General features: G+C 42.1%; 1 protein-coding gene, 1 long non-coding RNA gene and 1 other non-coding gene across 3 annotated transcripts; 2 read left to right on the forward strand and 1 right to left on the reverse strand.

Moving 5' to 3' along the window:
• Positions 1-468: 468 nt before the first annotated feature.
• Positions 469-89,647, forward strand: LOC116663035. The gene is made up of 3 exons (XR_004319055.1): positions 469-875; positions 87,223-87,388; positions 89,227-89,647. It is a non-coding gene; the product is annotated as an uncharacterized LOC116663035 (long non-coding RNA).
• On the forward strand, positions 27,059-27,130 carry TRNAA-AGC. The gene has a single exon. It is a non-coding gene; the product is annotated as a tRNA-Ala (tRNA).
• Positions 89,648-131,522: 41,875 nt separating the features above from the next.
• On the reverse strand, positions 131,523-143,544 carry LOC116663348 (splicing factor 1-like). Its single transcript, XM_032479087.1, has 4 exons — positions 143,516-143,544; positions 138,500-139,005; positions 132,201-132,459; positions 131,523-132,077 (listed from the first exon to the last, which is right to left on the reverse strand). The coding sequence occupies exons 1-4, from the start codon at positions 143,542-143,544 to the stop codon at positions 132,044-132,046; spliced, it is 828 nt and encodes a 275-aa protein (XP_032334978.1). The 3' UTR covers positions 131,523-132,043.
• Between the last annotated feature and the right edge of the window lie 635 nt (positions 143,545-144,179).

A 144,179-nucleotide genomic window follows, 5' to 3' on the forward strand; every position in this document is an offset into this window, starting at 1 on the left:
TTGTTAATTAACTTTCTACTTCTGCAAATCATATTTCTTCATGTTTTACAATTAAAGTAAGCCGAGGACAGTTCTGCTTTCAGTTAAGATCAGAATTTACAAGCTTAGTTCAACTCTACCTAATTCCAAATAGCTGCAAGTATGTATTTTCTCCTTTCAGTTATGCTTTCACTCTCCATTCTGATTATTGCAAGTTATGTAAATCAAGCCAGAGAAGAGATTTAATTCAATCAACTGTGGGTTTGCTCACACTGATTTGAATATTAGCTGCCGTCTGTATGTAAATGACTAGAGAGAAGGAAACTTGTTGCTATGCACTGTGACCAATCCTGACGCCATTCTTACTGGCTAACCTTGTGTCAAGGTCAAGCTCAAAGTCAAAGCGGTTGTGGGAGGAAGACAAGCCACCTCCCAGGTCTGTGCTTGGGGTAATTTATCTAAAAGATGGCTGGTTTTTTTAGACAGTGTCAGGGAAGTCTCCATCTTGTCCATTATTTATGATGTATGAGAGAGAAGGATGGAAGGACAGACAGAGAGAGATTGTTCCCCTTTACCAGGAATTCTCCATCCTCTCAAACGAAGCAGCATTCTTCTCATACCAGGTCCGGGGAGGCAGCTAAGGTATTCATCCCCTGAGGAAAAATAGGAGACTAGGATACTTGGAGCTGTTAGGAAGCCGGGAGGAGAGAGACTCTTTCTCTAAATCTGACAAAGGATCAAGAACAGAGAAATTAACAGCACGGAGTGAGTCCTCAGCCTCCAGGGGAGCAAAGGACGATCTAAGAAAGAAGATTCCTGGGCGCCACGCCTCTGGCTGCGAACAAACAAAACATCCTCTCTCTGAAGCGCTGACGTTGCTTTTCCTTGGGGAGAAGGTAAAAGGCGAGGGGGCGACAGGGTTATAAACATGCTGTTTGTTTATCTTGAAGGTGCTAAGCGAGTTTTCAAGCACAGATGTTGTTTTGCTTTAGAAAGCCAGAGATGCTTTCTTCCTAGGAAAGCTGACCAAACCCTAGACTAACGATTCTTCTTCTTCCTCTTTTTTTTTTTTTTCCCTTCTCCTCCTAAACTGGGTCAGGGAGAGAGTTTCATATTTTTGTTGTTGTTGTTACACTGCCAGCTCAGAAGCAAGATGATTGGCTGAGGCTTAGAGCTTAACAATTAACGTTAAATACAGGCAGCTGGCTGAGTTTTGATTAAAAGCCACAATCAAGGAATCTGGCAATCTTGAATTCCGTGATGGCTGAAGCCTGTTTTTTTTTTTTTTTTTTCTTTCTTTTTTTTAACCCCATGTGCACAATTGCTGGTCTTTCGGGGCCTTTTCCTTTACTGTCACTACAGGTTTTCACGTTTAAAAAATTGGCAAAAATCCTCTGAAGGTCACGCAAGGTTCCTTGGTGTCCGAAACAGCTCAGGGGTGCTGTGTTGCTGCCCATGTGATTTCGAGTTTCTTCTCTATTTGCTGAAAACCAACACTGAAGACACAAATCAGTTTGTTACCACAGTGTTTAATTATTCTTTTTTTTCCCTACTCAATTAATTGCTCATAAATGGGGAAACAAAAACAACTCACATCAACCCCTTTGACTGGCAGGGCTGTTTTGAAGGTTTGTATTTTGTTGCTTCTAGGGCCACCTTGTGGACGACAGCTGTATTTAGATTATGGAAGTCCAGAATGGATTCATTTGGCAAGTGTACTGGCCTCGTAACTTGGTTAAAAAAATCTAAGCATAATGATTATTACTTCGTTTCCATTAGGGAAACACTTCAGGAAATAGACTATAATAGAAAAAATTAATTGTGGTGGGTATGGAAATTTGCACACCACTATGAAACATGTGAAGAAAATCCAGATTTTTGTGGTTCGTATAAACCATCTGCATTTCCTTATAAAACCTCAAGTGTTGGGTGTCAGGGAGACATGGGAGTGCCTACATTTTCCAGTGATCTCACTATGTCAGATTTCTTCTTCCTGCTGAACTTGAGATGGTGACCAAGGAGAACTTGGGTCCCTGGGTCAGTGGCCCCACGTCTTGTAGGTGCGGGTGGGCTGGACCATTTTCTGGGCCTCTGCGTGGAGTCTGCTGTGGGCAGCTGGTCCGTTCTGGCTTTCTGGGTATCACATTTGGGATGGTTTATGAGTCACTGTGCTCCATGGACCCCGTGGCCCCTTCATTGTGACCTTGGCTGGCACAGTCCCTAAGTTCTAGGTCTCTCTACTGAGGAAGGGACAAATTTCTGGGTCTTCTGCAGACTGTGCATGGGCCCTGGGGCACCAGCAACACGTTCTCAGGCTATCCACGGAGACGTCTTCTCCACCATTGTTAGTCCCGCACGTTGGGTGTGGTACCACAGCAGTGACCACTCCGTAAAGACGTGATTGGGAGTTGTCTGGCTTCCCACATCTACCCCAAGGTGGGAGCGAAGAATGGATATTGTGAACACTGGCAATGGACCCTTTCACTCTATTTTTCATCTCTTCCTTCCCTCGTTACATCAAGGCTAGAAGAAGAGGGCTCTTCTTTTCTGCATATCAGGGATTTCCCCTTTGTCACATCTTGTATTCTTTATCCTGTGACTCGCTGCAAAGCTGGAGAATCACCTTTGGCCAGCCTGACTTAGATGTGCACAGAATTGTCAAAACTCTCATATTTGTAGGGACTCAAAAATACAATGTTTGTAGTCAAAGCTGAAAATTCACTCTTTTTCTTATGTGCATTTTTCATGTAAATGTTCTGATTCTTCTTAGAGGCAAATGGGTGTCTCTGGCAGAATGGGGGAAGAGAGCATATACTTGGAAATGCAAATTGAAAAGCACAGTATCATTTGATAAAGTAGTGTCTTCATTTAATTGTTACTATTATTAGTTCTAAAAATGCAAACATCTCATCGTTTGAATAAAACCTTGGGAAGCCAAGTGTGGCATCTGTATCACTTCTTCCTGATGTTTCTCTCCTGACTTGACCAAACTCAGATTGGTTGATACTTGGTTTTGCGTTGACAGTCTCCTTAGGAAGAGGTGGAAGCAACCAGATAGGAGAAGCTAATGCATCTTCGTAGGGACCCGACTTCCTATCACGAAGAGCTGAGTCCTGGTGTAGCCAGTTTTCTTGCCAACCGAGTCCCTACACCAACGCGGTATTAGCCCTCCACACAAAATCTCCTTTACTATTTACTCCTTTAAAAAACCCTCAAGGTTCCCCAGGAGATAAAATTGAAGTTCAAACGTGCAAGTTCTCTGTAATCCGGCCCCCTTTGCTCTCCAGATGTCCTGCCCACGACCCTCCAGTAGGCTGCACGTAGATAAACTGTTGTCTGTTTGTGTCAACCTGACATCTTGCCCACTACCCCACTCTGAATGTCTGTTTCTTTCTTTTTATGCTACTTAGATTTAATTCATTCTTCCAGGCCCAGTTAAAATCCCTTCTCATCTGTGAAACTCTCCCTAATGAATCAACCTCTTCTCCCATCTTTGCATTTCTTAGGCCAGTGATTCTTTACCTGAAGGGTTACGCATCACTGGCTAGCATTTTCTATGTGTTCTAGCCTCAGGCTCAGAGATTCTAATTCACTTTTCCTGGGACTGCGTCCCCATGGTTGTGAGAACGTCCTTGGCTAAGAATCAGGCTGAAGTTTAAGGCCTGTCCTCTTCTAGTCCATTCCTTTCAGCACTCACCAACCATTGCTCGGTCCTGTCAGTTACCTCCTCATGGAAAATGAGGTAAATGAGGTGCCCTGGGCAGGGTCTGGTAGATCAGCTGCCAGGCCATCAGGACTGTTGGCCCACGCTGTCTCCCAGAGTCCTGTGCGCGTCCCGACACGGCAGCCTTCTGCTTGTGCATGGGATGCGCCAGAAACTCCGGGGAGTGAAGCGACACTCAAATGTCCAGACACGTTCCTTGACTTACACTCCGGGCAAGGACAGGGGCTTTTCCTACCATTGGATTTCAGACATGGAGAGCCCCTGGTAGTCTGTAGGGTAGAACAACCAAATTCCTAGAAGAAAAAAATCACCACAAGGGAGGAAGAAGTACTTGTTCGTTAAACCGATATTTATCAAACATGTGTTATGTGCCAGATTGTGCACTGGAGGTACCTGATAACAAAACAGATAAGCTGTCGCCCTCGTTTCAGTGGGGGCCTGAGACGGTGAAGATGTGGGTGAGAACACAGTTTCAGAGAGGGACGGGAGTGCGGAAGGACAGGTGCCCCAGTGAAGCAGCAGGGAAAGAGAAGAGCGGGCCTGGTTCTGTTCTGTGTGGGCTGAGCCTCTCTGCAGGCTGGGGCAGCCCCTGACGCAGGTCACCCCGCCCCGGCCTGCAGCCTCACCCCCGGAGAGCTGGCGCTCTCACTGGAAGGTAGGACTGGGCCACGAAGGAAAAGCCTGTGTTACTAGGAACCAAATGACGGGGCTGTGTGACCTTTCACCACGTGCCGGACAGAAGGTTGACAGAGGCCAGGTGTCGGGGATACAGGCAGGGGTGTGGACACAGGTCAACAAAGCCTGAAGGCTGCGGGCTGGAGGTGGTCATAAGCAGTGTGGGCCAAGGCCGAGGGCTAGGAAACGGACAGCAGGCACCAGGGCAGATGGCTGGTGAGCGCGGAGGCCTGGAGCAGGGGAAATAACTGCCGAGCTGTCTGTAAAAACACTCCCTCTGCTCCCACCTGCTCAGAATCCCAGAAGGGGCCCTGGACACTCAGATCCCTTACCCATTCAACCCCAGGGACTTGTGTCAGTGCTCCTGGAAATACGCAGCAGTCACAGCTGATGAGCTAGGGGTGCCCAGCACGGGAGATGGGTGTGTGAGAGCGAATGGGTGGCGAAGCCGGGCCCACCCACCTCTCAAGTCGGACCTGCTCTTTTCTCCCTTTTTTGTAAGAACTTTGAAGTTGAGGATTCTTCTGTATTTAGTACCCAGTTGGGTCTCTCAGAGTAAGGAGTAGGAACTCAACAAATACTTACTGGTTTCTGTTTCACAGTTTTGACTTTGGGCTTTCCTCCCTTCCTTCCTTCCTTCCTTCCTTCCTTCCTTCCTTCCTTCCTTCCTTCTTTTCCTTCTTTTCTTCCTTCCTTCCTTCCTTCTTTTCCTTCTTTACTTCCTTCCTTCCTTCCTTCCTTCTTTTCCTTCTTTTCTTCCTTCCTTCCTTCTTACCTTTCCCTTTCCTTCCCTTTCCTTTCCTTTCCTTTCCTTTCCTTTCCTTTCCTTTCCTTTCCTTTCCTTTCCTTTCCTTTCCTTTCCTTTCTTTTCCTTTCTTTTCTTTTCTTTTCTTTTCTTTTCTTTTCTTTTTTCTTTCTTTCTTCCTTACTGAGAAAGCATTAAAATAAAGACTGACATGTGAATCACACTGATACGGATACATCAGTGCTTGATGACATTCAGACTTTTTTGTTTTCTGATTCTCCTGCAAGTATGATTTGGATCATTCACAATTGCATCCAAGGAGGAATTAAACAATTATGTGATGCAAATGAGATTAAAGTGACACTCTGGGATCAAATGCACACAACAGTTTGACTGCTGGAGATTTGCCCAAAGTTTGCCTTTCAGTTATGTAATGCTGAGTAACGAACCACCTTAAAATTTAGTACCTTAAGACCAAAAATTATTTTATTACCTTGCCCAATTCTACAGGTTGGCTGGGCTCATTTGGAAGAAGCTTCTATTCCGCATGGTTATGGCTGGGGCTGCAGTCATTTGGGGGCTTGACTGAATCGAAACGTCCCAAATGGCTCATTCACAGAGCCGGCCATTGGTGCTGGCTGTTCGCTGGAAACTCAGCTAGGACAGTTGATTGAGGGTCTTAGTTCTTGTTCGTAAGGGCCTCTCCACGTGCAGCTTGGGCCTCCTCACAGCATGGAAGACTGGTTCCAGGAAGAGGCGTCCAAGAGGACGGAAGCAGCCACTGCCAGTCCTCACTTCCGCCACGTGCTGTTGGTCAGAGCGGCCGCGGGCCAGCCCAAATTTAAGAGGAGGGGAGGTAACTCTACGTTCAGTGTAAGAATGGCACGCACGTACGAGAAGTTTCCATCTTTGGAAACTATCTACCTTGCTTGTCCTCTGGCCACCACGATTCACATCTCTCTCCCATATGCAAAATATACTCCCCCAGTTCCCACCCTCCATTAGCATTATGGTGTTAACTCAAAGTCCAGGATCTTGTTATCCAAATCAGGTTCAGTTACGGATGGAGGTCCTTGGGTGCAGCTTCTCTGGTGTGGTTCCTTGGTGTAGAGTCCTGTAAATTGAAAAGGTGTTATCTGTTCTATACATACCCAACATAACAGTGTGAGTAAATGCAACAACATGTATATAGCTTTCACTAATCCATAGTAAATCTGAAATCCAGCCTGCATGTGTTAACGGGTTTTTTTTTAATTAAAAAAAAATCAGGCTCTAGTTCTGTTCCTGGGGAGTGGTTCTGTATGATTTGACTCTCAAAACCATCCTTTTCTTTCCATAAGAAATGACCTGTGATTACAGCTGAGTAGTTTTCTCAGCCGACTTCCTTATTTAGCATATGAGGTTAGGGGTCCAGAGACCTCTTTTCACTTTGAACTGTCTTTATCCCTTTTAATCCAAATTAGTATAACTCCTTTAAATACTTTATGGATTTCCTATGTATCAAATTATAAATCCACTCCATTAAATAAACTCCATAGCCAGAAGTCTCTTTGAGATAGGTACCACTAAATCTTGGAATGAGAGTCAGAATGTCATGGAAAAACTCCTCAAGATTCTTGGAAGTCTTATAGTCTAGCTGAGGAGGTCTTGTGCCACTGTTTTAAATCTTCCTGAGGCCTTAGAAGGGTCTTACAACTGCATTCTTGCTCTCAACTTTACTCTGAGACCACTTTTTACTTGCAGAAACCTGGACTTAATCTTGCCGTGAGGCCGTTTCTTTTGAGGACTTTTTGTTGGGTCCAGACCCAGGATGGGTCTCTGTGTGTTTTGTCAATTCTGCTCTCAAGCTGAACAGTCCTATTGGAGGGCGTCTCAGCTCTTTTCTCATATTTTCTCAGAGGCAGCTGGAAGAAACTAGTTGTTACTCTTAACATTCTTCCCAGAAATCTCTTTGACCAGGTGCATACACTCATTAGTTACCCCTCCTGTCCTCAACACCCCTGCAGAAAAGGTTGCCCAGGTTTATAGTGTTGCCAGACTTTCTGCTTGTATATGCCTTTTTCTTTAGCCTCCAATGACAATTCCCTCACTCAGTCTCCTAATAGACTCCATTAATAGTTTCTTTGAGGCCTTTTGGCTCCTGCCTGTCCTGCAGTTCCAAAGCCAAAGCTGCATGTTTTAGGTTCTGTTATAACAATACCCCACTTCTGGATATCAAGTTTGGTTTCAGTTATCTATTGCTGCAGAATAAACCCTAACCCAAATAAACCTCAGAACTTACTGGCTTGAAAAAAACATCCACTTAATTATCTCTCTCAATTGTGTAGGTTGGATGGACTCAGCCGGGCAGCGATCCTCTGTGTGATGTCAGCCGGGGCTGTGGTCATCTGAGGGCTCTCCTGGGGTGGAAATCCAAGATGGCTAACTCACATGTCTGACCATCAGTGCTGGCTGTTGGCAGGCACTTGGCTAGATCTGTTGACCAAAGACTTCAGTTCTCTTCCATTTGGGCCTCACCATGGAGCTATTTAGGCTTCCTTAAAATTTGGTACCTAAGTTTCAAGAGTGAATGTTCCAAGAGGAAGGAGGTAGAAACTGCTAGCTTACAGTCTGGGTATGAAATTCACCTCTGACGTATTTTATCAGTCAGAACACAGGGACAGCCCAGATTCAAAGGGAGGGGAATAAACTCCACCTCTCAGGGAAGTGGCATGCACACACCAGCAGGACCAATGGAATGGCATGCTGGTCACCTTGGGAGATGACCACAGCTGGGGAGTAATGATTGCCTCTCGCAACAAGTGGTTACATCGTGCTGTTTCTCTTTTGTGGAGGAGATGGACCTCACATTTCTAGAACCTCCCGAGGATTTTCCTCTCTGATTTGTCCTGCACACTGAAGTCATATGGATATTTACTGTTTAAACAATGATATTTCAATCTAGCTACCGGGAATCCAGTGTAAGAAAGAAGCATTTGGTGTTTCCTTCTGTGGGGCAGTAATTTTTGTAAAAAGTTGGAAAAACAGGAATTGAGGCATGAAGCAAAGTCTTAGTTCAGCATCTCTGTGCAGTAGAGTCATCACAGCACTCCTTTTTTTGAAAATATGATTCTTGTAAACTTGTGAATTTTCTGGGTAATGGAACATCCATGAGGAATGGAACCCTTCCTGAAGAGAAAAGAGGGGGAAATTTCCCCGACTCAGTTTGTTTTACCATATGTCTTTAAAAAAACAGCACAGATCAACATGCGATCAATACTCAAACAGTTCAGAATTTGTCAAATAGGAAATACCTTGCTGCTCACTCCCCACCGCCTTCAAACACTCAGCACCACTCTCCAAAGACCATCGACAGTGTCTGGTGTCAGGGCCCCTGGTGGCTGCCATTGGAAAGAAATGTAATGATTTTATACCTCTCTTTCTTGATTGGTGAATTTAAACAGAATTACTGTGTCCTCATTAGAAGGCAGTTTAACCCAAATTCTAGTACATACCAGAGACAAGTTGAGTGTTTCCCAAGACACCACAGACTTTCTGATTCGGCAGGTCTGGGGTGGGGCCTGAGAATGAGCATTTCTAGCAGGTTCCCAGGTGATGCTGCTACGTTTGTCCAGGATCAGAGTCTAAGAACCACTGTCGTGAAGAGTAAACATTTTTGGTTTTGACTTACGCTACATCCTCTTCTCTCTCATTTATCTACTGATTTTTAAAAATTACATACATACTTAATTCTGGTATTTATCTTTTTGTCACATGAAAAATATGCTTATATGTTTATTTCTTGGTTAGTCATCTTTAGACAGGATCCAGTGACAGCCAGCAGTTATAAAACGTGAGGAAATAGAATTATTTCTACTTTATAATTTTGTTACTATTATAAATGATATCTTTTTTTGAGAAAATTGCGTTTTTAACCATTTGGTGCTGTTAGAGAGAAATGTAATTTGTTTCTACATTTTGTTCTTATATCCAGTCACCTTTAGTCATTCTAATTCTTTCATTGTTCCTGTTGTAAGATGCTTCATTTTCTGAATATACCACACATTAATAATTCATTTGCATATTGATGGACATTTAGTAGCTTAGTCTCTCCTCTTCCCTCTCCTCTCCCTCCTCCTTTGCTGTTACATAATAACGCAACAATAGAATTTTAGTACATGTGTCCTTGTGGACAGGTGTGATTTTTTTCTTTTCCAAGATGTATCAGAGACTGGAACTACTTGATTGTGGAAACTCAGCTACCTCTTAACGCACAATTCAGTCTGTTGGCTTGACCTGTTTTTCCGGTTATTGCCGTGGCAACCAGCGCTGAGTGAGCTCCCAGTGATTTTGCACAGGCGTTCCCTCTTGTCTGGGCTGCCTGCCTCTTGCCTCCAGCCCAGAAGGGGGCAGGGAACACGGCAGATCCCTGCCCAGGGTACACCCTTGCACAGTTGTGAAGTGTGGAGAATTAACATTCCCATGGGGCAAACCTGGGGGACATAGGAACCAGTGGATGGATAAACCTCACCCTCTCCCTGAGGACTGACTGCCAGGCAGTGCAGTTTGGTGTCTTGAAGGGCGATCTCACTAGACCCAGCAGCCAGGAGCATCCCCTGCTGGTGCCCCTCCTCCCTGCCTCACTCTGGTCACTTCTAACAGACTACTGGTCCCTCGGTGGGGGGTGGTAATGTAGAGTGCACAGGCTCGTTTCCCTGCCCCCTGAAGCTACTCTGACGTCTTCCTCTCTAAGTGGGGTGGGAGACGGGACTGCTCACAATCAGCTGAGGTTTTGGGGTTTAAATGACTCACGCGGTGGATGCTGTGCATGGGAACAGGTGGAAATCTGGGCTTCACCTTGGGTTCGAAATAGACAAAGTTGGTGCCAGCAGAGATCTAGTGTAGGGGTGGGTTTGGAGCAATGAAAATCAACCAGGGATTTAGTTGTATGTTCAGAATCAGGCAGTTGAAATGGGTGTGACCCGAATGCCCATTACCAGCTTGGATTGGTAAACAGTGTCAGGGCAGATGTCCTGACAAGCCCTGATTCTGCCTTGATGACTGACCTAATTTGCTGATTGAGTGTGCTGCGTTACAGTCTTTAATGCGGTCATTCGTGGTGCACGTGTTTACTGAGAACCTACTGTATGCCAGATACTGCTCTAAGTGCATAAAAATTGTAACAAATTTAATCCTCATAGCAACACTCTGCAGTAAGAAGTATCATTGTCCGATTTTATGGAAGAGGAGATTTAGACACAGAGGGGTTCCATAATGTACTTTAGATCCCACAGGGCTTGAACCCGGCAAGTCTGCACCTCGGCCCAGGCTCTTAACCACTTTGCCACACTGATTACTGATTCTCTTGCTAATGCTTCTTCCTCCCTCCCTTCCTTCTTCCCATCCATATGTCTTACCTTCCCTTTTCTATGCATGTCAGATTTGCTAAAGTATAATTAACATATGGTTAGACTATATTGTATTATCATATAATTAACATATGGTTATATTATCTTATTATATAATTAACATATGGTTATATTATAACATCATTAGTATACTGTTAATTATGCCATAATCAAGATACAGACATTTTCACCACCCCAAGAAGTTCACTGACTCTTTCTTCACCCTCTAGCCTCTGGCAGCCACTGATCTCTTCTCCCTCCCTGTCGTTTTGCTTCTTGGAGAAGGTCCCATGAACAAAATCAAGGAGTGTGTAGCCTTTGAAGAGCCTTCTTTCACACAATTTAATGCTATGAAATAGCTTTAGCTATTGATGTCGATGACCGCCCCAAGAACTGTTGTTTTCAGGTAGAGAATATGTAATTGCTCCATGAGCCCACGGAGGGGAGCCATTTCCACAGCAAAGATGTTACAGACGTGAAATGGAGCTCGCGTTCAGGATCCAACATCAGCTTTCTGGTTTAAAGATAGAGTTACATATTCACAAAACCTTCAGATTCCTAAAAGCACTATAATTTTACAATAATCAGACAGAACCATGTTCAAAAAGGCAATACAAGCATTTAACTGCAGTGATTTAAAGTAAAAATCTGTTGACTTTAGGTGGTGATACATCTCCCTAGGGCAGGTAAAAAACATCTTTTTTTCTCTTTGCACTCCATTCAGAAATAGTCAGCACCAAATAAAAGTTAGTTGTAGATAGCCATAGCAAGAGGTAATGTGTTTTTTTTTTTTTTCCGCTAGGTATTTCTTCTTTTTTTCCCTTTTTAAATTGAGTTATTGTTGATTTACAATGTATTAGTTTCAGGTATACAGCAAAGTGATTTAGTTACACACACATATACATATATATTCTTTTCAATTATATGTTATTACAAGATATTGAATATAGTTCCCTGTGCTATGTAGTAGGTCCTTGTGGTTTATCTGTTTTATATATAGTAGTGTGTATATGTTAATCCCAAACTCCTAATTTATCCCTCCCTTCCTCACCCCTTTCCCTTTTGGTAACTATAATTTGTTTTCTGTCTGTGAGTCCATTTCTGGTTTGTAAATAAGTTCATCTGTATTTTTTTTTTAGATTCTACATATAACTGATATTGTATGATATTCATCTTTCTCTGTCTGTCTGACTTCACTTAATATGATAATCTCTAGGTCCATCCATGTTGCTGCAAATGGCATTATTTCATTCTTTTTAATGGCTGAGTAGTATTCCATTGTGTGTGTGTGTGTGTGTGTGTGTGTGTGTGTGTGTGTGTATCAATCACAACTTCTTTATCCAGTCCTCTGTCAATAGGCATTTAGGTGGCTTCCGTGTCTTGGCTGCAATAGATAATGCTTGCTATGTGCTAAGTCTGTCATAAATATTGACTCATTTAATCCTCACAATGATCCTATAATTTTCAAAACAGTTATTATCACTTCCTTTTCATAGTTGAGAAATGGAGGCACAGAGAGGTAAGTGAACTGTCCAAGGTCACAGAGCTAGGAAGAAACAGACAGTCTGGCTGTAGAAATCACAGCCTCACAACTCACTATGCTGCCTTTCGGTAGCAGAGTTCATAAGGCTTCGCTGAATAAATGATTGAATGAAGGGGAAAATGAGAGAGCGAGATGGTGAAATAAGGCAGTTTAGGCAATTCTTCCAGTGATCAGAATTAGTATTTTCACTGGAGACCCAGAAAGAAAAGTCAAAATAGAGAAGTTGGTTCTCCAAACAGTTGCATGAAGACAGTACAAAGGTCAAGAGAAAACAGATGAAGATGAACATGTTTCATATATATTTTAATGTTGGAAACGTTGCCAAAAGTTCTCAAGGATAATGACATTGGGGAGAGTAGCAGAAGGTTTTGATCCAGATAAGCTGAACACGGGCATCAGAAATGCAGTTTCAGTGAAAAACATGTTGTGTTGTACAAAACTGAACTTTGTTATAGTTTCATTTCCCCATTTTTTATTAACATTTCCAAAGTTGCCTCATCTTATGGGGCTGTCATTAAAAGTTTTTCTCAGTTTTTTATTCCCATTTTTGGCAGCTGTTTTGAAATACTCTGGCTCAGCCATGTTTTCTTGGCTTTGATGATATGTGAACCCCAATTTACCTGGTGATAAAAGAAGTCTCACAGAGAAATCCAAAAAGTTAAACAGCTAAGCCAGTTTGCCCTGACTTAAAATGATTTCAGCCACACTACATTCAACACATAAAATACCAAAGATGAAAAAAGTAAATAGATCATTTATAACCCCAAAGAGAGGGAAAAAATATCTCTCAGAGACTCTTTGGAGAAAAAATATCTTACATGGAGACTGAGAGATAAGCTCTGTGGTCCTTGGAGAAGCTCGTGACCCATAGCTGTGTTCACTTTCAGATTATTTTCTTGGCTAAAAAAAATGGTAATTTACAAAAATTGACTTACGGAGACTCTGCTTTGCCAAGAGAAGTGAGAGAACCTAATTTTATTATGCTTGTGAGTCATCGTTTTTCCTCGATTCTGTAAAAAAGATTGTTAGGAAACTCATCAAATATTACTTAGGAATAAAACCAATGTTTGGGATTCATTTATAAAACAGAAATTAATTAATTCACATAATTAAATGTCATTTTAACTTCAAGGTGCTAGTGAAAAAGACATTTGCCATTGAAGAGCTGCCTGCTTCCAGGCGTCAGTTGTTTGTACAGAAAGAAGCTTTTCTGTGTGTTTCCTTTCTGTTAAGAATAAGAAAGTCAGTCAGTCTTGGGGTTCTGGTCAACCGCTTGGCCTTCTGGTAGATAAGCTGGGAGGAGGGGTTGGGAGATCCCATACATGGAGGTAGGAACTCTCTTTCTTTTGTACTGTTACCTTGGGTGCATGATGACTAAGAACTATCACTTTATATATATATATATATATATATTTTTTTTTTTTACATTTTTTTTTGGTAGAAAATACTCCCAAATATGTTTCCTTGGAGAACCCAATACCTGGATGTACTGGGGACAGCCTGATACTGATCTATACTTCTTCTCTCAGAGAAGGATCCTAAGCATTTTCCGCATCTTGATGGAGCTTCCTTTTCCAAGAAAAAGGATTAAGATGGGTGTCTTAGAAATTGTATCTTCTTGGATTCTCTGCTCATCACACTGGGCACTTGAGAATGCTGCATGGTGGGTGAGGCCGGCTACAACTGTCTGAGAGCATAGCAGACACTTGCTGTGCTTTGTTCTAAGTACTTGACACACACACACATATATATATATATATATATATATATATATATTTTTTTTTTTTTTGGTCTGGTTGTTCTTTATTTTTTAAACAACTTTATTGTGGTACAATTTCTGTACAGTAAACCACATATTTCAGATGTACAGTTTGATGAATTTTGATAGATGTGTACACCAGTGAAAGCACCACCACAATCAAGATAGCTAACATTTCCATCACTCCCCAGGAGGTACAAATTTCAAACTCCCAATTTATCCCTTCCCACCCTCTTTACCTGCTGGTAACCACAAGTCTGTTCTTTATGTCTGTGAGTCTGTTTCTCTTATAAGTACCTTACATATTTTTGCTCATTTAATTCTCAAAACAGCCCCTGGGATGGATGAAACTGATTCACAGATCAGGAGGCTGAGCTAGCCAATAAGTGCCAGGCTGGCTCTGAGGTCAGTTGTCTTAACCACTCTAATAGTCTGCTTCTGAAAATGGAAAAGCAGTTCATTTGTTTCTCTTCCCCCCTTGTTTTTGCATTAGAAGGATGGAATGCAATATCTTTGCTACTCCAAATCTTCAGGAAAATTTGGATATGAAATCTTCTAGACTCTCAACAGGAAAAAGAAAACTAGTTTGGGGCAAGTTTCTGGGTCTGATGAGCTATCTACTTTAGTGTGAAATAACTAGAGGAAAGTTGGGCTTGAGTTGCAAATGCCTTTGGAGGTAGGACGAGATCTCTGGGGGAAAGAGGAAGGGGAATTACAGAGGGCGTGCCCAGGAAAATGGGGCTGATCTGAGAGAAGGTGCCCAAGGAATAAGAGGAGACTCACCCCGGGAAGACTTGGGTGGGGTCATGGATTTAGCAAAAGGCTGTCATGAATGATGGAGCATGTTGCCACTTCTGTGACTCAGCGAGCCACCCCTGCTGATCTCCACCCACTTGCGTTGCCTCCTTCTTTTGAACCCGATCTGGGTCTGTGCGTTGCTTTAACCAACAGAATGAAGCAAAGGTGCTGGAGTGCCAGTGTGGACTACAGTTTTAAGAAGGACTGGTGGTTCTGATTGTGTGTTGCCTGGAGCCTCCAGCCGCCATATAATAAATCTGGATTTCCTGCTGGAGAGACCACATGGAGAGGCCATGTGGACAGGGAGAAGCCCTGGGATTACATGGAGGAGACCAAAGAGACCAAAGAACCCAGCTGACAGTGAGAACTGAGGCCACAGACCTACGACCCCAGTCAAGTGGCTCAGCCAGCTTCCAGCTGTTGGATCCATGTTAGTGGAGGCACCAGATGTAGGAGTGACAAAGCCCCAGCAGACATCGCATGGGACAGATGCGTGTGCGTGTGTATGAGTCTGTTGGTTCTGTCTCTGGAGAACCCAGACTATTGTAGCTGTCACTTTGCTACATATTCTCTGTGTTGCTGAAGAGAATAAGCTTGAGACCCTGTGAACAGGGACAGTGGTGAATGACCCCTTGTTACCTGTATTGGAGCAGTGATTGGACTGAGAATTTGGAGAATCTGGGGCTTGTGGCTCTGCCCCTCTGTGACCTGGGGGAAGCCAATCAATCTCCTTGGGCCCCAGGTTCATTATGGCTATAGCTCTCAAAAATTTCTGTCATTTAAATATGGTTATTAAGGTAAAAAAGAAACAATGGAACCATTGTTACTGCAGTAATGAGTGCTTAATCACGGCCCAGGTGGGGACCGTATAATAAGCTTTTTTAAATAAAGCTTTAAAAAGCGGGCATGTTTTGTACTTCCTACTTTCTGCAGTTTAAGTCATAGGAGCTGGAAAGAGGCGGATTCCTGGGGGTCACCATACTTAGTCAATTACCCAGGGACATTAACTGGCACACCTGTTCACATTTACCTTTTTATTACTTGGCCTCAGAGCCAATAAAGTTATAGTTTCATAATGCATTGATTGCTTTTAAGCATACTTTTTCTCCCAAGTGTCTGAGTGGATTGGGGAGAACAGCCGGGTAAGTGTCAGGGACCATCACTGAAAGGGAAACCCAAACGGATTCTCTCTGACCTAAGAGGCCTGATGGCCAGGCGGTGTGTCCTCTGGGCCTGGGCTGTTGGCTGTCTGGTTTTAGTGTGTGTTCGCTGCAAGGATTACAGGCCTGTGTAAGCGCGGTAGCCTGGCTCCTGGTGGAGGGTTAAGGAGGTCTCTGCTAGATCTGGGCTTTACCAGGCCAGTGTCTCATGTCATTAAATGCCCACTGGGGAGGAGTGGCTCAGGTTGCTCACGATAAAACAGCTGTGACCCGGGGCCTGCAAACAGAGGAGCTGTCTGATGTGTGATGGACACAGACCACGGGGCCCGAATAGCTTTGCAGTCCGTGCCTGTTAGCTGCTCTCTGACTCCTCAGGAGACCCCCTTTCTTGTTGCTTTTTCTGGGGACGCCTTCTCTGCACACACAGTGACTGTGGATTGGCTGCTGCTGTTCCATGTGGAATTCTGGAACCACAGAGAATTTAATACTTAGAGATGAGGGTTTTCAGATTCAATTTTAACCATGGCGACTTTGATGCAAAAGCAATGGGTGCAGGAGTGCAGTATGGAAGCTGGTAGAGGGAGTATTTCAGATCGGACGGGTTGAGGCAGAGTGCTCAGGCTGACACCTCCTGGGGCTGCTCCCTCCGCCCCCTCGAGGACCCCAAGGTGGGAGTTTCTAGCACCTGCGAGGCGCCCAACTTCTTCCTCTGACACATGTGGAAACTGAGGCCCAGGTGCACAAGGGGCCTTCCCAAGAGCACTCTGCCAGCAAGAGGTGCAGCCTGGGTGTTTTTTCCTGAAGCTTCTCCAAACCCCCGCACTAGTTTTACCCAAGACCTGCGGCCATGAAGGATTTTGGTTTGTTTTTCCCGGTGCCAGTCACAGTGGGTTGCTTCCCATGGTCTCTGGGAAGAAGATCTGCTGTCACATACCCCTTCTTGGAGATGCTTTGGTGAAGGGGCAGAGACCCAGCCTGAGCCGGCTGCCACATTTTCTAGTCCTGACCCCTCGCCATCCAGCTTTGGGGTGATGAGAAGTTTTTCTCTTTTCACTGGGCCACAGTCTCCTCATCTGGAAGATGAAACTCGGGACGTCTGGGATTCCAGTTTTATTAGCTTTCTGTTGCTTCTGAAACAAATTACCATGAATTTGGTAGCTTGAAACTACAGACATGTATTCTCTCACAGTTCTGGAGGCCAGAAGTCTGAAATTGGTTTTGCTGGGGTGAAATCGAAGTGTTGGCCAGGAGAGAACCCCTCTGGAGGCTCTCGGGGAGAAGCCATCAGCTTCTGGAGGCTGTGGACAGGTATGGGAGGGGAGGTACAAGAATTCGTAAGAGTGGGACATGTCTTTGAAAGCCACTCTTAAGCTGAAATGCGTTTCGAGAAATACAACAATTCTAAACATAACTTTTTTGTTTTTTATTTTTATTGTTTTTAAATTTATGTATTTATTTTACAATATTATATTTTAAAAGTTGAAGTATAGTTGATGTACATATTATATGTTACAGGTGTACAATATAGTGATTCACAATTTTTAAAGGTTATATTCCATTTATAGTTATTATAAAATACTGGCTATATTCCCCATGGTGTACAATGCATCCTTGTAGCTTATTTTATACCTGATAGTTTGTACCTCTTAATCCTCCACCTCCATCTTGCCCCTCTCCGTTCCCTCTCCCCACTGGTCACCACTAGTTCCTTCTGTACATCTGTGAGTCTGTTTCTTTTCTGTTATACTCACCAGTTTGTTGTATTTTTTTAGATTCCACATGTAAGTGATTGTCTTACAGTATTTGTCTTTCTCTGTCTGACTTACTTCACTTAGCATAATGCCCTCCAAATCTATCCATGCTGTACACCAGAAACTAATACAACAATTTTAAATCAACTGTACTTCAATTAAAAAATAACGAACCAGCCAACCCATTTAAAATATGGGCAGAAGAACTGAACATTTTTCCAAAAGAGGAAATGCAGGTGGCCAACAGGAACATGGAAAGCTGCTCAGTGTCACTAATATCAGGGAAATGCAAATCAAAATCACAATAAGATATCATCTCACACCTGTCAGGATAGCCATCATCAAAAAGAACACAAATAACAAATGTTGGCAAGGATGTGGAGAATAGGGAACCCTTGAGCACTGTTGGTGGGAATGAAAATTGGTGCAGCCAACATGGAAAACAATATGGAGGTTTCTCAAAAACCTAGAAACAGAACCACCATGTGGCTTTTCAATTCTACTCCTGGGCATATATCCGAGAAAAACAAAAACATTAATTCAAAAAGATACATACACCCTGCTATTAATTCTAAACAGATTTTTGATGGCAGTTCTTTTATTAAAATGCTGGCCACATTCAACATATCCATGGGCCAGATTCAGTTCAGAGGCCATCACTTTTCAACTCTTGGTTTATGAGATACACTCACCAAACATAGCGTTTGCCTAGCTGAGGGTGGGTGATGGTTTCCCCCAGGATCAGCATAAGGAGGGCCCAGTGGAGAGAAGCCACATCCACATTCAACCCTTGAGGTAACTGGGCTCACCCTGCAGTGTGGTTTCGAGTTGCCCTTCCACGAAGCTCTCTGTGCTGTTGGGCACACACTGACTCCTCTCCCCTGAATCCTTTTATACTTAGATTCGGCACTTGGTCTAGCCTTTGGTGTTTATTTCATAGCACGTTGTGAGAATCTGAGGGAAGGAAACATTTCAAACCTTTGGGGAGGCTCCTTGTATTGCTTGCTAGAGCTAATATATACGAAAATGTTACGTCAATTGTGAAGCATCCTATAAATGTTAGTTGTGGTTTTCCTTGTGGTTGTCAGTAGATGTCTTAATGTTATTGCCTAAATAAATGGTGGGTTAAGCCTACCAACCAGCCATCATCTTTTTTGGGGGGTACTTTATTTTCTTAGCAGACGACAAAGGGAGTAGGAATGGCAAGTTACCACCTTTTGCTTTGAGTCACCGCGCTGTCCTTCCAGTTACTATTGGTGTGCACTGAGGTAGATGTTAACGACTCTCTATTAGAGCCCGGCTTCTCTCTGCTTCCAGGCTGCTGCACAGGTTGTCCATCCCTGTCTCCTTGGAGTTAGGCATGGTCATGTGACTTGCTTTGACCGGTGAAATGTGAGTGGAAGGGACACCCCCAGAGAAGCCTTTAATTGATGGGTGGCACTCAACTCTCCAGCATCTTTTCCCAGCTTCAGCAAGTGTGGGAACATTTATTTGATGTGGAGAGGTGATGCTGAGTCATCACATGGAGGACAGCTGCCCTGAAGAGTGGCCATGACCTCTCAGAGATACTTCATGCTGCCATGAGTTGGGGATTTGTTTCCATAGATTAATCTGCACTTACTCTGACTGATAGAAGATTTCTTTCTCTCCCTCCCTCCCTCCCTCCCTCTCTCTCTTCTCTCTCTCTCATCATTAGTCCATCATCTAACAGTCCATTATATATTTAATAGGATATAATATAGTATCATATAATATTTCATATATATATGTATATGCACATATATATGTAGTGGCTTAATATATATATTCTATTAGGACATTATTTAACAAAAAGTCACAATACGCTACAGAGGAACACAGGCTTTGGAGTCAGACCTGGGTTTCAGTCCTGGCCCCATGGCTTATGTGTTCAGTGGCCTCTAAGACTCAGTTTCCCCATTTTTGAGACAGCAATAATTAGGACCAGCTTCTTTTGCCTGAGTGAAGATAAGGAATTGTGCAAGTTTCGTATCCATCACCTTGAGGTTTGAAGTGTGTGCATGAAGTGCATAACTGCTCAGACAGGTGAAGCAAGCAAGGCACCCGGAGTGCAGAATACAAGGAGCACCCGCAGCCAGGCTCCTACAAGAGTGGGAGTTCCCATACCTCTGTAAATGTCTGTCACTTCCCTGCCAGGAGGGAGTCGTGAGCTTCCTACTGGTCAGAGCCACGTCGGCTTCCTCTTTCTCCAGGGCCTAGTCCCTTGAGTGTGTGTAACATGATTTTCACTTATGGAGAGACAGACCAGCACTTTTTTCCCGGTAGTGAGAGTGAGAACTGATAGTTCAACAAAAATTCAACTGCTAGCCCTGGACCATCGACTTCTTTAGAAATAAACGTAGCTCTAGCTTTTCTGCCTCTGTCAGCTGTGATGCTTTGAAACAAAAGGGGGTCATGGGGGTCAGGAGTCAGGGTGGATTATCTGGGGTGTTTGGCGATGCCCTTTCAGTTCAGATCCACTGTGGTTGGCCAACTCCCAATCCACTTTGGACTGTGGTCAATGAAAGAGCTGGAGGCAGTCTTTACCCCGACGAGGCACAATTCCAAATTATTGGCTAAACTAGACTAAACTAGGAGTCATGGAAAAAACTTGCCAGTGCCTTTTAATAGCTGAGTCAGTTTAGAGGTTTGGCTGCAAAACTATCAGTGTTCGAGACATTGCCTTTAGGACTATCCCAAGTTCATCAAGATAACATGCTGCGTGGGTCATTGGTTTTGTTCCTCCTCTGGCCTTTCTTCCCCAGCATTTACCAATCCTCTTGGCAGAAAAAGAGGACAGAGAACATTGCTTCTGCTTATTTTGCCTTCTTTCACCTGACCCAGGATGCATTAGGAAATGAACTTGGGAAAAGGCACTACTCTGGTTTACTTAGTTAATGTAGTGTTTCGATGTGTCAAACTAAACAATCCAATGAATGTCATGAATCCTCTATACTAAGGTTCGTTACCATCCTAGACAAATAGGATGATCATTTCATTTCACAGACACGGATGTTTCTGCTGTCATGTGATACATGCATTCCCCCAAATCTTGAGTTCTACAAAATTCAACACTAAAAACAACAAGGCTTCTTTTTGCTTTTGCACCTTTGTAACAAGATAGCACAAACAATCATCCTAAAAAGACAAACACATTTAAACACATTTTTAAAAATTGCCTAAAAAATAAAGAAATACTATTGGAATATAGAACTTTATCTTTGAAACAAAGGCGAAGACAGAGTGATTGAAGGAGATGTAAGGAAGGGAGAACTTGCTGAGTTCTGAAGACGAGGGTGTGATGCACAAAGTTTGGGGAGAACGGAGCAACGTGCCCTTGGTATACAGAGCACGTGGCAGAACTGAGCAAAGAGGAAGAACTGGCATCTCGTACAGTGTTGTAATTCTCCATGGTTTGCAGCTCTCCGCCCTGTTGGTATACTTGGCATTCAGCTGTCTTCCACTTTAGTACGCTAGGACGAAACACATAAGAATCCATGTAGCTCTTATTACATCATGACATTATTTATTAATCACATCTGAAATAGGTTATGTTATCGAAATATGCATTATGGTAGAACAAACTGGATTGTGTTTATGGTCAGGCATGACCTGTTCTGATTGAGATCAAGGGAATTGTCAAGGAGTACCCACCAGCTGAATATTGACCGAAGAGACTCAGATGGTCTCTAGGTAACTTTTTTTCCCCACATAATTTTCTCTTTTATCCAGATGGGAAACTCCCACCCATCTTTTGATGTTGACTTACATTTAGTCAATGAAAGAGCTGGAGGCAGTATTTACCCCAACAAGGTACAATTCTGAATTACTGACTAAATTAATATTTAGTATTCATGAAAGAAACTTCTCTCTTTTTAAAAAGCATTAAATTCATAAGCAGATGAGTTATAGTTTAAATAAGAATAGTTACAAGTTTCAGAGTAAATGGATCCAGATTCGGATAAGAGAGGGAGTTTGGCCACCCAATTTTTCTTCTTGTCGCAGTTGGCAGGGGAGATTGTTACCCTGAAGGCATCTAGATATTTTTGGAAAAACAAAATCTTAAGCTTTTTTTTTTTTTTAAACTATTTGGATTCCTGGCAAAATCCCATATATATTTGCTGTTTTTGGTTTAGTTTTTGCTGAGTACTTTGTCTATTAACTTTAAAATCGAAGTGTTGTTCAGGGGAGATGTAATCTGTACAATATGTTTCTGATTATTTGTGTGTAACTCAGCGAAATGGTGTTTGGTCAGAGTTATTTTTTTTTTTTTTTCATCTCTTTAATTTTCATTGAATCTCTTGAATTTTTTTCCCCATTTCCTTTCCTTGGCTTTAACTTAATGATGCCCTTTTCATGGATAATAAAATCTTTGCATTTTGAGAGGCTCAAATTTTGTCAAAACATCAATATTCCCAAAGTGGGACATGATACATTTCCCATGAGGAATGTTGGGCTGTTTAGAAGTTGGAGGTGGGGCTTGAAAATTTTGTACTGCTTCTCTTATTTATTGACTTGTCTCTTTGTTGATGGTTCTTAAGGCTAATGTGGTTATTAGAAGTAACGATAAAATACAAAACAACAACTAAAGCAACCCTCCCACTTTTGTTAACCCCTTCTCCCCTGCACAAACATGTAAATTCAATCTCTAATCACCACTTGAAAAAAGAATAGCTTTTTTCAAAAGAAGTAACCAAGTTTAAAGAATCTGAAGTATTTTTCATGGGCTGAAAAAGTAACAAGTGTATTTATGACCCGTCAACTTTGAGATAGTGTTAAATTCTTTTGGGCAGTTTAACTTACTTTTCTCTCTTTAATTCTTCCAAATGTCTTCTTTTATCTAATTTTCCCTGTTACTCTGTCTTCCTAAGTGAACTCGCTCAGCATTTCCAGATTTCATGACTGTGACAAGTGTCAGGGAGCCCTTGGCTCCCAGACCGCTGGGCTGGCATGCTGGCCTCAGCGGGACCCCACGGGAGGACAGCTGGTATCCGAGAGACTCAGGCGGGCCCCTGGCTCTTCAGTGGGTCCCAGGCTGGGAGCAGCCTTCATCTGCAGAGGGCAGGCAGGACTCTGGCACTTGCTTTTGAGCATCAGCTGTCTCCAGTTTCCCCAGGAGCTTTCAGAATGTTTGTGAATTCAAGTGGGAATTGGGATCTGGGCAAAAAAAAAACAGAGGAGGGCAAAAAAAAAAAAAAAAAAGAGATGTGGCATTTATTCTTTGCTTAAAATGATCCCACTGTGCCGTGAAATGCAGGGCCATATCCCCCCCCCCACCCATGGAACACACATTTCCTCTGGATAACGCCTACATGCACAAGCTGAAATCTTGAATCCTGACTGCTTTTATTTACATGTACTTTTTTAGCTTTAATTTATGATATGGTATGCTTGGGTTTAAACTGTATTTCCTTCAGCCTTCAGCAATGCAGATTATTTCAACTAAATAAAATTAATAACTTGTTTGGTTTCCAGATTCACTGCCTGGGGTGGGTTGGAGGGTCAAGAAAAATAGAAGGAATGCAATTATACCAAACCCAATTTAAGAATAGCATTTAATATTTTTTAAATAACAGCTTTAGTGAAATGTAGTTCACGTACCATCAAATTCAGTTTTTAAACGTATACAATTCAGTGTTTTTTTTTACAGTATATTCACAAAGTTGTGCAACCATCACCACTATCAAATTTCAGAACATTTTCATCACCCCCAAAAGAAACCTGGTACACTTTAGCAGTCACCCCCCATTCATCTCTCCCCCATTCCTTCTCAACCATTAATCTATTTTTGTCCCTATGGACTTGCCTATTATAGACATGTTATATAAATGAAGTCTTTTGTGACTGGCTTCTTTTACTTAACATAATGTTTTCAAGGTTCTTCTATGTTATAACATGAATCAGAACTTCATTCCTTTTTTATTGCTGAATTGTATTCCATATATATAGTATATACACACACACCGCACATTTTATTTATCCATTTATCAGTTGATGGATATTTGAAGACATTTTTGGCTGTTACCAATAATGCTGCTATAAACATTCATACACAAGCTTTTGTGTGAACATGTTTTCAGTTCTCTAGGATATATAGCTAGCTGGGTGGAATGGCTGGGTCATGAGATAACTATATATTTAACCTTTTGAGGAGCTGTTTGATTGTTTTGCAAAGTAGCTGCACCCTTTTAAATTCCTACTAGCAGTGTATGAGAGTTCTAATTTCTCTACACCCTCACTAATACCTGTTATTATTGTTCTTTGTTATTTTGGCCTGTCTAGTGGGTGTGAGCTGTTATCTCATTGTGGTTTTGATTTGCATTTCCCTGATGGCTAATGATGTTGAACACCTTTTCATGTACTTGTAGGCTATTTGCATATCTTCTTTGGAGAAATATCTATTCAGATCTCTTAAGCATTTAAAAATTGAATTGATTTGTCTTTTTATTGTTGAGTTGTAAGAGTTCTTTATATATTCTTGATACAGGTCCCTTATGTATAATTGCAAATATTTCCTCCCATCCTGTGGGGTGTCTTTTCACTTTCTTAGTGGTTTCCTTTAAAGCACAGAAGTTTTAAATTTTGATGAAGTCCAGTTTATTTTTCTTTTTGTCAATTGTGCTTTTGGTGTCCTAAGAAACTATTGCCTATCCAAGGTCATGAATATTTACTCCTGTGTTTTCATCTAAGGGCTTTATAGTTTTAGCACTTAATATTTGGGTCCTTGATCCATTTTAAGGTAGTTTTTTTATATGATATGAAGTAGGATTCCACTTCCTTTCTTTTTCAGTGAGTATCTAGTTGTCCCAGCACCATGTGTTGAAAAGACTATTCTTTCTATCAGATCATCTTGGCATCCTTGTTGAAAATCAAGGTTTATTTCTGGACTCTCAATTTGATTCCACTGATGCCTGTGCCTCTCATTATGCCAGTACTGCACTGTCTTGATCATTGTAGTCTTGTAGTGAGTTTTGAAACTGCAAATTATGAAGTCCTCCAACTTCTTTTTTTTCAGGTAATTATTGTAAGTCTATTGCATTTCCATATGAATTTTAAGATCATCTTGTCAATTTCTGCAAAAACAGCATCTGGGATTTTGATGTGAAACAGAATTTATTTAAAAAAGATGAACAATGCAAAGAGATGATAACTTAACCACTGCCATTATATTTGTCTTAAAAAAATGATTGTGAAGTGCATGTGTAGTGACTGAGAGAGGCAGACTAAATTGTAGAGCACATTTAGAATCAGGGAGGTCTGGTGGATTCCTTCTGGGCACAGCACTTGCTAATATGATTTTGTGTAAGTTACATAACTTATCCTGTTTCCTCAGACAAATGATTAAGTTGGAATAATGATGAGTACATTGTAGGGTGATTATAAGGATCACAACTAACTTGTTTTCTGTGCTCCTTGGACATTGCCTGGCACACTGGTGCCCAGTGTATAGTAACAGTTATTATTGTTTTGGACATGCCCCCATTCTTCTCTTAAGAAGAGAATTAGAAGTAATGAGAAAAATTGTAGACCTAATTTCACAGACTGTCATATTAATGAGAATTCTTTTTTTTTTTTAAATTGAAGTATAGTCAGTTACAATGTGTCAATTTCTGGTGTAGAGCATAATGTCTCAGTCATACATATATATACATATACTTGTTTTCATATTATTTTTCATTAAAGGTTACTATAAGATATTGAATATAGTTCCCTGTGCCATACAGAAGAAATTTTTAAAATCTATTTTTATATATAGTGGTTAACTCAATGAGAATTCTTGATATCAACTTGTGAATAACTTATTAAAAGAAGTCTTGGCTTCTTCACTTGTTGGAATCGAAATAAGCAGGACAACCCACAATGTGGGGCATTTTAAAGTAAACTATTTCCTGAAAAGAGAAGAATATAATACACCCATGATTGTCAATGTACAATGTGAGGGCTGTGGAGGTCCAAGCCATAATACTAAGCCTTCTCCTTGGTCATTCTCTTAGAGTGTACTGTGGAGGTTCCAGAAGCTAGGTAATATGTGATGTCATTACTCTGATGGCTCATGGAGTGTGGGTTTCTGTACTCTTGTGTTTTAGACTTTTTTTGTAAGTTTTAATATCAAATACGGTAGATCTCAATAGACATAACTCTTATAAGCAAAAGTTCTTTGGGGTCTGCCATAATTTTTTTTCTTTTTTTCTTTTTAACATTTTTTATTGATTTATAATCATTTTACAATGTTGTGTCAAATTCCAGTGTTCAGCACAATTTTTCAGTCATACATGGACATATACACACTCATTGTCACATTTTTTTCTCTGTGAGCTACTATAACATTTTGTGTATGTTTCCCTGTGCTATACAGTATAATCTTGTTTATCTATTCTACAATTTTGAAATCTCAGTCTATCCCTTCCCATCCTCCGCCCCCCTGGCAACCACAAGTCTGTATTCTCTGTCTATGAGTCTATTTCTGTCCTGTATTTACGCTTTGTTTGTTTGTTTTTGTTTTTGTTTGTTTAGATTCCACATATGAGCGATCTCATATGGTATTTTTCTTTCTTTTTCTGGCTTACTTCACTTAGATGCCATCATTTTTAAAAGCATTCTGAGACCAAAAAATTGGAGAGCTGCTGTTATAGACGAACCCTTAGATACCAGTAACATTTCTGAGTATCTTCTATATACCCAACACTGTGCTAAAAATATTTTCCTAGCATCGTCTCACTGAAGCCTGATGACAAGCCATTGTTGTAGCTCATTTTCGTGATGAGGACACTGAACCCGAGAGGCATTAAATAAATTGCTGAGGGTCACATGGCTGGTAAGCAGCAGAGCTAATATTTGAACCCATTATGTCTTGTTTCCTGGGCTCTGTCTTCAGATTCTGTAGCCTTGGAGACTCAAAGGATATTAAACTTCCCAGCGAACCCCTCCTCTGGGATCTGAGGAGCTGAAAGTCTGAGGTATGTGCTGAGCCCACTTTTAGAAGCCAGTCTTGGATTATGAATCTCTAGCTGGCTGATTGGAATGAAAACCCGAGGCCAAGACTGTGTCCATAATATTCCCAGAGATCTTGCCTCGACACTCCCAGCTCTTTCAGAGAGGGGTTTGTTGGCTGCCCTCTGTCCTTTACCTCGTTAGATTTATGAGCTCCTGACTGTGGCAGACAGAGCTGGCCCGCGCCTCAGGTCCTGCTGGGGGAGCTGATTAATCATGAGCTCCCGAGACTCCGGCGGGAGTGGAGCAGCCAGGGAGGTTGTGGATGGGGCTGCGCCTCGGCATGCAAGCTCCTTCTGGTGCCAATGTCTCCACTTTGGGCGTTTAAGAAACAAAAGTGGACTGAGATAGCAAAGGGGGCTGGAGGTGTGGGCTTTCATAACCACTGTTAGAAAGAAAGGAAAAACATGAAAAAAAATCCCAGCATTTTTACATTGTAAAAAATTACTGATCTAGACTTATATGATGTTATGGATATCTGAAACTTACCCAATTAATTTCCACTAATATAATGTCTTAAAAAGTGGGGAGGGTATAGCTCAGTGGTAGAGCACATGCTTAGCATGCATGAGGTCCTGGGTTCAATCCCCAGTACCTCCATTAAAATAAATCAATAAACCTACCCCCCCCAAAAAAGAACAAAATGAAACAAAAAAAAAGTCTCAAAAAGTTACTATTTATTATGTATGTGACCCACAGGAGACCTCAAGAGTTGACTTTGCCCATGCTCCCAAGCCATGCCCAAGCCCACCTTTGGTGGGTGCACTGGCCCTGTTCTCCCCCAATTTCTTTATGAAGAAACTAAAGACCAAAAAAATCTCAGTGGTTTGTTTGAGATCCCACAGCTGGTCGACAGCACAGACATCATACTATTTTCCCTTTTCCAGATGTTCCATATTTCTGGATGTTAAAGACCAACAAAATTAAAAAAAGAAAAAGAAAAAAAAAACGGGAAGTAGGGGGAGAAATAGAGGAATATAACAGAATTGCCAACTTTTTGTTTTAACAAGTAAAGGCATTAAGAAGCCATAACCACTATCTGATGTCAGCACTTCTCATAAAAGAGAGTACATTTATGTGCATTTTAATGTACTTTAATAGCTCAAATTTAGCTCTGTGCACCACTCTCTATTTTCCTATCTTATTTGAAGGCAGGCTGGAGTAAACTTTGCCAAAGATCCCTCTTTGTCCTGAAAGATCACTGCTGAGCTATACTTTTAATTCAAGAAGAAGGTGGAGCATAACCCTCCCGTGGTCTCTTTTTTGGGGGGGTAAGAGTGAGCCCTGATTTCTGAATAGCAGGTGTGACTCCTAATGCTTATGAGCTGAGCCCCCAGGGCTGAGCTGCAGGCAGAGTCCTCTGAATTCCCATGAGGACAGTGTCCACCTGACTTTGGTTCCTGTCTCCCTATCTGGGCCATTAAAGTAACAGATGAAAATCTGTGGGATGGCTTTCCTTGTCATTTTCACTTGGATCCCAAACTTGCACGAAGGACCAAAAGGTTTATGCAAGCGTTCACCCTCTCCACTAACTGTCTAACCTTCCACAATTAGGGCTCTGCAAGAAATCAAGGCTCTGGTTTTCACGTAGGCTGAACGCAGCTGCCCACAACTAGTTAAAGAGAAGTAAGTGAGCTTGCTTGGATTCTTCTATGACCTCGGTAATAATAATCCTTGGCTTTCTGCTCTGATGGAAGTTATAAACATTAAATCAAAATAGGCGAATGTGATGGCACCATGTCTGCTAATTATTGATCATAACGTGAAAAAAATGCCTCCCCTCAAGCTGTTCCATTTATTCCTAAGTCTCAGCAAAAAGGGCACCGTCAAGGTGAACATGTCCAGCACACTGGTAGGATGACCGAAAGGCTTGGTCCTTTCAGGTGACTGGCTGGCCAGTGGGGTGATCAGAAAGTTCAATCCTAAATCCTGGAATAATTTTAGGAACTCCTAGGCCTTCTAGGAGGTTCTGGGAAGTCTGAATTAAAGTGGGTTATGGGGAATTTCCTCGAGCAGTGACCAACACCCAGGATGATGAAACCCTTACCCATATGCCCGGGACACTAATTATTAGACACTATTCTACACCCATACAGTGTCCTCTTGGTTTACTGCCCTGTTCCTGACAACCTATGCCCTAATCTCCCATCTCTGGATTTGTTTGGGAAATTCTGGAATCAGTCTAGTCTTTCTGGGGGCTGCTGAGTTGTTTGCTCCTTGGCGTGATGATGACAGTTTAATCAGGGTTGAGGCTGCGATTAAAGCAAACTAATAAGTGTTTCCTGAGATCGACAGTGTGTAAGACTATATTGCAGGTTCCTGACCTTGGTCACCTGGTTGCAGGTCGTGGGAAAGGGTCAGCTTGTCAGCTAAGAGTATTCATTTATTTGGCACATGATCTGTTTAGTACATACTTCCCATTTGATCTCACCGAACAATACTGCCAGTCTCTCCATTTTACTGAAGCTCAGAGAGGCAGGTGTCTTGCTGGAGGCCATGTGGCTAACAAGTGAGAGGACTGAGGGGCACGCGGTGCTAACTCTAGAGCTGACTAAGCCATTTTATAGTGGTTCCCAGCCCTCTTTTCCAGCCTCTGTCCAAGAAACAAAGCACAAAACTGCACCTGGAACCACCAGCACATCTCAAACTCACTGATCTTTTTCATTTTACCACTTTTGTGTAGCATTTCTGTAGTCATGGTGATCTTACCAACCTGATCCCAGCTACCCGAAGGGTCATAGTGCTGGAGAAGAACGTACTGGCGTGCTTCTCTGTGTAAAGATCCAACTGACCAAGACCCAACTCCATGAACCTCAGGCTGCAGGAGCTGCCTGTCTGACTCCCTCCAGTCTGCTCGGGAGACTGACCCTCCTTCAGCTGGGAGATGGCTGATCTTTTTTCCTTCTTGCTGCTAAAAATGGCCATTGGGTGTGGGGCCTGCCTTCCTGAACCATAAATTACAAATGCAGGTTCAAAAAGGCCTTCAGTGGAATTGGAGATTGATTCTCAGGCCAATTAGATGCTCGGAGTCAGCTTGTATGACACTGGCCATCACTAAGTTTGAAATATGGGCTTTGCTACTTTCCAGGCCTGGGCTGCAGAAATGCCTGGAACTTTAATGACCTTCTCTGTCCATTAAGGGATCTGATAGACATGAAGTTTTATAAGGTAAGGACCAAAAATGGATCAGGTTTTTGGTGCCAAAATTCCATTAGGCCTGCAATAAAGGATGCATTCGATCTATTTAGCAGATACATTTTGAGGTAGTGAAACTAAGTAAAATAATAAGGCCTTTTAAATTTCATGTTTATTTGAGGCACTGATCATTCAGCAGAGAAATGTTCTTAGTAATAGGTTTTTCTGTCCTATGTTTCTTCAGAGGCCTACTTACTTCTCTCTTTTCCTTGGGGGTGAATTATGATATGTTGGCTCATGGGGAAAGACTCTGGACCTCTGCCCGTTCTTTCCTTAAACTGCTTTCTGTTTAATTCTGTTACCAAATGGGCCACAGGGACAGGAAGCAAATCCCCCAGCTAGCTCTCATTACCGGGTTCAGCTCTGCCTCCTTAGTATTGGTCCTCTCCTCTTTAACTAAAGTGCAAAATCATTTGGTTTGTCCTGAGTTTATTACTAACATTCATATGACTTGAGAGAAGATGGGTCAAGAGAATGAGTTGAACGTATCCATCTACCACCTTTCTAGTTCTTGAAGTGATATGAGAAGTTGCTAAAAAGAATAAGTCCTTCGGGACAAGAAGAGATTTCACCACCAGCGAGCCAGAAATTTTATTCCTGGAATATAAGAGTCTAGGGGTATATTTTCAGGGAAACCAGAGGGTAAATAATGTAGGTGCAAAGCAAGCTTAGGGGAAAATCATTGTAGAGATAAAAGCAATTTCAGTGATGCTCCAGTTTCATCCATGTTTAGCGGCTCGGGTATAGATGAAGAGTAAATAGAGCTGGGTTTAACCAGCATTGGCTTTGCCCAGGCTTCTGATGGTAGGAGACAGGAAAGGAGCGTGGGTCACATGTGCACAGAAAGTTGAGAACCTGTGCACAGAATGACCAGAGTGACAGTCTATGGTGTCTAGTTTGAAAGGGAGAGAAGTGACAAAGGAGTGTGTTCAATCATCCAGGGTCCTGGGGGGTGAGGGACTGTTGACGATTGATTCTAGGAGTCGTGGTAGTGGTCAGAAGACCGACAGTACGATGCTTAAATCTGAAATGCTGGAGGTGGTGCAGCTACACGTCAAGATAAGGTCTAGGAAGGGACCACAGGAGCTGCTGTTTGTATAGACAAAGTGGAGGAAGATACCACTATTGAGTGTGGAGGGCCAGGAGCCCTGTCTTCCCCAACAAAACCAAAAGCCCATAAGAAGTCAGATCAAACCCAAACAACAACAAAACCCCATCAGCACCGCTACGAAAATATACCCGAACATTGTTTAACAGGAATGCTCCTACAACAAAACAACTCAAGAACAATTAAAAATAAAAACAGCAAGCAAATTGTGGGCAAAGGAAAGCTAAGCACAGGAATATGGATGGCTGATAAAGATAATGTCTCAGAGAAAAGCATTAAAGGCAAAAAAGAGTTGTTTCTAGATGGGGGAGGGTATAGCTCAAGTGGTAGAGCGCATGCTTAGCATAGATGAGGTCCTGGGTTCAATCCCCAGTACTGCCAATTAAAAAAATAAATAAATAAACTTAATTACCTACTCCTCCCCCCTGCAAAAATACCATAGGACATCACTCATATGTGGAATCCAAAAAAAAAAAAAAAAAAAAAGACAAATGAACTTATTTACAGGACAGAAACAGACTCATAGACATAGAAAATAAACTTATGGTTACCAGTGGGGAGAATGGTTGCGGAGGAATAAATTATTAGTTCCAGATTTGCAGATATTAACTACTATACATAAAATAGATATACAAATTTCTTCCATATAACACAGGGAACTGTATTCAATATCTTGTAGTGGCCTATAATGAGAAAGAATATGAAAAAGAATATATGTATGTATATGTATGACTGACACATTATGCTATACATCAGAAATTGACACAACATTGTAAGCTGACTATACTTCAATTAAAAAAAAAGTTATTTCTATTTGGTAAAATTTATAGTCCACAAGGAAGATGTAATCATGATGAATCTTTATGTTCCTAGCAATGTAGATTTGAAATATATATATAAAGTCAAATTATTAAGAGAAACAAACTCACAATCATGTTGGCAAACATTAGGAAGATAATATAATAAAGTATAAAAGGCATAATTCAAACAGCTGTTATACATACCCTTCTTAGTTTATACGAAGACATTATGCACATGTACATGTTTTGTTCTTATTTCAGAATCTGCAAACGTTAAAAAAAAAACTAGCTGCTGAACATGTGTACCATGTAAACAGCTAACAACACTTGAGGTCCCATTAGCTAATAGAAGAAAATTTCAAGTTTATCAATAGGTAGCTGATTGTTTCTATCACACCAAAGCTTAAGTCTTAAAACGAAGGAATAAAATCTGCTCCAGCAATTTAATAGGATTCCACCTCCAACTTTCATTCAGTCCGTGTTCATATCTAAGACATAAGCCTTAAGGGTCATTAAATTCCCATTTGAACTGGTTGCTGGCTGTCAGTTAATATGCAGACTGCTCTAGCCTCGCCCCCTCCACGCTTATGCACAATGCTTTGAATGTTCTGTGTTTTCCTTGCCTTTGACTGCCATTCCATCCCAGGATTCTCATTTCCTTTTCTCCTGTGTTTTGGCCAGCATAATTTTGGCAGTTAAAAAAAAAAAAAAGCCTTCTCTGTCCTTTTCTCATAGCCTTCATTTCCATTTTAGTCTATTTTGGATATTTTTTCTGTAATGTCTTCAATGTGCTTTATTTCCTGTTTTTACAAGCTTTATATAACTTATGAAAAGTGTGATCCAAGACTTGTCTAGGTTAGGGGATTATTATTATATTTTTACGGAATTATGGATTATATTGATCTACAGAGCATACACTGGCCATTGCTGTTTGCAGGGCTGTCTTTAGATGGAATTGACTAGAGGTAATTTTCCAGGGCTCTGCACCTTGGTGACCTGGGGAGGCAGCTGGTGGGAGGCATATGTAGGCAATTAGCATATATATACACCATATGCCTTCACATTTCCAAAGCAAAAAAAGATGAAATAGTTTCTGCTCTTCTTCCAGCCCAAATTCCTTATTTTTCATGTTAACAGTGCTTTATTATATTCCTTAAATGCGTAAGTCTTAAGTATTCGGCACAATAAATTTTGGCAAATTTATGTACCCTGATTGAAATAGAAAACATTTCCAGCATCCTAGGAAGTTATCTCATACTTCTTCCCAGTCAATTCTTATCCAACAACCCCTAACTCCAAGCAACCACTCACCTGTTTTCTGTCATTACGGATTAGTTTTCTGTGTTCATGAACCTCATATGAATGGAATCATATATACGTGTTCTTTTGTTTATGCATCTCACTCCACATATTTTTTGAGATTTATCTATGTTATCAGTAGTTTCTTTTCTTTTCTTTTCTTTTTTTTTTGCTTAGTATTATTCCTTAGCATGAATATACCACAATTTGTTAATCCATTTTCCAGCGGATGGACACCTGGGCTGTTTGCATCAGGGTGTGTTATTTATGCATCAGTCTTGTTATGAACATACTAACAAGTTGTTTCTCTTGGTATATATCTAGGAGTGTTGTTGCTGGGTCTTAGGGTGGGTGAATACTTAAATGTATCAGAGAGTGCCAGTTTGTTTTCAAAATGATTGTACAATGCTAAACCCCCACTAGCAGCGTGTGGGGGTTTTAGTTGCTCTACACTCTTGTCAACACTTAGTGGAGTCGGCTTTAATTTTAGTTTTTCTGGTGAGTGTGTAAAGGTATCTCTTTGTGGTTTTGCTCTGCATTTCCCTGATGACTAGTCATGCTACGCACTTTTTCATACCCTTACGGACTGTCTTAGCCCATTCCGGATGCTATGACAACAATGCCACAGACTGTTTGGCTTAACCACAAATTTTTATTTCTCATAGTTCTGGAGACTGGGAAGGCAGTGCCCAGTGAGGACCAAATCCCTGGCCATTTTTCTTGCTGCATCCTCACTTGAGAGATAAAGAGAGACAGAGACAGAGACAGAAAGATTGAGATCTCTCGTGTCCCTTCTTATGAAGGGCACTGCTTCCATTCATGAGGGCTCCACCCTCATCACCTAATCACCTCCCAGATGTCCCACTTCCTCATACCATCACATTGGAGGCTTTGAACACATGAATTCTGGGGGGGGGGGGGGGCAGGTTCCATCCATCACATTGAGCATTTGAATATCTTCTTTTTGTGAAGTATCTGTTTAAGTTTTAAGCCAATTTTTAATGGGGTCATTTGTATTTTTAATATTTTATTCCCCTTCAAAGGGCTATATGATTAATAGACTTTAATCAAGAGCCAACTAGATGCCCAGAATTGCCCCAGGCTTTCAGATTTAATATCTTAATCATGACAACAAACTGTAGAGGTCAGTGCATTAGTCCCATTTTACAAAATAGGAAGGGTAAAATCAGCGAAATGACATTCTTATGGAATAAATCTTCAGACACATTGAAAAACTCTCTCAAAGATGAAGCTTTCTGGCCTCGGATGTTCAGTGTCACCAGAGAAAAATGCAAGAGAGAAGATTTTTCAGGAAAATTCAGTATCTTTGAAACTAGTCTTGGCTTAAAAAAAAAAACCAAACTTTTAGAATAGTTAAATATTTACATAAGTTGCAAAGATAATGCAGAGAATTCTGATATATCCATCTGGTCTTCTTCTTCTTCTTTTTTTAATGGCTTTGTTCACTATTTACAATAGCCAAGACATGCAAATAGCCCAAATATCCATTGACAGATGACTGGATAAAGAAGTTGTGGTATATCTATAAGGAATACTACTCAGCCATAAAAAAGAACAAAATAATGCCATTTGCAGCAATATGGATGGACCTGGAGATCGTCATTCTAAGTAAAATAAGCCAGAAAGAGAAAGAAAAATACCATATGATATTACTTATATGTGGAATCTAAAAAAAAAAACAAGACAAATGAATAATTTATAAAACAGAAGCAGACTCACAGATGTAGAAAACAAACTTATGGTTACCAAGGGGGAAAGGGAATGGCAAGGGTTAAATTGGGAGCTGGAGATTTTCAGATACTAACTACTACATATAAAATAGATAAGCAACAAGTTTCTACTGTGTAGCACAGGGAACTGTATTCAGTATCTTATAGTAACCTATAATGAAAAAGAATATGAAAAGGAATATATATATGTGTATCTATGACTGAAACATTATGCTGTACACCAGAAATTGATACAGCATTGTAAACTGACTATACTTCAATGAAAAAAAAAGTGAAAAATGGTTTTGTTGGGTTATAATTCATATACTATCAATTACTCTATTTACAATGAAATGTTTTTCAGTATATTCACATATATGTGACATGCAGCCATCAGCAATGCCAAGTTGGAAGCATTTTTAATCATCTCAAGAAGAAACCCTATTCCCTTTAGTTGTAACCCATCTACTCCCCTGTAACTCTTCTCGACCCTGGGCAGCCACTAATTCGCTTCTATCTCTAAAGATTAACCTGTCCCGGTCTTTCATATGAATCGAGTCATATGATATGTGGTCTTTTGTTCCTGGCTGCTCTGGGTCCTGGCCGTTCTAAGGCTGCTGAGGTCACCATCACCCTTGTCCTGTTCTCCCTGGGTGCGCTGCAAACTCCATTGCCCTTTGCACTCAGGTGTGGCACATGACTGAGTTCTGGCCAGAGAGGTATAAGCAGAAGTGATGGGTGTGCCATTTCGAGGTTTGGAGCTTTGAAAGCCAGACCACACTGGGTGTCTTAGCCTCCTTCCTCGTACCCTTTTCTTTTCTTTTCTTTTCTTTTCTTTTCTTTTCTTTTCTTTTCTTTTCTTTTCTTTTCTTTTTTTTCTCTTCACACTCTTTTCTTACACTTGGGCTAAATGAAAAGAATTCTGAAGACCTAGAGGAAGGTGAGAGCACGAGGTCCAAGGAGCCTGGGACTCTGAATGAGGAGCAAAATCTTTCTCACCCCTATTGGACTGTGCTCTGGGTTCTAAACAAATGTTTATTGTGTAAAATTAGCCCCTGAGGTTTAGGAGTTGTCTAGCACACCAGCTAGTCTTATCTGTCTTTCCTACTAAAACACTCGTGAAAGCCCGTGATCATGTATATCCCTGATGTATCAAGGGTTCGGATCATGTGTTGTGTTTTTTTTTTTTAATGGAGGTACTCGGGATTGAACCCAAGACCTCATGCATGCTAAGCATGCACTCTGCCACTGAGCTATACCCTCCCCCACTAAACTTTATATATCTTATTTAGTTGGAGACAGTCAGAGTAGGCATTCTTACGGAATAAATCACATATATCCAAAAACATTTATCAGTAGCCTTGTAACAAATTCTTCAAGCTTAGTATTTATTTCACTATCTTTGCTCCGTAATCTCCCAGCACGTCGGAGGCTCCACAGGAAACATGAGGAACAGAGCTCCGTGCATTGCAGGGCATTTTGTGAATTACAAAAATCTGTTCATTTCTAAAGATCAAAACCTCCACCCATCTGGGGTATATAAATCCTACGCATAGAATTTATGATGGGGGGTTATCTTGAATTATGTGTTGGGTGTTGGGTTTGGCACATAATAAATATAAATGATCCTCTCAGGACAGTAGATTAACATCCGGGGTGGGGGAGTTGGGGAGGGGAATCAGGCATCTGTGGAATTTCAATGGGAAGATGTCCTACATGTCTCAGAGAGAAAAGAGCTTCCAGTCTTCAGGAGACAGGGCTGTGATCTTTTTTTTTAAAGCCCCTTACTAACTCCTTCCTCTGAGAGAAGGAGAGATTTAGCTGCTCAGTGATAATTGGAAAACGGGCCGTGTAAGTTTGGTTTGCCTCTCTTGATCTTCTTATGTTCAGAAGGGTACCTCTGACTGTCCACTGGGCTGCTAGCTGGCTGTGCTGGGGAGGCTGTGGATGGCCAGCAGCACCAGTGACTGGTGGACCAGTCTGTCCAACTCCCAGTTCCAAGAGGAGGTGTTAGGAAGCTAACTGAGCTTGACCGTCTAAGTCACACCCTCTAAAACAGCTTGGATTAGCGATAAAGCTCATATTTTCATCTTCATCTACATGCCCCTGCGTCTCTCAAATGATTCTGACCCTGGAGTGTGGGAGGATGGACAGTGCAAATATTTATCGATCCCCTGAATTCTGACAGGTGCACAGCTAATACATTTCATGTGATACACAAAGCAGTGAACACCTGTGGCATCCTGCTATGTGCAGAATTGCACTAAAGACTGTAACTTCAAAGGAGCAAAAGCATTTCTCAAATAGATTCAAACTCCTTGAAGGACAAACTTGCGTGAAGGGTAAAATCAGCCAAAGATGGCAGAAGTAAGGGCTCTGGGTCATGAGATGGACTGTAATTCTAACTAGAGTTCAGAGATAAGAAATGCTCTTCTAGACTTTAATACATCTGAAGGTCGGGCTTGGTCCTGCAGATGTCTGTAACACCTAGATATGTGTAAGTTTATACACAAAGAGACACAAAAATTTCAATTTACTTCAGTCTATGTGGTTTCAGTTTTCCAGAAGTTATTTAGAGCCCCTTCTGCCTTCTTTCCCTTTCTGGTGGTGATTTCTCCATGGCAGATAAGAAATGATATATCCAAAAAACACAAAGCAAATTTAAGGCCTTCAAGTTGATGTGCATTTCTGTATTTAAAAACAATCATGTGTATTTTTTGAAATCCTTGTAGCACATCAAGGTCGTTTATGTGTCAGTGTGAACAGTGTAAGACTTGACATGATCTTCAGTCTTTCTTGTCTTTATCTTCTTTATTATAAATACATTTCTCTATGTATTTCTCCTCTACCTGTTTTTTGCTCTGTAACGAGTCACTGTTTAGAAGAGTAGATAAGTCACCACTTTCTGGGACATCATCATGAATCAGAAAAAAGAATGAATGTAGCCTGAAAAAAGCAAGTGGTGAGAATGGATGTGAACTCTGGACACGTGAGCACAAGGATGGGGTTGTGAAAGTCTTGTTCTTGACGTGGCTTTTGCCCTTTGGTTGTGCCACACCGTCGCTGGTTCTAATTTCCATCCATCACCTGAATGTTGGCTGACACCTACTCAGCTAACCCTATGGCCTTAATATACCTTAAAGAAGCCTGTTAAAGTCAAGCCACAACATGTGCGGCGGTGTCTCTGAGAACAAGTCACCAGTAGTGTTCCTAGGAGAGGAGCACCTTCACTAGGGCCAGAAGCGAGCCTCCAGCTGGAGGTCCTGGGCGTCAGACTCAGGCTCCTGCTGACCAGCCTGCCTCTGCTGTCTGTGTAGCCCCATTTCTCCTTCTCCTTTACTCTGCAGTTCGGTTGGGAGTCCCTGACCTTGAGCATCTTTAAGACTGATTCCAACATAGAGAACCCAGGATTCTTGCCAATCATGCTGGTGCTTGATTTTGAGTCCCTCCCACCTGGGGTTGATGGTCATTCCCAGCAGCTCCCTGAGCTGAGTCCTGCGGGAGGAGAGGAGAAACCTTTGGTTTCCCTGAGTGTGGTGATGTCTTCCTTAGTTAGGGGTGTTTTACCCTTAGCCGCTAAATCGGGCACATGTGCCTTTGAGTTACCGGGGAATGTGGAATGCTCATAGATCCACACTTCAGAGACTTTGAAGCCATGGGTATTTAAGGGCTCACTGGTACTCTTGATAAGATCATGCTTTCTTTTCATTTGGATTGACTTTTTAAAATAAGCTGGGTAACTTTTAACCTCTGCATTACCCAACATTTGAGGCCATGGGCTATAAAATGGCTTTGTTATACTCCACAGAAGCAAGGATTCTGCCTTCTGCACACCATTCAACCACTCTGAATGTCTAGTTTCTTGGAACTAAAAGACACTAATTAAATGCCAGATGTTTAAATGATATGTCAGGCATTTGTGTCAGACATGGTAGTTGCTTATCTAATCTCTCCTTTTTCTTACTGAGAATCACATTTTGTTGGGTTGGCAATGTATGTACATTTTCTTATCCCTCTTGTTTGTGATATAGTTGTAGCCAAAGAGATGTTAACAGAAATCACTGCTTAAGGCTTCTGGGAAAGTTAATTTTAAAGTGGATTGTCTCAACTGCCATACACTCTTGCACTGGGGCCCTTCTATCTTCCTTTTCCCTGGAATGACCGTTGTAATTGTTGGTGCTCCAGCAGCCATCTTGGGACCATGAAGACACTGTGATCGTGCTAAGGATATAAGGAACCTGAATCCTGATGACATTGTGGAAATTTCATCCCAGCCATCAGTTTCTCATCTCTACACTTCTTTCAAATGACTGCTCCTTGTGTTTTCTTGTTACACTGCAGCAAAACTTAATTCCTAACTGATAAAACGCTCAACTTTCAGACTGCTTTACTTAGAGAGGAAACAGAAAAATGACTATTTGGCATGAAGACATTTTTTACCCAAAATAGTTTTGGTGAAATGCTAACTTTAAATGTTGAAGACGAGGCATGTCCTATCTATCTATAAATCTTATATAGCATCAAATAGGCCTAGATTAAGGGGGAAAAAGGCAGCATCCTTTCAAGTTTAATTTAGCCTGAGGAAAAACCCCTTTACTTTGGCTTAGTTGTCATTATATGCATGTGAAACCTTTGTCAGTAGAAGTTTCCCTGGGGAAGGGCATGTAGTTTAGTGGAAAGAGTAGGAGCTTTGGCATCAGGCAGATTTGGGCTTGAATCCTACCTGCACTAGAAACTGGCTGGGTAATTTTAAGCCCATTATTGGATCTTCCTCAGCCTCAGTTGTTCTGATTTATAAAATGAGGAAGGCCTGAGATTAAAAAGGAAGAATCTGCAAGAAAACATTTCAAAGGGACCCAGTGAAGGATCCGGTACCCTATTTATTATTTATTATTATTATTATTTTCCTGCATTTGTGTCATTTCTCACCTTTGCACTCAGCAAATGTTTATTGAACATCTACTATGTGTCAAGACTGTGTTGAGCATTTGGCTCCTTGACTCTGAGTTTGCCCCAGGTGGAATTAGGACTTTAGGGTTTAGCGTCAGAAGGACTAATATTTGATCTGTTTAAAAGCTCATTGGCACTAACCAGGAGAGAGTGAGTTTCAGAGCTTCATCACAGGGTTTCAATTAAGAAACCAAATTGAAATCTCAGTGGCACAGTGAGGTTTGGTGATTACCATCCAAAACCAGATGTAAGGGCTGGAGATGGGTCTCGCAGATAGTCAGGATTAGGAAGCTAGAATAAAACTTTGAAATTACATCTGGAAAAAAAGTTGTACCTCTTCAGGAAACAGAACAGGTTTGGGTATACAGGGACCACCCCCTAAAAAAACTGAAATGAAGTGGGGCTCATTTCCTTGTGACTCCAGTTTCATATGTCCTAAAGATGTGAGATCAAATATTTGAAAATATTTAAAGTCAATGGATTATTTACAACAGGGAAGCCTGCATTTTGCCCGGGCCAGACCTTGAACCTTTTCAGTACAGTCTTTTCTCTATTATCTCTTGATGAACTTGGTCCACTGTATGCAGCTCAGTCAACTGTGTGCACTTTCAAATAGCCAGCAAATTTGAGCTTGTTCAATAGATGTTATTTGTGGATCATGACATAAAATAAACATTTAGAAGAATATTTAGTAGAATCTCTACTTTGGGTAGAGAGAGGTGAAAAAGTAGAGAAAATTGACCTTGTGAGAAATTATTATTATTCATTTTCCTTCCTGTATTCATCAAGGCCCTGAGCTTAAGGGACTTGGAATTATAAAGAGTGACTGTAATAGTGGCTCGTATTTGCTGAACCTCTTCCAAGTGCCAAGACTTTATGTGGCTTATTATTATCTTTAGTCCTGACCATTAATAACTATCTTTCATGAATACAAAGCTCAACGTTGTTTCATTGGGAAGCAGTGCACCGTACTGGAAAGATTTGGGTCATTGGCGTCAATAAGACTTGAGTCCGAATCCTGACTTTATGACTTTGAGCACATCATTGAACATCTCCCAACCACAGTTAATAACTCTCCATAGTTTTCCCCCATTTTTCAAATGAGTAAACTGAATCTGAATGGAGTTGGGCCACCTGTCCAAGGTCACACAGATAGTCGAGAGAACAGCTATAGCTAGAGATGGAAAGCGACCTTCCATCAATGAAATCCTGCCCTTTCCCACATGCTCTTACACTGCTCTAATGCCAAGGACCCCAACAGGTCAGGAAGGGACAGGAAACACACTCCTTTCACACATAAGAAGGTGGGATATAGCGGGGGTGAACTGGATGCCCCAGTTACGGCAGGAAATCAGACTCCCAGCCAGGTGTCCACCTCCACAGAGGGCATGAGAAGAGCCTATGGTGAAGAAAACTAACAATTCACTAATATTTCGCCTTCATGTATTCATCTTCTGGCTCATTACAGAACGTAAGCCAGGATAAGATCTGGTTAAGATTCATTCTCTCGGTTTCCAATATATCACATTTCTACAAGATTTATGGCTGTTTTCTCCTGGGCTGGAACACATGCTGTTGGATTATCAGCTTGTGTTTACATTTTTCTCTTATCTGGGCAGCATCGCTTTGGTCCAGCTGGCTGGTCTGCTCTCCTGGGATCAGCTTTTGCCATTTGCCTCGTTCCCGGGCCCGCACCACTTTCCCTTCAGCTTCCCTGTGCCTCTGTTTGCTTTGTTATCAGTTACCTGTCTTCTGCCAGAACGGCTATTTGTGTCATTCTCTGCCTCTTGTTTTCTGGTTAGTGCGGAGATTATCTCCTTAAATAGTCGTGAAAACTGGGGGATCAGCATTTGTGATCCTTATCTCTCTCTTGAGGAAAATACTTCTTTCTCCAGTTTCTTAATCCGGACTTTACAGTCAGTCTTGTCTTTCCAATGAGCAAACGTTTCCCTGCAGTTTTGAGTTTTCAGCACACTTCCGGTAGAACGTGCAGAAAACATTTTTGCTTTGAGCCCCAGAACTTTATTTTGTGGAATTTTCTTTTTAAAAACAGAACAAAGAGCAGTTGCAACTGCCAGTTCCTTGGCTCTAGTCGTTTCCTTCTCGGCCCTAAATGGTAACCAGACACTGACTCAAATTCCATGGCCCCAGCGCCCCCTCCTCCCCGCTCACCCCCGCCCCGTCCCTCTCCTCTTGAGATTCATTATTTTCACCAAATTAAAACGTTCTGGTGGGAATGAGCGAGTATAAAGCGACAGGGCAGCAGGGAGCTCTGGTTGTACAGAGGGATTATATCTTGGGAGGCTTTCCTCACTGGTCTGTGATATGATTAACCAGTCAGAGGGACCGTAGCTTTGTAAAGTGGTTACTGAGTCCAAACTTGCTCTGTCTGCTCGCTGCACGACAGGCTAATAAATCGGGAGATGAGGTGCCGGGGCAAGGAATAATGACTTTATTCAGAAAGCCGGCTGACCGAGAATATGGCAGACTAATGTCCTGGAGAACCGTCTTCCCCACGTCAGAATTCAGGCTACTTTTATACTAAAAAGGGGAGAGGGTGTGGTTGGTTGTTGCAGACTTCTTGGTATAGTAATTCTCTGTTCTTGCCACTGTCCACATAGGTCAGGTCATGTGTCCCTGTAAACCTCCAACAAGACAAATGTTATTCTCCCTTCTGCAACTTTTTATCTCTATATGAATGGGAAAGAGTTATACCCTTAAAGGTCAGAGCTTTGAGAATGGGCTCTCCTGTCTATTTCAGGCTCTCGGCAGCATTCTTTTACAAAAGGTGCAGAACTGGCATGACTGAGCACTGGAAACAGAGCCCAGGGTTAGAGCCAAAGGAACAGATCTAATATGAAGTCAGATGTGTCCTTCCCTACTATAGTTTGAGGAGATAGGTTTTAAAAGGAAGTCTGCCCTCATTACCTGTGACAGCTGGGTTTTAAAAACGATTTCTTAGAATACTTGTCCAAATATAAAAGTGTTGGTCTTCCATGAGCTCATTCATTCATTCTACAAATAATGATGGCTAGTATGCATCAGGCACTGTGCTAGGTTCTGAGAACTCCAGGGGAAGCAAAACCACAGACTGGCCTCTGCTTGCTCAGATCTCACAAGGAAGTTAGGGTGGCAAATATTAAGTAAGTCACCATATGCATAAGTGAACACCTGCAGACTGAGATGAGCTCACTGACAGAGGGGAGGGTCTTTCCAGGGCAGGTAACAGGAGGGCTCATCTAGCCCAGGGTGGCTGCTTGCGTCTGTGTCAGGGCAGCCTTCCTTTCCAGGAAGAGCCCCGTGAGCTAGGATCTGGAAGGTGAGGGAGAGGTCACTGGGTGGCGGTTGGGAGCCAGTGGAGTCTGCTTTTGGTGCAGTGTGTTCCCTATCTGACAGAGGGAGTGATGGGCAAAGGCCAGATGGAGGAATGAGTACAGTGTGTGAGAAGAAACGAACTTTTTAGGCCAGAGGGACTGGGCTTCTGAGTGCGAGAGGGAGACTGGAGCAACAGCGACATGAGGGACAAGCCAGTTACAGGACAGGATGAGAGATTTAGCCTCTGGCTTTAGAGCCATTGACTGTGCTGGGAAATGCCAGGATTACATTTGCATTTTGAGAAGATCACGCCTGTTTCCTGTGGAGAACAGACGCTCAGAAGGCCAGAGTGGATCCATCTAGTCATTCATGCATGAAACGTTTATTGTGGTCCAGACAGGAAGGGCCGGGACCTAGGACCCCGGTGAGAGGGAAAGAGATGGCTCTGTTTGGTTAGAAATCACTGGTGAGTGGGTGAGGGCAGATAATAAGCAAATGCATAGATTAAGGGGAACGTTACGTTTCAGTGGCAATATGTACAATGAAAGAAAGCGATCAAGGGGCATCTGGCAGACAGCACACGCTGTTGGCAGGTAACACTACTGTCACCAGTCTACTGAGTTTTCAGGGATGGCCCCTCTGAAGAGGTGAAATTTTCCTCCCAAAGTGCAGCATGACCCCCGTGTTTTGGAGTCTTGGTCATGCCTGGAGTGGAGCCAATCATCCTACCAGCCCTTTGGGTGCTTGTCATTATGTTCTGTCCCTGTAAAGCAACCCCTGGATTCCTCCAGTTTTTCTTGGCCTTCATGCAAGCATGCAGTATGGGATCCTGAAGGAACTTCCAAGATCACTCATTCAGCTCTCTCATTTTACAGGCAACAAAGCGGCAGCCCAGAGAGGTGCTGTCAGGGGGTTAGCAGGCACCCCACTCTTGTACCTGGGCCATGTCACCCTGGGCCCAGAGCCCCCGCCCCATCATTCTGTCCTCCTGGGAAGGACTGGGTTACAGCTGTGCTTTCTGAGGTCATGCAGCCTGTTTCCAAAGCACTTTTCATCCCTGGGTGTGTAGGAGATTCCAAATACCTGCGGAAAGTGATTAATGGTCCCCCCCACCCCGACATCTCCTAATGCAAAACATTCTTGGACAGCAACCAATTTAATTTAGACTCCAGAAATTGCTACTTTTTTTTTCAACCTGGCTTGTATTCATGATATTTTTTAGATGCCCTGAAACTCTGAAGCATATTTAAGGCCATGAAATAGCATTACAAAGCTTTTACCATTTATAGAATGGCACGGAATGCAAAATCCAAAAAGAAAAAAAGAATTCTTCTTTTCTCCTTGGTTTCCATAAGATTTCAAACTCAATAAGACTTTTTTTTTAATTTAAGATTTACAAAAACAATTTTTTTCTATAATTGAGTCTTATTGGTTGAAGTTTAATCTAGAACATAGTTTTCATGGCTGAGTGGAAAAGCCCTTTGGGGATCATGGTATAACCTAATCTGAAATAATGCTTCTTGAGCTGGTTATAATAAAGTTCTGTTATATTATATCTCTTAGAGGAGTCCTCCTTTTTTATAATTTTTAAGACATTGTTCTAGGAAAAATATCCTAGTGTTTCTGAATCCATCCGATTAGTCAAGGCCACAGGCACTGAAGAAAAAATTACATGGTAGTATTTATCCTGGGAAAACACTTTTTTGATAAATTTCAGATATATCCTACTGCAAGGAAAGTTCTTTTCTCTTTGAAATGAGATAGATGTTTTATGATCTTCATTTTCAGATGAAGAAATTGAAGCCGGGAAAAGGAAAGTAACCAAATTCGCACAGCGAAACTCTAATCATTATGACCATCAAGTGGCTTGGAAGACATTTCGTGGGGCTTTTCATGGGGTGGGGACAGGGTGGGTGGGGGCTGGGGGCTGGGGGAGCCTCCTCTGGAGCTCACAGTTGAGCTTGGAAATTCATGTTTGAATATCTCTTTGGGGCTTTTGCTTCCTCCTGTTGGTTCTCAAGAGGTCGGGATGGCACAGAGATACTGAGTTCCCCGGGTCAGTTCAGGAGGGAAAAAAAGTCAGACCTTCCTTGGAAAGTCATAGAAGTTTGTGTAGCTGAGATGCATGCGGCTTCCCAGCAGTGACCGTGGGAAGCTGCCAAGGGGCTGAAGGCCGGACCCAGGTAACTGCACGGAGTAGTTTCCAGGGACGGCTTTAACATCTCCAATGGTTTAAAACAGCAGTTTATTCTCTCACAGTTCTGGAGGCCAGCAGTCTGAAATCAGTCTCACTGAACTGAAACCAAAGTGTTAACAAGGCACTGCTCTCTCTGAAGGCCCTAGGGGTGAATCTTTTCCCTGCCTCTTCCAGCTTCTGGGGCTGCCAGGGTCCCCTGGCTTGTGGCCGCATCACTCCTGTCTCTGTCTCCGTGGTCACATTCCCTCTGTCTGTGTCATATTTCCCTCCACCTCCCTCTTATAAGGACACATGTGCTTGCATTTAGGGCCCACCCAGATAATCCAGGATAATCTCCCCATGTGATCCTTAAATTAACCACACCTGCAAAGACCCTTTTGCCAGGTAAGGTGACATTTACAGGTTCCATGGATTAGGACCTGCTATCTTGGGGGCCAGTATTGAGTTTATCATCCACCGAGCTTGGATCCATCAAGCTGACATTTATTTATGGCTGACAAAGGAAGGCTGCAGGCAAGAGGCCAGCAGAGGAGAGCCTTCCTGTTGTACAGACGTGGGGTGAAATGTCATAATCAGTGTCTGGCAGGACAAAAGACTGAAGGCAAAAGCTTAAGCAATACAGGGCTCCGGCGTGACCACACTGGCATGACTACTGCTGGGTTTGTTTATGAGAGGACAGAAAGCAGCCATGTTGGGGGCCTTGGGTGGTTTTCACGTCCTGGAAGTTGTGTAGAAACAGTTGGCCAGGAATGTGTTCTTCAGGAGCATAAAACGACTTCTGGCTCAAACAGACCGCAAGCCTTGAGTGGTTAAAAAAAAAATCCTCCCAGAGAGTAGAAATGTGAAGTGCCCTTCAAAAGGTTATTAATGTGGCCCTCTGGGGACAAAGAATCACATCGTCCCGAGTATCTTGCTGATTTTACCCCGTGGAGACTGGTTTGAGGGTGAGCAATGGAGTTGAAGCATCGGGCTGTGGTGACTGCAGGATGCGGTGAGGAAGTGTCCTCCTTCCCGACTTCACTCATGAGACAGGAATGGAGGGGGATGAAGATGCCTGGTTAGTGGAAATGACACATTCTTGTCCATTTACTAGCTTGAGATGAAAGAACAAACCCCTTCCAAATACATAGACGATATTAGCCAAACTGGATCTTGTCTTGTAAATTGCAGAAGCTTCAGTAAGCACGGGCAGCAGAGAAGCTCCCAGGAGTTCGGCTTCCCTCCCTTTCCAACACCTGAGAAATTGGAGGGCGGTTTTTCATTGAGATTTCCCAAATGCAGGTCAAGAGCACTTCTAAGCTTCCCATGGGGCCTTAGTGATTATTTTAAGGATTGAAAACATTTTTCTTACATGACCATCTATCATCTCTCAAAATTCCAGGACTCCCTGAAGGCCCAAGTGTCTTATCTCTCTTTTCCTCTCTCTTTCTTCTTCCCTGACCATCATAAATAATTCACACAATCAAGTGAGTAAAAATGTTTACCAGCCCCAGCTGTCCAACAGAACCCTGAGAGGTGCTGATTGTAGAACAGACCTGCTCAAATTTAGATTGATCACCTCTTTGGCAAAATGTGGTTAAAGATGAATGGCTGGCCAAAAAACTGTTTAGAAGATTTCTTCTGGTATCCCCAACTCAGTGACCCCGAGCTCCCAGCCCATGTCCTATGGGCCACCAAACACTCTCCATCACCTGCTGATTCCTTTTGGGTAAATGAAGAGCAACAACCTTGGTATTTCTTGTTGAAGGGCTATGCATCATTATTATTATTTATTATTATTAATAATATTAAGCTTGTCATTAAACTGTTAGAGCATATCAATGTACAAGGCATTTTTCTTCCTTTGCCAAAGGCAAGTCTGATTAGGACAGTTCCACCCGAGGCACAACAATATCAAAACTGAACAGCCTTAGGGGTTGGGGGGCTAGCTTAGTGGTAGAGCGCGTGCTCGGCATGCGTGAGGTCCGGGGTTCAATTCTCAGCGCCTCCCTTAAGGAAGGAAGGAAAAAAAAAAAAACGGAACACTCTCCTAGCTTCCTGGCTCCTCAGTGACCTTTTGGACAAGACCAGTCACAAAGACATGGTGGGTTTCTACCTTTGTTTTTCTCAAGGCAGCATTGTGAAAAAATATTCCTGTTCTGGCTTTTTCATCTCTGCCCTTTCAAAGCCCAGGTTTCCCCAAACCACCACTGTAACTGGAGTGCAGTTGTCTCCCGCATCGTGTAGGACATTTGTAATCTCCTTGATTGTAGTTCCGTTAGACTCACTATAGCTGATTTAATCACCAGGCCCAGGACATTGGCAACTGGATTTGCCCAATGGTCAGTCATCGACAGTGAACTCACTGAAACCTTTCAAATATTTTCCACTTTTCTGGACTCCACTCAGATCCCATCCCCCCCACCCCCCTTTTGGAATGAAGCCACCCTTAAACTCCTCGCTATAAAGTGACTTTTTATTCTGAGCACCTCTTTTTCATCGGTACAGAGGCACCGCCTGGCCTCCTATGGCAGCACACTGACCAGCTGGAGCTGGGGAACCAGCAAGTACCCGGCACAGATTTCAATGTATAGTGATTTTCATTTGAACCCGCTCAGTGGGGACGCAGATACCCTCATGGGAGAAATATTGGGATCTCTTGACTGGTGTTTACAGGTGAAAAATATATTCAATGTAATTATTTTTCACAGTATAAACTGCACGCAAGAGAGGCTAGATTCTCCGTTTGAGGGGCTAGGGTAGCTCCGAGCCTGATGGGGTCAAGAATAAACAGAAAAAAAAGAGAGGGAAAATATTACATGGACACGGGTTAAACACAGGATGACCATATATCCAGTTTTCTCGTTCTGTCCCAGTTTATGCTTCTTGTTCAGGAGTAATTATGTATAGCACCTTTGTGTGTGTGCGTGTGCACGTGTGCTCTTCAAGTATCTTGGTTTAGACATTACATTATCTGATCACCCTAGTTACAGGTTGAGAATCACAGGTCTGATAGGACCTCCAAAAGTGTTCTCCAAGTTACCATCATTTTCAAGGTGCAACATCTGGGAGGAAGGTGGGTTCTCAGGGTGAGTTCCCAACGAAATAAATCCACTTTTGATCGTGCTTCTAATGGAAACAAAGGAAATGGGTTGACAAGAACCAAATACAGTTTTTTCAGCTGAAATATTCAGACAGCATTATGAAGGAGAGTGATGGGAGCCTTGTAGTAAAAAAGAGAAAGATTTAATAAAACCTATTAGGAGTGCCTTTTTTGGACACTATGTGTACCTACTCTTTTGTGACAGTTTCTGTTATCTTGACTTTGTCTTTATACAGTACAAGTTAGACATCTTGGTTCAAACTTGATTCTAATTTCTTTCCCCTGCAAGGAGATGGGGGCACAGCCAAAGACAAAGCCTTGTCTGATGCCTCCGTTCTGCTAGATCTTAACCGTTGTTCCTCCATTGGTCACGACTTGGCATGATCTAGTCCAAAGAAAATTTAGCCAAGTAGTTTTGCCTCTCACCCATCGATCAGGCTAACAAAATGTTGGAACAGGAATTTCAGTCAGTCATTTGTTTTCTCAATTCATGCAGGAGAGGCTATGATTTAAACAACGAAAACAACAAGAGCGCCAAGAGAAGACCAGTGCTTGCAGCCAAGTTGTTTGAAGGACCACAGCCAGGATATTTTTTCCTGCTAAAATCTCATGTCTGCTTTTTGACATGTTAATTCCCTTCCTTCCCTATTTGGTTTGTAAGCAAAGAAACAAGGTGACAATCCATTCACAGCAGCTGTCAGGAAACCGCCACAGCCAGTGTGAGTCCTGATGGACACCAGTTGTCTGATGGGGACTCTTCCCGTATGTTCAGAAAAACCTGTGCTTTTTTGTTTCCGTTAGTTTTATAGGCGCCTCAACCTGGGGCCTGCATTTTTCTGTGGTTAGCTCACCCCTCAGCATTCCCCCAGAGGCTCACTGACCTCGGCCACCTCCATATTTTATGTGAGCTGAGCTGCACGTGCTTGAGGCTGCCATTTGTTTTTTCTTGCATTGCAGTAATTTGCTTGTCCCTTTCAGCAACCCTGGGTTTCAACAACTTGAAACTGGCCTACAGACTAAGGGAAGAGAAAATTCACTCTGCAGTTATCACATCACAGAGATACGCTATCTAAAAAGTGAAGAGATACCAGTGTTGCTTTGTTTGAGTCAACATAGATGCCAACTTCTCTGTCCTCCATCAGCGTGGTTCTTGGGGATCTTTGGTGAACGGTTTCCCAGAAGCTTGGATCTCATGGACACTGTTTGGAACCAAGTGCTACTGTCTCAAAGCGAGTCTTTAAAAAGATGGCCAACTCCATTTTTATTTTGTGTAGTTTTCAACATCTGTCTTCATTATCCCTCTAATATGTTTAGGTCTTCTGAACATATTTGACAATTTCTGTAGACTGACTCAGAACATGGGAAATTCGGATAAATAGTAAAGGAAAAATTCTTTAAGAGTTTCTCTTTTGCTTGTTTCTTGCTCATTTGGCACACAAATGCCTGAAAAAAAAAAAAAACCAGACTGTTACCTATATGGTTTGGTTCAAGATAACAGAAAGATTGCCTTGAATCAAACACTGCTGTCCTATTGGCCTACTGGGGCACTTAAGAATCCCAACCTGTAGACCACACCTCTTAATTGTGGCATGTGGGCTTCTAGGAGTTGAAATTGAAAAACCCACAGAAGGGTTATCTAACAGTTCCAACTTTTAAGTGTATCCTGCTCTCCTCCAGATTCAGGCCTTCTGGCCAAAAATGGTGACAGTTGGGTTAAGATATGAAAGGCTTTTGTTTAAATACTTGTGGTGGTTGGGGGGGGGGGGGGGACAGCAGTGCCACCAGCAGCTGTGTTGGCCTTACTGGGAACTCACTGATTAACCCAGTCCCTTAGGAAGGCCGTGGTGAGCAGGGTAACAAAAAGAAGAGGGAAAGGGGTAAGGAGAAGGATCCAGATCGTCTTGTCATGTGATTTCCCTTATGTTGTCCTAAAGGAGTGTGGACAGGGTTTATGAAAACATGCGCCTGAAAAACCCCAAGTGACTTTATCCATTGTTGACAATTTATTTTTCATTTTTTAACAGCCTTGTTGAGCTGTAAGTCACATGCCATATCATTTATCCACTGAGATTATGCAGTTCTGTGGTTTTTAGTGAATTCACAGGGATGTGCGAATCTTTGTTGAGGACACTGCTCGCCTTGCAGTCTTGCTGTTTCCTCCCTCTGCACTGTTCTTCCCCAGATGTTGGTACATTCCCTTCTTATCATTCAAGTCTTTGCTCTGATGTCACCTCTAAGGAGCTGAGAGATTTCCTCTCACCTAATACAGCAGCCCTGCCCACTGTCCCCTCCTCCTCCCAGCTTTAGTGTCTCTGCAGCCCCAGCCATGGCTTGCCTGGCACTCTCTGATGTTTTTTCATCTGTTTACAGTCCTCAGTCCTCAGTTCTCCTAGGGAAGAACCTTTGTCTTGTCCCTGCTGCTTCCTCAGGTCCTGGCTGCGGGCTGGAGGGAGGAGCAAGTGTGGAGGGCTGTTCTGTGCACACCCTGCTGCTGGCATTAGCGGAGAGGAAGTGATTAGAGCAGCAACAACATTCATAGCAGCACTATTTACAACAGCCAGGACATGGAACCAACATAATGTCCTTCGAACAGACGACTGGATAAGGAAGTTGTGGTACATTTACACAATGGAATACTACTCAGCCATAAAAAATAATAAAATAATGCCATTTGCAGCAACATGGATGGACCTGGAGATGGTCATTCTAAGTAAGTAAGCCAGAAAGAGAAAGAAAAATAACCATATGATATCACTCATATTTGGAACCTAAAAAAAGAAAGAAGAGGACACTAATGAACTCATCTACAAAAGAAACAGATTCACAGATATATTAAACAATCTTATGGTTACTAGGGAAAGGGGGTAGGAAGGGATAAATTTGGGATTTTGAGATTTGCAAATGTTAACCACTATATATAAAAGGGACAGAGAGCGAGAGAGATTAACTGATTTCAAAATCAAAGCTACTACATACAAAATAGATATACAACTTTCTTCTGTATAGCACAGGGAACCATATTCAATATCTTATAATAACCTTTAATGAAAAAGAATATGAGAATGAATATATGTGTATATATGTGTCACTGGGACATTATGCTGTATACCAGAAATTGACACATTGTGACTGACTATACTTAAATTAAGAAAAAAAAAATGAGAGAGAGAGAAGGGAAGGCTCACCACAACTTGCCACTTGGCCAAACATCTCCCGACTCTGGTCACAGGAAATGGATGCTGCCACAGTCACCAGGCGCGGCCAGACTTGGAGAAAGGCAAGCAAGCTGGGCCTGGGGTTCTGGGAACTGGAGTTCTAACTTTCTGTATATATAACCCCTCGGAAATGATCTGGCCTCTCCGAGCCTCTGTGTGGGGATATTGGACCTCTGGCTCCTCGTGGTTCTGACACTCTGGAATTCTGCCAGAATTCTCTGATCAGGTGAAAATGAACAGACGCAAGTGAGGTGTACCCAGGACACCCCATCTTTAAGAAACCCTGTCTCTCTGGCTACCTCTGCCACATGAAGCTGCATTTCCCCCTCCCTTCCTCCCCCACCCTCCCTCCGCCCAGCACACTCTTTTGGAAGGATGGACCTTTCTAATGCTTGGGGTCTTCGACTCATATGGCGGAAGAAAGGGCAAAATAATTGTGCTTTGGATGTGCTATTTGAGCTGGAACTAAATTTGAGTAAAAGCTTTGTCTGTGAGTTTACAAACATACAATTAAGGCTCTTACGGTTATCGAAATCCACTTTCTTGCCTTATAATTTTATGGTTAGAAGCCTTACAGTTGTTTTTAGATTTTCATTATAACTGCAGTGGCCACAGACGGAACCAAATAGTGTTTGTTTATTTGTGTAACAAATTATGCCCCTCAGCTAACTTTACTGTATAATTTACATTGGGTGTGCATTTTGCAAAAAAAGTATACATTGGTCTGAGGGTATCCTCCTCCTTTTCTTCTCTCTTCTTCCCCAAAGCAGCACTGACAATAGAAAACTGGGAAATAAAATACACATCTGGGCATTTTATTTATGTGTGTACTCCACACATGCCTCCAGATAGGCAGGCTCGTAGAAAGAGAATTATATGAAGAGATCCAAATTCGAGTTCCACTAACATCAGAGCTGCATAAACTTGGGGAAGTCAGCCTACTTCACTGAGCTCTTACTCACATTTAGTTCCAGCCCCAAAGCACATGCAAAGCATGCGTTTGACAAATGACAGAGATTTTTGTGTCTAACCAGAATAATAGTTCTGAGAGTTACTATTGAGTTCAAAGAAGAAAGTGTCTGAAATTCCTTTGCAAATTGCGAGCTTTCTAAATAAATCCTAGAGGTGACTAGGATGATGGAAAATGAGCGGTCTCCTTCATAGCAGGTTGAAATTTGTTCCAAGGTAACTTTTTTTTTTTTTTTTAAATCTGCATGTATGGAATTTGGGTCTCAGAATGAATAGAATAAACTTCCTTCCAGGTGTTCTTTTGAGATGCTCTGTAAGTGCCAGGTCTGCTGTCTACCTGGTTGAGCTCACAGGGTCCCTGTAATAAGACTGGGAAGACTCACAATGGAGGTGTAGCCCTTTTTGTTTTCTTTTTCTGGTTCTTCTTAGCAATCAGTACATTTCCTTGGAGACCTCACTGCTTGTGGGTGTCTGGTGATTTTGTCCATAGATGATTTTACCCGTAGATACTACTTTTTCTTTGGTCTCACCTGTGACAAATGGCAAAATTGTCTGAGTGGGAAAGCTGAGTTTATTAAAAAGGAAAGGAAAATATGTAATATATTTAAGCAATCTGAATTGATCAGGCCCTTGGCTGGGGGGTAATGTTTTTAGTTCAAGACAACATAGGAGGTCTAAATAAATTATTAGTTCCTTATATAAGCCTAGTCCATTCTGGATTCTTGCTGAGATAAAATAATCATAGACTTCTGACTAAAGAATAATGTAAACACCTTACATCAAAATATTGCTTTAAAGTTCATGTAAAACTTTCAGATAAATCATACCCTGAGAGATCTTGTCTCTGTTATAGATCAGCTGGTTACTTTGGCGATGACCTCTTAGTTCGGGGTCTTTAATTTCCCCCCTTGGAGGGTGAGAGGAGTATCTTGGGGTCATCCTTTCAGCAAAGCTCCTTCTAGCTCAAAAAAATCTCAGACACATTTCTGCTTTTATTCTCTCTGCTTTGTAGATTAGAAATGGGAGGACTCATGAATCTCTTGTGATTGAATAGAATGACCTATTTGAAAATTTTAAGAGAAAAATATGAATTCCCTCTTTCCTCATTCCACACATGTTTCTTGGGCTCCTGCTACATGTCAGGCACTTTTCTGAAGCTGAAGAACACAGGAGTGACTAGACCTTCCATTGGGGGGAAGGTGACCCTCTGTCCTAGGCTTCCTGATAAAACCAGGAAAGTCTTGGGCAAATTGGGATCAGCCGGTCACACCAAATAGGAAAGGCTGAGCATAAGGGAGTTAAAAAGTAAGCGAACGAGGTGACGGGTTTTACGTAGCAAGTTCTCAAGATGGTGCATTTGGGGGTGGGAGAGCATTGGGCTTTAGCGTGGGTGGTAAAATGTAGGTGTGTATATATGTAATTTATGTGTACTTTCATAACACGTAATTTCAGAATAATACTAATACTAATTCTAACAATATGATTGCTGAAAACAGTTTAAGATTTCTTTTGCAGTTTTTTTTTTTTTGGCCTACAGCTGTGGACCACCAAGGGATGTACAGTTAAATCGCTGTTTCATTTCACTTGAAATAATTCTCCTTACTGTTAAGCCCCCAACTTGATAAACACTTGGATTCCTTTGTTTCATTTTTGCTTTTGCTTTTTAAGAATTTTTTTCAACTGGATTTAATTTTACACTTGTTTAGAACATGTACATGTTTCCAAAGTCAGAACTACAAAATGAGTGGTATTTGGAGACGTCTCACTTACTTCTCTTTGCTTCTACCCTGTTTTTTTTGGGAGGGGGAGCGGAAGTGGTAGGTAATTAGGTTTGTTTGTTTGTTTGTTTATTTATTTAATGGAGGGACTGGGGGTTGAACCCAGGACCTCGTGCATGCTAAGCAGGTGCTCTACCACTGAGCTATACCCTACTCTGCTTCCATATGGTTCTTGTCCTCTCTGCCCGTGGCCATTTCTGTTAGCTTTTGGGTGTTATGTCTATTCTTTAAAAACAAAAGCAAATACATACAAATACACACACATATACATGTACATCCAGATATATATACACAAATATCTGTCCCTTCCTAGATAAAAGATAACTTACTATATATACTGTTCTGGACTTTGCTTTTTTGCACTTAACAATTTATTGTGGAGATCACTGCTTTGCAACATGTAGGATTTTCTTCATTGAAAGAAAAAAAAGGGACCTTCAGGAGGTCCCAGAGGAGATCACACTTGCGCTCAGTGGGGACGGATGAGAAGGATGCAGACATGTGAAGACTTGGAGGCTTGTGCTCTAGGCAGTAGGAACAGCAAGAGCAGGGGTCCTGGCAGGGAAAAGATCTTGGCCTGATTGAGAAATAGAATGATGATCAGGGTGGAATGTTCTGGAGGGAGGAGAGGAGGGGTGAAGGATTTGTGGGCATCGATAAGGAACTCAGATTATGATAATGATAATAACTGATGTTGTATTCTGGGCACTCCCTTGTTCCATTGCCTCACTCTCCACAGTCACCCATTTTACAGATAAGAAAACTGAGGCACAGGGACTTGCCATGCTGGAGCCAAGGTTCAAACCCCAGCAGATGATGCAGAATTGATACTTGGCACGACACTTAACTGAGGGAAGCCCCTTGGTCAATGGGAAGGTGTGTCCCTCCTTACGAAATCTCCACACCCACTGGTACCCGCCATCACCCAGGGGTAAGGACAACCTCGTCATTTAGACGCCCCCTTCTCCCAGGCAGCTGCAGTTTTTCTTAGCCAGTAGACGCGGGAGGAGGCCTCTACAGCTTTTGTGGATTTGCTCCAGCACTGAATGGGGGCAGTTATGAGATGGCTTAGAAATAGTCACTCTGTGTGTAATCAGGTCATTTCACTGAGAAAACATTTTTGTTTCTGTTTCCTTCCTTCTCTGGGTCTTTTCCAGGGAACAGCGTCTCTGATCTTCTAAGCCACAAAGGCCAGAGATAATGGGGCACAGCAGGCTGATGTAGTCAAAAAGAGGGCAGAGTCTGTTTTAAGACAGACAGACAGATAGCTAGACATACACACATGCATGCACACGCACACACGAGAAAACTGTCATAGTCACAGCCAGGGGAGTTACATTGTAAATATGCTTAGAAAAATATGGCTAAGAGATAAAAACTTCGCCAGGCTGTAACTGTGTGTGCAGACATGTCCCTTCTGCTCAGAGCAGAGAGAAGGGAGAACACACTCAGCCCTGAGCAAGTGCAAAGCATCATAGCAGTGAGCGTTTTCCCCGCTTCGGTCCTCAGCTGGTGGCTCACAGTTGGCACCGGCTTGGCCTTTGCGGTTTGGATTTACTCTGATGGCCCCACCAGATGTGCAGGCAGCATCAAGAGATGGGGTTTCACATTTTCTTCCCAGACTGCTTAAATATGAGAGAGACCTTTTCCTATAGAGGAAAAATCATGCCTTCTAGTCAGATTCGGAGATGAAGAGCAAAAGCTACATGGGAAATTCAAAGGATTGGGGTTTTTATTTTGAATTTTTAAATTAATATGTAAGAGATTTAATGAATTATTCAGGCTCCCCAAATAATAAACTCTAAAAGATGTTTTTCAGACTCATCTTTTTTTTCTTTGTCACAATAAATACAATGTCAACTTAAGATCTGGGAATCCAGAGAAAAATGCAGAAAGAATGTCATGTTTTGTTTTAAAATTTTCTCTACTATTGTTTAGTTTTAACATCTCTTTTCTTTGTAAATTCCTAATTGCCCTCTGGCCTAACTATAGTTCTTGGGCTTTTACAAACCTACTGAATATAAATCCTGTTTAATTATAGCATGGCTCACGTGTCCTGAAGAGTTATGTTAATAACTGAAATGCCAGTGATTAGTAATGGAAGATAGATTTGGTGGAGAAAGAAAGGGAAGTGAAGAAACTTTGGGGTTCAGGCAAGAGAGCTAGACTTCTTTTCCAGACTCCTCGCTGCCGCAGCTGCAGGTGTTCCCAAGTCACTGTGGACAAGGTCACACCCCTGGCAATGCAGAAGATGCTGGAGGATGGGTGAGCTCTCTCCTTCTTCTGGTGACATCCTTGCTTCCTTCCCTGTCCCTCCTGGACTCTCCCGGTAATGTCTCAGTTTGCCCTGAGGTGTTGGTGCGCCACCGTGGGGAACCCTGACTCAGAGCTGATCTGTGTTCTGGTTCCCTCTCTTGTCGGCTGTGTGACTTTAGGGAAGTTACTTAACCTTCCTGAGCCTCAGTATTCTCACTTATTAAAAAAGATGTTATAACAGCCTCATAGGGTTGTTAGAATTGCTCAAATATTGTATTTGGCATCTGATGTTTTCAATTAACATTATCATTTCAAATCTTGAGCGTTGGGTCAAAGTCAGATACAAAGGAAGCCAAGGAGCCAGAGGCAGGGTGTTTGGAATTTACTGGGACGTGGTGCTGTGCTGGGTGTGGCAGCAGGGGTGAGGGAGCGCCTGGCCCCACCCGGCACTCCCCTCCTTTGCCCTGTGTTGGCATGTGTCGACTGTGTTCTCAATCAGGGACTATGGGGCTTTTTGTTCCTCTGTCAAAGGGCTCATCTGGTCCTGGTGTACGTTCGGGCTGAGGCAAATCCTGAAGGAAGTCTTAAACGTCCTCTGTAAAAGAGGACTAGACTCAACACTAGAAGAGAGGAATGCTAGTCCTGTTCCCTGGGTCATGCTGGCTAAGCCATTTCAGAACCTAAGTCCCACTGATACAAAGTGTACACCCCCCTTAATACTGCACGTGTTCTCAGGGGGGAGATGAAATAAGATAATATGTGTGTGAAACACTTTGCCTACTCTAATAATAATATCGGTAATAATATTAATGATAAAAGTTTATTTCTTCTCCCAGAGCCCATAGTTCTTGTGATGTCCATTTGCTACATTCCCAGAGTCCTCTCTTAAATGCTCTGCTTAAACTTATTAAATGCTCAAGTTTTTTTTCAGTTCTCTCTTCCCCAGGCTCCATCTCTAATTTACGTACACAAACTGCCACATATGTGTGCACGTGCACACGTGGACACGTGCACACACACACACATTTGGCTTGTCCTATAGTCTTCACTGGTCTTGATCCCGATTAGTTATCCTGACAAATAACTAGCCTGACAGTATTTTCAGACTGGCTGATGAGTTAGTGTAACGTAAAACTGCTTTTGGTAGAAAATTCCAGACCAAGAGTCAGCCAGCTTTTTCTATAAAGGGCCAGTTAGTAAATATTTTCAGCTTTATGGGCCATCGGTCTCCGTTACAATAGCAACGATGTGGTCCTAGCAGGAAAGCAACCATAAGGTGATACAGAGATGAACGGGGGTGGCTGTGTTCCAATAAAACTTTATTTACAAAAACGGATGATGGGCTTCATTTGGTCTGTGAGCTGTGGTTTGCTGACCTCTGCCACAGACAAAAGCAGGACAGTAATGGTGGCAAACCCAGACACTGTGGCCGGTTATTAGGAAAGAGCCTTAGAGCAGAGGAGGGCTTTGGCAAACCCTCCCTTCCACCCTTTCCTGCCTGAATGTCCTGACCTGAGACTCAGGCAGGGCTGGGTAGGGGTCTCTCCCTGGAACCCCAGAGCTTACTGAGTCTTTAACTGGCCTGGAGGGGTTTGGAGGGTGGAAATTTACAAGTGGGCCGAGAGCCGTCTCTCTGCCAAGGACTGATTCAGGGTTCAGGGATTAAGCCTCTGGCGTGGGGATTAAATCGGAATTTCACATGTACAGACCCTAGCGGCACCAGATGCCGGGCTGGGTCTGGTACAGCATGTGCTGTTGGCTCTGGGAAGGTCCTCAACCCTCGTGTGGGCATAAAAGTCAAGAAAGAAATGAGGGGTCCCGGTCTTCTGCTTTCAGCCTTGATTTTTAAAGAAATTTTCGACTGAATCTGAGATGAGAACATACTTTGGAAACAGCCAAGGAGCATGAAGGAATTTATCCCCAAGGCCAAGAGTGACTAAACTGCTGAGTGTTAAGTTCTCAGTAGGGATGCAGAGAAGCGTGGGCACAAAACTCACATTTCATCCTGGCGGCTTTGTTCTGCTGGCTCCATCGTGCTGCTTCCTGTGGGTCTGGAAAATGACTCCCCCACCCCCTAGCCCTTTCCAGGAGCTCGTCGTGCCTGTGCCAGCAGACAGGATCTATTTCACAAGGCGCTGTTTATCACCCACGGTCATTTCTCTGCCTCCTGTTGCTGTCAGTCATCTGGTAGACAGTGTCCTCAGGACAGCCCTGGAGCGGTAGAGGTTGGAGAGGGTGCCTCAGAGCCAGAGCACCCTTTTGTTTTTCACATGGAAAACTTGAGACCTAGAGAGGGTGTGAGTGTTCAGAGTCACACCATTAATTTGAAGCAAATGGAGGACTCGAATCCAGTCCTCTGGGCTCCTAGCCCAGTGGTCCCCTCCTGAGGCAGACCTGTACTGCTGCTCTGTGATGATTAGAGTAATGGGGTCTCAGATACCAATAGGCCATTTGGAACTGTGTCACAGAAGCAAAGGCTCTTTGACCTTGAGACGTGAAGAAGTTTTTGCCTCACTCTGTAGATCCTAGCTCATCAAATCACACAAAACAACTTTTACTGACTCTCATGGAAGTTATCTCCGTATACTCATGTTGTCAGTCAGGACAAGCTGAGTTACGTTGCAGTAACAAATAACCCCCAAAGCTAAGTGGCTCACTAAAACAAAGTTGTATTTCTTACTCAGGCTACCTGCTTACTGTGAGTCACTGTGTTTCTGCTCCTCATCTCTTTTTTCCAGGACTGAGGCTGACAAAGCTGAGTCTATCTCAGGATTGGGAAACTATGGGTCATGGGCCAAATCTAGCCTGCCATCTGTCTTTGTAAATAAAATTTTAATGAAACATAGACACAGTCATTCATTTACGCATTATTTAAGGCTGCTTTTGCACTATGACAATAGAATTAAGTAGTTGCAGTGGAGACCATAAATCCCACTGGGCCAAAAATTGTTATTTTCCGGCTCTTGACAGGATAAGTTGGGTGGCCCCTGACCTATCTGAAACATGGGTTGTCTATCCCCTCTGGTCAAAGGAGAAGAGACAGAGCAAACTATGGGCTGGTTTTGAAAACTTCTTCCCAGAAGTGACATGTGGTTCTCTCTGCTCACATTTCTTGTGCTCAAGCAAAACATATGACCACTCTTGAGTTCAACAAAGGGGAAGAGACAAATCAGTCCATTCCAGCATGATTTGTAGTTCAATTGTACACAAGTGGACTCCCTTTAACTTAAACAGAAGAAAGGTTTATGTGAAGGTTATCAGGCAATCACACGATAGATGGGAAGTCTGATGAACAAGGCTCTGGGGGAGTCAGCAAGGATGGCTGCCCTCCCACCACAGGCATGGCTTCTGTGAGCCGTGCCTCTGGCATCACTGGCATTCCGCTGTACCACTGCCCACCTCCCCGAAGCCACTGCAAGTAACTTTAATTGGCCTGCGTGCCACTCCCTCTGCGTTCAAAGGGCTGGGCAGATGCCACTTATTGACCACATTTAAGTTGTGTGGCCGTGTCCTAACAGCTGACAGGGCTGGGAAAATGGATATCAAGGTTTTTCATCTTTGACAGGGGGAGGGGCCCTTACTGACAAAGACTGACGAAGGGAGGAGTTTCATCCACATAGGAAACTGCGCTAGGATAGGATCCGGATCCACTCTCATATTCAAGTGCTGGTAGTTGGAGGCTGTCTGGAGGGTCTGACAAAGTTTGGCATTGTTTTGGAGTTCAACTTCTTAACTGACACCTGTGTAGTCTCACCTTCCAGGGAGCCTTCAGCAGGCAGCTGAGAAGGAGCAGGGAAAGATGCAAGAGCTTCCTCCCTCCCCAGTGTCCCGAAGCCAGAAAGACCTTCCTGACCTGGACTTCCTCTGGTCTCTTCCTCATCACCCATCTTTCCATCCCCACGAAAGTCTTTTATTATTTTGGAAAATATAAGACAGAAATCTAGTCTTGGCCAGCAAGAGAGAGGGAAGGGAAGTGCATGTGGACATCAAATTGAGTACAAATTTTGTGTTATTGTTCCCATCAGGTACTTCTACTGGTGTAAATCATTGGGAATGGATTATGTCTAAGTATCTTCAACCTCATGGCAGAGCATGAGCTGAGGTAGGGTTTGGTGCAGAGAAAGAACCCACCTTTGAGAAAGGGAGAGAGAAATAAATTAGGAGTATGGAGTTGACAGATACACACTACTATGTATAAAGTAGATAAACGACAAAGACTTACTGTATAGCACAGGGAACTATATTCAGTATTTATAATAGCCTATAATGGAAAATAATTTGAAATACATATGTATGTATGTATGTGTGCATATATACGTGTATATATATATAAAACTGAATCACTTTTCTGTACACCTAAAATTAACACAATATTGTAAAAAAATAAACTAAAAAAAAAAGAACCACCCACTGTTGGGTGGAGGCCAGGAAGCTAACTCCCACCAGGGCTCTCTTTTACAGAGGGCCTCCTGTTTGAACCCTTCAGTTCATTTCCAAATGAAATTATGTATAGTCTAAAAGGTTGAGTGAGAATGATTTAAAACTTTGGAGCTAATTCTCAAACCTAGTTCTCTACCAACTAATATTTGTAGCTAATCTTCTGTGTTGTGAGTGGCACACGTAGGTTGCATCATGCTTTTCGTTGTGAGCAGCACAATGATACCCCAATTATACTGCGTCATGCTTTTTCCACTAAAAATATTAACTTGTTTGAGGCAAGTATTTAACCTCAGTTTTAAACTCTACTTTGGTATCTCTTTAGTTTTTAAAGCGAACCTGGAGCCTCAGAGCATGTATGTGGCCTGGAAAATTCTTGACTTTTAATGCTTCCCTATCTGAGATGACTAAAGCAGGCCGATCTAGAATCTCTAAAAGATACGAGGCCCCAAAGCAGGAGCAGCTGGTGTGAAAAACCCAGAAGGTCCAGGGTAGGTTAGAGTTTGGAGTCACTAATATGGACTTAGAACTGTAACAGTCAGGATTGAGCATGGCTGTGGGTGTGTCCTGGATGATGGCCTTGGAACTGATTAATGATGGAGCGCTTCCTAGAAGCGTGAGCTACACATGGGGTGGCTGGTCCCTGCCCTCATTTGGACATACCTAATGGAAACTGTCTATGAAGTAGGTTGCAATCTCTATTAGTGATGTCAAATATGTTAAAAAATGACAAATAAAGGACATCTGAAATTGGGATTTTTGCCAACAGGTCCCTAATCTTGTCTGAATCCTGTAATTTTTGCTGAAGTGTTGTCTGGGGGACAGAGGCAGGGCTGTGTCCCAAGGATCAACAAGGATGCGATGACCGTCCCTCGGCTCTATAATATGTGACAAGCCAGGGAACAGTAAGGGTTAAGCCCAGGTCAATCCAGTGGGAGCCCAGGTTTCCAGGGGAGGCAGGGCAGCCAACAGGTAAGTCAGGTGCCCAAACTAGATGGAAGGAGAGTGCTGTAGCTGCAGATTGGGGCAGGGGAGGGAGGCATTTTCCCTGGCTCATTCAGGTCTGATACCACCATCTGGTTCTGGAGCTCATCCTTCCCGGAAGCTTGATTCATCAGGCCCCGCTCCATCTACCACTGGAGGGTAGACTGGGTTTCAGAGTTAACAATCCAGTTTCTTTCTTTCTTTTTTAATGGAGGTCTTCTCGTGCATGCTAAGCACGTGCTCTGCCACTGAGCTATCCCCATCCCTGCATCAACGATCCAGTTTCTTGTTGGGACCAGGGTCTTGAAACCATGGCGAGATTCCTTGAATCCTGGACCCTACCCCTATACCTTCAGCCCCAGAGTGGCATCTTGGGCCTGAGAGTTGCTTTTCTAGAACCTTAAGCTTCCCGCCAATCTGCCTTCTTTCATCTCTGTCATCTTCTCTGGCCTTGCCTGCAAAATCAGCCCTCCCCCGGGGCCCAGATTAAACTCAGATCTCAGTTCCTGTAACTGGGCATCCGTACTGAGCTGCCCTTTCATTCCTCTTTCTTTTCTCTGCAGGGGAGCTTGGCCAGGGTGGGAGGCTGAGGGATGCTGCTACCACTGAGGACCTCCCATCCCCTAGATCAGGCCCCGAGAGCACTCTTGCAGTTATCTGGAGATGGTGTGGGGCACGGCAGAGCTCAGCCAGGCTCTCATGACGAGTGAGGGCTTTAGTCTCCATTTTCATGTCTGCTGCTGCTCGCTGCTGGGAATGGCTTCAAACCGTTAGAGTCAAGTTTGCCTTTTGTAAGAATACTTTTAAAGAATGCTCAATTCTTTAAAAGAGCAAAAGAAAAAAAATACAGCATTTTAATCCTTATTTCATGTATTACCCATGATTAAAGGCTTCCCCCTTTATTTCCACTCTCAAGGTGATTATTTTTATTGATGACAAATGTGAGATTTTGGTTTCTCCTCTGCTTCCCCAAAGAGTATCAGTCAAATTAAATTTACAGGTTTACTTTATTAATGACCCATATTCCATCTCGTAGAGTCACAGTATTTCAACATACTACTTCTTTTTTTTTTTGAGAATTAAATGCGTTCAAAATTTATTTCATGTGATGTACAGTGCCCAGCGGATAATGTGCACTCAGCATAGTATTTCAATCACAGTTTTTCAGTTGTTAAGGGACCATCTGGTCTAAGGCCTAATTTTACAAATGGGGAAACTGAGGCACAGAGAGGAAAATAACTTTTCCCAAGTCATCCCAAAGTGTTCCTTCACAAAAGCTCTTCTCTCTTCTCGGGGCAGTGTTTTCTTCTGCCAGCTGTATTTCCCTTAATGATCTGGTCAGCTCCCTTCTATGGACTGCTTTTAGCTCAAGAATTAGCACACAGTAGCGTTTTTAAAGGGCTACAGGAGCAAGTCCCAGGTGTGCAAGTTGAAGTGTGTGCTGGAGAGCAGACTCCTGACTTGGGCTTCAGAAGGTCTGAGAGCTCCTCCCTTCTACGCAGATCTCTTCTGACTCTGATGCTTCTGTGCGTTGGAGTCAGAAATCCAGGGCCAGATGGAGGGAAGCTTGAGAGAGCCAACGGGCGCAGTGCGGGGAGGGCCACCTTGGGTGTCCAGGACAGGAGGGCGATGGGGCTGAGCAGGCATCGGGCTCAGATGGCTCAGGATGCATTTTAAAGAAACAGTGCCTTTCCAGTTGGTGTTTACCAGTTCATGGTTGTGGATGTTTGGGGACAGCTCAAGAAAATGTTTTCACAGCCCTTGGGGACCGTGTAACGAGAATCATGTGTACACTGAAGGCTGAAGGAGCCACACCTGGGACACACTTGACCCGTGGTAGATCCTCATGTGGGAACAGCGCCAGTGTTTTTGGACCTGGCCCGTTTGATGAAAAGATGCCTGTGCAAACCAACATAAATATACAAATAAAGCAACAACAGCACAGACATATTTCAGCAGAGTCTTCTGAACAAAAAAAAGACTCATCCACACTTCTGTTCACAGGAGAACCAGTGAAGGAAAAGGCTGTTTCACTTCTGCCCCGTGTGCGTCTCCCGCGGGGACTATCATGTTACCTTTCTAATGAGAAGCAGGCACTTTAGAAATGACTTCATACCAAATGAAAAATGATTCTGGCTGAGTATGGCTTGTTGGGGGCGGGGAGTATGGGACTTGGAGGGGATATCTGTGGCTCCTCTCATCTCCTGGGCCCAGGGTGACCAGGAAAGTCGAGATAAGGAAGAGGATAGAGCCGATCTGAACACAAATGCCATAATGGGGACTGTCTTCAGACTCTGAACCCAGTGTCTGTTTTGTTCTCTTTGCTGCTAGAATGTGAACAGGCAAGAAGCATGTCTTGCTGGTCTTGATTCAAGGACCCCAGGGTTCTAGGTGTTATGCCAAGGGAGGCTTCCCCAGTCAAATGTGACACAGTGTTAGCTTCTTCCTTTGTGACACAGTGTTAGCTTCTTCCTGCTTCGTGTCCCATTCTTGTACCCGAGCTCAGTTTGCCAAATCCGGTGTCCTCGATGCCCCAAAGTTTCTCATACCACCGTTCCTTTCCAATGCTCTTCTTTCTTCTTGCAAGGGCCTCCCCACCTCTCATTTGCAGGCTCATGCCTGCTCAAACATCACTTTGTCCTGAGTCCCTTACTCTACCCTCTGCTTGGGGTGGGTGCCCTTGTCACACGCTCTGCTCTGTGATGGCATGAGTCATACTCTGCTGTAGCTTTGGGGGGCGCTGTCTGCATTGCTCATAGACTCGAAGCCCATTGCGTGCAGGACATGTGCTCACTCATCTCTGAATCTGCAGTGCCCTGTAACTAGGACAGAGTCTGATGCAGGTGGGGGCTCAGGTAAATAGCATGGACTGCGTGAGTCCAAGAGTCTCAAGCTTATGAGCTTATAAAACTCCATCTGATTTGCCGACTTTGAATAAAGACATTAATGGCCCATACACAATCCAGCAAAGGTAACTGAATCCAAGGAAGAGAATTCTAGGCTCTCCTTCTGTGGCACAGGGTGTCTCTGGAAGCCGCTGCAAACAAAAGACTTGCCAAGCAAAAGAAATATTTTTCCTTTTACCTTTGCCTCTATAATCCTGTCCATTCTTAGCTCAGTGCAGGCCCCACACGTTCAAGAAGTTTTCTTTACCTCCAGTGTCTGAGCTGTTGTTCTTCGCAGAACTCCACGGGGGATCATATGAAAGGGGTGATAAGACTCTGAGACTTCATGGTGGGCGTTTCTGCTTTTGTTCAGTGTGATTTTCGGTTCTGTCCTTGGGGTGCTTAAAGTCTAACTGTATCACCAAGCAAATGAAAGTAATAGTTACCAAACTACAAAGCACTCTCGGGCTGATGGTTGATGGTACATTTGCAATTTTACAGCTTTATTTCCTGCACGAATGCAAGGGAATAAGTAGTGTGAAACTTGAGGCACTGTGACAACATCTGTGGGTAACACAGGACTCTCTTGGCTGTAAATAAAAGCAGAACCTTGACGGGCTTAAGAAGGGACAAAGGAATTTATTTACTCACAGAGCTGAAAAATTTAGAGGAAATCTGGCTTCAAGCATGATTCAGAGGCTTAAGTGAAATCATGAAGGCAGTCTTTTCCTGGGGCTCAGGTCTGTCTTTCCCTGGACTTGCCTCATTCCCAGGTGCCATCCTGTGGCTCCTAGAGTCAAGGTCACTCTCCCTCAGTCCATATTAAATGTAAAAGAGAATGTTTCCTCTTGGAATCACCTGCTCTAGTCCTGTGCTTCATCCTGATTGGACCAACTTGAGACAGGTGCCCCCCTCCCTTCACCTATCCCTGTGGTCCATGCTATGACATTTGCTCCATTTGGGGGACTGGGGGAGAGAGAGGGTCCCTTCCAAGTCACACTTCCAGAGGAGGGGGAATATTCCAAGTCACAAGAACAAGGGAGGATGGATATTGGTGACCAAAAATCAGTAATCAATCAATGCTCACTCCATGGAGATAAAGATGATGTTACAGCTAGATGATTCCCAGAGCCGAGCGAAGCATAGACGCCATGTGCTGAGCCCAGCCCAGGCCAGCTGTGCACAAAGTGTTCCTTTCTCACTCAGTGTCCGCAGTTTGGAGATGGTCCTGTTATACAGGGCAGAATGCGTCCTTGACTGGATTAAAGGGAGAAGGCACTTTCCATACGTCTGTGAGATGCCTTCTTTTTGAGCATCCTTTATAACCCCTGACGTAGTAATACAAAGAGAAGGCGTTCTAATGACTGCTTCTTTGTCAGAACCTCTTGGTTGGAAGCCAAGCAGGGAAACAGGAGAAGGGCTAGGTCAGGAGCTCTGCAGCTCTAGGTGGGAGTGGGAAGCACTCAGGTCTGGAAGGAGCTGGGATGAAGGGATGGACAAGTGTCTCTGCCCCAGTGGCCTCCACAGTTGCATCCAAGAGTTGCATCTGTGGGCAGGTCATTCATTCATTCATTCATTCATCAGCATTTCCTGAGTACCCCTCACATGTCAGAAATTCATTATAGTACCCAGTATACAGTATGTCCTCAGTAAATGTTTTTTGAATAAATAAAACCTAGGGAAACAGTTTTTCAGTTTCACAATTAGACATGTAAGGTCGAACATGAAGATACATCATTGATGTATACGTTAGTGTCAATGAGCTTCTCTCCTGGTGGGAGTTCCAGTTAACAGATCCATCCTGATTTGAGTGGTGTGATAAGGGTGCTCAATAAAAAGAACAGCATTACTAACGGTTCACACTGGAGTTTCCCACATGCTTCCCTTGCTAATGTCGCTTGCACTCGGGAACCACTTAATCCCCTCCCACAACTCTCCAATGCTTGCTATTCCTTATCCTCGTTTTACAGGAGCGGGGATAAAGGCAATGAGAAGCTAACCAGCCTGCCCGTGATCACACAGATAATAGTTGTCGGAGCCACAGTTCTCCTACAGGCCAGTCTGCTTTCAGAGCTTGAGGCTCAGTACTGGAGGGACTGGGAACAAGACAGAGGCCACTGATTTATTAACACTCTCTCAGCCTCAGCGAGGACTTCTGCACTCTCTCTCTCTCTCTCTCTGTGTTACGTAATGAAGCTGAACACACGAGGGTGTTGCTGTGTTTTAAACTCTCAGCGTTGGCTTCCAAGTGGGTGATGGACACTGAGGAGAAGGCACTGAGTCTGGAAGGTGGGGAGGAGAGGAGAACTGGAAAGCGGGTTTTCTTCCAACCCTAGAGTTCTCCACATCCCCTGCTTCTCTTCTTGTCAGTCTGTAGTTTCCTTTTTGCTGTCAAGTGGAGACTGGAAACCCAGCACAGATGTTTATTTGGAAATTTCGCTCTCACTGGAGCAAGATGGTGTGTGGGGCGTCTCCAGTTTTCTCATGTGCTTCATTCACATGGGCAAAGGAATAAGGAATCAAGCTGAGACTTCGGCGAACACCTCTCATCAGAATGTTTTGACGTTTGCCAGTGTACAAACAGAGTGCTTTGTAATGGCAGTATCTCCTTCCTGCTATTTCTGTGCAGTGATACTCAAAGAGACGTAGTGATGATGACGTCTGCCAGAACGTCGTTAAGAGAAAACTCACTAAAAAATGAATATATGTAAATATATGCATGACTGGGACTTGGTGCTGTACACCAGAAATTGACACATCATAAGTGACTATACTACAATTTAAAAAAAAAAAAGGGGGAAACTCACCCTGAATGTCGTGTGATAACTCTGGCTCTTTCTCTGTTTACTATATTGCAAAATCTATGAGTCTGGTCTGGGGCAAGTGCGTTTGTGGTTCTCGTAGTTAGAGTGTTGCTGATACGGTGCCTGATGGCCGTCAAGGCTTGATCCAGTCGGTTTTTTTTTTTTTTTAACGTTTTTTTTTTGAGTTATAACCATTTTACAATGTTGTGTCAAATGCCAGTGTAGAGCACAATTTTTCAGTTATACATGAGCATATATATATTCATTGTCACATTTTTTTTCCCGCTGTGAGCTACCATAAGATCTTGTGTATATTTCCCTGTGCTATACAGTCATTTTTGAAGACCACCAGCTTCTGCCAGGCATACTTGGTCGTCATTCGGAAGGAGGCTGGGGCTTGGCCCTACCTGCCAGATCCCACCCTTTCTTGGGAAGAGCATTTTTCTAGAAGGAGCCCCTGGTGATCACTGTGATCCTTGGATGGCTCCAACCGAAGGATCCCCTACATACTGTGTTCAACACTCGATGGCTGTTGTCTTGCCTGGACTCCTAACCACTCAGAAGCTTTCTCTGGGCCTGACTGTAGTTCTGGTGGGCTGTGGAGGGCAAGCAACCAGTCTTCGACACAGACCTAGCTGGAACTGGGCAAAAACCTTTGTGGGGAAAAGTGGCCACATCTCGACACCTGAGCCTTCTGTGGCTTTTGAAGTTCTTATTTATTTATTATTTAACTTTAATGGAATCTTAAGAGAAGAATCACTGTGCTGTGTAAAGGGAAATCTCTCTGGAGTCCAGTTGCCTGGGTCTGAATCCAAGCTCAACCACTTACCAGCTGTGTGACCTTGGGCAAGTTACTGAATTTCTCTGTGCCACAAATTTGCTCATTTATAAATCAGAATAATAATAGAAATTACCTTCAAGAAATTCCCTGTTTATAAAATGACATAAACACACATGAGCACCTAGAGCAGTACTCTGTGCTTATAGTAATCATTTAATTTATATTTAGTATTATCGACATTAAATAGAATATACAGAGATTATACATAGAACACAGATGTTTGGATCTCTTTCTGACATGAACTTGGCTATTTCTTTGGCTGTAGTACACATATCTTGCTATGTTAAAAATGAAGAGCTGCTAGACATCTGAGGCTTTGTCTTGTAATTGGAATTCATTCATTCATTCGTTCACACAACACATACGCTCTGTGGCAGGCACTATGCTAGGCTTTGAGAGTCCGGGGAAGAGCAAGGTAGAAGCTCTGGCACTCGGAGCTTACAGTCCAAAGGGGCAGGTATCTAGTAAGCACCTGGATAATTCCTATAAAGGAGCACAAGGAGTCTTGGCAGTGCTAAGGTCTTCAGACCTGCTGCAGCCTGGGAGTCTGGGGGCTAGATTTTTCCCTATATTCTTTCTTTTTTTTGTTTTTATTTTTTAGGGAGGGGAAGGTAATTAGGTTTCTTTCTTTATTTTTTAACTGAGGTACTGGGGATTGAACCTGGGACCTTGTGCATGCTAGGCATACACTCTATCACTGAGCTATACCCTCCCCACCAAAGCTGTGTTCTTTTGTGGCTGGGGCAAGAGATGTATAGCATTTATCCATTGACCAATCGGCAGTGGCCGTGTCTGAGGCTGTCTAGCTTTGAAGGAGTTTGGGAGAGAGTTTAAATGAGAAGAACTCAAAGTTTCCTTCCAAAGATGGGAATCCATTAACCCAGCAATCACTCTATATTAACAGAGCTTTTACCAGAGCAAGGCAGTGTGCTAGGGTGTGCGGTAGGCAGAGTGGGATTTGGAGATAGAAAATAAGAAAGTAAAGAGAACGCCTGCTTTCAGGGAACTCACAATCTTTTGTCCGGATGACAAAGTACATACATATAAGAAGACAGTGGGAAGCCGTCCTTGACTTAAATAAGTGAAATTTCTGTCTGTCCTTTTCATTAGAAAAGCCCACTTGTGTCTCTCTTTTTTTTTTAGATCCCACGTATAAGTGATATATAGTATTTTTCTTTCTCTTTTTGTCTGACTTCACTTAGAATGGGATAAATTGGAAATTCGAGATGTGCAGATACTAACTACTATATATAAAATAGATAAACAACAAGGTCCTTCTGTATAGCACAGGGAACTATATTCAATACCTTGTGGTAACCTGTAATGAAAAAGAATACGAAAAGGTATCTCTGTATGTCTATGTACAACTGAAATATTATCCTGTAACCAGAAATTGATGCAACATTGTAAACTGACTGTACTTCAACTGAAAAAAACAAAACAAAACAAAACAAAACAGGAAAAGCCCAGTTATGTGACTTAGATGGCATAGGAACATGCATTCCCTCTGATGCCTCCAGGCCTGCCAGCTCCCCCTGCCCGGGACATGATATGCCCTTCTTGGACAGCAGGAATGTCCTTTAATTTTCCACATGGCTGTGCCTACTCAGGCAGCTTTGATGGTCCCCTCCCACCTCCCAACGTTTCTCTCTCCCCCTCTCTGGCCCTGGCAGGACAAACCATGGCCTGGCTGTGTGCCCACAGTGGGTTGTGTAGACCTAACATCTCTATCGTAGTATTTCCCACGTGACCCGGGGGTGGTATCTGGGTTTCTGCTAAGCTTCCACTAAGGATTGGTTAAGGCTTCTGTTTCAGTTTTCTCTTGCTGCATTACAAACCACTCCAGAACTTAATGGCTTAAAATTACAACCATTGAATTGGTCATGATTTTGGGGTATGGAATTTGGGTGAGGGCGGTGGGCACAGCTGGCCTCTGGTGGCTCAGCTGGAGCTGGAAAAGCCTCCATGCCTCTCCCCCTCACACGTCTGGGGCTTTGTCCTTGGCTGTTAACTGGGACATCTCGTTCTCCTCCCTGTGTGGCTTCTCTCTGTCCAGCTGTCTGTTGTCATTCAGTAGTCTAGTTGGAGCCTTGTCACATGATGGCAAAAATGAGGGGGGCAGTGTCTCTTAAGTCCTAGCCCAGAAGTCACACAGCAACACTTTAGCCAAAACAAGACAGAGGAATGCCCAGGTTCAAGGGCAAGGGTATTAGACCCCACCCTTCGATGGCAGGAATGGCAAAGCCATGCTGCAGAAGAGCATGAGGGATGGCGGGACTGATGTGGCCACCTTTGGTAACATTATTTATTGTCAGCACTTAGCTCCTGCCCGGAACGTAGTAACTGCTCCCTAGTAATAAAAGCTGGCATTTAATGAGCTTCATTTAACCTAAGTACTTACATGTACTATCTTATTTAATCCTTCATGACTCTTTGAGCTGTTACTTTCCCCATTTTGCTGAGCAAATTGGGGCTTGGAGATGTTAGGTAGATTGCCCCAGATGAAAAGAAAGGTAGAACTAGAAATCAGACTCAGCAGCCTGGTCCAGAGGCCCAGCAGCAAGCTTTCTACTGAAGGACTGAACAATCAGGTTTTTAGTGGTTTGCTCTTCCCTGGGATCATCTGCCACCATCACTGTCTGTAGCTGCTTCTGCTGTTACATTGTTCAGCTAGATGGCACCTGATAGGCAGAATGCCTTATAAAGCGGAAGGGACATGAAGCATGCCGCATAGGCTGGGCTCTAGCTTTGAACCAACTTCAGACTCCTTTTCCCCATTTCTGGAGGGACGCACCTCTGGCAGCCCATGTCCCAGAACAATTGATTTCCAAAAGCAAAGCTTCTCTAGGATGTGATGTCAGTTGGTGGTAGAATACTCACATTTTGGGGAGATTTTCAGAAAGTTTGTATTTATTCACTTTTAAAGTTATGAGATTATGTTCTTCTTACCTTTTCAAAATTAATATTTCACTTTAAGAAATGGTAATAAGATTAAATTGTAGATGTTTCTGAGTGAAGATATTGTTACCGAGTCCAAGCCAGTACTGCTCACTGCACGACAGGCCAATAAATTGAGAGATGAGTTGTTGTGGCTAAAAAAAAAGTGGCTTTATTTGGAAAGCCAGCAGACTGAGAAGATGGTGGACTAGTGTCCCAAAGAAGCACCTTGCCTGAGCCAGGATTCAGGCTTCCTTTATACTAAAAGGGGAAGGAGTAAAATAAAACATTTCCTGGTTCCGGGTCCGCCTCCAGAGGGGAGGTGTTCATTTTTTCCCACCTGCAGTCATTCACAGGTGGGCCTGGTCAGATATTTCCTTGGGAGCAAAACAAAGTATTTTAGCTTAACGCTCATTACCTGGGAGACAGGGTTCCCAGAGATGGACCCATCATATATAATTTAAGCTGACAGGCAACGTCCTTTTAGTGATTAACTTGTAGCAAAAGCAATAGAATGCAAAGGCTAAAGTAAAAGAAACAGATCCAGTATGGAGTCAGATTTGCTTTTCCCTATTACAATACTTGGTAACAAAAATTAAGAGCCAGGGCTGAGGGTTTGCATTGACTCCTACTACTAATCTTAGAATGTCGATAATTTCACATTTTCTTTCTTGTAACTATTTCTTAGTCTTGCTTTTGCATCAGCAAGGTGGATTGGGGATTGTTGTGATAATTTGATGGCATTACTTGCAGAAAATACTTGCTTTGAAGCAGGTCTGTCACATAGTAATGCACAATGAGTGTAAGAGCATGTCATTATTATCAATCCTTATGGGATTCCTGTGCACAGTGATGATTGGTTTCCTTGTAACTATTTCCCCTCAACCTAGCCCTGGCCAACCACCTTTATGAGACAGAGATGTCACGATGCAGAAACATCAGTGACTAGCTAAGAGTCCTGTACGTTCCTGAAACAAATCAAGCTGTCAGAAGAAGAGTTCTTTTGCCTTCAAATCCTTGAACCTGAAAAGTTATCTCTTGGTTCTCAAGAGTCCTGGCTAAAAGATTTGAATTGCAGCCAAATGCCGCGCCTTAAAGGAGATAAGCAAACTGAAATTTTTATCAGGAAGAGTTTGAAGATTCTTAACATTGCAGACAAGATTCTGGGAAGTTAGCTGTGGGTGAGCACTTCTGATGTCCTCCCTGTCTGCCTCCTTCGAATCACCTGCCCGCTGTCCTGGGTGCATGGCTGCTGGGCTTGCAAGTGAGCAGGATGGAAGGCTGTGACCCTCAGGCTCTGCCAGGGACCAGGGGAGGCTGAGCAGGTGCAGGAGTTTGCAGCCTGGGTAGGAGCCTGGATGTCTGAGCGAGGGTGGTGGAACTCCATGGTCCCCAGAGATCTGTAGTCCCCGAGTGTGTGCTGCGCCTCCTTCACATGTGATCCTTAGAGGACCTCTGGGCTTCCCAGGCTCTGGAACTGTGGGAGGAGATGCCCCATGTGCTGACTTCCTGTCTTCTTATGAGGCTGGGTGAAGGCAGATCTCTCTGCTGAGCAAGCTTATGGGAGCAGAAGATTTCTTCTGGTGCCTCACACAAGCCAGCCACTTTACCAGCAGGAAACTGCACCTCCACGAGGATTCCCATGAATCTGACTTGAGTCCAGAGGGTGAAGAGAATCAGGAACAGGCAAAGAAAATTTGCAAGGTAACCCCAGAGAGCGGGGAGCAAGTTGAACTCTGAAAACAGGCATCTAAAGAGACAAATCAATCACAACTTGGACAATAAAGATAATACAAAACCAGACATTTAGCAATGAGAAAACTAAGTTTTCTATTTAAAAATTCAGTAGCTCCATCAAAGAAGGGCATCGTTGTTAAGAACAAAGTATTGGTCTGAAAGATCAAATAGAAGAAAGGCTTCAAAACAGAGCAAAGAGACATAAAGTCATCTGAATAAAAGAGAAGCGGTTGATAAGTTATTAAGGAAAAATGTAATTGGTCAAAAATATAAAGAAAATAATGCTTTACTCAGCCTGAGTTGATGGGGTGTTGGGTGAGTGGAAGGTTGCTCAGCTGACTTGCCCAAAATGCTGAAGATACGAAGTCCTGGAGGTAGCTCAGGTGTCATAGAGCAAGAATGTGTCCATCACTTCACACAGGAAAGGTGGGAGACAGGTATGCAAAGGCATTAGTTCTTGCTCGTGTTTGATCTTGCTGTTCTTTTTATTGGCATACCAGCCTGTGCCCACGGACAGGCGTGAGCAGTGTGAGTTGGCTTGATGCCAAGAAGAGGGAACCATTGGCTAGGTATTAAAGAACCTGTTAAACTACAAGAGAAGTTGAAAAACTAGAACGTATCATCTCAGGTGCTGGTTGAGATATCATCCCTTTTCATGTTCAGAGGAAGAATGGAAAATAGTATTAAGTATGGCCATTGGCTTCGGAATGCCAGCCGACACAGTCCTGAGCCTCCTTGCTTGGAAAATAAACTCCTGCAATGGGCCTTTGGCAGTCTTCTCAATATTGTATTGGGATCACTGCGAAGTTCATTAGCATATTATTAGCCACTTGATTTGCCCACAAATTTAAAAAAATTTAACCTTTGAAATGGTTGCTAATACAGGTGGTGCTCTGGGAGGGCTTGCTGGTAATCTGTGTGTGGGAGGAAGGGTGCACATGAGTACAGCAGAGGAGACACCAGCTAGACTTCAGCTCCCAGCCTCCTTTGCAGTTAGGTGTCACCTTGCAACTAGATGTGAACGAAAGCTCTCCATACAATGGGAACAGAACGCAAATGTGCCATGTCTAAGCCTGGCTCAGAAAACCTTTGTATTCATGCCCCCTCAAGTCCTTTCCCCTGCGAATGACTCTGAGGCCTTAAAGCAAGGCAGAACTGTGAGGTAGAAGAAGCCTTTGTCTCTGAATCCCCAGGATTGCCTGTTCACCAGGATCACCTGCGTTGCCCTCTGTGTCTGCAAGAATCAACTTCTGTTGCATCAAGTCATTAAAATCTTAGTGCTCATTTGTTACAGCAGCTGGTAATACCCTAAGTCATGGGCTGTAGAGCTGGCCACTGTATGTGTTCCATGGAAATCTGGCCTTGAAATAGTTGAGTATTTCCTAAGGGACTGCATCAATTACGTGTTGTCAAAAAGCACGCTGTGCTTTTCTCTCCAGCGTATCTTTGTATTCCCACACTCTTGTCCCCTTCCAAGACTTCATAGAATCAAATAATTAGTTGGAAAGGAAGCTTGGGCGTAATTCATTTAACCAGTGGTGTTTGGATGCCTGCCACAAACTGGGACCTGCCTACAGACATCCTACCTGTTCTGTGGTTGCTTGCCATCGGACCCTAACTCAACATTCTCCTGAGACATAAATCCAGGGAAGTGTCAATGTTGGACACCTTCCATGACAGAGGACTCTGTTCCTCCAGTTTGATTGTAAAATATCTACCCATTTGATTGTAAAATATCTAAAACAATTAAGAATGTCTCCCTAGTATTGAAGAATAATCTGTCTGTCATTAATAACTGCTAATTGGATCCCGCCCTAACAGCCATCTAAAAGTTGAAGACATTTATCTTCCCAGTAGAATTTCTCTTCTTCAGGCTAAGTGTACTGGGATCCTCCTCTCACTCCTAATTTTTTTCAAAATCTTAACAAATTTTATTTATTTATTCATTTGATGGAGGTACTGGAGATTGAACCCAGGACCTCATGCATGCCAGGCAAGCACTCTACCACTGAGCTATATATACCCTCCCCTCTCCACTCCTCATTTGATGTGGCTTTGAAGGCCTTCCCCATCAACTACAAAAACATCTCAGTATCTAGATATTTTATTAAAAATTTTTTTTCGTCTCCTGTTCCCTTAGTTTTGTCTTAAATCATGTACTCTTCTTTCCCTGACAGACTAAATTTCCGAAAGCCCTGATTTCATGGTCTAACGCCAATGGATTAGTTACCCATGTGCTGATTTCAACATGGAACTTCCATGCATGTAACTTTTAGCAGCCTTTTCGTTTCTACAGCCTTAAGTCTGGATTCTACTCTCTGGTTTTCCAGTGTCCCCAGAACCCCATGAGGAGGGACTTGGTCCCAAAGGCTGAGTCAAGTCAGCAAAGAAGCTTGGATTTCTGTCCCACTGGCCTGTGCTTCCTACAGAGGAAAGGTCCTGGGTGCTCTACCTGGGAAAGAGAAGACTGGGAAGCAGAGTTCCAGGGAGAGGGTCCACAGGTTGGGCAGTACACAACTTTTCAGAGCATCAGTTTTTACTTGGAAATGTAGGAAAGAAACTTCCCTTTACATTTTTCATATATAGATTGCTTAATACACTATTTTATAACTTTTTATAATGTTTCATACAGTGAAATGTTTAGCTATCCGCAGTTATAGATTTACTTGTTTATGTTTTTGAACATTTGAAAGCTGTGGTCCAGTGTTGTTTGTGTGCAGCATAATGTTTCAGTCATACATATACATACATATATTCCTTTTCATATTCTTTTTCATTATGGGTTACTACGAGATATTAAATATAGTTCCCTGTCCTATACAAAAGAAATTTGTTTTTTATCTGCTTTACATATAGCAGTTAATATTTGCAAATCTCAAACTCCCAATTTATCCTTCCCACCCCTTTTCCCCCACTGGTAACCATAAGTTTGTATACTATGTCTGTGAGTCTGTTTCGGTTTTGTAGATAAGTTCGTTAGTGTCTTTTTTCTTTTTTTCTTTAGATTTCATTTATGAGTGATATTATTTTTCTTTCTCTTTTTGGCTTACTTCACTTAGAATGATGCTTTCCAGATCCATCCATGTTGCTGCAAGTGGTATTATTTTATTCTTTTTTATGGCTGAGTGGTATTCCATTGTGTAAATATACCACAGCTTCTTTATCCAGTCATCTGTTCATGGACATTTAGATGACAGCCGTGGTTTAGACATGAACTAAGTTACATACCTCCAAATGCCCTAGCTCACGGGTGTGCACACATTTACTTACAAATGCTCACATTCTTTCTGTGAACAGGTCTTCCCTGCAGCTTTGGAAGACCCTGCCGTCCCCAAGGAGCTGTCTCAAGCCACTTCCCAGGAACTTGTAAGGGTCTGTTTGTGTTTACAGCCGTGGCTTCTGTCTGCAAACCCTCCGGGCACCTGTGAGATTCCGTGAGGCTAGGAGTGTTCATTATGAGAAACGTCAGGCTCGGGTGGCCACAGGAAGAAAAACACATTGTAAACACCGATGTGGGGCACTTCTTGTTGTGGCTGCTGTTTTAACATGTTCTTTGTTAGCGTCGCTCCTCTTCATTCACTGTTATTTTTCACTTCTCTCTATCCATTGTCAGCAGGGTTGCAGCCAGGGGCCCTGTCTATGAACTGCCTCTGGTTGGAATTGGCTCAGCCCTGCTCTGTCTGTTGTGATTCCAAGTAAACATGATCACTGATGGGAGGCCAATGGCTTAGACATGGTGGGCCAGGAAAAACAATTACAAGACACACTTAGCGACGTTGGTTCATTTCCTTCGTGTGGCTCTGTGAGAGCATAGGTGCCTCTGCTATTCTCTGAGTGTCCTATGATACATGTCACAGAAGTGTGATCATTGCTTCCATTTTGCTGTGACTTTCCACTTCGCTATTTCATTCCATCCAAGACTCAGTCAATTCAAAGACAAGGATAGAGTACAAGGGCATGGCCAGTTCAACTGCAAGAGAAACATAGAATTAACTAGCTTTTTTGTTTTGTTTTGTTTTTGATGTAACTCATATTTCTATATGCATTTTACAATTGGCCAAGCATTTTAGGATAGATTATTTCCTTTGCTTCTCTCAAGAAAGTGTTAGCAGTGATTTTCTCTAGGGAGGCAGGGAGATTACACTTATTTGAATAATTGCATGTATATAAATCATTTTATTTTTCCAGTGCACATGCAATACGTTTGTATTTAAAGAATAAAAAAAGATTGAAGAAATACGTATAGAGAGAATGACAAAGAAAATGGGAAAAATGTAAGCTTTGGTGAATCTGATGGCATTTGGACTTCTTTGTATTATTCTTGCAACTTTTCTGTAAGTTTGGAGTTATATCAGAATAAAAAGTCACAATAATGGCATAAAAAGATTAAAGACATAGAATTCTTGGGTAATGTTTAAAAACGGGTATTTCCAATAAACTGGCTTGGAATTTCCCTAGGAATCCCAACACCACTTAGATTACAGCCTTTGCTTAAAATCAGAGATTTGAAATATAATAAACTACAGGCTGAGGGAGAAGTTATTGTACAGTTGACGCATGCACCATGCAACTGTGTAGTCAGTTCATAGCTTTCACTGGAATAGAAAACAAACTAAGCAATTTCTTTGAATTTTCTTCGTATGCAGGTGTGCAATTACAGGCTGACTGCTTTTTTTTTTTTTCTGAGCATAGTATATTCCATGCATTGGAAGGTGCTAATTACCTTGTTAGACATCTATTCTGTTTTTTACATACCATGAAATTCATCTGTTTTAAGTGTATAATTCAACTACTTTACTAAATTTATAGAGTTGTTCAACCATCACCACAATCCAGTTTTTAAATGTTTCCATCACCCCAAAGGAATCCCCTGGGCCCATTTATAGTAAATCCCTGTTCCCACTCCCAAGACCCAGGCAAAAACCCTCTCTGTCTTTATAAATTTGGCTGTTCTTGACATTTTATATAAGAAGGAATCATACCATATGTGGTCTGTCCCATCTGGCTTCTTTCACTTAGCAGAATGTCTCTGAGGTCCATCACCCCTGTTTCTTTTCTGGGAATTTTTCCTTGGCATAAGAAGTTACTCAGAGAACAAGCAAAAACCTTACATTTGCTCTGAGGAGTAAAGAAAACAAGTCATGGATACATAGGAACTGGTCTCTCACAGCTGAATCTGCATTGACAAGAACTCAGCTGGAGATGCCATCACTATAGTTTCCTGCACCTAGACAAAATGTCCGCACACACAGCACTTCTAGCCGGTGTCCTCTTCAAACAGGACCCAGCTTTTCCATCAGAATGCAGCTGTCATGGCGAACTGAAACCTCAACCGTCCTGAAGATTCAGTGATGACACGACTTCCTCAGATTTCTCTGGGACTGATCAAATTGCAACTCTTTCTGAATTGGAGGACTTTGTAAGCATTTGTTCCAAATCAATACGTGCATTAAGTGAGACGAATTCTGACATTTCACTTTGGAAAACAGCAGTTTTCTTCAGCATGACAGAAAAACTCTGGCTTTAGAGAAATGTAAGTTTTTTGCTTTCTTTATTAGATACAAAAGTGAAGAAATGTAGGCAAGTAACATTTTAGCCACAATGTGTTTAAATAATAATCTTATCTTCAACAATCTTCTCTTTTGTGTGCTGAGTATTATGCTAAGAAATAATAAATAATAATAATTAATAATAATAGCTAACAGTTACTGGGTATTTACTCTGATCCAAGTCTTGTTTTCATGTATCAACTTTAATTGGCAGTGGTTGCCTGCAGCATAGTGTTGAGATGGATTCTGAGACCACATCTGGGCTGAGTGAGAATGAGTGCTATGATTGATTAATAATGTCTGCTTTGGGTACGAGAGGGAAAAATGATGGTGATAAACATATTCACATCCCATGGTTTGGATTATCAATAAAGATAGAATGTGACAAAACTTAACTGAGAGAGGCACAGAGTAGTGTGAAGATCAGAGCAGAGATTCAGGAAAAGCGTTAAATGGATGGAGATAGAATTTGACCTTAGCTTTGACAGAGGGTCAGACTTTGTCAGGAGGAGTTGAGAGAAGAGAGAAGATCACTTTAAGCAGAGGGAATAATTTGAACAAGTCGTTGAGGCAAGAAGCTGTAGGGGGTGTTAATAGACAGTCGCTAGTTGGAACCATCTGGTGCTTATAAGGAACAGTGGAAATTCAGCTGGGCAATAGTTTGGAGGAAAAGTAGAGAGGGCTTCCCAACTGACTGAAAATGATTATGAATTGAGAACTAGTTAAGTTATTTTATTGGGTGGCCAGATATGGTGTGTGTCTTAGGAAGATTGTTCCGAAAAGAGCACACAGAATGGATCCAAGAGAGAAAGATTGGAGAACACCAATGCTAATGCAGTTGCAATAGTCTGCCTGAGATGTACAGGGTCTGACTAGGATGTAGAAAACAGCTGTGAGCAACATCTGGAGGTGGACGAACAGCCCTGATAACCAACTGGGCACCTGGGCGAGGGCAGAGAAGCATGCGTGTCATACATTTCTGTGAAGTTTATTTAACAGAAATATGGATGCCACAAAGTTTTATAGTGATGAACTTTGTTCTTCTTGATTTTAAGGCGTTGAAAGGAAATCTGCACAGAAATATCTAACAGGCTGTTGGAAATTATATTTCGTGATCAGGAGGCATGTAAGGCCAAAATGATGATTCAGGGAGAGGTCTGCCTAGAGATGATAGCTGAAGAACTGAGAATTCAGGGACTTGTCAAGGATGGGGCACACAGACAAGGAGGGTAAAAATGGATCTTGGGTCGGGGGAGGGAATAGCTCAGTGGTAGACAGCATGCTTACCATATATGAGGTTCTGGGTTCAATCCCCAGTACCTCCATTAAAATAAATAAATAAACAAACCTAAGTACCCCCCCCCCCAAATAGATCTTGGCACCTGCCTCATTTAGAGGGCAGAGGATGGAGCTGAGTCAGCAAAGGTGGCAGTAAAGAAGTGGAAAGGATCAACCCACCCCAGAACTATTGCACACATTCCTACCTTGGATTTTTCTTGGACTTCAGATCTTTAACTCATGTTCTCATCTATGATATTAACTAGTGCACCCAAGCTTTGTTTTATAACATGTTTATATCATTATGGACCATCTCTGGAAGTTTCCTTGGCTTTGTGCTAGTTTTGAATATGAACAAGCGATGAAGCTGGCCTCGAGCCATCATTTTCTCATATATCCTAAACATTGAAACATGCGGAGTGTTAAGTGTGAAAATGCAGTGTTGACATGTCCAGCTCTGTGCTGAATGTGTGGTCTCCATTCCCCTCTGCTCTCAGCTTCCTCCACATAGGGGTCCTCCTTTCTTGCCATGTCCTTTCCATTGACGCATGGATCACAGAATGGACGCCATCGCTGGGGCTGTGTCCTCTTTCTCTGGGCGTCAAATATAACTTCCATATATTAAAAGCTGGCGTCTGAAAATCTTGATCGAAATAAAATTTCTGAGGATCCTGTATTAACTTTATTTTCTACCCTCCCTATTTTTCCTTTTATCTTTCCTTTCTCCCTCTTTTCTCTTTCAAGAAGGGACATTCCCCGGATTCCTGAGCACTCCATATTTATTATTTCTTACCTGTTCTCTGTCGCATGTCCTCTGTTTCTTTATTAGTGTGGATTACTATGATTTGTTGGGTATTTACTTATTCACATACAATTAAACTGAAAGGCTGACAGTGTAATTTCACAAATGATAGAGGATATTAGAAACTAGGGCCACTCAGATTTCTAAACCCTGGAATCAAGCTCTTTGGAAAAATATTACTAGAAAATATGATAAGGCTGGTAGAGAGTAGGTTGTGTAAAGCATATCAAAGGGAAGGAAAAAGGTGAATGTCTGGGCAAAAATATCCGTTTTCCCCCTACTTTCTCGTGTTTCATGATTTATTTATGATGTTTGGCTCAAGGAAGAGCTTTCATTAAGATAAACCATGATTTTTCCTTTAAACCAGTGTTTCTAAGCCTTTTTAAAAATTATTGCCTTCTAACTAGCCTTTCTAGACATTTCCCCCCTAATCACAGTGAAATTATAGTACCACAGATAGATTGTATATATGTTTATGTAGTATATATATATTTACACATTTATAAATTATACATCGTATATATTTATATATATATATATTTTATACATTTTGACTAAGATTTTCTTATTCCTCTGAGGAACTCATTTTTGCCTCCTTGGAAATGATATTGCCCCCTTGAGAACGCATACTTTATATTGTGGGAAATTAGGAATGCCGTCTAAGCTGCTGAAAGATGGGAGGGCATAGATATCAGTGTGGCCCACACTTAATGGATAGTTAGAAATCAGAATACTAGGAGAGGATGTAGACATGGCTTCCTGCAGATTCCCCTCTATACGTACTTATTTTTTATGAGGGGAAGGTAATTAGGTTTATTCATTTATTTCTGCTTGGAGGAGGTACTGGGGATTGAACCCAGGACCTCTTGTGTGTTGGGCATGCGCTCTACCACTTGAGCTACACCTTACCCCCTCCCCATATATACTTATTAAGTAATAAGTAAGTCACAACAACCGAAGCAAGTCAGCCAAAGAAAACATCAAGACAAAAACCCCAGAAAACATAGTTGATGTTGGAAGATTAACCCCCAAATTCTGAGAGCCCTGTCTTGAAAGAGAAAAGAGGGAGGAAGGAAAGATAAAAGGAAAAATAGGGAGGGTAGAAAATAAAGACCAGTTTTGTAAAGAACTGGCTAGTTTTTGAAATAAATATTATAAAATACACCATCATAATATCTTTTGGGGGCTTCTTTAATATCTGTTACACAAGTGTTTACAATATCACTTGCTAGACATCCCTGAACTTTTTATTTTATTTGTGTGTGTGTGTGAGTGTGTGTGTGATTCTGTGAGTTCTCTGATGGGAGGAAACACAGACTGCTGTGGGGGCATGCTGCAATTCAGCTTGGGAGGAATCAGGGGTTTCGTTTCCAGATCAAGGGTCAAAGTAGGAGCTAAATCTTAGGAACAAAACAGAGAGGCCATTTCTAGATCTGGATACAAAGGTCAGAACCAGGTCAGCAGCCAGAGTAACCTAAGTCGGTGTCTCAGAGTCCCTAGGGACAGGGACCAGTCTCCTCTGGGGTCAGGTGACCTCAACCATCAAGAGAGGAGACAGAAACAAGGTGCAGTGAGGAGGCCTGATGAGAATCACAGGGTTTTCTGTTTGGAAGGGTCCATGGAGACCACCTAGAAAACGACACAGGCCTCACTATTCTGCCCGAGTAACAGGGGTCCACTGAGACCCCAGGAAGCATCACAAGTCCCAACACTGTTTGCACACAAGCTGGGGTTAACAGCTGAGTGCCCTGGGCCTCGTTTCTGCACACTGTTCTTTTTTTTTTTTTTTTCTATTATTTTTTATTTTGGGGGGAGATAATTAGGCATATTTATTTTTAAAGGAGGTTCTGGGGACTGAACCCAGGACCTCGTGCATGCTAAGCATGCGCTCTACCACTTGAGCTATACCCTCCCCCTGCACACTCTTCTTAATACCAAATACTGATTTTCCAGAGTGCAAGCTTTCCTTTTCAAAGTCTGTATCTTGGATTTTCATGATATTACATGCTGAAATTCTCACAAACAAAGATCCTGAGAAGTCTTTTTTTCTTTTTAATCTTATTTTATCGAGTTATAGTCAGTTTACAATGTTGTGTCAATTTCCGGTGTAGAGCACACTTTTTCAGTTATACGTGAACATACACATATTCATTGTCGCATCCTTTTTCACTGTGAGCTACCACATGATCTTGTATATATTTCCCTGTGATCCCGAGAAGTCTTAAAGACATCCAACAAGTACATGCAAAGCATCAAGGGAGATAAGAAAATTTCTCGAATACTCTAGAAAGGTGACACAAAAAAAATCCTGTAGGACTATGTCTAAAAATTCGTGTGACTTTAACTTCCTAAGGTCACCTAAAAGCTTTTTAAGATGAAGTTCTTCAATTTCTGGTCTGGTGATTTTTGTACATTTACTACTTTTTTCCTTCCTCCAGTTTCCACTGGCCTTTCTTTCACTTGTCATATATTTTAGGTTTATGAAACTTTGAGAGTGAGCAGAAACCTAGTAAGGAATTATTAGCACCTTCCTTTTGTGGGATAGAGATGTTAATAGTATAATTATTTTATGTTGAAAACTATACTCTTATACTTGACTAATGTTTTTTGGTAAAAAGCATTTGCAAATAAACACATGCTTCTTTTTATTTCAAATGCATGTATTCTTTTTCCCCTTGGAGACATCTTTGTGCAGAGCAATTTTTCAGGAGTATGTACATATCTCCCCATGCATTTCAGAATGAGAAAGGTACTAGAGCCACTAGAGCTGAATATTCAACAGCACTTTTTGTGCTTATGATGTGGGATGGAAAGGAATAGAAATTAAACCTCTCTTCTTTCCACAAGCCACATGCAGCCTGGCTCCAAGTGAAGGGTTCTCACGCAGGCCGGTTTCTGTGCTATGAATTTATCCTGCTTCCCAGCAGGCCCAGAGAGGTGTTTTACTCTCGGCATCTGGTAGCTGAGACCGTCTCTTAAGCACAAGTGCTCCACTGTGCCAGTCGTGGGGCTGCTTTATTTGATGAGGACCACAGCTCTCTGGCAGATAGGCTCTGTTTTCCTTTCCCAAACCTCCTGGAGGTGAAGGAAGGTTTGCTGACTGTGGTCAGGAAAGTCCCAATTATGAATGATTCCCTAACCAAGTGTTGAAACACTGCACTTTGTAATTAAAACGCAAAACACACACAAACTGGCAACCATGGAAATTTTTTTTTTTTCAGGAATTTTCCTTGAAAGTTTGGTTTCTCATTTCCCTTAAGTGTCTTCCCTCTAAATCTACCTTGATTTAAAGGAAATCTTCCATAAACAAAATAATCTCACCCCTTTGATTAGTGTTGTCTCTCAAGAAAAATGGGTATGGTTTATCCTACTAGTAAAATGTATTTATCACTTGCTTTTCTCCTCATGTATTTCAAATCCTGTCCTCACTCTACTTTGCTGCTTCCGTAACAATCAGCTCTGTGCAAGTGAAGGAAAAGACAACTCAAGAGAAAGCATTTTTTTTCTTTTAATCTAGTAAAATTTTGTTCTGTGTTTTATAGTGCTCTGTTATTGGGTGCATACGTGTTTAGAATACCTTATTGGTGAATTGAGTCAGTTATCATTATGTGATGACCCTCTTTATTCCTAATACTGCTTTTTGTTTAAAGTATATGTCTTTCTTTTTTGCTTTTCACATAGCTGAATTAGAGGGGGGCAGACTAATGTGGGTTAAGATTAGTAGAGAGGGGACTGAGACAAGGAAAGGAAGGACAAGATGCACTTAAAAAGCGTCTACAGGAGACTAATTACGCAAAGGCATCTATGCATCTGAATATATGCAAAAAGAATACTAATGATGGAAGAGAAGGGAAAACTTCTGATTGCCAAAGACCCCATAGACAAAGTCAAATAGCTGTCATCAGACCAGGAGAAAATAGTTTCCACATGTGTAACAGGAAAGCGATTACTTTCAGAATATATGAAGAATGTCCTATTAATTGATTTAAAAAATGCAAACAACTCATCAGAAAAAAAAGGGGCAAAGGATATGAATAGGCAACTCATAGAAGAAGACATGGAATTGACCAATAAATTGTTTTTAAATGTACAACCACACTAGTGATCAAAAAGTGCAACTTAAAATGAGCTTTTGTTTTTCACCTATTAGATTAGAAAATATTTTAAAATTAGATAACGTTATATTTTGAAGAGGGAAGAGGGGAAGGTAACTCTCCCTTTAAATGATATCTCTGGCCAGGAGTTACCACTGCACTGCTTTTTTATAAGGCACTTTGCCAAACCATTTAAAATTGCACTTATCATTTGAGCCAAAAATCCCCCTTCTTGGTCTGTGCCCAAGAGAAACACAGCCACATGTGTGCAAGGAGGCATGTGCAAAACTGTTCCCTGAGGAATTTTATGGAGTAGTTTTTTTTTTTTTTTTTTAAAGAAAAGCAACCTTGAATTTCCCCTAATAGACTAGTAATTTCATAATGCATCCTATGGAATATTATGCAGCAGTTTTTCAAATGCAAGAAATCCTTATAGAAATACCTAACTGACTTCTTGCCTGTTGAAAACATTCACAGAAGTAAATCATTATTCCATTTATGTAAAAAATACAGACTTGAGACAAAAGAACTTATTTTTAAAATTTCACATGTAAATAGAAAAAAGGTTGAGTGCATATACACTAAATTCGTGGTGGGCATTATATATAGTAAAAGACCTGGGACTTGGGGTAATGTTTTAGAGTGACTTGACTTGTATCTGTATCATTCCAATTTCTCACAATAAGAAACGAATTCATATTTCATAATGTAATTAAAATTGGTTTTTTGGGGGGTGGGTAATTAGTTTGGCATATTTATTTATTAATGGAGATACTGGAGTTTGAACCCAGTGCCTGCTAAGCAGGTGCTCTACCACTGAGCTGTACCCTCCCTTCCTCGAAACTGTTTTTGAAGAGATGCTCTTATATTTGACTAATGGCTGAATATTTAGTATGATCTGATTTTCACTGTTTAGATAGATTGGCTCAATCATGACATTCTCTAAACTCCAAAGATAAACTAGCACACAGCAAAATCTGTTGTTTGACCACTGTGCCAAGAAACCTTAAAATGAACTGCAGCTTTTGGGGAGACACTTTATGTTATGGTGAAATGAACAACGGGGAGCTATGAGCAGATGTCTTCTTTGCTAAGAGGAACGTTGGTGCCCCTTTTAGTTGGATCTTGAGGGATTGTCAGAAGACAGCACTGACAGGCAGCAAGTGGATGGAACCAGCTGGAACAGGTCTCGCTCCTTATTTCTTTAGGTGTATCTTACCCTCCCAGTGTCAAAGGATCTTTTGCTTCTGAGTATCCCTTGTACCTGTCTAGGCCATGCAAGCCTGGGAGGCATAGGATAAAAAGTATGAGCCTATAGAAAGTGTCAGTATTTTTAGGATTATAAAATATGGTGAGGACCTCAAACCCTACAAACTGTGTGATGATTGAATCTTGCTTAAACTATATCAGGCTTTAAAAAATTAAACTGAAACTCTGAGCTGCCATGGACTGTAGTCTAATCTTTCACTTCACAAAGGAAGAAACCAAGGGCCAGCAGGGTTAAGTGTCTCATTGAGGTCACGCAGTGATCTTGGCAGTGACTCATATTCAAGTGTACTGTGGCTCCACATAGGTTGTCAATCACCAGTCTCTCTAGCCCCTCTCAGGACCTAGGCACTCCAGCTGCTGTTCACTGGGGGAGCGGGTCTAGAGCTGCCGGCTTAACTCGTGATAATTCTGGACAGTGATCAATCCTGAATAGGACTTTTTAGGTTCAGAGTCCCCAGCTAAAACGGTCTATTTATGGAAAACTCCAGAGGTTACTTATTGTTTACTTTTCTCAGGCCGTCATGACCTTGTATTGTTTAAATTCTACTTTCTAGTGAGGTTTCTAAGCCATTATCCCTATGAACAAAGAAGAAATTAAGTTATCCAAGTGTAGAGATGCTAAGGTTACACGTGCGTAAGCTGTGGACGTTTAGAACGAAAGCTATTCTAGCTGAATACTTACTAATGAAAATCGGTAACCATCTTGAGTTAGGTGCTCGGTTCCCACAATTCTGAAATATCCACTTCACGGCAAAGATGAAATGAAGAGAGTGTATTGACCTTTCCTTTACGTTTATTGTATTTCCTGGGCTGACATGAGATCGCAATGTTATTTTCGTTTGTCTAAAATACACAGAATCTTTCTGTAACTGAAATAGGGTCTCCTCTTCCCTTCCCTCATTTCTTTGTTCTCTTCCCCACTGTGTATACATGCACACACGCACACACACACACACACACACACACACACAGCATGATCTTCAAACAACATAACAAAGACAGGACCTGGAAACTCAAAATACACTGTCATCTTTCTGCCAAAACTGTGCGTGAGAAGGCAGCATATCCTTACATTTTCCCTATCTTTCTTCTCCACTTTTTTCAGCATCGTCCAGGGAGGTTGACCAAGGTTGGAGACCCGGGCTAGAAAGCCCATTTATGACAGTCTGACTCCATTACAGGCTGAGCTGAGGACACATCTGGAACCCATTTCCTGCCGGGGTGGACGGTGATGCCTGGCTGCAGTCAGCACTGCGCGGAGTCTCTCCTGTCTGGCTGTGCCCCTCCCGGCTACAGCCTGAGAACGTGGCTCCTAGGGAAAGTGTTTATGTGTTTATGTGACCACAGGTATGTGCCCTCGGTGACAGATCCCTTAGTCCATGCTGTATGTCCTGGCAGGCGAGTGGGATGTGGGATGGAGTCAGAGGGAATGCCCCTGAGGTTTTGATGTCATTGTCAGGAGAGGAGGGAGTGTCCTGGGTGTGGAATATGACTGTGACATTTCTTCTGGATTTGTGCTGGAGGAAGTACTTTGGGAATGACACTTCCTCCACTGTTCGGTTGAGTTATGGTTTTGTCCAATATTTGAGGTGAGGGAAATGGGGGAGACAGCCTGTCTCCAGTTCTCTGCATCTGCACTGAGAAGGCAGGTTCTGAATGAAATGCCCACCCCTTAGCAGAGCCGTGACTGTGGTCACGTGAAGATGCTCTCCCTGCCTGCGGGAGAGCTCTGCGCCTTGACGCATACAAAGAGCTTTGGGAGGAGTCTTCCCACAGATCGGGATGACATCTCTGCTTGGTGTAACCCAGTAGGGACGTCCTTCCTCTTTCCTGAATGTTCCAGGGAGGAAAGGGCTATAGGAAGCCAGTTGACTGGTATCGTTAGATGCTTATGGTGCCCAGCGCTGTGCTAGTGAACATGAAGACCATCCTCGCGTCTCCAAAGTTACACTTTTCAGGTACCCACTTAATAGCCTAAGTCAACAGTCTCCTTTCTCTCTCAATCTAAAATATGAAACACCGTCCAGTCCTTTACATTTTTGCTTTCGAAATATCTCCAGAATTCATTGCCTCGCCTCCATTTCCAAAGCTCAGGTCTTCAGCGTTTCTTCATTGGACTATTCGGGAAGCTTGGTAGTGCTCAGCACTGTGAGATCAAAGGCGTCCTTTTCATAAGAGATATTTTGTAACATCCCCTTGACTACCCTGAGAAGAAATTCAGAAATGACATAATTTACTGGAGCACATATTTTGAAAATTCACATAGAGCCCAAACTTCAATGTAAAGAAAAATTACAATGAAAGACGTTTGTAGTAGCATAATACATGCTTCAGCCCATGAAGGCAGGGCATACTCACACTGTGAGACAGAATTAAGTGCTCAGTTACTGCACCTGTGCGAAGAATCATCAGGGATGTGACGACTGCCAGTCCCAGGGGTGACTCAGATACTGAGAGTGACGTTGCTGTTGGTAACATATTTTCCAATAAGGCAAAAACTCATGGTAAAGTTCTGAAACAAAGTACCATCTCCACTTAATTTACAAATTTGCATCTCTGGAAAACTTAGCATATGTTAAAATCATGCCAAAGGGCCTTTTGTTTTTATATGTAAATGTCTAGGAGGACTGTTGGAAATGGTTCAGGACGCTGGATAATTCTTCATCGTGGGAGATGACATCTAGCCCCTGATCATCGCAGTAGCCAACACACCCTTTCACACATTTCCAAAATGTACCTTGGCTGTTGGTAGCACTTCCGTTGAGAATCTGCACAACCTTAATTTATCTATATGAATTTTTACTTATGCAAGCACTATTCAACTTCCTTTCCATGTGAAAAATGAAGATGTTACAGGTGGGAGTAAATCTCCTTTGACTTCCACACCTGCCCTGGTGTGCCTCATCCTCATCCCAGAGGGAACTGTGGTTAATTGCTCAGTATGTATCCTTCCAGAATTTTTACTATATATTAACGTACAGTTTACAATCCCCTAGAATATATAGGGTACCTGTTAGGAGTTGAACTATCTCCTCAAAAATCACATGTTGAAGTCTTAGCCCTCAGCCCCTCAGAATGTGACCTTACTTGGGAACAGGGTGGTTAGAGATATAATTAGGTTAAGATGAGGTCATCCAGGAGTAGGTGGGCCTCTAATTCAATATGACTGGTGTTCTTATATAAAGGGGAAATGTGGACCCAGGACAACCCACAGAGAGAATGCCACGTGAAGATGTAAGCAGAGATGGAGTGATGATTTATAAGCCGAGGGATGCCAAAGGTGGCCAGCTGACCACCAGAAGGCAGGGGAGAAGCCTGGAGCAGACTCTCCTTCCCAGCCTCGGAAGGAACCAACCCTGCCAACGCCAGATCTCAGACCTCCAGCCTCCAGGACCGTGAGACAATAGGGTTCCATTGTTGAAGCCACTTGGTTTGTGGTACCTCCTTACAGCAGCCCTTGCAGATGAATTCAGTCCCCTTCTGTGTTTTATGTAACAGTCAAGTAGCTATCAGAATTAAGATGGACTGAGGAACTGGGAATGTGGTTTGGTGCAGCCATCATAGAAAATAGTATGGAGATTCCTCAAAAACCTAAAATGATCCAGCAATCCCACTTCTGGGCATGTATCTGGAGGAAACTCTAATTTGAAAAGATATATGGACCCCAATGTTTGTAGCAGCACTATTTACAATAGCTAAGACATGGAAGCAACCTACCTGTCCATCTATAGATGACTGGATAAAGAAGATGTGGTATGTATACAATGGAATACTACTTGGCCATAAAGAAGAATAAAATAATGCCATTTGCAGCAATATGGATGGACTTGGAGAATGTCATACTAAGTGAACTAAGCCAGAAAGAGAAAGAAAAATACTGTATGATATCACTTACGTGTGGAATCTAAAAAAATGACACAAATGAACTTATTTACAAAAGAGAAACAGACTCACAGACATAGAAAGCAAACTTGTGGTTACCGGGGGAAAGGGGGTGGGAAGGGATAAATTGGGAGTTCAGCATTTGTGGGTACTACTATATATAAAACAGATAAACAGCAAGGACGAACTGTATAGCACAGGGAACAATGTATATTCAGTATCTTGTAATAACCTATAATGAAAAAGAGTATGAAAAGAAAATATGTATATAACTGAACCACTATACTGTACACCAGAAATTAATACAACATTGTGAACTGACTATACTTCAATTAAAAACAAATACGTAAAAATTAAAAACAAAAAGATGGGCTGAGGAGGAGCAAGGCCTGGAGGTGGCTGTGGGTTGGATGAACCCTAGAGTCCCCTCTTTGGAGATGTCAGTCGGGCTGGCCCTGGAGTTCTACACGCGGAGTGTAGACCTATATACCAAATGTGCCTTTCCCGTGAGCCCCCTCTCCCAACAAAAGACTATTCTGTTAAATGAGATTTGCAATCAAGTTGTTTCTATCAAAAAAGAAAAAGTGGTAATTAGCCTTGAGTTTTTGTTTTTTTCCAAGCAGTTTGTTTTAGAAATGAAAAATACTGAATAACTCAAATTGGACCCAGGAGCGTGACAGAATTTTAACTGGTTGCACTTTATAGCCTGTGTGATGGGGAGAAATGTGATCACCTCATTCTGGATCCTTCTCTACACCTTGCATGTGTTTGCATGATGAAATGAGTTCTAAAATACAGCTTGAGATGTGGTGCGTGACATACCACCGACGTAAATGAAATGAATAGCTCAAAATCACGAGTGCTGAAAGAAAAAGCAGACTTTTAAATATCCAGTTTCATAAAGCAATGCATTTAGAAATAATTTGCAAACTGGAAAGGCAATTAAAAGGGTCCTTTTACTCCACCGTGCCGCGTGTCACAACCTTTAAGGTTTAATGAGAGTTGCTCATTGAGTCTAGGATTTAGCCAAAGACATTTGGCTTGAGCGAAAACTAAGAAAAGCACTGTTAAAATGATTATATTCAATTTAGTGCCTTTAATACTTTCAGTGATGCCGGATTAGTCTAAAAGTAGGGCTTGTGGAATCTGAGATATTTTGCAGTATTTTACCTTGACAGGTCTACAGAAATGTTTCTGTATGCTTTAAAAGATTTATATTCTAAATGGAAATTTCTGAACAGCAAAGATACTGTTAATTTTCTATCTGTTAAAATAGTTTAAGCTAATAGATGCCTGTATTATTTTGCTCTTCATTCCAAATAAAGTATATTTGTGTAAAAGCAATACAGACACATATTTTACTGTAGAATTGTACAATTATCTGATATGCCCGATATGATAGAGGTGTAAAATTATTTATAGTTCTATCAACGTAGCACTGTGAAATTGACAATCTTTATGTCAATTTTCTAGACCCATTAATATGAACACTTCTTTTTAAAAAAATTTGTTTAATGGTTTTCAGTGTCTTTTAATAATGCAGCTAGAATATTTTTTAAGTACTTGGTGCTTCCCTTCTGCCTATTTGTCATTTATGAGATTGTCTGGAATAAGAAAGCAATCTTGCCATTTCAGCAAGCTGATCACCCACCTAGTGCTCTAAAGGAGCATTAAATACTTGTTTCACTTCAGCTGTCTGAAAGGAACGATCAGTTCTGTCGTCTTGTGACACCACTGAAATTCTTGGAGAGGTTAACAGGGACAAACATACCTGCACCCCAACTGTAGCAGTTTTCCGTGTGCAATGTCTGTTACCAAGAGCATGTGGTATGTAGTCCTTCTTAATCACAACTATCTCCGATCAAAGCCCTTGAATGTTTTCTGAGTAACGTGTTTAACAGCTCAAGATGAGCTCACCACTTCGTCTCCTTTACCCAGACGTCTTGGCTTTCTCTGGTCCCTCTGCCTGCAGTGCTCATCTGCATTTTCCATCTCCCCTTCCTTCTCATCCTCTGTGCCTCCAGCAACTTCCTCTCTGCCTCGGGGAAAGCTTTCTGGACCTTCTGCTCACTGGGGCAGACTCCCCCACCCCCCCTACTATTTCCTCTCCTTCGCACATTACAGTTGTAATGTCACATTGCTTTGTGTGAGCATGTGGCTAAGGTCTGTCTCTCCCTGGGGTCCATAACCTCCGTAAGCACAGGGACTTTGTTTGATTTCATTCATCTGATATTTAATGGAGTGCTTGTCCCATAGTAGGTCATTACTAAATATACTTACTAAATATCGGTGAAGAAAAAATGAAACATTACTACAATGTTATGTTATGTGGTAAGCATTTTTGATTTGAAAGCATTGTGTTAGGAGATTTACTGTTTTTTAAAAAAGGCTGTTTTGCCAAATACCCACTTGTGCCCCCTCAAAATCGTCCATGTACTCAGTACGCTGACCACAGACCAGCCCCTGTGCCCAAGGGCAGAACACAAGGGATGCTTTTGACAGCCGGGAGCACTTCCAACGGAAGCCTGTTATTTCAAGACACAGGAGTGAGGCCTCGTAGAAGAGGGAGCTCAGATGTTGATTCGCTTTTGCGTTGCCTTCCCTCATTCAAAACCGTGAATGGGCACATGTGTTATGCACAAGGAAACGGCAGTGACAGAGGGAGCCGTCTTCTCTGCCCTCATGGACCTGGCCGTCTCGAGCACCTATCTCCACGTGTGGTTCTGGACTGTTGGCCCCAGAATCACCTGAGTGGTTCTCAAAATGTAACATCTCAGCCTCCGCTGGAGACAGACTAAAATTAGATGTTTCAGAGTAGGACTAGAGAAATCTTAACCTGGACAAAATTCCCTCTGTCCCTCTCACTGACATTGGAGTTCAAGGAGACCCAGGAGGGGCACTGGTGAACACAAGTCCGTCACTTCTGCTTCTCCGGGGGTAGGTTGGAACCCTATTGCCCCGAATTCTGGTGCAGCTTCATCTGGTTCTAAGATGCCTCCTGTTCCCCGAGGCAACGTGGTGGCTCGTAATTGCTTGGTATGTCATCCAGTCTCTTACACTCGTCTGCATGCGGATTCCTTTAGATGGCAGGCCAAGTGACAGCTGATGCAGGGAGATGGTGACAGCCCAAAGAGAACACTGACAGTCAAGCCCTCCTTTGGATCATTCACTGTCTATCATTAAAAGAATGTTTAGACCACGTTCCTTTCATACCCTCCTCCACCCTGCAGGCCCCAGCATTTTTCTCAGCTTCAAAACCTTCACAGACTCATCATCCTTGAGAGCATAAAGTTTAAATACTCTGTGTAATACCCAAGGACCCCCTTCCTCCAGCCATGCCTGACTCTCCATCCAGCTGGACCAGTAAGAGTAGCTCCTTCGGCCACCTGCCTACCTCACTGCCTCCCCATCACCCTTTAAAGTAGCTGATGTCTTTTACTGCTGTCGAGAATGCGTTTCCCTCTGCCAGTCCAAATGCTTCCCACTCCTTTTACAGACTTGGACTAGCTTACCTGCCCCAGTGGCCAGTTCCCTGAGGGGTAGAGCTATGAGGAAGGGAGAGAGGAGGGAACCGACATGATTGACCACTAAGGAATGGTATATTTGTCATCTTGTTTTGTCCTCACACCCACCCTGCCTAGGTGCTGTCCCCTCATTTTACGTATGAGAAAGCTGAGGTTCAGCAAGGCTGAGTAACTTGGCCAAGGTCACACGCTGCTAAGCGCCTAGTGCAGATTCAAATCCAGGTCTGTGCAGTGCTTCACGCTGCCCTCCTTGCCTATGGGAGGGGTGCAGCTCTGTTCTAAGGATGATGTACGTAAACCAGCGTTTATTTACTGATAACGACTTGACAGATCTTCAATCCTCTCCTTTATCAAATGGTTATCAGAGAATATTAACTCCTTTGTAAACATCAACGGAGGTTTGAAATAAGGTGAAGGACTTGCGATTATTTTTCTAAAATGCTCTAATGGAGGAACAGTTAGTTTTGATCATATTTGAGCCTACTAGTGAGTCGTTCGGGTCTATTTCAAATGGTCTGGCAGCCACAGTTCAGAGAAGTACATTCCACATCATTTCACTACCAGTGTAATTTCTTGGAATTTAATTGGCAGTGCCTGATTTTTATAAATATGTCTATTTGAGGGTCCCTGTTGGCGCTAGCAGCTTCACGGGGAGTGAAACTGGCCCCACGGAAGCAGGTGGGTTGCAGCTGTGTTTCCCGCTGGGGTTTGGAAGGAGGAAGAGCCAGCCCCACAGGCTGCGGGTTGGAAACGAGGCATTTCAGACCTTCTTTTGGAGAAACTAAACTCTCACCAGGCTGCACGCACGCCAGACAAGAAGTTACCAAATCCTGACACTCTCTGTCAGACAGGCTCCCAGAGATCTGTAGCCATGGTGGCTGAGGGTTTTTTTTTTTTCTTTTTTCTTTTAAGCTGCCTGAGGTGATGGTGACTCATTGCAAGGTTAATGCATTTCACCTCTCGCCAAAGCTTGCAGCCAAAATATTTTTCCACCTTTATGACTCACCTTTTTCCCAGGCCTGTTACATTTATAGGCATTTAGAGAAAATACACAGGGAAGGCCAAAGCAGTCCCCGTCGTCTGCCTGATGAGCGCGGCTGTCCCAGCGGTAACCTGGATCTCCCCACATTTCCCCAGTTCAGGTTTAACTTGGACCTCACGCCCCTAATGGGTTCCAATGGAAAATGCACTCCGGCTTTTAGAAAACTGCCTTTCCAGTTTCAAAGTCATAGAACTTATCTGGTTGCTGTGAAACAAGGGTCAGCTTGATAAAAAAGGCTCCCTGATGAATTAGTCAGGGAGTATTTTTAATTGTAGTGGATCAATAAGTCTAAGCCTTGAGAGGGCCTTTCAATGCCCACTTGACTCTGGCTGGGCTTTGCCTCCCTAAACTTGACTCCTGCGTACATTTTGGCCTTTGCATCTTTGCGTAGGATTTCCTTCTGACACCTGTCATTAGAATGTCCTCCCTTCCTCAAATCCATTTTGCTAAACCTTAATCTTCTTTCCAGGCTCCAGTTACATTGTTTCTTTTGTGACATCTTGATAAAAATTGCCTCCTCTCCCTAGTTTCTATAATGAACGTTCTCTCTTACTGCTTTTAAGAGCGTCTCTTTGCCGGTGGTTCTGTAACTTCAACACAATGTATCTATGTGTCAGTTTCTTTTTATCTACTTAGCTTGTGAGTCAAGTCTTTTATCAGGTCTAGAAAATTCTCAGCCTTTGTTTCTTTCATGAGATCTTCCTCCCCTCTCTTCTTTTTCTTCTTTTCTCTACCACTTCCTTTTCTGGAACTCCTATTAGATATATATTGGGCCTTCTTATACTTCTCAACTTTCCTTACCTCTCTTTCATATTTTCCATCTCTTTCTGGTCTGCATTCAGTGTAATTTCTTCAGATTTATTCTCCAGTTTTGACATTGTCTAATCTGCTGTTTAATTTTCCCACTGAGTTTTTAAAGACAAACGTATTGAGATAAATTTTACATGAATAATTTACATAAATGCATATGATTTACGTATAGAAATCCAGCCATTTAAATTTACAGTTCACTGTGCCTTTTAGTGAATTTATCCAGTTGTGTAGACATCATCATAATCCAATTTGAGAACATTTCTATTGTCCCTTAAAATGACTCATGAACCTTTATTATTAATCTTTATTCTTACCCCCAGTGCTAGAAAACCACTAATCTATTTCTGTCTCTATAAATTCGTTCTTTATGGACATTTTGTACAAGTGGAATCATACAGTATGTGGTTTTTTGTGTTTGGTTTCTTTTACTTAGTATATGCTTTTGAGCTTCATTTTTGTTGGAGCATGCATCAGTGGTTGGTTCTTTTTCATTGCTGAATAGTATTCCATCACATGATGTACCACATTTGCTTTTTCCTTTCATCTGCTGTCCATTGAGCTTTCAATATCAGAGACTACATTTCTTGCAATAAGTTCTATCTGTTTCTATTTCAAGTTGGATTGGATCTAGTTGTTTTCTCTTATATTTATTCCATTATTTCAGTTGAATTATTTTAAACATATTTACTAGTTGGTTTCTAAAATTTCCATAACCTGAAAATCTTAAGAATCTGAATCTGATGCTTTTTGATTATGTGATTCTTGTCTATTTTGCCTTGTTTCCTCTTATGTTTGGATTTTGAGCTCATATTTTATGGGAATCTTGTGTGGTCTGGATTGAGGTTTCCTGATTGGCACCCAGGACGACGCTTTTTCAGGTTAATTTTTTGGTTTGGAGTTTCCTGGACCACGTGCTGTGGTGTAAAATGAATATCAAACCTGTGAAAGTGCAGGTCTGTGGTTAAAAATTCTCACAAAAGGTTTTTTTCCTCTCAAACTAGAGTGTAGGAGGAAACAGAAACGTTTTCTTGTATTCTGCCTTTTCTGATTTTCTCACTGTTTTTATTTAATTTTTTTTTTCTCCACCTTTTCTCTGAAGGTTTGCTTCTTTGACTCCATGCCAGTGTCTCAGTTTGGACTCTCTGCCTCATGCAAGTCCAAGTCCTTGACTTCTGGGCTTGGAAGGCACTAAAACTAGGGCCTTACAGTGTCCCCTGGGTAACCAAAGTGCCAGCTCCTACTTATTACTTGTGTTTTCATCTTTCTTTTCTATTTTGGTCCCTTATTTTATTTAGGCATATGATCATATGTGCATTTTTAAAGTATGTTTGTTCTATCTTATTTAGAATTTTTGTTTGTTCTATAGCATGAGGTTTTTTTCAGGATATTCAATGCGCTTAAGAACACAGATGGACATAAGTAGCCAATGGTTATCAAACATCAGTGTATTCACATCTGAGTATGTATATGTGCTTTTCATATGTGAACTGTCAGTTGCTTTTCTAAAAATGTGAACTAATTTATCATTTGATCCAGAATTAGAACAGAGTAATGTAGTTCTTTATATGGATAAACTATATTTTAATTGTAAGATACATTTTAAAGGTCACACTGAATACTTCTACAGGGTCCATGGCTTTTTTGAGCTTCTTGACTTCTGATGTCCTCTACTTCATAGTAAATTTGTAGGAAATAGTACCACAGTGATTGTTGGATTTTGTTGAGTGTTGGTACCTTTCTTTTAATAGCTTTTGTAATAAAATGGTGTCCATTAAAATTCACTAACACTTTTGTATCCCAAAGGTTGTGTAGCCAGAAGAAATTTTTTTTCCCTAAAAATCTTAATGATACGGCATGCTGGGGCCATAGTCTTGTCTAAACCGGGGAACAGAGTAGTTATCTCCTGGGAATTCCTTTCATCTTGAAGTTTCGATTGTAGGAAGAAGACAAAATTATCTGATCTCGGAGGGAACCAAGGAACTTATTTATCTCCCCAGGCTGTCAAGTCCAAAAAAACCACCATCTTGCGTATTCAGTGAAGGCTTAATAATATCTTCTTAAAGCCTAATTTTAAAGCTTCAGGTGTCTGTTTTTGAAGGTGTCCGTCTTATTTCTCTCCAGCGATCCACATGTCAATTTCCTGGGGCTGCTGTAACAAAGTACTTGGTGGCAGGGATGGGAAGAACTTAAAGCAACAGAAATATGTTCTGTCACAGTTCTGGAGCCTGGAAGTCTGAAATCGTGGTGTTGGCAGGGTTGGTTTTTACTAGAAGCTCTGAGAGGGAATCTGTTCCATGCCTCTCTCCTAGTTTCTGGTGTTTTCCAGCAATCCTTGTCATCTGTTGGCAAGTAGCCATGTCACTTCAACCTCTGCCTTTGTTTGCATGTGGCGTTCCCCTCTGTGTGTCTGTCTCCACATGGCCTTCTGATAGACGCTCGTCATTGGAGTAGGGCTCACTTTACCCCAGTATGACCTCATCTTAATGAATGACAACTGAAAAATCTTATTCCCAAGTAAGGTCACATTCTAAGGACCCAGGTGGACATGACTTTTGGAAGGACACAACCCAGTACAGTTGAGTGCTGTCAGCTGTGAGCTGGCAGGAACAAGCGTAGGTTCGGGAAAGAGCTGATCACCATCCCAGGCGCCTTGTCAGCACTCCACGTATCACCTTCTGGTGGAGCTGCAAGGAGCAGCTTTAAAGACCCAAGGATCCCTACATGTGGGGTTTAAATAGGCCCTCACAGAGAAACATCTTCCTTGTGAAAAACATTGCAGTCCACAGTAGTCAGATTTTGCTGGCTCCATCCATCTGGGCTGCTAGGTAAGGATGGCGCACGTATTGACAAAAGGTGAAAAAGAACAGAGCTTAACTGTAAAAGAAATATGGCTGGGCTTATTGGGAGGCTTTAATAAACAGAGAGACTTATTAGTTTGCAAAGCTTACGGTCACCTTCCCTAAGTCTTGAGGGTTTTGAATGCAAATGGAGCAAAACTGCCTTCAGCCACCACCCTTCACATCTTTCCCAGTCCCCTCAGAGCCTGGGGGTGTCTATAAATATTGTTTCCTTTAAAACCTACACGTTCATCAAAACTTAAACAGCACTATTAGAAAAGAAGAGTAAAAATATTCAGATTTGGTTAAAGCCCACGAGAACTTGAACAGTACTGATTTTTTTTTTTTTTTTCCTGGGTGGATTGCTGGGAGCAGGAATGTTTATCACCAGGAAGCATTAAATGCCAGATCTCTGCTCTCTCATCTTGCATTTTTGCCCAGGGAGCAAAAAGAGGCTTTTTTTTTTTTTTTTTTTTTTTTTTTTTTCTTTTTTTCGTCTTTCTAGCTACATCCACTTCCAGGCTACAAACCAACGTCAGGTCTAGACAGACACACCTCTGGTTTCCCGCAGATCCCCGTAACTCATGTAATACGGGAGTTGCAGTATGAAAGCGAATGCTTCTTGGAATTCAAAACACTTCCTTACTTTGCTAACATTTTAAAAGAAAGTAATGCTGACTGCCCAGCGGGATTTTAGAGGAATTGTTGGCTACATACAAAAACTAAAAAAAATATGAATTAATTTTAATTCCATAATAGGTCCCTGTGGTTGCTGCCTATCTTAAAGGAAGGATTGGAAGAAGGAAAATGTTTCATTCTATTCACCAAACATTGTGGTTAATACTATTCTGACATGAAATCTTTGTTTACCTACTGTATTAGATGTAATAGATTTGTCAAATGAGTTCTTCCTGATTTAAACCTCCTTTAAATCAACTTCAGTTGATTCCATATCCTCACCCACAAGGATTTTATTTCTACAGAAATAATGACTTGGCTTTCTACTCAAGCTTTAAAAAATGTTATGAAATCCACTGGTCTTGCTATTATACCAGCGAGGCAGGAGAGTCCACAGAAGAAAGAACGTGTGTTGATTGCGTGGTTTCTATTTAAGACTTGGGAATTTCCTCATCAGTGGACTGCAGCTATGAGCTTGTAGAACAGGCTTGTTGTTTCCTTCTTAAGCTCTGCAGTTTCTCAATGTCAAAGGATAGGTAAGTGGTACCACATTACCTCAACTCAGGATGGGAAGGGATGAGGCTAATGGTTACCTTCTTCTTATTCCTAATAATCTCTTCTTTGTTGTTGTTGTTGTTGAAGTATAATTGATTTACAGTGTTTCAGGTATATAGCAGAGTGATTCATGTATACAGATATATTCTTTTTAAAATTGAAGTAGCGTTGGTTTACAATGTTGTGTTAGTTTCTGGTATACAGCACAGAGATTCGGTTATACATATGTATATATATGTTTATTTTCATAATTCTTTTTCATTATAGACCATTACAAGGTATTGAATAGAGTTCCCTGTGCTATACAGTGGGACCTTGTTGTTTATTTTATATATAGTAGTTAGTATCTTGAGCTCTCAATTTATCCCTCCCACTCCTTTCCCCCTCTGTTAACCATAAGTTTGTTTTCTGTGTCTGTGTCTGTTTTTGTTTTGTAAATAAGTTCATTTGTGTCTTTTTTTTTCTTGGATTCCACATATAAGTGATATCACATACGGTATTTTGTCCTGGCTATTGTAAATAGTGCTGCTATGAGCATTGGGGTACATGTATCTTTCCAAATTAGAGTTTCCTCCAGATTTATGCCTAGGAGTGCGATTGCTGGATCATAGGGTAAGTCTATTTTTAGTTTTTTGAGGAATCTCCATACTGTTTTCCATGATGGCTTCACCAATTTGCGTTCCTACCAACAGTGTAGGAGGGCTCCCTTTTCTCCACACCCTCTCCAGCATTTATCGTTTGTTGACTTTTTAATGATGACCATTGTGATAGGTGTGAGGTGATAGCTCATTGTAGTTTTGATTTGCATTTCTCTGATAACTAGCAATATTGAGCATTTTTTCAAGTGTCTATTGGCCATTTGTATGTCTTCACTGGAGAATTGCTTGTTTAGGTCTTCTGCCCATTTTTGGATTGGGTTGTTTGTTTTTTCATTATTGAGGTGTATGAGCTGTTTATATATTCTGGAGATTAAGCCTTTGTCAGTCACATCTTTGCAAATATTTTCTCCCATTCTGTAGGTTGTCTTTTTGTTTTGTTTATAGTTTCCTTTGCTGTGCAAAAGCTTATAAGTATATATAATATATATATACTTATATATATTATATATAATATATAATATATATTATATATTTTTATATATAATATATATAAAATAATATATATTATATATAATAATATATAATAATAATGAATATATATATTCATTATTATACATATTTCTTATATATGTCATATATAATATATATTTTATATGTATGTATTATGTATATTCCTTTTCTGGTTCTTTTCCATTATAGATTAGTACAAGATATTAAATATGGTTCCCTGTGCTATACAGTAGGTCCTTCTTGTTTATTTTATATATAGTAATATGTATCTGTTAATTCCATTTATCTCTCTCTCCGCCTTTGATAATCATAAGTCTGTTTTCTTTGTCTGAGTCTATTTCTGTTTTGTAAATAAGTTCATTTGTATCATTTTCTTAGATTCCGCATATAAGTGATATCTTACGGTATTTGTAGTTCTCTGACTTACTTCACTTAGTATAATGTCTAAGTCTATCCATGTTGCTGCAGATGGCATTATTTCATTCTTCTTTATGGCTGAGTTTTATATATATATATTACACACACACCACATCTTCTTTATCTACTCATCTGTTGTTGGACATTTATGTTGTTTACATGCCCTGGCTATTGTAAAAAGTGCTGTGGTGAACATTGGGGTGCATGTGTCTTTTTGAATTACAGTTTTCTCCTGATATATGCCCCGAAGTGGCATTGCTGGATCATATGTTAAGTCTATTTTTAGTTTTTTAAGGAATTTCCATGCTGTCCTCTGTAGTGGCTGCTTCAATTTATATTCCCACCAGCAGTGTAGGAGGGCTCCCTTTTCTCCACACCCTTTCCAGCATTTATTATTTGTAGACTGTAGGTAATGCCCATTCTGACTGGCATGAGGTGGTACCTCATTGTAGTTTTAATTTGCGTTTCTCTAATAATTAACAATGTTAAGCTTCTTTTAATGTGTCTGTGGGCCATCTGTATATCTGCTTTGGCGAAGTGTCTATTTAGATCTTCTGCCCACTTTTTGATTGGGTTGTTTATTATTTGATATTGAGCTGTATAAACTGTTTGTATATTTTGGAAATTAATCCTTTGTCAGTCACACTGTTTGCAAATATTTCTCCTATTCCATAGGTTGTCTTTTCGTTTTGTTTATGGTTTCCTTTGTTGTGAAAAAGCTTTTAAGTTTAGTTAGCTCTCATTTATTTGTTTTTGCTTTTGTTTCTATTACAAGCTGTCTAGAAGACAGATCGAAAAAAAAATTTGCTGCAATTTATGTCAAAGGGTGTTCTATGTTTTCCTCTAGGAGTTTTAGAGTATCTGGTCTTACATTTAGATCTTTAATCATTTTGAGTTTATTTTTGTATATGTGTTAGAGAATGTTCTAATTTCATGCTTTTACAGGTAGCTGCCCAGTTTTCCCAGCACCACTTATTGAAGAGACTGCCCTTTCTCTGCTGTATATTCTTGCCTCCTTTGTCATAGATTGACTATAAGTGCATGGGCTTATGTCTGGACTCTCTGTTCTGTTCCATTGACCATACTGTTTTGATTACTGTAGCTTTGTATAGTCTGAAGTTGGGGAGTGTGAGTCCTCCAGCTCCGTTCTTATTTCTCAAGATTGTTTTGGCTATTCCGGGTGTTTTGTGTTTCCAAACCAATTTTAAATTTTTTGTTCCAGTTCTGTGAAAAATGCCGTTGGTAATTTGATAGGGATTGCAATGAATCTGTAGATTGCCTTGGAAAGTATGGTCATTTTAACAATATAGATTCTTCCAATACAAGAATCACTTCTTAATCACTTCCGAAGATTGAAATCTAAGCATTTTGGGGGGAACAATATGTTTTGCTACTTTTCTCAAAATGAAAAAAAGTTTTATTTGTTTATTCTTGTTAAAATAATTCCAGAGTGTTAAAGAATTCTAACAATTATAGCAAAGTAGTCAAAAACACCTCCCCCAATAGAGAAAAAGTTTTAAAAAGTTAAAAATATTCTAAACTGGGTCACTAGTGTTAATATTTTAGGGTGTCTCCACTCAGGTTTTTTTTCTATGCAATACATACATTGCATAATCTATAATATGCTTGTAGATTATAGTTATAAAAGTTGCTTCATGCTATATATAGAACATGTAGTCTTTTTTCACTCTGTGTTAGTTCGTGCATATCTTTCAATATCTGAATGCAGATCCTTATCATATCTTGAAATGACCCAACAGAATTCTTTTCTGGGTGAATTTCAACCAGTTTCCTTCTGGTAGGTCTGTGATTTTTCTCTGTTACAAACGTGATGTATATTTTGTGCATGTTATTTTCTTATCTGCAGTGTATATTTTGTACAACTTGAACCAGTTATTTGTTGTCTTACATATTTCCCCTCCATTATAAATAGATTGAATCATCCCCAACCAATTATTCATGATCTGTCGCTTCTGCAAAACTTGACCTAAACCTTGAGGGGTCAGCAAGCAGGAGAAGTGGAGCTGGGTGCTGTTTCCACCACTCCTTCTTACAGCTTCCTGTAATGTACACACACACCAGTGGGCCCACACACGTGTGCAGGAACACACACACACACATACAACACACACACACTATGTACAGGCATGCATATTCATGACTGTAAGCATTTTACGAAAATGAAGCTCTCCTTTCCTATCCTGCTGACCAAATACATCCCCAAATGTGCTGATTTTTGACATTTTATAGATAGTTCCACATTTGGGTATTATCTTTGGAAAGTACGTTTCGAGTACCAAGTCCAAATATGAAACACATTTTGAGTATTCTGAAAAAAATGGAAAATGGAAGCACCAGCATTACAAATAAAACACGTTTTAGCAGGCTTCTCAGAAAATAATCTCATCTGGAAAATGAACCATCTTTCAAGTTCTTCATTTTAGGGCTGCATTGCGTGCTATTTCTGGGAGAAAGTATGGTGTCGTGAAATTCTACAGCATTTGTGCAGAGACTTGTAAATCCTGACCCCTTACACTCCTCTCATTAATAGAATAACGCAGTGATGACTAATGTTTGCAGAACACTACGTTCACATACGTTTTGCCTTTTGCTGTTTGTCATGGTCCTGTGAGGGGAGCTGGGCAGATGAGGACCCTGGTACCCCAGAGGTAAATGACTTGTCCAAGGACACCCCCATCACGGGGCAGGAGCGTCTCTGAGTCAGACTCCAGGCTCTTTTCATTACAGCTACGTTTCCCGCGCAGGTGCCACTGGTTAATTTATAACTTCATAAAGTCTTTCTGCTATGCTAGTTTTCCCTTACTTCAGAGTTTGGATCCATAAGCACCATTTGGAATGAGATCATGTTCCTATAAAATTTCTGTTAATAAAACTGTTCCACGACTGATTTGTTAAGTATTTGTTAAGCATGAGTTTGCCTACCAGGTCCTAGGCCTTTAAAAATGTTTCTAGGGGCCTATTTAGGGAGAAAAGAGAGTTGTCTCTGACACGCTTTGATTTTTAATAATGGCATCACTGTGCTGGTGTGTGTGCTAGCTTAGTGTGTCCTTTCTATCTCTATTTCTGGCTGGACTCTCTAATTAGCTCTAAAAAATCATCACCCTGCAGCTCTTTTTATTAATCTCTGCATTTTATTACAAAATATAACACATTATACTTTAGAGATAATCCTAAATTCTGTATATGTTCAGCCATAATCACTGTTAACATTTAGATACAGTCTGCCCATTTTTCCCCCCATTGTGTCCAATGTTTTTTTCATGCCTATATTTGCTTTGGGTTAGTTTGTCTTTAATCTTTTTCTTTTTAAAATTGAAATATAGTTGATGTACAATGTTACATTACGTATACAATGTTTCAAGAGTACAACAGAGTGATGCAATATTTTTATAGATTATACTTCTTTTAAAGTTATTATAAAGTGTTGGCTCTATTCTCTGTGCTGTACATGACAACCTTGTATCATTTGTTTTATACCTAATAGTTTGTACCTCTTAATCATCTTCTTTCCCTATCTTGCCCTTACCTCTCTTCCTCTCCCCAGTGGTAACCAATAGTTTGTTTCTATCTGTGAGTCTGTTTCTGTTTTGTTATATTCATTTGCTTGTTTTATTTTTTAGATTCCAAATATATGTGATAACATTTGCCTTTCTCTGTCTCACTTAACTAAGCATAATACCCTCAAGTTCCACCCATGTTTTTGCAAATGGCAAAATTTCACTCTTTTTTATGGCTGAGTAATATTCCATTATATATATTATGTGTGTGTGTGTGTATATATATATATCTCACATCTTCTTTATCCATTCACCTGTTGATAGACATGTAGGTGGATTCCATATTTTGGCTACTGTAAGTAATGCTGCTATGAACATTGGGGTGCATGTATCTTTTTGAGTTAGTGTTTTTGTTTCCTTGGGCTATATACTTAGGAGTGGAATTAATGGAACATATGGTAGTTATATTTTTAATTTTTTGAGGAACCTTGATACTGTTTTCCATAGTGGTTGCACCAGTTTACTTTTCCACCAACAGTGTACCATCGTTCCCTTTTTGCCATATCCTTGTCAACATTTATTATTTGTTGTCCTCTTGATGATGACCATTTTGACACATAGGGGTGGGTAATAGCTCATTGTGGTTTTGATTTACATATCCCTGATGCTTAGTGACACTGAGCATCTTTTCATGTGCCTGTTGGCCATCTATATGCCTTCTTTGAAAAAAATGTCGATTCAGATCTTCTGCCCATTTTTAATTAGGTTGTTTATTTTTTTGATACTGAGTTGTGTGAGCTCTTTGTGTACGTTGGGATATTAACTCTTTATCAGACATATCATTTGCAAGTAACTTCTTCCATTCAATAGATTGTCTTTTCATTTTGTTGATGGTTTCCTTTGCTGTGCAAAAGCTTTTTAAGTTTAATTAGTTCTCATTTGTTATTTTGTTCCTGTTTCTCTTGACTGAGGAGACAGATCCAGAAAAATATTGCTAAGATTTATGTCAAAGAGTGTACTACCTACATTTTCTCCTAAGAGTTGTTTTTTTTTCCTTCATTTTATAGAACATCTTTTCTCATCCTCTCACTTTCAGTCTGTGTGTACCTTTAACTCTGAAGTGAGTCTCTTGTAGGCAGCATATAGATGGGTCTCGTTTTTTAATCCAATCAGGCATCCTGTCTTTTGATTGGAGCATTTAGTCCATTGACATTTAAAGTGATTTTTGATAGGCATGTACTTACTGAAATTTGTTGCTTGTTTTCTGGTGGTTTTGTGGTTCTTCTATGTTCTCTTCAACAGGGACTGTTGGTGGAGGTGCTGACTCGCACAATCTCTGTTCCTTGTCTGTTCACTGGTTAGGAGAATATCTTCCACCTACAGCTCCTGGCCCACCCCAGGTTCCACTCAGTTAAGTTGCCGCTGGACTGAGGATGGGTCTTCTTCCCCTCTTTCTGCCTGTTCTTCTGACGAGTGGAAACACCCAAGTACCCTATGAAACAGTGCCTCCCCAGCATGCTCTGCTACTAGCCTATTTCTATAGCATTTTACTTAGTAGGTCTATGGCTCCCTGGATGTACTGAATCACAGCTGCCTTTCTGCTAGCCTGTTTTAGGGTTAGGCATTAAACTTTTATTGATGATAAAGGCAGAACTAATCGGATGAGAAGAAGAGAACCTATTTCAAAGGAAAAAAAATGATACTCTTGCACTAAAAGAGTTTTGGAGTTGTGTGAAGCTCTCGTCTTTCAGCCAAAGGACTGACAGATGGGACACGCTGAGTCTTGGGTTCTCCTCAAAGGTGACAGGGTAGTCAATTTCAGGTGGCCAAACAAGAATCACACTGGTCCAGAGTGTGGACTTAAACTAGTGGAAATCTTTGATTCCAGTATCATTTTTAAAGTGAGATGGTTCCTCTTCCACTGGATATCCCTTTACAGATGTTTTGATTGGACTATGAGAGGATTCCATCAGTGAATTATAACCATTCTCTTTATTTTTTAATTAGAAGTTTCCACTGGTTTGTTTGATTTTAATGGCAATATCTGCCATCCGGGACTACCATTTGTACAGACAGCCTACCTTTCTATGTTTCTCTTGCTTTTAAAATGAAGAGGACCTCTTGCCACACAGAAAACATGTTATCCATTCTTGTCCCAGGTTCTGTGGCAGCATTTTGTACAGCAGATGGTTTTTCACAGTCACTTCTTCAGAAGAACCTGCCGAGTAAAGGAGAGAATTGATATTTATTTCTGTTTCTGTTTCTGATGGGTGAATGAACACCTGTCATGTTCATTCACCACAATGAGAGGCATTAAACTCTCTGGACGGTGGCCCTTACACTGCAAGGCTTGTTTGACCCTTCTATACACCAGATGGTAAATGCTAGCACAACATCAAGCATCCTTATTTAAAAAATTTCCCTATTTGATGAGTGAAAATGATACCTCCAATTCTAACTTTTCTCTTTTCGACGACTGTAATTTTGCCATTTTCATTTCTCATGTATTACCTTGGAATAAAGTACGAGTTTCCTTGTTTATGAAGCATGGTGCTGTTTTGTCTTTTTATTTGTCCTGGGGAGATGCTACACTAAGTTCCTTATAACCTTCTCAGTTCCCAAATGATTTTTCTCAGCCTCCATCTGGACAACCTGCATGTCTTTTTCAAATCATCTTGCAACATCTTACATCTCCTCCAAAGCTTTCCTTGATCTACTATACCTAAAAATATTCTTTAGTGTATGCATGGTGGGCACTGCCATGATCAGATCTGCACATCTCAGGTCTGACATGCAGTGTTAAGGGGACTAGAAGAAGGCCACAGCGGGCCCAAGGTCACTGCTTCTCATTCCTTCCTCGTAATGACTGCTCTTCCTTATCTTGACCCCTAAATGGACTCCCTTCCTTCATGCTTCTGGCCTCTGTATCCTAATTTTTAACCACCAGCTGAATATGTCTACCTGGCAGCTCAGAGATTTGAGCACATTCTCTTAGTTCTGGCAGATGGAGCCTAGGAAGCTACCTTCAACTGTCCAACTACCTTGGGCCTCATATCCCATCAGTTGTCATGTCCCATAAATACCTAGTGGGCGATGATCACCCTATAGGATCTCTGTACTCACTCCCTGGCTCATCCCGAGACTGTCTCTCTGAGCCCCATCTTGGTCCTCGGATTTGCCCAGTTCCACTTTATCACGCATGCTGCTGCCGCCAGACCAACATCCCAGTGAGCGTCTCCAATTTTGACTGTTCTCTGCTTAACCTTCCCAAACTCTTTACATCTGTCCTGCATTCTAGCCCAGTGGGTTTACTCACATCTCCTGCTTCCCCCCTCCATCGGCAGATGCTGTGGATATGTTGTGCTCTCCATCCCAGTGCCCTTCTGCCTTTATTTCCATCTGCTGGAATCCCAGTCATCTTTTATGCCTCAGCTGAAACACCACTGTTGACAGGAAACCTTCACCAACTCTTCCAAACTTTCATAAACTGTCCTTCCTCTGAACCTCTTAAAGTGCTTGATTTCTCTCTCTTTAATGACACACTTCAAACACATTTGTACTACGCCCATACTGTCTGTTTGTTTTAGTCTCTCTCCTGAGCTCTTTTCCCCTTGAGATCCGGGACCACAGATTACTCCCCTGTGTATTACTTAGAACACTTCTATCCATGCCTTGTGCAAGGAAGATGCTCAATAAATATTCATCACACCAGCGTATCTTTTATGATGATAAATAATTATGCATATGATTCAAACTCACTTTTCTATTCTTCACTGCTGTGATGTGTCTGCTGCATCCTTTTGGAAGTTTGGAGCACATAATTTCTTTTTTAATTATTCTCACTCAACTATTCTCTAAATCTTCTCCGTTTCCAAGTGTACAAATATGAGCAAGACATTCCTGAACTGTATGTTACAAAGAGAAGAAAGGGGCAAACTAAACAATTCCTCTTACGTTTCATCCTGGGTGGAAGCCAACGTAAATGCTTGTGCTACAGAGCAGGCATATTTCCTGCCGTGAAGGCTTGGCTGTTTACCCTGGGACCCCTCTTCACCACTGGCTGCCCTCGAACGACTATTAACCCCTGCTTTGAGCCAGCAAACCAGATGTGGGGTTTTTTTTCAGCAAATTATTGGTTATTTCACCACATGTAGTTTTTGCAGTTAAGTGTTTCCAGCTTCTCAGAGCATTCCACAGGAATAACATCATATTTTTCCTCCAACCTGTTAATTAACATAATTATTTATCAGCCCTAAACCACAGCTTGAGTTTGTTAAGTGGCTCACAGAACATATAGTCACTGGATGGAACCCAACGCTGCCAGAGAGAGAACAGTTCAGTAATTAAAAAATGGGAAGTTGGATGGGGGATGGGAGCACACGCCGTTCCTCCTGTTGCTTCTGGGGACCCATCATTCTGGGTCCCAGCCCTGAAGCCAGCTTGCTCTAGAAACCAACCATCTGCAGTTACAATCAAAGTGCTTTTAGGGAAAGAAGCTGAAGGGCTGGGATGAGAGATGCTGGTGGCTATGGGGTTAAGGGAAAGAGAAGAGAGGCTTGGAACTGAGTTTGGGGGAACACTCATGGGTAGGAATACTAGCTAGCTACCATCTCTGCCCTCCAGTGTTATTCCTTGAGAGCAGAAAACCCATTTGTGGAATGCAGCTACTGCCTGCACTGTGGTTTTTGTGAAGACAATAATTAGTAACTTGCAGTGGATTTCATGTGAAAGTCACAGTGGCTCCAGGCTGGACCAGAGATGGATACATGTCCAGAGGTTTAAGTAGAAGTTTCAGTGGCTGAACCACAAAATGTTTGGATTGGATTCCGATTCCCATAAAGTAGACCCCATCTCGGAACTTCCTGTGACTATCTCTGCTTCTCTCCGAGCTCATTGACAAAAAGCCTCTCCAGCAAACGGCGGTTTATTAGAGCACGTTAGTCCACACCCTCACCATTCCATTCTAAGGAAAACCTCACACGCCCCCGGCCAAAAGTCATTTCCATTCTGTTTGCAGAAAGCAAATGATAGCTTATTCCCACGATTTTGACCAGGGTCACAATCTCCCTAAGCGTAGAAAGAATTGTAGCAACTATTCAGTTAATACGTTTTTACTGAATGCCTAGAAACATCACATGATGAGGGTGAAGGGATGAATAACTCAGCCTTTGGGTGCTGATCTAATATCTAGATTTCAGTGCCTCCCTGTTCCTTCCTGCTCATGCGTTGCTACAGCGTCCTTCTAAGTCACCCTCAATAATTTTAGGAGTTGGCGAGGGGATGTCTCAGTTATGCTAAGGAAGATGCCCAGTTAGCTCAGATATTAACTCTTAAGAGCAATTGTTAGTCATCTAACCTAAAAGAGTACTCCTCCATCTTTGGTATTTTAAAAATGCTGTTTATCATTATTTGAACTTGTTTTTTTTTTGTTTGTTTGTTTATGTGTGTGTTTACTCCCTCCTTCCATAAGAATAAAGCTCCATGAGGCAGGAACCTTGTCTTGCTCGCACCTAGAACAGTGCCTGGTGCCCAGGAGACTCTCAGTATTTGTTGAGCCAAAGGCTGACGTCACAACACCCTCTCTGAAAATGCTTAGGTGTCTTGACTGTGGTGGTGATTTTGTGGATGTATTAAAATTTGTCAAATTGTACATCTGAACTATGTGTCATTTACTATACAGAAATTATACCACGATAAGGTTGTTTAAAATTTTAAAAAAAAGAAAATGAAAAATAATGTAAAGAAAAGAACAAGAGTAAAGGCATGTTGATAACTCAATAGACAATGTAATTCTATCTGCCCCCCGCCCCACAGAATCATTATGCTGTACACCTTAATCTTATACAGTGCTTTGTGTCAATTATATCTCAATAAAACTGGAAGGAAAAAAATAAAAGAAAATGCTTTTTCTCCAGGCATAGTCACTCTTCTTTGATGGGGTCCACTCTGAACCTCAGAACTTGAAGCTCTACTAACATTTGCATTTGTATCTTAGCAGAGACAGACTCAGAGAGAAACATAAGGCAGGGTTTCTGTCACTGAACTGCCCCGTCGTCCTCTTGGCTGCTGTATCAGCCAGGGTCTTGCAGGAAACAAGGTAATTGGGTAGTCTGAGGAGAGGCTAATAAAAGGATTATCTCTAAAAGCATGAGCAAGGTTTAAAGAATCCAGTGAAGGATGCTGCCATCCACTTTGGTTAGCAATGCCAGGGAGCTGTTACTTCCCCGGAACCCTGAGAATGGGGTCACAGGAGAGGGCTACTTCAGAGGACCTGAGATGTTCAGGAGAGGAAATACAGCCACCTCTGCAACGTGTTGGCAGAATAGAGTCAGAATCATGAAGTGGAGACAGAGGTAGGAGACTGGGTAGAGAGAGGGGAGGAGGATGGGAGAATAAAGGACTCATGGACCCCCTCGGGAGGAAAAGAAACGCCACGTGGTACAGCATCTTCTGGACTCAGTGTGCATTTGTGACTGCCTGGTGGTAACACTGCCATGTTTTCAAAGTGATGGCTACCATAATTCCTGGCTCTATCCTGAAAAAGTACCTGCAAATCCTTAGGTCTTCAGAGTATGTAGAACACAGCATTTTCTAATGTTAATTGCCTTTATAGACGAACTTGCAGGAATTATTATGCTGACTAACCTGTGTACATCAGGGTAACAAAGATCCACCCCACCTTGTACCCAGGGAGGATGAGGAGCCCAGAGCAGATTGAGGGGTGAGAGATGGAAAACTCGGTCCTACCCTGTGTGGAAAACATGCTTTACAAAGTCCGGCACAGAGTGACATGGTTGGTAACAGTTATATGTTAGATTCCCAACAGATAGTTTGACTCTTCTAGATTTTCAAGGCCCCTCTTAGGAAACTGGAAACACGTGGAACTGGAATTGTCACAGCCCTTTCAGGGTTGCCGTCCAGAGTTGTCCTCTAAAGCAGCATATCCAGCCAGATTCACACTCAGGCAGCCTGGCTCCGGTCCTTGGCTCTCAAAGCACTGTGGGTGCCCCGCCGTGTCTCCTCAGGGCTTGCCGATCTCAGGCACATCAAAGCCTGCCTCCTGCCCAGCCTGTGCCCTCTCTCCCTTCTGACAGCTATCTCTGAGCTATGCCCAGGTAGACCAGAAGTACTGAGGAATTAAACCTCCAGAGCATCCTTCCACCGACAGCCTAGACTTGGTGGATAATTATTCCAGCCACTCACCCCTTAAGTGGGATAACCCCAAACCTGTTCCTCATAGCCCCTCACCACTTCCTGGCAGCCCTGGGAGCCGCCCCCAGCATGGCCCTGCCCACTAGCGCACCCTTTACTGGTTTTCTTCCATTCCCTGGTCCACTGTCCGCTCCTGTCTTGGTTCTTTCTAGGATCACTTCCCAAATAAACTCCTTTTTTACTTGAATTCTTGTCTCAGGGCTGCTTTGGGAGCAAACCAAGTCTAAGGTATTGCCTACTCTGATCTTACTTTAAATTCCCCCCTTGTTTTAATATTTCTGTCCTCCTTGTAAACCCTCCCATTGGGACTCACTCTCATATTGGTAGCCTACACCGTAGAGTGAATTTAAGCTAATGTATCACCATTCCCAAAGTTTCTTACATCTAATGGTGAAGTCAGCCAAATGCAGTCAGCCATCCTTCTTCATGAGCCTGGGGGAGCTGACCTTTTATCTAAGTCACTCCCCTGCCTTGTATTCCGAAATGTCGCGCAACTGTCCCTTTTCTCTCTCCAATGACCTGTTGTTGTTTCTATCCTTTGGAAGAGAGCTGCCCTTTGGGAAAAAGGGGACGTGAGAACGTACACATGATTCTTGGCCCTCTGCCCTCTCCTCTCCCGTGCTGGGGTAGTCCACTGATTTGCATGGCTTTCGCTCTCACAGTTGTGTGGATGACCTCTAACTCTGTACCTCCACCACTGATTTCTCATCCACACCCTGGTCTCCCACTGTCCACTTGAACCATTTCTACTTACATGCCCCTTATTCTCAAATACAGCCCACTGCGTTTGCGTCTACTGATGCAAAACGGAATTCCTCAACTTCAGTTTCAGTTTTAAAATCGGGCCACATGTGCTTCCTTTTTCTCTTTTGACTCTTCAGCCCGTTGCCACTTCTTAAGTCTTCTCTAACCCTACGCATCTTGTTCAGGTTGCCTTATAAGAAGCTGGGCTAATTTCCCCTTAATTCTGCATTCACTACGTCACTATGCAGATTAAAAAAAAAGCCAGTAGCTCTCAATCAACTTAAGGATAAAATCCAAATTTCTCAAAACCGTGCATGCTCCTGTCTTTCTTCCTTAAAAAACCTTTAAAAAAAATCTCTAGTTTGATTGACAACTTTTAATTCAGTTTTTTCTTTCTCTATTTCCCAAAGCACATTGTCCCCTCCAGCCAGGCTGGTCTATCTGCTCCCTCCAAACCGGCTCATTCTTGTCTTGGGTTCTGCTCACAATCCTTCCCTGTGTGGTAAGTGACATATGCAAACACTTCTATTGTATATTATCTCATTTGATCTCTACCACAACTCCGTGTACTAAAAATTATTGTCTGCATTAGGTAAAGGAAGAAACTGAGGAACCAAGATGTGAAGGCACATTGTTACATTATACAGCTAGTAAATGATAAAACAAGGTGAGAAATCCCTTCTGCCTGAATACTGTCAAGGAAGAAACCAGGACTCAAAGACCCTTTCAACATCGCATCCTTTCAGTGTCACATTGGAACACTGTCTGACAGGCTTCGACAGGGAGTACTTGGGTCCCCAGGGAAATGTACCTTTATCTGACCTACAATTGAATTACTTATTAGGACCTAGATGCTGAAATCATTTTAGGTTAGTGAAAATCGTCAAGTTGCAAAGGATTTTTGTGTAGAGTTTTGTCCAGTAGAAGAGGGAGTCCCCAAAGTTACAGTTTTGTTGTCCTGTAGAACATGAACCAGTTTTGTTTTGAACTTAGCAACTTTATTTAAATATTCTGACCCCCATTAACAATATCTACTTTGATTTCTCCTTTATTGTGTTAAGTAAGCTTTATTACACTATTGATTCCCTTGTGGATCTTTGAAAGTTGTCTGCTCTATATTTTTATGAGAGTCATGCAATTTTAACTTTTAGAAAATTATCCTTTGACAATACAAGAGCCTACACACTTAATTACTGTGCTTAATAACTTCATGCTCCCCAATTCCAGAATGCCTGCCCCTTACACACATATCCAAACTTCCAAAATTAAACAGAGACTCACCAGTCCTTTTGAAATCTCTGAATATTCAGCTCATGCCCATCATCTTCTTAGAACCTCTAGAATACTCATTGGTCTTAATGACATGCTACTTTAAATTTTACCTTACTGCCTTATTCATCCATCTATATTTATATCTAGCTATCCATTGATCTATTTTCTCCCCTCCCAGGTGGATAGAGAATCTTATGAAGTATTCCTTCAAGAAGTTTTTGAAATTATTAATATATGCTCTCATCTGTCTGCTGCCCCCAAATTGCTTGGAATAGCTTTGGGCATAGAGTAGATGTTCAATAAAAAGACACTGAATAAAATTTAATTGAGCTTGGCTGAGTAGCCTTTGCTACAGCTCAGAATTCTCTTGATTCGTATTTAAGCAACTGTAGGCAAAACAGAGAGGCATTGTATCCAAGAACGAGGAGCCTTTAGGAAAGAAGAATAGTGACTGGGGAATTGTGTTGTCACACGAGGAGGGGAAAAAATGTCTTGAGCAAGCCTGAGGATGTTCACAGTTAACTTGAGAATCTGGCCACTGATTTAAAGCCCATTCTAAATGCCACTTTTCTAAAAAGCCAGCCTAGTGGCACTCTGCGCCGTCCCTTTTCATCCTCAACTCCTGTTTAATTTCAAAACAAGGGCAGATAAAATATGCTAATACACAGCGAGTCTGCCCATTGCTATTCATTAGGAAGTCCTTCTCCAGTGTGCAAGTCCAGTCTTCCGTGAATTCACAAATAAATGATTGCCCTTGTTACTGGCATTCCACACCGGTGATAAAACATTTGAGTGAATCAGTCTCGGCCCAATTGTGCGAATTTTCTTCTGGAAGGTGCTGTGTTCTCTGTCTTGAATATATGGGAATGTATCTATGTGCACTTGGAGGATGTTTTAAACTAAGTGGGAGTCAACGTGCAAGGACGTTCGTAGGAAATCCTCTGAGACTTCCATTTGGACGTGGTGGTGGTGGTGGTGGTGGTGGTAGTGTATGAGTTCAAAGTCTTTGCACTAAAGCTGGAGTGGACTGTTTAGCATGCCATCTGGGCCACAGCCCCTGACATCTTACAGCAAAGGGCTGGGAAAAGGATCACGACCGAGCCCTAGCCGCCACGAGAGAGCAGGAAGGCCTGGAATGCTGGCTGTGACCGCAAACTGGTACACGGAACTTGTGTTTTTCATTAGGGCTGCTGTAGCAATGCTGGTTTCTAGCATTCCAAAGGGTATTCAGACTTATATTAAATTAAATTCTCCTTTAAAAATCACTCTGTGTTGGAACAACATGAAGGCTCAGACTGCAATCAGGAAAACTCAGGAAATATAAAAGACAAAGTGAGCTCTGGCCTTTGCTTCTGCTGTTGGTATGAGTGTACAGTGTGCATTGTCTGTGGTACCCTAGGTAATCTGCAGTGTATCTGAAAGGTGCAGTATCACCTTGGGCTTTTAACTGATCACTTAGCTCACATTTTTTTATATTATTTGTGGATAGTAGAAGACAACTCTAAGGGACCATAAGCAATCTATATACCAGAGCACAAAGACATGAGAATATATTTAATACTTGTGTAAACCATATATTTGTTTAAATGTACTTATACATTCATTTGTGTAATCTGCAGCTTAAAGTCCCAACTGGCAAAAAAATCAAGTAGTTAAGAAACTTGTCTCTTATTCTATAATCAAACTCTCATCATAAATCAATTCTCTTTCTCTATCTCTCAAACACCCACACATCACACCACACACATACACATACACAACTTTTATACCTGCACAATCTTTCCAAGCTTATAAATAAGCTTATATACTAGTCAGGAGAGGCTAGGTAATGCTGCAGTAACAGATAACCCCCAAAAGGAACAAAGTGTATTTTCAGCTCTGAAGGGACCAGTATATGTGTGCAATGCAATAGGCTTTGCAGGTTCAAGAAAGGAGCAGTGAGGGACCCCATTTACAAAGGGCTTGCTTGGCAATGTTTCTCCCCCATGCGTCCTCAGGTGAGAAGAGAGGTCCTCAGTGTCCAGGAGGACTTGTTCACGATACCCAGAACAGTGCCAACGATGGCAGGTGCTTTTGTGTGTGTCCAAGGCCCTGTGTGATCTAGCCCCTGCCTACCTCTCTCCAGCTTTGTCTCAGGCCACTCTCCCTCCCCTCATCACCTGCCGCCCACATCAGCGTTCCCACCAGCCTGGGCCTTATTCTACTCCTTGAATGAGTAAGTCTCCCTCCTGCACATAAGCCGTTCCTATCATCACTCCCTCACCTCTCCTCCCCTCAGGAAAGCCAGTTCGTTCTTCAGACCTCAACTCAAATGCCGCTTCTCAGGGAAGCCTTCTATGATGGTCAGAACCACCATTACATTTATTCACAGCACTATATGGCCTTCCTCCTAACAGCTTTTACAGTTAGTGATTATACTGTTGTGATGGGCTGTTATAGTGGTCGGAGTAATGTTTCTCTCCACTAGTCTGTAAACTCCTTGGGGACCATATCTGTTTTTCCTCACCTTTGAATTTTTATTCCCTATCCCTGAGAATATTAGAAGCTCAATAAATATTTGCTAAATAAATGCAGTATCATACAGATGAATGATCACAATCTCTCAAAATTATATAGCCCTATTTGGGTATCAAGTACCTTTGCCTCCATTCTCTAATTGTATGTTCACTGTAGACAAGTTGAATTGTGAGAGATGCACTTTGCTTGTGATTTGGGGCCGAGGTAGATGGCACTCCTTGGCTCTGACTGTCCATCCAGTGCTCTGAGCCTGTGAGAGTTACCACACTCCCTTGGATCCCACCCCTGTGTGTGTAAGATAAGTGCTGGATTCAACATATATAAAGAGATCCTCCAAATAAAGAAGAAAAAGATCAACAGTCAATGAGCAAATGGACAAATACATGAATAGGAAATTGGTAGGAGAGGAAATAAAAGTAACTAAAATATATTAAAAGGCACTATTCCATGGTGAAATGCAAATGAAGGAGGGTCACTAAAGCACTCATATTATAATTCTGATGTCCCATTTGGGAGTTTGAGATTTGCCAAGATTAACTAGTATACATAAAATAAACAAATTTCTTCTGTATAGCACAGGAACTATATTCAGTATCTTGTAGTAACCTATAATGAAAAAGAATATGAAAACGAATATATGTATGTATATGTATGACTGAAGCATCATGCTATATACCAGAAATCGACACATTGTAACTGACTTCTCTTTTTAAGACTAGATAATATTCTGTTGCATGTATATAACACTTTTTGTTTATCCGTTTATCTGTTGTTGGTCACTTGGTTTGCTTCTGCCTTTTTGCTCTTGTGAATAATGCTACTGTGAACACGAGGGTACAAATATCTGTTTGAGTCTCTGTTTTCAATTCTCTGGGGTACATACCCAGAACTGGACTTGCTACATCTTGCGGTAATTCTCTGTTTACCATAACTGCTATACTGTTTTCCACAGTGGTTGCACCATTTTATATACCCACCAACAGTGCACAAAATTTTCACATTCTCCAGTTTCAGCAACATTTGTTATCTCCTTTCTTTCTTTGTATCTTTTTTTTTTATTAGCCATCCTAATGGGTGTAAGATGGTATCTCATTGTGGTTTGATCAAAACACTGTTGATGCTTATTTTTCTTAATTTCCGGTTTGGACTTAATTTTTTATCTGTAGATGATCTTAAAATGGAACGTAAGTGTGTCTCCATAAATAGTGTGTAGCAGGGGCTCGGCTTGAGCTGAGCAGGGCATTTTCCTTGTCAGGGTCTTCCAGGTGAACTAATGTGACACGTCTGCCGGAGAGCTGCTTGTCTTGATGATATGAGGTTTCAGGTTGTTGTGGTCCATGCTGTCCGTCATTCATTTCTGCTCCAGGCTCAGTCTCCTGGACTCCCATCTGGATCCTAAGAAAAAGCTCACACTAAGGACAAATTAAAAAAGTGATTTTTTAAAGGTTTTCCAAAATTTATTTCAAAGCTGCCAAGTCATTTCTCATCTTCACCATTCTCAGATCTTTGCTCATTTTGGTTTTATCTTCCTCAAATAAGGTAGCACTCAAGAAAGTGTTTTGTAAACTGTAAAGCTGTTTACCAGCACATGTAGATAAATAACAGAGACGTTCTCATAATGTAGCAATTCTTGAAAATGATCTCTGATGGTTCATCTTTACTGACATTTTGACATCATTTTGTATTACTTTCCAGAATACTCCATAAAGTCTTGCTGATTGACCTTTTTGGACTGTTTTTTTTCCCTTCCTTCCTTCCTTCTCTCTCTTTCTTTCTTTCTCTTTTTCTTTCTTTCTCTTTCTTTCTTTTTCTTTTTTTTCTTTCTTCCTCTCTCTTTTTCCTTCCTTCCTTTTTAAAAATTGAATTATAGTTATTTACAATGTCATGTTTAGATATACAGCAAAGTGGTTCAGATGTACATATATATATATTGATTCTTTGTCAGATTCTTTCCCATTATAGGTTACTACAAGATACTGAATATGGTTCCCTGTGCTATACAGTAGGTCCTTGTTGTTTACCTATTGTATATATAGTGCTGTGTATACGTTAATCCCAGACTCCTAATTCATCCCTCCCGCTGGGATCCCTTTCCCCTTTGGTAACCACGGTTTGTCTTCTATGTCTGTGAGTCTGTGTTAGGTTTGTAAATACCATCGGTTTATGGCATTCCATTGTGTCCCCTTAAAGACTAAATGCACACACCCAGCAAGAAGGGAAGTCACCCGGCTCGGAGCGCATCTTCCAGTGTGGATGCAGCCCTGATTGTGAGACCCAGAGCATGTGGTCAGAGCCTGAGGGCAGCCTGCCCATGTGCCTGTCTCCTCCCTAGGAAGCTGACTGCCTTCCGAGGGGCAGCGGGTCAGGTAGGAACAAGAGACAGCAGCGCCTGGAGGATGTCACGAAACATCTGGCCAGACGGGTCAGTAAGCTCATTCGAGCCACCCTGGATTATCACAGAAATATTTAGGGGAATTTTTTCTGGAAAATAAATTCAGTGTGAGAAGCGGACGACTGGTTGGGTGGAATACAGGCTGTTATTGTTAGTGGGACTCCGTTTGTGCCCCCAAAGCTGGTGAAAAAGCAGAAAACTGAAGATGCACGCAGGTGAAAGTGTTTGGATCTCGTTGCTAAGTGGCTGCTGGCTGGAGTCTGCTCGGTTTAACAGTTTTTGGAGGAAACCCACCCTCCTCGTTCTTCACACACATTCCTGAGATACAAATCAACACCGTTTCTGGAGGCTGCTTCTTCACTGCATTTCATTCTGTGTTGTACTGAAACAACAAAATACCCCTCGTGTTCGTATGTTTTCAGGAAGTGTTATCAAATGTACATAGTGGTAAAATTAACCTCAGGATTTTACCTTATTGAAACACAGCAGAAGAAAGCCTTGTCACAAATTACTTACAGACAGATCATTGGTGCCATGTAACTGTATAGGCAATGATTTGAACAACAACAGAAAATAATCGTATGCAGTTAACGCCTATGGACCAGCACGACTCCCATATTATCAGTAATAATGGTAATCAAACTAGCTTACTGTTAGGCCCTTAAAAGTTCTTGGTATAGATGTAATGCTTGCTTTAACTATCGAAATACACTTTGAAACATGCCAGCTTTTAATGGCCAGCGTGAATAGAGAGGAAAATGGTGGTGGTGGTGGTGGTGGTGATGGTGATGGTGTGTATGCATGTGTGTGTATCTAACTTCCAAGAAATACTTTTTATATATGGACAAAAACATGTGGACACATACATATACACGCTTTTATTAAGAACTCAGAATATGGATGTATAGGGCATAGTTTTTGCCCTCAATGGACATAATATCTAATTGGAAATGGACACAGTGAGTGATAGCTCTGGGACAACTGCCTTCCTAGGACTGGGGACAAAAGTTGGGTTATAGCTTGATGGACCAGATGAGGTGGGGCTCAGATTTTCTCAGGCCTGAAGGGTTAGCAAGAATGCCAGCACCAAAGGGTAAAGCAACAAGGTAGAAATCTGAAACTGGTTGGGTTGAGATATCCCCAGAAAGCCAGGGAGAGAATTTGTGGGCTAAAGCCCCAGTTGCCTTGGCACAGAAAATGGCCAGAATATTCTCAGAGCAAGGGAGAGAGAGCTGACCTTGAAAAGTAGGACAACTGGGTTGGAATTTATGCACAAAGTCCCCTATGTGCCAAAAATGATAACTTCCTTTATTTTCTACTATTGGACTCATCTTTCTCTGGAGTCTTCCTGCTAATGTAAACTTGCCAAATTGAAAGTAACCCAATCCCTGCTGGTTTAACTCAAGTTCAATTCAAGGTTAAAGTCTCCATCAGGGTAGTACTTTTCCTTTCGCTCCTTGCTCTGAGCTCCCAAACTGAAGGCTCTGTGTGCTGGGTGGAGGGGGTGGTCCCACTGCCGCCTGGTAATGAGAGCTGGACGGACCAGAAGTCTGAATGCTGTCCGCTTGATCGTCACGGCCTTCTAATGCACTGGGCCAGATGATGAGGAGATGGTGCCCTCTGGTTCCCCTGGGCACTGGCATAGGCAGCTGAAGCCAGCATGCCTGGGAGAACTTGTGGTTCCTTCTCTCCTCATGGATGAGGGGCATGACTGATTGCTCTTGGGAACTGGTCCATCTCCCCAAGCTGATTCAGCTCGACTTGACTCTTTCTTATTCTGTAGATCTGGCAAGGTCTTGCCAAGTCTACGGTGTAGTCCCAAGTGTAGACACACCAGCCAAGAGCCCCAGTGGTGTCTTTGTTCCATACTGTGGTAGTTCTCTCTGGCAAGCTAGCCAGCCTTTCTCCTTGGCCATCTTTTGTGCACCAGCGACAGCACTTGTGGAAACTGCCGGAGCCTTCACACATCAAAAGACATGCAGGGAGTCTCGGGAATGCCATTGCCGGTGCACACCTCCTGAGCTGATCTACCGTGCTTGTGCCATATTGGTTTTCATGGGAAAGTGGAAAGCCAGTTTGCAGGTTCTCAGATTCCCCCTCATTTATCTGAAATTTCTATCAGCATTTCTATTGTCTCACCCTCTCCCTTTGGCTGAAGCCTAAGGCTGTCAGGGACCCAGCCGCATTCTCCCTCTGGTTTTATCTCCTCCGTCTCTTCAGCTCCTCCATCCTTTCCTGTTCATCTTCCCTAATAAAGCGGCCCTTCCTTTTCTCTTGGGTTGGACCTCCTCTTCCTCGTATCCTCCTCTTTTTCCATCTTGTGTCCACATAAATACCCTACTTTCTGAGTAGACAAGGACTGATACATAATGGGGTTATTTATTAAAGGAGAGACATAAAGATGTATATGGAGAAAAAAATACTTCTCAAAAAAGTCTGGCTTTTAGAATATTGTATTCCTATAAACCCAGAATAATCAGTTTTGTGAACTGAAGTGGTACAGTAATCCCTTCATTACAGGGTTATGGACTCTTCTTTCCCCAGGACAGTAGTCTCATGATTTATCCTCAGTGTCAGATGGGTCACAAGGAATTTTACTTGCTGGAGGACAGAAGGAACATTGATCGTATTGTCCATGCACCTGCGTATCCCCATTGACTGAGCAGATGCACTTCTGGAGTTCCCTCATCCACTTCTCAACCATCTTCTTCTTCTGTTTGTCCATTCTGAGGTGGAGAAAAAAAGGGCAACTAATTATACCCAGGACTATGAGCAGGTATACCTAATAAATAATCAGCAGGAGTGCTGTGTAAGTGCACATATACTCATAGGCTCTCCACACACTCTACTCCATGTTACAACTTTGATACCAGATGGCACACATCACACTAGGTTACTTCTTTAATGCATTCCCTTAATGTTCAGCCTTTATTTCCTTCTTCAAACAGTGATGCTGATGAGATCAAATATCAACTCTACATCCAAGTGAGGCTCTATTTCCCAAGGGCTCTTTCCAAGTAATTATTTTTCCATCTGAAAAAAAAATTAAGGAATATAAATTATCTCTAGACATGAACAAATAGTTTTAGTTTTATAGATGCGTTTAAACTCTAGAATACTTGTGCCTGACATTCTTTCTAGGCACTGAGTTAGGTTTTCTTTTTAAGTAGAAGCCAAATAGAAGACAAACGGAATTCCTGAATTCTATCCATAAATAACAGTTCCTCTGGAGTTTATGTCTTGGTCCTGAGTTTTTCTGCACTGTCCATCATCACAGGCATAAAAAAATAGAATTCCATGGAGGTAGAAGATAATAATTAGGAATGGCAACCAGATTACAGCATCCTGATGTGCCTTATATCCATTTCATTCAAATATATTCAAAAAATACTCATTACATGCCACACATGGGGCAAGGAAGATATGCAAAGATGAGTTTATAATATTTTGAAATGATTCAGTGTTAAAACCATCATTTACTAATACACGAGTATTTGGACTTGCATTATGTTAGCTCATTATAATCAAATAAAATACATTTATTCAATGACCACTGATCAGATATGGCTTCCTTGCCAAGGACTGTGCCCTTGGGGACAGGAGCAAGTAAGACATTATTAACCTAACTCATAATTGTACTACTGATCTTACCCATTCTGTCCTATGCAGAAGTACATACAGGTCTCATGTGAACCTTTAAAAAATAAAAGATTCATAACTATTTTAATGGAAGTCAAAAATAGCTTATTTGGATTTGCCAGTCAGAGTTTAATGAGATGGGCTTTATGTGAAGTGGTGGTGGCTCTTTGAAGATGCTCTTATTGTTATTTATTTCCAAAGGCAACTCATAGTATTTTCAGTCTTGGTAGCTACCATTCTCTTCTATTTGAAAGCATCTTTAAAAAGTATTTTTCTTTTAAGATAGAAACAGGGAGACAGAAACTATTCTAACCTTCGTGAGGGAAGAGACTTAGAGCATATATTAATAATAACCATGCAGATTTGTATAGGTCTTTTTATTTCACAAGGTATATTTGCTTGTATTATTTTATTTAATCTCATAATAAAGCACCTTGGCAATATTCAAGACATTTAAAATAGGAAATCGTCCATTGTTGTAGGACTATCAAAGTCATAGATTCAGGGTATATCTATCCCTTAATTTCCTTTTGGTCTAAGGAATAAAGTCTCCCTTTGACTTTTTTTTTCCATGCCATCCTGGCCTTTTTAGTGTATGTGCTTAGTTCTTACTTAGATGAGTGGAATATGTACTTTTTGAACCCATTCAAAAGGACAGTTATATAAAAGGAGATTTGATCCAGTAAATCAAAAATCTGTGAAACTCTGAGCCAGGAAGAATTTTCTTCCCACAGACCATAGGATACATTTAACACTCCCTCAACCACAGCAAGACGTTCCTTCTGATTCATAGGAGGCCCCTAATTTATTACAGAACTGTACTAGCTACATTAGACTATAATACGGGGTGATGTGGGGACCTGGAAGACTGTAAGCAACAGAGGAAGGAAAGCAGGAAAGGGAAGAAAGAACAGAAACAGAAGATCAGAAAATTCTGTATTAAAGAAAGGGAGACAAACAAATCAAGTGTGGAGTGAGAAAGGGTCAGGTCAGGAGTAAAGGTCAAAAGACACTCAGCATTTTTAGAAAGGATCTAATTATTTCTCCAAAAGGAAATTTTATAATCATATAGCTTGTACATTAAAAATTATACATGCAAATAGAAAAATTTAGACACAAATACACTAAATATTAATAATGATTAATTCTGGGTTAAAATATGAGTTTTTATTATCATTTCATTTGATTTTTTTTTTGCACTTTTTATACCAGACCAAACCAGGCCCAACCAAAATAAGTTCCAAATGGAACTTCATGCACTTCTTTCTGGCTCATAAGATTAACTGGAACTTCATGCACTTCTTTCTGGCTCTATTAGCGATAACTGCCAACATCTTCCCTTTTCGGGAGAAATTATTTTATTTGGTTATTGCACAACAAAAATCACTCACAGCCATGACTATATCATAAGTCAGCAAAACTTGTGGCATACCTACTATGTGCACCTTGTGCTGAATGAAAAAAGAAAGATTTAGGAAGTTCTTTTCAAAGCTGATTCAAATTTCTAATCTCTAAAATGAAGCTAATTTTTTTTTCCCCAGGCAAGCGCTGAGACGCCTTTGGTTCATTTCTGGTCTGTGGAAAGTAGAACATAGTATTAGTAAATGGAGGAAGACACAGTCCTGCACCCTGAGAAGTTAGTGTCGATGCTGGTTATTTTCCAAATAAACAACTGAACTGAATTTTATTAAGATAAAAGAGTTATTATAGTTAACTCCCAGAATTACTCCGTTCTGTCTGGTTCCTTGTTTTAATTGATTTAAATACTGCGTGATATCAAATTCCTGTTTCTCAAGTTCAAAGAGAAATGGATGATCCAGAGAGATGAACGTTAATGAAAAGAAAAGGACAAATTCAGTACTCCCCGACTATCCAAATAAAAACACAATATGTTTTGATCTTTGGCCTAATAATGAAGGAATTTAATCTCTAGTAGCATAAAGCTTTTGGCCCAGGACTTTTAGAGAAGTGAAGTTGACCGTTTAACAAAAGAAGATGGTTGTGAATCATTTACACTTTTAAAAATAACTTGTAGCTCATTTACTCTTAAATAATAAAATCATATTTATTTAAGACCAAGTCATATGGATGATACTGGCACAAGATTTACTTGCTCATTTAAATGAAGTTGAAACCCTGTTGTTTTTGGCTTTTTTATGCATTTTGCAAGCTAAGGGAGCCAATTTCTTTAGCTTGGTATCTAACAAGTTATTTCAGAACCTCCTGTCATTATTTTGTGTTTTTATATGGGAGAAGATTGTTTTTACCTTAAAAAAAAAAACAGTTGGATACAGATCATTCTACTGCACGTTGACTATCAATATAGCACAGGCAGGGTGCCATCTGAGAAGCAGAGTGCTTAAGAGTGAGGGCATTGGAATTAATCCCACTTAGTCCTACCTGGGCAAAGCTCTTTCCTCTCTGGGCCTCATTTCTTGCATCTGCAAAATGGGTATTAAAATATCTACTTCATAAAGTGATTTTAAGAATTAACTGAGATGACCTAGGGGAAGCAGTAAGACAGGATTTTACCGCACTGAACTGCCATCTTCTGTTCCTAAGAGCAAGAAGGCTGTGATGTGCCATCCAGAGAAAACGTGTGTGAGATCAGCTTTGTTCAGGCATGAGTTATGGTGCTGTTACCCAGGAATAGATTAGGCAAGGCGCCTTTAAACAGAAACACACAAAAAGTGAAATTGTGTATTTATTGGCTGATAAAAATACTGTGATGAAACACTCACACCAACCTAAACCCGTGTCTTTCCTAGAAGCCAGGGTTCAATATTTGCTAGTTTGTGGTGACTTTATAGAACATCATTGCTGGAAATAATGGGAACTGACTGCATATAAAGGGAAAACCCTACAAATCTAATGGGATTTTACAAAAAGCAGATCTAAAACATTCATATTATCAGGAAGATGGTTGAAAATTAGATTGCATGCACTAAAGTTAACCAAGTAACCTGCTTATATTTTTGTAAAATATTTGTATTTTTATTTTTTTGTAAAAAATATTTTACAAAAATATAAGCTGTCAAGAACAATCAACCCACTATTTGGCCATCATCATAGTAATAACTGATCCAGAAAAAGAATCATCAATGGATGCTGAAAGTGTGGATGACTATTTCCCGAGGGACAGAATATTGTCACGGCCTCAAAGTATCTCTCCATACGATGCTATTAAACAAAAGTGAAAGTAAGTAGTAATTTGACAGTCGAGAGGCATGGCAGACACCACCTTAACCAAGTGACCGAAGCTAACATCATCAAATGGGACAAAATGACATCGTGTACCTCTTGATAAGATGCATTGAAAAGGACACAATCACTTCTATGATGCTTCTTCCAAAAATGTATAACCTGATATTACTCATGAAGAAACAAATCCAAATTGCCTGAATTTTTCGAAAATATCCAGGTCATGAGGGAGGAAGGAAGACCAAGGAACGGCTCCAGATTAAAAGAGACAAAGAGGCATGTGAAGTAACTGCTGTGTGGGATTCTGGAAGAGAGCATGAGTGGGATGATGATGATGATTATTTTTTTGCTAAAAAAGGACATTGTTGGGATAATTGGTGAAATCTGAATAAAGCCTGCAGATAACAGTGTTCTGTTAGTGTTAAGTTCCTGGTTTTGACCATTGCGCTATGATTCTGTAAAAGAATGTTCTAGTTCCTAGGGAATGTGCACTGAAGAATTTAGTTGTAGAGGAAACTTCATATCTGCGACTTCCTCTTTTTTCAAAAAAATTTTTTATTGAAGTGTAGTTGATTTACAGTGTTAGTTTCAGGTGGACAGCAAAGTGATTCGGTTCTACACAGACACGTATATATTTTTTTCTTTTCAGATTCTTTTCTGTTATATGTTATTACAAGATATTGAACATAGTTGCCATTGCTATACAGTAGGTTCTTGTTCTTTACCTATGTTATACATAGTAATTTGTGTCTGTTAATCCCCAGCCCCTCTTTTATCCCTCCCCGCCCTCGCCCCTTTGATAACCATAGTTTGTTTTCTATGATTGTGAGTTTGGTTTTGGTTTGTAAATAGAATTTGTATCATTTTTTTAAGATTCCACATGTAAGTGATATCATATGATATTTATCTTTCTCTGTCTGACTTACTTCACTTAGTATGATCATCTCTAGGTCCATCCATGTCTGCAACTTACTCTTGAACAGTTCATAAAAAGTTATTTATGATATTTATGTATATTTAGAGAGACTAAGAAAGCAAATATGTAAAATGGTAACAATTGGAATCTTTGTGTAGATTATTCAAGTTCTTTGTACTGTTTTCAGAACTATTTCACAACAACAAGTAAAAAAAAAATTGACTTTTTCCATGATGACGACCATGGTTACTAGCATGCCACTTAGCAGATAGCTTGAGGGAAAATTTTATATTTAATCCTGCTCTATTAGGAAGAGTGACATTTTAAACAATAAGTGGCTAGAGATGCTTTTTAAATCGAAACTTTGGTCACAGAATTGGGAATGGATGTTTGAAAATGTTTCTTATTAACAAGACTCTTTGAAAACTTGAATATGCCCATAAAAAAATGCTGTCTTTGCTCACTTGAATGAAAATGTGGTAATAAAATTTTCTAACCTGTTGAAAAGTCCTCCAAATGTGGTGTTTCAGTAGCATTCTGCTGTAGACAATGTTTCCACATAACAAACCTTTCTAAAACTGAGTAGGTTAAAATAATTTATTATTATTACTCACAGTTCTGGGTGTAGACAGGCTGGAATGGATGGTTCGCCCTTGGAGGGCTGGCCCCCAGCTGCAGGTACGTGTAAGCAGGGCTGAAGTCACCTGAAGATTTCTCATTCAGATGCCTGGTGTCTGGGCTAAGTTGGCTGGAACCTTTAGAGGCTGGCTCGGCACCTCTTTCCTCCTCTCTCCATGGGGATGGTTTGAGCTTGCTCAAGCACCCAGTCTCTGGGGAGTTGGACTTCTCATGTGGTATCTGGCTTTCTCCAGACCCTATGTTCTAGGAGAAGTAGACAAAATCCAACAGGCTTCTCGTGGCCAAGTCTCAGAAGTCCGGCAGCTTCACTTTGAGCGTACGCCATTGGCTACAGCAGTCACAAACCTGCCAAGATTCAAGGGAACAAAAGGACAGACTCCTCCTCTCAGTAGGGAAATGGCTCACATCTACAAGGAGGGAAGGAATTGACGGTGGCCGTCTTGGAGAGAAGCTACCCAAAATTTCGAGTCTCATTTGTTAAAATACAAAAACTGCGACAAATTCTGGTTACTTCAAAAGCAAACCATATTGATGTGTGGGGAAATGGATATTCACCAGTTAAACTTTAGGAAAAGACTAGGATTAATCGGTGGATGGCATTTGTAAAAAGAGTGCAAGAGTCACTTATCCAGACGGTGGAAGGAAGAGGGCGTTGAACTTGACGTGTTCACAGTTAGTCTCACAATGAGTTACGTAATTGTGGTAACATAATTGTGGGAAAAGAGACAAGTGGGCTTTAGGCTGTTCTTTCTCAGACTGCATTTCCCCCATTACCTTCAATGTAGTAAGAAGCATTTTTGCCTTATTTTTTCTGTTAATGAATGGTGGGGAGAGACTTTCTGAAAACATTCACCAAAGTCAGTAGCACAAACAGAAAGTCTAAGAACTCACGCACTTTGTTCCCTTCAAAAGTCACCATTGATAAGAGTTTTATACAATTAAAAAGACATGATCGACTAAGCCCATCCACGGAAGAGAGTTTCCTTTCACTACTGTAAGTATTCCACTCACTTCCTTGAGAAAAACAAAAAGGAGAAGTAGTAATGGCAGATTATTAAATTCATATCGTGTATTATTCCTAAGTGAGAATCACTTTTCAAAAGTCCTGAGTGTAATCGTGTCTTGATATATAACTTCACTACATGCCTTGAAGTCATTGGCAGTTCTCCAAAGAGACCAAACAGAACTTCAAATATTATTTCAGAACACTGAGGGAAAGGGGAGAAGTGAGATTGATTTCATTTTAAATGACTGGAGCCGGGCTCTGTACGGGCTAGTCTTTTTTTGCCTCCCGTGGCTCTTCTTTGCCAATTAAGGGGCATCACCTGGTTGGATAGTGGGCTAAAGCAGGAGCCAGGTCTGACAAAGAGGGAGGGGGCCTGCTCCTCCAACAGCTGCCCGGGCATCAGCCCAAGATACAGACAGGAGCAGCTGTGCCCCCGTGAGAAAGCCCGCTCTGAGCTCACAGGAAGATGGAGTGACCCCGGCGATGGCAGAAAAGCAACTTGATCCCTTTCTGGAAAATAATGGCCTCTGCAGTTTTTCCTAAGGGTTAGGAGGCGTCTGAGGAGAGACTCCACCCTCAAAATCTGCCCTTCAGTGGGGGGCAGTGTGGCCCTGACTAAAACCAAAGGGAACTCCTGAGCCAGAGAAGGAAGCCCTTCCATGTGGCAGGTGCTTAAGGGCTCGTGGTTGTGGCTTTTGGTAGCCGGCAGATGAGAAGGAAGGGGGAAAAACACGCTTGCACTGCCCAGTTTCCCATATGAAACCGGATATACAGAACCAGAGAGCTGGGGAGCTGGGTGACTTGTCATCATCAGCCTGATGGGACTTCCAACAAGGAAATCTTTTCAAAATGCACGCGGAAACCCTGTGCAATGAGCAGAACACAGTGAGGGGCTGGCAGCAGGGAGGAGGCAGGTTTCAAGCCTCCAGCAGTCCAGACCATGGAGGAAAAGGACTCCTAATCAAAATGCTTTCATCCTAACCAGCGCCCCTGGTGCTCCGCGGGCTCTGCTTCTGTGTTGGGCTCGTGGAAGGCATGTGACTAACTAACACAGCCCGAGATGAAACAGTATCCCTGCTCATACTGAAGCCACGTTCATGGAAACACTGGCTAAGTTTACCTCATCCAGACATAAAGGAACCACTCTGATTCGGCCCTGGGACTGGACAGTAAGGACTATTTCTGTTCTTTTTGTGTCTAATTGAGTTTAGTTTTTTCAGGTAGGCAATACATCCACATGGTTCAATACCAAAACGTATTAACAGGCATCCAGTCAGATGACTTCCCACCTTGCCAGCCCCAACTGGGCAGCCCCTTCCTATTACCTGTCCTTTCAGATTTTCTTTCTGCAAATCCAAACACGTGCAAATGGAGATTATTGACTCCCCTTTGATTTACTCAATGGTAAGAAGTTATACAGGGCTTCAGTCCTTTTTTTTTTTTTTTTTTTAACAATTCATAACCTCCCACTGTATGGATATGTAAGAAGTAACTTAACCAGTAAGCTGTTGATGGACATTAAATTGTTTCTAGTCTTTGGTGATTATCAGCAATGTAGCCAAGAATAACATTGAACATATGTCAATTCAATTCACCTTTATGCAAGTTTTCTATATAATAGATTTCCCAAAGTGAAATGACAGAACCAAAAGGCATGTGGATTTTGGGGGTGTGGCTAAATTTTTCTAGACGCCCATAAGCTACCTAGGAGAACTTTCCACCGCCTCATCAACGGTGTACATTCACACTTTGAGGTCTTGCCACTCTGATAGGTGAAAAGTAGTTATCTCATTGTAGTTTTAATTTTTGTTTTTCTTACTATAAATGAGGTTGAATCTCCTTTTCTATGTGTAAGAGCTACCTCTACTTCCTTTTCTATAAACTGTCCAATGCATAAAATCCTATCCATATTCTTTGCCCATTATTTCTGTTGGTTTTTTGCTCTTTTCTTACAAATTTCTGCTACTGAGTCCGTCCAGGGATTTTAAAAATATTTTTGGTTATTGTATTTTTCCCTTTTAGAATTTTTCCATTTGTTTCTTCATTACATATTGTATTTCCTGTGACTTTCTGTTTTTCATTTATTTCAAGCATTCATAACTGCTTTATGAACCTGGGTGGTGTTTCAGACCAGTGTTCAGTTTTTCTGACCTTTTAAACGTTTGTTGGGATGCTGCCTACCTGTTTTAGGTACTGGTCACTGAGATTTCTGCCCAGGATCCCATACACAGATTTAAAAATTTGGGGAAGGGGGAAGCATTAGGTATTTGTTTATTTTATATGGAGGTACTGGGGATTGAACCCAGGACCTCGTGCATGCTAAGCATACTGAGCTACACCCTCCCTCCCATACACAGATGTGGAAAATCACTTTCTCTAGTTCTCTCCTCTACATAATCCTCCCACATGTTCTCGTTAGGAAGGCGGTGGTTCCTTGTTGCAGAAGGAGGGTTCCACCCACAGCTCCCACCTATAGCACCGGGTGAGGAGGGAGAACGGCAAATCTTTTTTGGGTTGTTTGTCTACAAAATGGCAGATGTGGTCCAAATGTTCTTGTCTTGTAAGAAATCCTAGTCCTGTGGCAGAAGGGAGGGACCTATGTGGGTGAGTGGAAGGCTTTCAAGCCTTTATAAACTGTGGTACGTCCATGGTTGTCTAGGTAGTAATTCGTCCATCAGTCCCCACGCTTACCTCCTGAAGACGAGCGTTAATGCTCAGAGGCAGCTGGTTAAGCCTATTAGAAAGAAACATGATATGTGAAGTGCTCTCCCACTAAGTCGTCGAATTTCACATGATTCTGCCTCTTGTAATATCCTGCTTCTAAATTAGGCTCCCTCAAGCCTGCCAGTCTAGGAGGGGACCCATCCCTGTGCCAGCTGTGCACCTCCGCCAGTGCTGGAAGTCTCTTCCTGCAAGACTTTCTCTTGGAGCCCTTTCTGTTTTTCCTTCTGTCTAGGTTCTTTTGTCTTATATGCTCATCTCTCCCTTTTTGACAAGCAAACAAAAAACCCAGCATGTGAACAACAGCAACAAGAATAAGAAACAAAAACTTCCTTCACTTTGCGTTTCTCCTCTGGCTACCACCACCTTTCCTTTCCTTTCCTTCCCAACCCCGTTTTTCCTTTTCTTTGTAAAATTAATTTATTAAAATGCTTCATTTTAGTTTTTTCCCACTTTTATTGAGGTATAATGGAGATACATCATTGTATAATTCCAAAGTGTACAACTGTTTGACTTACATATATTGTGAAAGGATTACCTCTATAAATTTGACGTCTGTTACCTCATACAGATAAAGTAAAAGAGAAAGCCGAAAGTTTGTTTTCCTTGTGATAAGAACTCTTAGGATTTACTCTCTTAGCTGCTTTCCTGTATATTACACGGCGGTGTTAACTATAGCCCTCCTGTTGTACATTACATCCCTAAGACTTATTTCTCTTATAACTGGAAAGTTTGTACCTTTCGATCACCTTCCTCCAATTTCCCTCTCCTTCCCGTCCTCCTCTCCCACCGCCTCTGGTAACCACAAAGCTGATTCTTTTTTCTATCAGTTTGTTTGTTTGTTTGTTTTTAGATTCCACATGTAAGTGAGATCACACAGTATTTTTCTTTCTCTGTCTGACTGACTTCACTTAGCCTAATGCCCTCAAGGTCCTTTGTTACTGAGCGAACAGTAGGACTTACTTGTTTTTTACATGCAGCAAAGTTTCTTAAAAGGATAATGTCTGAGTCCTCTTACCTCACTTCTCAGCTTTGCTAAACTGCCATCACATTGGTAAAAATTCCCCATCAGGGTCCTCAGTAACCTGAACAGCAGTGTCTAGTCCTCCTCCCACATTCTAGGTCTTTGGAACTGGGACAGCCAGCTTCCACCCCGTTGTACAAGAGACACACAAAGCACTTTTGACTCTTCTCTCTCCTTTACCTCCATTCATCATAAAGTCTATTAATTTTGCTTCCTGTTTCCAGAATCCAGCTTTTCTTCTTTACCCCAACTAGTACTTTCAGATTCAGGCTGTCATTTTTTTCTTTTGATCTTGGTGATGGATTCCTACCAGGTCTTCCTACTTCCATTTTATCTCTCTTAAGTCAATCAGCTGGACTCCAATAGTCTTTTATTCCCCTAAAATATAAAAATGACAATTCTGGTTGTTGGTTGCTATATGACTACCACATGAAAACTTAGAAGTCTAAAACAAAATTTATTATTGCTCAAATTCTGTGACTTGATGGAGGCAGTTCTCACCTGGGCTCTCTCATGAAGATGGTGGCTGGGACTGGCGTCATCTGAAGGCTTGACCTGGCTGGACATTCATGATGGCAGCCCACATGGTGGGGTTTGGCAGGGAGCTCAGCTGGGGTGATGACCAGAGCTCTGGTGTGTGCCATCTCCCTGTGGCTTGGGCTTCTGACAGCACGAGTTTGCTTCCAAAAAGGGGTGTCATGTCCCAGGAGAGTGTTCCAAGAGACTGGGCAGAAGTTGTAAGACTTCTTCAGACCTGCCCCTGGAATGTTGTTTCTGTTACCTTTTCGTGGTCAAGCAGTTGCTTAGACCAGCTCAAGATTCAACAGGAGGGGAATTAGACCCTACCTTTGAACTGTGGTGAGCACATGTACAGAAAGGGAAGTCATTGAGGTAGTTACCATGGAGATTATTTGCCTCAGTGACAATATTTTCAGATGCTGAACTCATTCATTGCTCCCCAGTTAGTAAGAGATGAAGTCCAAGCTCCCTCGAATACCACGCATAGACTTTTCAGGGTGTGCCACCCTTCTTTCTCCATCTTTCCCTTCTCCTCCCAGCCGCCCACAGTTGTTGCTTGCAAATCTCTCCGTCCTGCCTCTGCCATAGACCTCAGTGGTCATTCTCTCCTGCCATCCACCTTAAAATCCCTCCTTATCCTTCACTTGCTCAGCGCCTCCCGCATCCTTTGCGACCACTTGGACACCTCATCCTCTGGGAAGCTCAACTGAAATCTCAGCTTGGGTAGAGTGAGCTGCTTTTGTGGGTTCCTACTGCACCCTGGGAGCAATTATCATAATACTTTTATTGATACAGACTGTTTTGTTTCTCTTTCCCTCATCCTCCCAGAAGATGAGCCTCTTGAAGGCAGGAACCAGTTCCCACCCATCTTGCGCCCTTGGTACACAGCGTCTGGGCAAAGGAGATGCTCTAGGAGTCTGTGGACACCACAGTGCGCTCGCTGTGTGGCAGAGCTGAGTCATCCCCATCATCTGTGATTATGTTTTTCTACACAGAACATTGCAGCTCCTTTAATGCAAGGAAACAGGGAGCGGGGGGTGTGGCTGCTTTGTAAGGTGTCAACTTGCCTGGACTGAACTACGTTTCCCAGAATTCCTTCCCCCTTACGTTTCGGGTTAGGGTAGGTCACAAGAGAGTCTCTTAAGGCCGATTTGGAGGGAGGAAGTGAAGGAGCAAGCCATAATATAGCTCAGAGTTTGGTGCTTGTCTGCTGGCTCGCCTGATTGGTGTGGGGCAGCAGCCAGCCCTGCAGCGGCTCCTCCCCCTCTACATCCTCCTCTGGCTTCTCTGACTCCCGGGACAGCTCTGTGATGAAGGGCACCAGCTTGTCCTGCAGGACACCAACATCGTCAAAGTCGGAGGCAGTAAGAGTTGATGTGGGTGTCCTCTGGGGTTCCAGCTTGTCCTTGCTTCTCCCCTGCCTTCCCTGGGGACAACAGCCTTATAGAGACAGCCTGGTCAGCTCCCACAGTTTTGTAAGGCAGAAATCCTCTAAAAAGGATCCATCTCTATCTATACACATACATGCATATACACCTATGTATATACATATACATGTAAAATGCATCCAATCTCTCTAGGTGATTCTGCTTATCTGATCAAACTATGACTGACATGGGTGAGGGGAGTTTACTGGGCAGAATTTAAGACATATCAAAAACAATGGCAAGCCACGTGGCTCTCCTAACACCAGTTGCTGTAATAATAATAGAACCCATCAGAGCTCCATGTTAGCTCCCTGCCGTCTCACAGAAGAGACAGGAGTTGAGAGTGAACCTTCCGAGGCAGAGAAGCTGGATTTCGAGGCTGCTTCCACACTTTCTAGCTATATTCATTGGGCAAACTCCAAACCTCAGTTTACTCGTAGGTAAAATGGGGGGGGGTCAACTGTCTCTACCTCACGGGTTTCTGGAAGATTAAGAGATAATCTGCATGAAGTTCTTAGTACGTGACAACCATGTAATTAGTGCTTAAACCAAGTGCTAATGTTAATTGTGTCAAGTATATAACTACTTGTAGATTTTGCATTTGTCCCTAATCTATATTCCATTGATTTACATTTCTGCCCACAGTTCATAAACTGCATTCTGTAAAGTACACACACACACTGTACATTGAAGTATAGAGATTATAGAATGATTTAACTTTTCTATTCTTCTTGCCTTTTAGAACATTTGATTTTTGGGGGTTCTCTTTGTTTATGAAGCATGGAGCGTAGAGGCAACTGAGAATAAATATTTTGAAACCATCCTTAGGCATCTACGGGTTAAAGAGTTTATAATAATGAAAAGTCCGAAATATTAATAAGAGACAATGGAAGATTACCATGCTATAGTCAGCTTGGGCTGATCATGTAAACTCGGAATTATGTAACCCCTTCATTCCTTTTGCTTGTTCAGAAATCTCCCTTTAGCCTTAGGGTTTTTTATTCTTCCTGCTTTAAAAACGGAATCGATCCATGCAGTTAAAACTGCTTTGTAAACGATAAACCTTATGTTTGACTCTTTTCTCCGTGTTAACTTATTAGGGAGTGATTTAAGAAGGTAGACAGAGCCGTGGCATTCAGAGCCAGCTGAAATATCGATCCTTCTCGAAGGCATCCATGACGTCCCAAATTCTAACAAAATGAGGAAATGAGCCCACATCCCAGAAGTCCCAGTGGCTCTCAGGGACGACGTTTGCAGGGAGTGTGCAAAACAGAGAGTGGGAGAAGGCCTTGGAATGATTTGACTTTTTATTCTTCTTGCCTTTTGGAACATTTGATTTTTCTTTCTTTCTTTTTTTTTTTTTTTGAGTTCTCTTTGTTTATGAATTGAAACTGCTTTTGTTTATTAAGCTAATTAAATTATTTTAAGAACATAAACAATGCGAGATAAGGGACTCAAACATTGTGAGCCTCTCTGTCTCTCTCTGTGCTAACAAACGGTCCGTGTCATCATAAAACAAGTCTTTTTCTAAATAAGGCAAAAACGACTGGGTCTTGTCTGGTGGAGCGAGACACCAAACACAGCGTCCCACTGTTTCTCCTGCCCTGGCTGCACCCCGGGGACGCCATGAAACCCTGTATTATGTAGCGGAGACCAAAGGTCAGTTCCCAGACAACAAAAGACAATGCCCTTGAGAGTTGCTTATCACCCTTCAGTGAGTGGGGAAGATTCTAGATTGCGAGGACTGAGAGCAGGCCCTTCCCCATGTGATGATCTGGATTTGTCCACGTTCTTACATTCACGAGCCTTGAGAGAACTCCACAGTTTGTATGCCCACCTGACACATACAGGCATTAGACATGAACTATATTCTATGAAAGAGAAACAATTTGCAATTTTTTTTTTTGGAAATGAAACTTCAGTTCAAATATAATCTTATACGAAATTCCAACTTAGGAGCTACAGCAAAGCCAGGGCCTCCGCCTCTTTCTTCCCCCTACATCCCTCCTCCTTCCCTAGGAGCTCTTGGGACAGTGCCTTGAAGATAAAAGATGAAATGCAAATTCTTGCATAAATGCTACTTTCTAAAAAATCCAATGTAACATTCTTTAGGCTCAAGAAGATGAGAGAGTGGACGTATCTTAGCAGAGACAGAAAATATTCATTCTGCGTGGTGCGTCTCTGAGGGTGCCCATCAGTGCTGGCCACTGCACGTGACCAAGGGCACTAAACCTGCTTCCTTACAGATCCTGAATCCCTCCCGGACAAGTGGCAACTCCAGGGCTCCCTCCTGAGGGCTGCAGATCTGCAAGGGCTGGGCTCGGGGGCCTGATGTACTCTTGTCTCTTTCCTGCCTGTGACCATCTCCCTGCCTGGGCCTCCCCCATGGCCCGACTGGCCCCAGCTCCAGGAATTCACAGGAAGTATTTTGTTTACCTAGAATCTAGGAGTCCAGTGGAAGCTGGGTAAGTCAACAGTTTTTAGGGATGTGAAGGGAACTAGTATTTGAGTTGCTACCCTGGGACATATATTCTCAGATCAAAAAGCAAGTAGGTCCAGTTTAGAATATATTCTCTCTCTTCAAGGAACTCAGGGCATCGTTGGAAAGACAGCACGTGTTATCTTGTGCTATAGGTTTGTCTCGAGGGCCAGATGGTGTTACGCCCTTTGCAGAACTGTTTGATGCAGGAGTAACATGCCTGGGACCACTGAACGTTGTGAGCGCGTGGTCAAGGTGCCTGGGGCACGGTCTAGCCTGTTCTTAGTTTTTTTAAGTACATTTCAGGAATCCAAGGAAACTTCTGTGTCATAGTCTCAGGGAAAAAAAATTCGGGGAGGAAGGATGATACTCTTCTGCTGTTAACGGAGGATCGGGTTTCAGGAAGCAATGTCTCCGGGGGTGGGGTTCCCTCCTATGTGACGCCCACTTGTTGCCCTCTGGTCCCTGCTGTCCTGTGTGATCTGTCAGGAGGGTGAGAGGGAGTGTGATTTCCTGGGTCTGAGAGACAAAGCTGAGCTCATGAAGGTGCAGCATCGTTCCTGCCTCCCCTGGGGTTCACCGCTAGCTGTTGTAAATTAAATATCCACAAGTCGACACAATCTCCGGTGAGTTTAGTTGGAGCCAGGGGGACTCACATTCTAGATGGCTGGCCTGGTGCCTGTAGTTTCCTGTTTGGACGATGCAGATTACGTGAACACCCAGATTATAGCCAACACACAGCTAGAGAGCTGACTTGTTCCGTGTATAGTTGAGTGAGTGCTTTTTTATAATGAGTATTTACAATTTTTCAAACATCAATTTTATATATATGGGCTAAATGATGTCTCTTGCTTCAATTTCTACCTCAAAACTATGTCTAGTGTGCGCTCTCAATTCTTCATCAAGAACCCTCATTTTCGGACATACATAACATGTTTTTCACTATTTTTTTTTTTAGGAAGCAATTTAAGCAGGCACTCACATGTGAAGATCCTTCAGATAAGAGCAGACAGAGGCCCTGGATGTAGTGTGTAGTGGCCACTTTCCAGCACTTTCTCTCACACCATCTTAGCCATCAGGCAGGTTTTTCTTTCTTTTTTAAAAAAAAATTTTAAACAACTTTATTGTGGTCTAATTTCTGTACAATAATGCAGAATTTTCTACGTCCTTCTTTGTGATGTTGCCTGAGCAGTGTCTCCACGTGTCCCCTGTTCTCACCCTTGGACATCGTCCCGGGTGATGGGCAGAGGAGGAAGGGAGTTGGTGACCCCAGTGACTCTGACTTTTCCCAGCTCTACTCTCTGGTTCCGTGTTGGTTTCCTCAGCACCAGCTCCACCCTGCCCCTCCCTCCTCCCACCTTTCTTCTCCCCTCCTCTCTCCTCCCCTCCCTTCTCTCTCTCCTGGGCTTTATAACCAGCTCCAGACTCAGCCTCTATGTTGGGCCGAGAGAGGATGCTTTCAGTGTGCTCCTCCTTGGAAATCTTTCTTTCTTCTTCTGTCTTCTTTATGAACCCAGGTGCTAGAGGGGTTAGGTGGAGGGGAACACACCATTCCTGATGCATGAAGGAGTGGGATGCTGATGGAGTGGGGCTGAAGCCCACGGAGCTGGGGATGGAAAGACCCCTTCTCCTTTTTAATGTCTCACTTTCAAAAAGCTCCGGAGCAGTGATTCAGAGATGAAGCTGTGCTTCTCAGAGATCTGAGATGGTGCAACCACAGCTGTGGCTGGAAACAAGCAGGTTGATGGTAAGGGACAGGAGGAAGAGAGATGGGGGAGGGGGCACACCATAAAGTGTCTCTAAGAATTTCTATCAGCAGGAAATGCTGAATTCCTAACCCCCAGCCCCTCGGAACACCCCCTCTCTGCTTGTCAGCCATCCTGGTGACCTTCCTGCTCCCTACCCGATGCCCTGTCCCTGCCCTCAGTTAGTCCGCCTCTCCCCAGGACAAAGGACTCTTTGGACTACTTAGATTGTGAGGCCCTCTGATGCTCCTCCCAACCGCAGTGTTTCTGGTCCCAGGGAAAGGCAGCAGGTCACCAGGCAGAGGCAGGTCCTGCAGTGGCACAGGTAATGGGTCTCAGGTTAAAGCTGACCCCAAACCCCCACATCATAGGCCTGCCCCAGCTGAGATGATGAAAGAGGAGGCCGTTTAAACATCAGAAACCCAGCCCTCCCAGAATTTTCGGGGCTGCCACCTGCTTGCTTCAGAGGCCTCGGAGTTCCCGGGGAAAGACGCCCCAGGCGCTCGTGTTCACATCTGCGGCGCTGCTAATGGAGAAATTGGACAGCCAGGCGTGCTGGGAAGAATAGCTCATGAAACAGATTGTAAAGCCAAGGGGCCGGGACTCGCTCTCCTGTGACTTGGCACTTACGTCGCTTTTTCCACTGGCACCGATGGAGCCCGAGGCCAGGCAGCCCTCCTGAGACGGAGGACGCCTTCCCCGAATGATGCTTGTGAGGTCCCAGTCCCGTGCCCCGCAGTTCTTCAGTGCTGCGCACGGCGGCGGCGGCGGCGGTGGCAGTGGGGGTGGGGGGGATGTCACTGAGTAGAGCTGTGCTTGACACCGAGGCGTCAGGTTGGGGGCCATCCTCGCGGCGCGTTCCGCCTGTACAAGGCCTTAAATCCGGGGGCCCTGCCCCCTGAGGCCCAGAGGCTCGGTGCCGTGCAGCTGTTTCTCGCGGCCGCTGGGCCAGGGCCAGGCTGCTGGCGGCGGCCGGGTCGGTCTCGCGTCCCCCCCCCCCGCGCGGGCGGCTGAGCGGCAGCGGGCGCGCGTTTCCGGCCGGCGGGGGGCGGGGCTCCGGCCGGCGCGCTGGGGGCTCCCCTGCCCCCCCCCCCCCCCCCCCCCGCCCCGGGCCCCCGCCGTGGCAGCCGTGATGACTTCATGACTCTCACAGGGCCCTGGGCCGGGGAACAGGGCCGGGATTGTATTCGCAGGCTGCGAGCAGCATGTGTGACGGAACAGAGTCAGACTGGACCTCCAGCCCTGGTAGATTTTAAAAATCACTCTATCTCCAGCGAGAACTCCCTGAGGGCCCCTGCCCACTCCTCCAAGCCCCTTCGGTGGGCTGAGAGTCTGGGACGCCCTCCTCAGCCGGGGGCTACGGGGAGGTGGGGGGGAATGATAAATACTATACTGCCTTTAGGTGGGTTTTCAGAGTTTAGGAGGAATAATGACATGTTGCATTTGAATCTGCCTATGAGCCTAGGTCTGCATTAGAGCAGTCGTGGTGAAGGAGGTGACTCTGTTTCTCCTGTTAGCTTGTCTGCTCCACCCAGGGGGAGATTCCGGGGGAGTGATGTGGCCACAAGCACCCCCAGGGCCCTGCTTCACCAACGTCCGGATGATGGGAGAACTGAAATTGAGACCCCACGCAGTGTGATTGTCAAGTTCCCTGACATTTCAGGGTGGTGACAGTGGCCCATCCTGGCCCTGACTGGATGGGAGGAGCTTGGGCTCGGGGCGTCAGGTACGACTATGTTCGTTGCAGCATTGTTTGTGATGGTGAATAACCCAAGTGTCTGTCAAAGAGAACGGATAAATAAAATGTGGTGTATTTAAATGATGGGATTGTCTACAGCAGTTAAAACAAGTAATTAACCTGGAAGAGAGCTCAAAAAAGAAAAAAAAAGCAGCAAATTGCAGCATGATAACTGCAGTATGAAACCATCTATGTAAAGAGAGAGAGAAAACAGAAAAACCCTCAAGAGGCCACGCGGTGCTTTCTGTTCTGTTCTGTGTAGAGGCCTGGAAGCCTTAACCCCAAACCCCAAACTCTCTTTGGGACGGAGACAGGGACTGAAATTGGGGGAAGGTGGTCAAAAGTTCCTTTTAAGTCAACGTTCTCATGTTCATTTATTTCTTATGTAATTAAACATTGATTATAAAATAGGGGAAAATGAGGTGTTAGTGGTTTACAAACTGAATCCATCCTGACTTAGCAGATGTGGACCTTTGTGTTTTTGACCTATTGGTGGATCATGAGTGGTTTTGGTTCTTTTTTTCTTTTTCTTTGCTGAGATGTAGCAAATTGATATGATTAAAAGATTGGGGTGGCGGTGGACAAGGTAGCGTGAGTGTGTGTGTTCATAAATCAACAGGGGATGGTGTCAAGTAACACTCAAGGAAGTTCTTTTCTGAGTAGTTAGTCTGCATACCGTAGGCTTGTCAAGCCATCGGGTCATCATCCTGTCACGCTAACCAGAGGTGCAGCATTTATTGCTCTACCTGGGCCGGTAGAAGGGGGTGGACCAGATAACCAGGCAGATCTGCTATATTGCGTGTCGGCCTGACATTTCCCTTTGCACTTTCCACTTGGAAAATCTTGCAAGCAGATGTAAGCCAGCAGTGCGAACACCAGGTTGGAAATTCACTTTATTTGAGGGGTAAGTGAATAATGTAGCTAAGAATTCTGTAAACCCATAGGAGGTGATGACTGTAGTCACAGATTTTCAAATACAAGACATAATTCAGTGTGTGTGTGTGTGTGTGTGTGTGTGTGTGTGAATTAGTAATATAGAAGTTTAAAGATGGTAAAAGGAAAACATGCTTTTGTCAGAGAAGAACATTTAAAATTAGAAAAGAGATTGTAAATGGATTAGGAAGTGGTTTACTGTGTTTTATAATCAGTACCAATAATATTCATCATGTTCAAAAATGATCTTTTCCCTAATTATAATAATTTCATTCACTTTGTAGAAAATGTAACAGTTAAAGAAAAATATAACAAAATTAAAAGTGGACAAAAATGAAGCAGCAGATAACTGAAAAACTCCTGTGTTTTCTTCTAGATTTTTCATTATTAATATCATAAAATCCCCATCCTAGTAGGGATCTTGTTTTGTAGCTCATGTTTATCATGCTATTACTAATAGTTGAAAGTCTGTCACTCCCAAAACTTCCCTTAATACCCACTCTAGTCAGTTTCCTACTTACCCCAGGCCTTGGTGACCGCGGGTCAGATTTCTGTCACAATACTTTTGCCTCTTTCAGAATGTCATATAAATACAATCGTACAGCATGTGGCCTTTTTGACTCTCTTCTTTCACTTATCACAATACTTTCGAGGCTCTGCCATATTGTTGCATGTGTCAGAAGTGTATGTCTTTTTATTGCTGAATAGAATTTCATTGTATGGATCTATCACAATTTGTTTATCCAATTATCTGGGGGATTTGCTGAGCTTTTGGAATCGGTGAGTTGAAGTCTTTCATCCATTTTGGAATATTCTTGAAATATTATTGTTTCAAAATGACATCTGCCCAGATCTCAGTCTCGCCTCTCCTTCTGAGACACAAGTTGCATTTAGGCTACTACATTCGATTGGGTCACCACACTTCTAACGTTCTGCTCTGTTCCTTCCAATCTTGTTCTCTCTGTGCTTCAGTTTGGGTCTTTGCTGTTGACTTTATCTATGCTACATCTTTTTTTGGTCCTTGAATATTCATGACGCTATTGCCATAAGGCTTGTGCATATAGAACCTGAAAACTTACTCCTAGCTTCCTTTTTTTAAAAATCAAAGTATAATTGACAAAGTATCACATTAGTTTCAGGTATATATCATAGTGATTCAATATATATGTACACTTTGAAATGCACATCAGAATAAGTCTACCATCCGTCACCATACAAAGCTATTACAATATTATATTACGATATTCCTTGCGCTGTACCTTATATCTTCATGATTCATTTATTTTATTAATGAGGTTTGTACCTCTTCATCTCCTTCACCTATTTCACCCAACCCCCAACCCCCTCTCCTTTGGCCACCACTAGTTTGTTCTCTGTATCTGGGAGTCTCTTTCTATTCTGTTTTGTTTGTTCATTTGTTTTGTTCTTTAGAGCCCACATGTAAGTGAGATCATACAGTATTTGTCTCTCTGTCAGACTACTTCACTTAGTATAATATCCTCTAGATTCATCCATGTTGCTGCAAATAGCAAGATTTCATTCTTTTTAATGGCTGAATAATATTCCATTGCATGTATATACACTCTTATCCATCTTTTGTTTGGTTAACTCTTTTCATTTTTTAATAATTTTTTCCCCTTCCAGTTTTATTGAGGTATCATTGACATACACTGCATAGTTTTAGGAAGGGGATGGGGAAGGTAATTCATTTTTTTTTAAAAAATGGAAGTACTGGGGATTGAACCTAGGGCCTCATGCTCGCTAGGCGACACACTTTACCTCTGAGCTATATCCTCCCTCCTTATTTGGTTAATTCTTAATCATCATCTAGACTTCGCTTTCTCAGGAATGCCTTCTCTGATCTCCAAGATGAGGCCAGATTCCCTGTTTCACACTCTCAAAGCACCACATGGCTATCCTTCTGAATGAAAGTTGTCATTTTACTGGCATTTTACTTAACTATGGAATTATTTGTCTGCCTTCCCCTCTAGGCCACAAGCTCCACAGGGTAGGGATGGTCCCTTTGTTTATCACTGTTTCTCCATTTGTAGCCTGGTTCTTCAAAACCTTAGGATCTTAATGTTTTTGAAGTTGATGTGGAATGAGTCCTTCTCTGGTTCCTTGAAATTGTCCAGGTTGCCTCATCCCACACTCAGTGATGGTTTCCCAGCAACATTTGCTATGCAGCCTCTTTGTTGACTTTAGAGGTGGAGGGCCAAACCACTTACAGAGGGGCATATCAGAGAACCTTCTGCCATAGCGTGGATGGAAAACCAAGTTGAAAGTAAAAAACAGTTTGAACATAACTCTTGTAGACAATCTTTGGACTCAAGAGAAATGGCTGGCTCTTTTGGCTAAATTCTTGGTTATAAACTTCTAATTTTGTGGGTTGATGTAGCAGTTCTCATTTCTGGGAAATGACAGAGCCAATTCTCTGTTCTGCTAGTTCTCGAAGGAGCTTCTGCTGTTCGTAACTCCTTCTAAGTTGCCACGCTGCCTTACTTTCACTGCTGTGCTCTGGGAGAAGGGGATTTATTTGTTCTTTCCCTCCTTTCCTTCCTTCTTCCCTTCCCTTCCCTTTCCCTTCCCTTCCCTTCTTTTCTTTTCTCTCCCCTTCTCTTCTCTTCTCTTTCTCCTTCCCTTCTCTTTTCCTTTCTCTTCTCTTTCTGTATCTTCTTTCTTTGGGAAGACAAAAATATATAACCCCAAACAGCGAAGTCAGTGTTTCAGCCTGGGGAATCTCTACAAACGCATTCCAGACAACATAAAGTTTGAGCTGGATGGGAAAGGTCAAGTAGGATTTTCTACAGAATATATCTAATTGCACAGGAAGTGGGGGACTTTCCATGTTTCTGCATACATATACCTCGACATTTATGACTCTACGGATAGTAGGAATAGGGAGAAGAAGACGTGAATAAGCATAATGAACATTTACTTATCACATGCGTTATCCCATTAATCTTCCCACTTACCAGAACGGGAAGGTATTGCCATTATCCATTTCTAGCGAAGGGAACTAGGTGCTCGAGGTGGAACATCTCTAGAACTCTGAGAGGAAAATCATGGAAGATAACGATGATGCTTCATTAATTTATATTAACCCCTATTTTTATGGAAATTACACTGTTAGCAAATTCAACTTGCCAATGCCTCATTTCCTCTATTGTTGAAAACCTCCTGGTGGTCCCCTATTTTCTAACCAAAGCCAAGAGAGCTTACAGGTAATGTGACTTCCCAGACACTTGCTGTCCTGGTGCACACCGGGAATTTCCAGCTTATTTTACCGTGAAATGCATTGTCTCCTGAATCTGCTGGTTTTCCAGTGACCTGAGAGGTGCTCCCTTAGAAAATAAAATTTAAGTACCTAAAGTTTATTCCTCTTACCTTAGTTTATTCACTTCTGGCTACCTTGAAGGTTTACCAGGGACCAGGCAGGTAATGTACATGAAAGAAGCCAGAAGGGATGAAGACATAGCTGATAACTGACCTTCCACAGAGGATGGAGGGCAGGAGCAGGACCCACTAGAAAGTGTATGCCTGTCCAAAGGAAGAGTAGCTTCCAGCTCCAGCTGGATGCTGCGAGATGTGGGCTCACAACAGCAGCTCTTTTGCTATCCCAAGAGAATTTGGAAACTT

The sequence above is a fragment of the Camelus ferus genome, chromosome 4, assembly GCF_009834535.1.
Source record: "Camelus ferus isolate YT-003-E chromosome 4, BCGSAC_Cfer_1.0, whole genome shotgun sequence".
NCBI lineage: Eukaryota > Metazoa > Chordata > Mammalia > Artiodactyla > Camelidae > Camelus > Camelus ferus.

What these genes read in the sequence shown, in the direction of transcription:
- LOC116663348 (XM_032479087.1), bottom strand. Translation starts at nt 143,544, where the DNA reads ATGGATAATGGCAATACCTTCCCGTTCTG. An exon ending in GGCAATACCTTCCCGTTCTG is followed by an intron (nt 139,006 to 143,515) that starts GTAAGTGGGAAG and finishes AGAGTCATGAAG; the next exon opens with TCATCACGGCTGCCACGGCG. An exon ending in ATCTTCATGAGAGAGCCCAG is followed by an intron (nt 132,078 to 132,200) that starts GTGAGAACTGCC and finishes TTTATATTTTAG; the next exon opens with GGGAATAAAAGACTATTGGA.